This window comes from Trichosurus vulpecula, chromosome 4 (assembly GCF_011100635.1).
Source record: "Trichosurus vulpecula isolate mTriVul1 chromosome 4, mTriVul1.pri, whole genome shotgun sequence".
In the NCBI taxonomy this organism is placed as follows: Eukaryota; Metazoa; Chordata; class Mammalia; order Diprotodontia; family Phalangeridae; genus Trichosurus; species Trichosurus vulpecula.
In genome coordinates, this window is record NC_050576.1 from 240,979,418 (window position 1) to 241,123,596 (window position 144,179).

The 144,179-nt window shown below is 38.5% G+C and overlaps 1 protein-coding gene across 1 annotated transcript; it reads right to left on the reverse strand.

Annotated features, from left to right (window-relative positions):
• Positions 1-3,501: 3,501 nt before the first annotated feature.
• ZBBX (zinc finger B-box domain containing) lies at positions 3,502-118,356 on the reverse strand. The gene is made up of 19 exons (XM_036756074.1): positions 118,289-118,356; positions 112,928-113,041; positions 108,884-108,977; positions 104,651-104,699; positions 101,780-101,889; positions 91,773-91,868; positions 61,807-61,962; positions 58,910-59,090; positions 56,024-56,144; positions 52,538-52,674; positions 51,430-51,527; positions 50,416-50,495; positions 48,134-48,297; positions 45,139-45,425; positions 38,887-39,046; positions 37,258-37,374; positions 23,548-23,805; positions 4,909-5,047; positions 3,502-3,617 (listed from the first exon to the last, which is right to left on the reverse strand). The coding sequence occupies exons 1-19, from the start codon at positions 118,354-118,356 to the stop codon at positions 3,515-3,517; spliced, it is 2,532 nt and encodes an 843-aa protein (XP_036611969.1). The 3' UTR covers positions 3,502-3,514.
• Positions 118,357-144,179: the final 25,823 nt, after the last annotated feature.

The following is a 144,179-nucleotide window of genomic DNA, read 5'->3' on the forward strand; positions in this document are numbered from 1 at the left end:
TATCATTTTTGGCAGCTGAGTGGAAGCTGAACTGGAAAGAGGGACTTGAGGTAAGGAGGCAAATGAGAGGGCTGTTGCAATGATTCAGGTGAAAGATGAGCGCATATTTGGGTGAGGGAGCTTGATGGATACATGAATCAAGAGGACAGATGTAAGAAATGTTATAAAGGCAGGATCTAGAAATTTGGGAAATGGTAAGCTATGAGGAATAAGGAAAATGAAGAGTTGTAGGTAATTATGACGGGCGATTAGAAGCATGGTGGTGCTGACACAGGGAGATTTAGTGAAGGGATAGATTTTGGAGGAAAGAAAATGAGTTGGACATGTTGAATTTAAGGTGCTTATGGTACATCAAGTTGACAATGTCCAGTAGACTTTTGGTGATATGAGATCAGAGCTCAAAATGACTCAGGCTGTAATATAGATCTGGGAGTCATCTACACGGCAATGGTAATTGAATCCAAAAGGTGATAAGATATAGCACCAATGGACAGAGACTGTCAAGACAAAAGAGAACCCAGGACAGAGGCAAGAAGATACAACCAAAGAGTCCATTTTTTTTTCAAAATTTCTCAAGTTTAATATAGAAAATTCCTTTACATATTGTAATAATATATACATCCCAGCTCCAAGCAAGCATACACCCCAAACTTAGATGAAATTTTCACCTAGTAACTTGTTTCAGAAACAATGGAGTGGTAGTTGCAGGAGTCTGCTGGTACAGTAGTAAGCCTCTGGAATTTCACAGTCTAAGGTTCTCCAATGAGATCTTCATCATTGTTGATCTCTCCCCATCATTTGATCCTACCGAGCACCTTCTCCTGAATACTTTCTACTCTCTAGGTTTCTATGACCCTATCCTCAGTCCTATGCCTACCTGACATCTGATATCTTCTTTTCAATCTATTTTTCTGACACTTCATCTATTAACTATGGGTGTCCCCCAAGGCTCCACCTTCTCTTTCACTCTATCTCATTTGGTGAACAAGTTCCCATGGGTTCAATTATCACGTCTTTGCAGACGATTCTCGGATATATATATGCAGCCTTTGTCTCTCTAATGAGTAAGTCATGCATCAAGAATTGCATTTTGGATATCTTGAACTGGATACCCTGTAGGCCTCTGAAATTTGGCATGCCCAAAATAGAATTCATAAGCTTCCTGCCTCCACCCCAACCTTCTCTTTTTTCTCAACTTGTTACTAATGAGGGCACCAACAATTTCCCAGTTACCCAGCCTCAATGTTGTTGTTATACATAACTCCTCATTTTCTTTTTACCCCATAATCCATCCATTTTCAAATGATGAGGTTTCTACCTTCACAATATCTCTTGTATATGTTCCCTCCTCTCCACACACAGAACCACAAATGTAGTTCAGTTTCCCATTACATTTCACCTGTACTATTATCATAGTTTTCTAACTGGCCTCCCTGCCTCAATTCTTTCTGCATGCCAATCTATCTCCATTTATCTGCCAATGTGATTTTTGAAAGTATAGACATATTCTATTCAATAAATTCCAATGGCTCCCCATCATCTCCAGGATCAAATATATATTCCTCTGTTTGGAATTTAAAGAACTCCATAACCTGTCCCTTTCTTACATTTAAAGCCTTTTTCACATTTTGCTCCCCACCCACCCCCATACTCTCTATGATCCAGCTCTACTGGCCCAAGTCCTATTCTTTACACATAGTATTCCATCTCCCGTCTCCAGGTCTTTAGAATAACTCCCTCCTCAATTCTGCCTCTTATTTTCCCTGACTTCCTTCAAGACTTAGTTCAAATCCCATTTTCTATAGAAGACCCTTGCCAAAGTCCCTAGTGCCTCCCTCTCTGAGACTAAATAATTAATATGTGTGTGTGTATAGGTTTATAAGAATCTAGAAACATCATATTATATAATGATCAGTTGTAGACTATCAAATATGTGTTATTATATATCATATAGTTATCAGTGACTTATCAAATTTTCAAATCATTCAATTCATGAACATAGCTTCATTAAGTACTTTCAAAAATTACAAAATTTCATTAAGTTTTAAGTGTCAAATACTATGTTAGAGAGCAGGTATTCAAATCCCAAAATTGATGAACATTTTCTGTGACAATTAAATGAGAAAAATCTGAAAGTGCACAGCACTGCACACATATATTAAGTGTAAAGGAGTGTGTGCTCATCTCGAGATTGAAAAAAAAAGTTAAATAGCATTAGGCCAAGCATAGGTCTGTAGGACCTATGGACATCTCTTTACAAGCTGATATCAAACATTAATGACTACTCTGTGGGTCTGGCCATTCCAGAAACTCTAAATACACTGAATTGTACTATCATTTTAGTTCATGTTGTATCCTTCCCACCACAGTATAAAAAGAAACTTAGTTAAATGCTCTGCTAAAAATTAAGATGAATCTTCAACATTCCCCTAACCCATCAGTTTAGTAAGTCTACTGAAAAGGGGAAAAAAGGACAAAAGTTAAGTCTGGCATAACCTGATCTTGATGGAACCATATTGGAGCTATACGGTCATTGCTTCCTTTTTTAGTTGTTAACTAGCCATTCCTTTAACAATATATTCAAGTATTTTTTAGGAGTTGAAACCAAACCCATTATCATATACATTGTAGGTATGATTTTTTTTTACCTTTTAAAAAAATCAGGACAAAAAATTTAAAGTGCTATGTGTTATGTGAACTTCAAAACAATGTCTGAATCTTCTTTGCTCTCCTAACAGTGAGCATGTTACTACAGAATAAACATTCAATTTAGAGCCAGATAACCTGGGCTTTAATTTCGATTGTCACTTACTATCATTGTACGATCTGGAAAATGTTGCTTCACATTCGTGACCTTGGCCTCCTTACCTAGAAGATTAAGTAGAAGACTGGAAGTCTCATACTACCACAAATCATACAACCACAGGACCTCTCTGGAACTATAAGAACTCCTAAAAATAAAAGCCAAGGCCTTTATTTTAGTCAATAAAAAGACATAGCTTCTCTTCATTAACAAAAAATTCAGCCGAACTGAAGTTGATGAATTGCTATGTTTGAGTCAAATTAGTCTCTTCTGAAGTGACAATGTCACTCAATGCTTGAAAATGTCTTTCACCAATAAATTCTTTATTGAAATGCTCCATTCTGTTTTGATATATAATGGTTTCTTTGGGAACGCACCTCACAACCATGGTTTTTTCCCAACCTAGATCTTGTTAATGAGATCTGAGAAACAAGGTACATTTTGACACATTTCTTTATAAACCCTTAGAGTGCTATCTCAATGTGCTATTATTATGTCCACTACTACTATTACTACTTAAGAAATATAAACTTATAACAATTTCAGCAACTTTTATTAGTATGCAGGCTTTGAAATGAGACATCAATAATCCATTTTTTCATTACCTAAGATCAGTATGTAGGTTCAATTGGTTAAATCTTGTCTCATATTTGCTTTAATCTGTGAGCACACAAGTTAAAAATAAGGAAGTGATGAGTCTCTTCCTCTTGGTCAGTGGAGGGCAAGGACTTGGAGCTTTTCCAGAGAGTTCTCTTCTTCATCATCTATGCTGCTTTCTGATGATGATAAAAGACCATGAACTTCAGCATCCAAGCTGGGGGATTCAAAACACATCAACAATCAACACAGAGAAGAGAAAATCTGGGTTGAGAAGGCCTTTAAGACTGGCATGATACATAAATAATGGAGGACATGAAGCTGGTTTTGGATCACCTGGAGTTTCCATTGTTAGCTAACAGCTCTCAGAAGGACTACAGTTGGCAGCTTCTTGTTTCACCAAGGAAACTGCTTCCATCCATGTGGATCATGAACTCATCTGGGATGTATAGACTTAGGAGAACTGCCTAGGCATGGGAAGGTTGAGTAACTTGCCTCTGGTCACACAGGTAGAGGCAGGGCTTTACATCAGGTCTCCCTGGCTTCTAAGAAATACTCTCTATCTATTATGCCATCTGTTTTCCATGGTACACATATCATATGATTGTATAGTAAGCTACCTTGGGCGAAAAAGTTAATTCAGTAGCATTCTGAAAAATACAGAGTCCCTATCAACAGTCAAGGTGCCTATCCTTGATTGGTATGTTCATTTTACTGGATGAATTGTCATAGGAGTTAAAATATGGGCGGCTAAGTGGCACACTGGATAGACTATTGGGCCTGAACTGAAAAAGATTCATCATTCTGGGTTCAATTCTGGCCTCAGAACTTACTAGTTGCGTGACCCTGGGCAAGTCAATGAACCCCATTTACCTCAGTTTCCTCATCTATAAAATGAGCTGGAGAAGGCAACGGCAAACCTTTCTAGTATCTTTGCCAAGAAAACCCCAAATAAGGTCACAAAGAGTCAGACATGACTGAAATGACTGAACAAGTTAAAACATGAAGCTCTGAATAAGGTAACCTCAATTTTCAAATGAAGAAGCTCACTGCAGTTGGGAATAATCACAATTACTAATATCACATGTATATTATTCCATGGATCATGGAGAAATCAGTGCTGAAGAGCTTGGGATGCACTAGGGCAATTTATCCAAATAGTCAACCATCTCTGCATATATACTACTTCTATTTATATCGGAAGATTCCTAGAGGGTTCTCCCCACAACATTGTCCCCTTTTTCTAGCATATCATGCATGGCACAGAAACATGTACCTCTTCTAAGCTGAAACAGTGTAATGTAATTTTACAAATAAGACATGGCACAACTTCAAGAACTGCTAGCCTTTTTTAAATCTGCTCTAGTGTAATTAGCCAGTGGCCACAACTATTTTACAAAGAACAGCCATAGGAAGTGTGTACACTTGTGGACCATGTATTTCATTACATTGCTCAGGACAGGAATTCAGCATGTCAGCAATTTTACCATGCTCCATTTGTTACTTACCTCGAAATGTCAAGTCTACCGGAGTCCTTTAGTCCTGGTGTCTTTGGGACATCTGTCTTAGTCTTACTTATCTTCTCTGAATGTCTGCTGATGCCTGATAACTTTTCAGTGTTTAAGCTGTGAAGACTTTCTGGAGCATCTGAAATATTTTACATGAAACACTGTCATTGTTCTACCTCGTGACAGAAAAGGCCAGTACATTGTGCTGACAATTTACCCAGAATGGTAAAGAGTGTGGTGTTATCAGTTCGTGTATACAAGTAACTCTCCATTCTCTGCACCAAGGAGCAATGGGGAGAACAGTGATATGGACATCTAAAATGATAAGTGATCAAAAAACCAGCTTGTGGATACCATTATAATTGTATTTGTAAAGGACTGTCTGACAGTCAAAAAATTCACCAAGTTTAAGAGAAGATGATAAAGCCTGTCAGTGAAGCCAGGATGCTGCTATACTATATATTGACCCCATATTCAACTCTTCTTTGCTGACCTCTCCACAAATGGGAACTACAGCAACCTGCTGAGATCCTCTAATTAACACTGTACTAGGTGAACTCTGAAGTCCCTTCCAACCCTAATATCAGTGACTCTAAAGCAGAGTGCTTCCTTAGAAAAACTGCCCTTTCCAGTTAAGGTACCTTGTTCTATAGTTCAGATATTTTCCTTGGGATTTGAAAGGCAATTAAAATTCTGAAACTTCAATTCTCCTTTGCTTCTGAATCCTGTCGAGCTATATGCCATAAATCAATGATGGAGTAAGCAGCTGTGTAGTGATGTAAAGAAGTTACACAAGCCAGAAGAGGTTACGGTGAAAAACACATCAAAAATAAAATTTGTCAGGGGCAGCTAGGTGGCGCAGTGAGTACAGTCCTGGCCCTGGAGTCAGGAGGACCTGAGTTCAAATGCGACCTCAGACACTTAATACACTTACTAGCTGTGTGACCTTGGGCAAGTCACTTAACCTCAACTACCCTGCCTTCCCCCTTCCAAAAAAATAAAATAAAATAAAATTTGCCAAGGATATTCATAATCACAACTGTTGTTCATACCACACTTTAAGGTTTGCAAGGCACTTTACACATATGATCTCCTTTGATCCTAACAATATCATTGAGTGGTAAATAGAATCTCCACTTTGTGATAAGTAAATGGCCAACGGGTATAACCACATATAGGAAATAAGAGTCTGTTGTACTTTCACATGGAGGTTGGACAAATCTATGATTTCATCGATGTGCATCTTCCTTCCACCTTTGCAGAAAGGAGCTCATTGGTACCTTCTTATCCTATGCAATTCTCATCCCTATCCTTCCATATTCCATATCCATCAACACAGAAAATCTAGCTAACAACTTGGCAGCTTTCCTCTAGACATCTTTTAACATCTCATCAATGTGATGGGCAATTTTTCCATCTGGAATCTCTTATTCCCATTGTATGATTGGCTATTTCAGTTTCTGTGCACACACGTCCATAATGGCTGCAGTGGTGGTGTGGAAGCCCTATGCGATCTGTTTATCGATCTGAGTGATGCCATTTCAGAAAAAGCCTCCCTTTCAGTATAAATGGAAAACCACTTCTACCCACTGTGTCTTGGCTCTTCTCTACCCCAGCCATTGTCAAAAGCCAAAAGACAGACAGACAACCAGTCCTGAATTGAATCACTAAGGATGATGACAGACTAGCAAAGTAGGAAGCTCTGTCCCCTCCTCTAGAAAATAATAAACTGACTCCAAGGCCAGTGGCTGACTGGGTGTGAACCCATAGTGAGGATGTGTTTTTTATGTACAATAAGCATCCATGGGAAATGGCTCCTGTTCAGAGGCCCACTTGGCCCTGAGAGACTTTTCCCTCTCTCTAGGTTTCTTCACTTGCTAGCTTTTAACGTCAAACATCAAACTTTTCACTGACTGAATCCCTAGATTTCAAGCAATGTTGTCTTCTTTCAATGGAAGTTTATTAGTGAGTCCTAAGCATAGAGGGGTGAGGAGTCCACTGTCCTCTTTTTAATTACCATTAGGGGGCTCAGCAACAATGGTGCCTGTGGCTTGGAATTTTCCCTTTTTCTCTGGTCAGTAAAGGCCTTTATTCTCATTACCCTGCTTTATTCTGAGTCTATCTGACTCAAGTACTATTGTTGGTTCTATGGTAGCAGAAGCTTAGGATCCTATAAGAAAGATTCTGTGTTTATTACCCCCAGAGTACTATGGGAGACTTGGTCTGTTGAACATCTGCCTCCTATTCATATGTTATAAAATAAAGCTAGAGAAAATAATGAAAACATGCTGACTGGGTCCATAACAAATTAATGCTATATAATCTCAATTGGGCCCTCACTGTGGCTGACAATTCTTTTATAGATACCCGGTCAATTCACTATACAAACTCACCACAGAGGCTTTTCCCAACATTTCCATCTCGCCCATGGCCCACACTCCCACCACTCTGTTAGCTAAGGATCTTGTCTCATACTTCTCTGAAAAAGTGTAGACCATTTGCTTGCGAGAGCTCCCTCTTCTTTCCTCCCCCTCATCTTTTATCACTCAAATGCCTTATGCCATTGTCTCTTTCTAAACCCAGTTTCACATGAAGAGGTGGCCCTCCTCCTTGCCAAGTCAAACTCCTCTACACGAATAGGTAATCCTATTCTACATAGTCTTCTCCAGCAAACTGTCCCCTCTATCATTCCCATGCTCTCAGTAATTATTAATCTCTCCCTGTCATTTCCCCACTCCTTACAGACTCGTATCTCTCCATCTTTAAAAACACTTGCTTGATCCATCCATCCTCACTAGCTAATATTCCTCCTTTCATGGTTAATTTCCTTGAGGATTAACACATCGATGGTTATTTCCACTTGCTTTCCTCTCAGTGTTTTCTGAACTCTCTACTGTCTGGTTTCCAAGTTCATCATTCAATTGAAACTTCTCTCCAAAATTACCATGATCTTTTAAATGCCAAAACTAATGGTCTCATCTGAAACCCCATCACCCTTGACCTCTCCGAACCTTTACTAGTGTCAACCACCCTCTTTTCTCTTAAGTCTGCATTTCATTTCATTTCTCTCTTGGGCCCTTTTACCTTCAATTCTATCCTATAACACTTGATGATCTCATTAATCCCTATGGATTCAATGATCATTTCAATGCAGATAAGATTTTCAAATCTATTTGTCCAATCTTCATTTCTATTGTGAATTCCAGTATAGGATCGACCTCAAACTGGATGGTCCACAGACATCTTAAGTTCAGTTCATCTAAAACAGAATTCATAAATTTTTGCTTCTTTGTAACTTCCTTATTACTCCTGATGATAGTATTATCATCCTCCCAGTCTCTTAGGCTCACAACCTGTCATTCTTGAGCCTCCATATTCTCTTTCACCCCCTATATCCAATCTATCCCCATCAATCCCCTGTGGATAGTACTTTCATATCATCTGTGGTATGTATCTTCTTCTCTCTGCTGACATGATCACCACCCTAGCACAGGCCTTTATCACTTCATACCTGGACTACTACAATAAGCTGTTGTGAGGTCTGCCTGCCTCAAGTCTCTCCCCACACCAATTCATCCTCCACTCAGCTGACAAAGTAATCTTCCTCAAGTGCAGGTTTGACCACGTCACCCTCTACCCACCAATCAATAAGTTCCACTGGTTCCCCATTAGTTCCAAGATAAAATGTAAAATCTTCTGTTTAGCTTTTAAAGCCCACCAAGCTGGCCTCTCTTTCATTTCCAACCTAAAACACTCCCTCCACCATGATCTGCAAGGCAGACAAACTGGCATCCTTGAAGTTCTTTGCATGGAAAGCACATCATCAATTTTCACTGGCTCTCCTCCACGTCTCTCCCTCCTAGTCTACACTTCTTGCCTCCCCTGACTTCCTTTAAGTCTCAACTGAGACGCCAGCTTCTCCAAGAAGCCTTCCCCAGCCCCTCTCCATGCTAGTGCCTTCCCTCTGTACCTACCCACAATTTATCCTCTCTATATTTTGTTTGTACACAGTTGTTGGCATGATGTCTCCCCATCATATTGTGAGTCCCCTGAGATCAGGTATTGCTTTGCCTTTCTTTGTATCTCTGACACTAAGCTCAATGTCTGGCATATAGTAGGTGCTTAGTAAATGATTGTTGATGTGTCCAGATGCAGGGGTGTGTGTGTGTGTGTGTGTATTTTAGGTTTAAAGGTGGCAGAAGCTTTCCCCCCCAAGAAAATGGGCTTATTATTTGTCTGTTTCCAGCCCCCACCCCCACTTATGTATTTCTGGATTTTCTTTTCTTCTACCAGTTTCTTTCTTTATTCCCGGCTCAGCTGAGCTTTCTTGACTCCATGGCAGTTGAACTCCCTTGGAAATGTGGGTGTAAGCGAATAGCTTCTCACTGCTTTTCCCATGTGCCTTAATCTGTTTGAGGAAGTACCATAAGGAAAGGATCACCAGTATCTCTCCATGATTTACTCTCCAGAGATTTAATTGTTAGGATAGTACAATTGGGGGGAGGGCATGTATAGATATGAATCTTTATCTTTTTCTAAGATGTGTAAGTATGTGGGAACTTGGGAAAATACCTGGTTTGATTTGTGTTTATTTGTACGTGATAAAAAAAAAACCTCCTTGAATTGAATTGTTGCCATAGTTGGGTAGTGACCTTTCTCCTCTTGGCTTGGTTAGCGTGGAGGAGGAAGTGTGTATTTGTGCTTGGGACACTGGTGACACTTGTCACTTAATATACCTGCAGTCTCTAAGTGTCTCTTTTAGAAAGTCAAGGTTTTTCAGTAAAGATGTTCTAACCTATCTAAATATTTAGTTATTAAGCTTAAGTCATGATGATTGTCATATTTGCAGGGACTCTCTGGCCAGGTCTCCTCACCCAAGACAGGCTGAGGTACCTGCTTTCATTGATGTTATCAGTACTCTCTATCACTCTGGTGCTTCAGACTGTCCCACCTGGGGTGATGGCGATGCAATCAGAGGTATTCTGGGCTTATGCCATTCCCAGGTACACTTAAATTTGAGCAGCTGCTAATCTCTCCTTTCTATTCTGAATTTGGTGATTTGTTGTGAAAAGGGTAGAAAACCAGAAGAATGGAGCAAAGGACAGGTTTCACTCTTTCTCCGTTCTTCTGAAATATTTTTTGCTATGAAAAATATGCCAGGAGGGATGACTGTTCTAAGAGGAGGAGAGAATAGCCCCGAAGAAATTAATTTGAGGTTAAGTTTATAAATGTAATCAAACTTTGACTATTTCCCATAGAATGGATTTCCTGATTATCTTATCATGTAAGGTTTAAAATACTTAAGGAAAAAAGAAGGTTGAATATCTGTGATTCGTTTCTAGATGCTCTTTCCTGTCACTTGACTATCAGAGAAGGAAGAATTACAGAATACAGGCATTTCTCTACTCATGCCTATGTCACAGACCCATATTTATAGCATTCTTCAGGACTGAGAAAGCAGTTTGTTTTCCAAGTAGAACTGTGGGGTAGTTGTAGTTGTGCTAAAACAATTCCTAAAACAGAAGACAGTAGTAACCTTGCATTATTTTGCTGTGATCAAGTGATTGTTAGAAGCCCTGATGGAGCAATGATTTGGATGTTGAAGCTAACATCCCCTGAAGTGACAGAAATGGATTTTATTGTTAAAAAAAATCACTGCATTTTGTGTCGTAAAAATGTGTGTATCGTAGTGTGATATTTCAACTATGCTTGAAAAAAGTTCCACTTGGAAATTTTTGTTCTGTTTTTTTTAAAAATATAATACTGAATGTGTCTTAGGTTTGGAATGCTATAGAGAGAAATGTTACTCCATCATTCAGTCATGATATACTGCAGTGGTTTGCCACTTTGCCAGTGGATTAGGCAAACAAAGGTTAAAGTGATTTGCCAAGGGTCACACAACTAGCGCATGTCTGAAGTTGGATTTGAACCCAGGTCTTTTTGACTTAGACCTGGCACTCTATCCAGTGAGCTACCTAGCTGCCTCCAGAGAGAGAAATATTCAAGCTAAATTTTGAAACTGGGAAGTGTGTAGGGTGAAATTCATTTGAGCTTCAGACAATATTTTAAAATTCAATTCATATCAAACAATGGGATAGGAAAATCTGGAATCCTGCCATTGTGGAAAGCCCGTTTGGATTCAGAATAAAATCACAGAAGGAAAATACACACCTAGTTTGGAAAAGATGACAGTTTTCAGACTTAAGACTTTAGCCTCACTGAAAGTCTATGCCAGATGTCTTCCAACTTTTAAGATACTGTCACAATATGTTAACATTTTGTTCTGAATTACTAAAAAGTATTTTTCTTTAATTAGAAAGCTATATTTTTATGATAATCAGACAATCAAAGAAGAACCCTCAGAGCCCTCAGGTGTTAAAATAAGGCCCCTCCCCTTGAGAATTTTTTTGTTAAAATGGTGTCATACTTTGAGCTATATTGTGAGAAAGTTTACAAAATAAAAGAAGGAATATTTTGGAAACATCTCCCCATGCTGATAAAAAAGATAATAAATGTACAATACAGTCCCTACAACCTCAGAGACGTTAAGCCATTCCGGCCAATATAAATGAGTTCATTGCTGACCTAAAAAAAAAAAAAAAAGACCCAATCATTTTTATGTTTACTCTCATGTATTTGGGGGGGGGGGGTGGAAATCTCATATTATTACCTTATTTTTGTGAGTCTTAATTTCCACCAGTGATACTGACTTTGAACCCTATTGTGAATGGAATGTTACATGTAATATGAATATACCTCAACTTAGTAGTACAAAAGGAAAAAGAGTTAAATACCTCCTATGGACTCTGTGAGTATGAAATACACTTTCAATGTTATATAACTATGGATTGTGCTACAGCCATAAACAACTCCAATGTCTTCTATTATCAGCCTTAACACAGTTAATGACTAAGCACTGATCTAAATAGTAAGCAGTGAAATTTGCTGTGTGAGACAGAATCTCTTATTTGTCTTTTGTCTCTGCTTACTTTTGATTCAAGATAGTTCCTGATTCCACAGCATCAGTGTAAGAAAAGGTGCCCATAGCTCCTACAGGAAATGATGCCTGCCACCACCACCCAAAGGGTCAGGATAGCTCCAGGTGGAAGGAGATTGTAGCCATCCAGACAAGAGCAAGGTCATCCCAATTCACCACCTCCTCTTTGCCCCCTCATTATTTTGCATCTCTGAACAAGAAAGCCTCCCACATGTGAAATCACGGGTCTGGTTCTTATAACCCTCGAGGAATGTGGAGTTAGGAATTATAAACTAGTTGTTCTAAATTATTTTTGATCTTTATCTAGGATCAATCAGAGCTGAGAAAATGTTACATCAACTTGCTTAGTGAAAAGCCAGTCTGCAATTTTCAGACCCACATAGCAACACTGGAAGAATACTGGTATAAAAAGATGGGCTTTTGTAGCAGGGAGTAGAATAAGCTCACTGAAAGTGCTGCACATTTTCCCAAATTTATTTATCTGTTATAAAATCCTCCTATTCAAAGATGGGTCGGCAAACTTATTTTCTATATGCAGCAGTGGTTTGAGGTAGATGCATATTACTGACTCTGCAGGTTACCTATCTAGGTGCATGCATGCTTTGGGCAAGTCACTTGGCTCTTCCTCTCAGGATTCTGAAACTTAGAAAAGTGTGGGACCTAAAATGAGGAATGAGCCCACCTCTGAAAATACCCACTTGTGGCAAGTCTGTTGATCTCTAGGGAGTTCCTTTCTTTACAAAGTACATGAGAGTAAACAGAAAAATTTAACAGCTCAAAGTCTGACACCATTTTAACAAAAAATTCTCAAGGGGAGGGGCCTTATTTTGATACCTGAAGGCTCTCACTGTAGCACCTATTTCACAGGGTAACAATATCATAGACTTTTCAAAGCTGGAAGGGACATGAGATATGGCTTAGTCCTAACCACAACTGTGCAAAAATCCCCTCTACAGCAAATATGTCAAACACATGGCCTTGGCCCAGGACCAGGATCAGATTAAAATGCATTTATCAGAAAATATTTAACAAAATGAACAAAAATACAACAGAATATAGATAATGTTAACGTGTGGTTTTCTAAGTCAAGATGCGGCCTTTAGTGGGCCCCATTTCTAGTTGAGTAACATCACTGGTCCACAACATATCAAACCAAAAGACCTCTAGTGAGAGGAGAACCACCACTACTGCTACCCCCTTCTACCTTGATATAGCTCTAGTTTTTAGGAAGTTTTTTTCTTACTGTCTTGAAGCCTCAATCTGCGTCTTTGCACCTCCTATCCATTGTTCCAAGTTCTTCCCAATGGGGCCAAAGGGGAGAGAGGGAGAATATTCCTTCCCTTCCATGTGGAAACCAAATATATTTTAAAAATTGTCATATCCCCTTACATCTTTTAAGAACTAAATATTCTCAGATCTTTTAACTGACTGAGGCCTTTCATCATCCTATTTGCCCTTTTAGATGAACTCTAGTTCATTAATATTGTTCCTGAATTTGCACGAAGAGGTGGAGACTTTAGGAGAGGCATGCGATATGCCCTCTGCCACTCTTAGGAGAGATCAGGCAGCAGACTTGGGAGTTCCTGGAAACTGAAACCCCACAAAACAAAGATATAAGTACAATTTCAAGACAGAGACAGACAGGCAAGATGAAAGAGAGAGAGAGAGAGAGAGAGAGAGAGAGAGAGAGAGAGAGAGAGAGAGAAACACAGAGACACAAACACAGAGAGAAGAGAGATTTTATGTGGACTATCAAACACATGTACTACCAAGGAAAATTATTAACTCAATAACATAAGTATAAAAATACAAATCTAATATATGATTATAGAACTTAAATATATGCACCAACAGGGGAAATTCCTAGATCACTGCAAATATGTAACTATCAAAAATGCCACCAATATAATGAAGATACAGTCCTCAAAAGTGTGAGAAACTCATTGATTTCTGAAAAGAAGACAGTGATGAATTAACCATTTATACCCACCTTTATTCTTCAATGGAACCTGGTGGGCACAAGGCCACAAAGTCAGCTCTTAGCAGGGAAAAAAGAAAAGGGATAAAAGCAAAAGAAAGAAGCAGACCACCAGCCACCCCTCTGCCTCCAGCAGGAGGCACCTCTCTCTCCACCTCTGATTGCAGAAAAAAGTGAGTAGCCTCTGCACATTCCACTGCTCCATCTTCCAGACGAGACAGTCAACAGAATGAGCAAGGCCAGAGCAGGGCTAAGAGGTGGCCACTGCTCTGCCAAGAAGGGTGCAGAGTGAAGACCTAAAAGACCTATCTACAATTCCACCTAGACTTCCAATCACACTCAGCCACATGCTCCCAGTCAAGTTTCTTCTTTCAAGGACTCAATGCTGTTATCCATCTCTTGCCCTCCTCACCACCCCCAAACTCAGGGGGAAGTGCCACCTTCTAAAGAAAAGCTGTATTCTAGATTCTGCCAACAGTAGAGTCAGTTTTCAGTCCAGAGGATCCAATAATGTTCATAATAGAAAGTCTGCCTTGAATGACTTAGTTATATTTGAATAAGAGTGACCAAACACATTCATAATAAAAAGATACTCTCCCATCAACAAAACACTGAGGACTACCCCTGTGTCTTCTAGAGTCAAGTGAAGGAGGGGACCCTTCTGCCTACAGATAGCTAAGGATCAATGATCAGCTATGATGCTGCCAAGATGACAGGCCAGAGAAGCCCTTGTGACTATTTCCTTTATCTAAAATGTGGCATCCAGAACTCAACAAACTATCTCCAAGGCAGCCTGACTTAGGGAAGAGTACAAGAGAACAATGGCCTCCCCAATCCTGGACACTGTCACCCTTAATGTGGCCTAAGTCCATGCCCACTTTTGAGGGATAAGTATAAACATGGAAGATAGGGTGCTTTGTAAGTCCTGAAGCCATGGGTCAGTGTCACTTCTCAGCCATGAATCAAACTTCCCTGCAAATGATCCCTCCTGAGCAGCTCTCCCTTGTGAGGGAGCCTCTTCCACTTTGGGATTATGCTCATTAGAATCACATTGATTTTGTGAACTGTAATATGCTTCTCTATCATTTCTAGTCACTGGTCTTAGTTCTGTCTCAGCCAAAGAGAGCAAATTTAACCCTTATTTTCTTTTACCTTCAACACTTTCAGACAGGTATTTTGTCTACCCTCTATCTGTCTTATTTCAGAAGAAAAATCCCTAATTCTCTCAACTAAGCCCATAACATGGCCTCTAGCCCTTGGCCTTGACCATCCGGATGCCCTACTCTGGATTCCCAGCTTGTCAGCTTTTCCAAAATGTGGTGCCCAGAACAGAACCCAATCCTGAAAAATGATGCTGATGACAGTGCAACTCAGAGGGCATAGTGTTCTTAGATCATGCCAATGTAATCATACTAATAACTGACATCTAAAGAAAGCTTTAAGTTTTGCAAAGCATTCTACATATCTCATCTCAGCCTCACAACAACCCTATAAAGTAGGATTCTATCTATTTTTCTGATAAACTGAAGTTGTCAGAGTTTTAGTGACTCACCTAGGGTCACGCAGTTCATAAGGCAATGCGATGTGAACCTAAGACTTCCTAACTCTCAGCTAGCCCCCAAGACATGAGGCTGCCTCCCAATTTTATTTTGTCCTACAAGAGGAAACTGCTGATTCAGCTGGGAAAAGGTAATTAATTCACAGAAACCAACATTTTTTATGTCAGCATAATTTTCAAGTTTCCTCCAGTCAATGACAGTTTAGCTTATACAGAAAATAAGAACTAAGTTGGGGCATAGGTGAAAACCAAAGTGTATCACTTAGAAAGTAACCACACCTCTGGTTCATGAAGGGTATTAGGAGGAACACTAGGTTTCAGGCTATAAGATTGAAGTCTAATTCCAACCAGATATTTGCTGGATGTACCAGCCCATGAGAGTATCTTAATGTCTTTGGGCCAAAAAAAAACCCCTTTTTTTAATAAAAACTTTTTTTAAAAAGATGATGCCTGTACTCCCTGGACCTCTCAGGGTGATGGTAAGGCAGCTCAAAGTACCTTCAAATTGCAATAAGTCTCTAATAGTTCCCTGTTGCCTCTAGGATAAACTAGGAAGTCCTTTTTTTAAAGTTTAAAGTCCTTCATAACCTAGTTCCATGGTCTGCATTCCCAGACTCATTGTCTCTTACTCCCTTCCACACTCAGCAATCCCCCCATAATTGCCTTCTATCTATTCTTCGAACCCTATAAATCCTGTCTCTGTGTCTTCGTGTTAGCTATTGGTCCCTCATTTGGGCAGCCCACTCATCCCTCACTTCTGCCTCACAGGTTCCTTCTCTTCCTTCACCCTTCCATGGGAAGCCATTTTTGATCTCCGTACATGCACGTGCTCCCACTTTTCCTCCCTAACTAGTTTGTATCTTTCTTGCTGGTAGCATGTGTACACTGACAGATGTGTGTTGTCTTCCCTGATGGGGTGTAAATGTTCGAAAAGTAGGGATTACTTCATTCTCTTATTTTCCCTTCAGGGCCTAGTATACAGTACTTGAGGACTGATCTTCAAGACTGAGCCCTTTTTAAAATCAAGCAACCTCTCTTAGATGTCTTCTGTATACAGTCAGGTCCATTTGTTCTGTCTAATCCATCTTCTTATGCAGTATTTTCACTTACTTGTATAGCACAATATATACTGAGGTATTGAGTCCAAACAGAGTTGGGAAATGGCAGTGTAGGATGAGAGTAGATCATTATGGGGAAGCTGGCCAATCAGCTCCATTTAATACCCATCTATTACTTCTTGCCTGGAAACCATTGAAAAGTGTCTCACCTACTTGTCTCCCTTTTTCTTTTCCTGTTTCTCTTCTCTGTCTTCAAATGTAGGTACCTCTGCTCCTCTTTTCTTTCTTCTTATTCTTCTTTTTCCATTTTCTCTTTTTTTAAAACAAAAGTTGTCTACTTCCCTTAACTAGCTATAATAGGAAATTATATGCACTATTTATGCCTAATCTGTGGTAGAACGTTCCAAGCTCATATTGGTCTGATCAGCCACAGTTGGACATGCTGTACTTTGACTTTAACATAGTGCTGTCATTCTGATCCTCTTCCAGAGGACAACAACCAAACAAACAAACAAATAATAATACAGAATTATTATGGGGTAATGAAAAGATGGCTTGAAGTCAAAAGACCCGGGCTCAAGTCCTGTGCCATTTTCTATGTAACCTTGAGTCACTTACTTGGACTTTTCATCATTTTGAAATTGGGCATAATGATACCATCTACTGCCTTCATGGCAGGATTGCTTTAAAGGTCAAATTAGTTGTTTGTAAAGCAGTTTGTGAAGTTCAAAGTTCTCTAAAATTGTTAGATGGTATTAGCTGTTGTACCATTTCATGTTTCCTGTTTTTAATTTCTAAAAAATATAAGAATAGTTTGCATTTCTTCATTTTTAAAGATGCACTTAAACTAAATTTTCTTCTTTTAATGGCAAAGGACACAGAAGCAGGTGTCAAGCATGCTAGGTGGCTCATTTATAGCAGCTGAATGAGTAGGCATAGAGGAATTAGTAATGGCAGGGTTACACACACACACACACACACACACAGATGAAAACAGCAACCACAGCAACCTAAGACCCAGCCTGAAAGGTCTCCTCCCTCAAGTCCTGGGTACAATCCAATTGGTACATGTCAGAAAAGACAAGGCTGTATGAAAAGAGATGTAACAATCCACCTACTTTGTCCTTCTCCAAGAACTTCCCCTTGTAGAACTCCTTGGGGGTAGTGACCTTCTGACTTTTCTCTTTTAAAAACTTTCACTCAATGGCCTTCTAGAGTAAAAAGAGATACCTACCCTGGTCATTTTAGTTATTGTGAGTACCTTATTAGAATGGTCATTGAAATTTTTATCCACTGCTTTACAATTAATATTAACCTACGAAATAGGATTCAATCCCTGATGAAGATATGGCTTCGATGCTTTATTTCCTAAACAAAATTGCTACATTTGTCAATGTTCAGGAATTTTCTATTCAACTTTATTATAGAAAAATACTTCCCTCCATTTATTTAGCTCATTTAACTATATAGGAACCTTTTTAGAGGCTTTCATACACCATAGGGGTTTACAGACTCTATCAATATCTCCTTGGCTTCAAACAGGGTCTCTTAAATTGAAAAACACAATCAGTTTCAGGGGGAAAAATCTTTTCCATATAATTAACAAAAAGAGGAATCCTTTGAAGTATAGTGTTTGTAACATTCAATGTACTACACTTTCCTTCAATGATCTGAGACTCTCCAGGCTGTGATGATAGAAGGGAACAGACAAGTTGTCTTTCGGTAAACTGAGAAGTCATTCTTCTTCGATCGTCCTTCTTTCCCAAAAGAATGCTATACAGCTCAACTCAAAATATCCCAAGGTGGAGGTGGGGGGTGGAGGTGAGGAAATGGAGAAGGGAAGGGAGGCCAGTGTGTTTAAACAGCACTCTTCCGGGGAGTTCCTTGTCTTTCTGTGGGAATTATCTGCTGTTATTGTTGTTGTTGCTGATGGTGGTGGTGGTGGTGGTGGTGTTAGTGTGTGTGTGTGCGTGCGCATGTGTGCGTATGACTGTACAGTAATGGAGAATCTACCACAGGCTGCAACTTTTCCCCAGCTCGGGTCTTTCTGAAATGACACTATTAAAGGAGCCGTACCCCTTTGGACTAAAGTAAAGGCCAGGCATGGTGGCATTTATTATCTTGATGCTACAGCACTCCTTTTCCCACCTCCTGAGTCTGGGTGTTTCATAAGAGATCTACATAGCAAAGAAGAAGATTTAGCCTAGGACTAACAGAAAATAAGATGAGAAAAGCTGCTGACAGAAATGTTTTCCATAAAGAGAAATGGGTTTATGTTGGTACGTGAAAGGTATGTAGTAAGTGGTTTTTTTTTTTGTTTTGTTTTTTAACCAAGGAGGAATTATGATGGAAAAATGTCTGGTCCAATTTGCTATAGGACTTTGAAAATTGCTATCATCAAAAAGGAGGTGGGGGGGGGGAATGAAATCATTCAGCAATCATAAACTTGGAGGTGATCTTAGAGAGTCCAAGTCTTTCACTCTACATATAAGAAAACTGAGAGCCAGAGAGGTTAAACTGACTTGTTCACATTTGATTCTTCAAGCATTCAGTATACATACGTGTGTATATGTATGCACATACATATACACACATATACACACAAACATATTTATATATGCCTGTATATCTATATAGCCACAGATGTGCATATGCATACATGCATGTATATGTACAACCATACCTGCATGTACACATATACATAGTTCTCTACATGTATGCATATATGTATATGAGTAAAAAACATTTACTGTAATCTAAACAAAGTCTTGGCTTTCAAACCAAGATCAATGAATAGGTTTTTTTTCTTTGTTTGCTTTTTTTGACTGATCTAGCATAGCTTCAAACCTAGCACAGCCACCAGAGAGGGCTATCAGCCCTGGTGAACTTTTTTTCATGTTGCCCCCTGATAAATAACACACTGATTAGACACAAAAACAATGAGCAAGCATTTTTGTTGGGTTGGCTTTGTTTTTGTTTTGTTTATTCATGAGCTCTGACCAGTCCATAACTGGGACTTCCCTGAGTATATCTGTCATTATATGTGTATGCATGATAATGTGACTGTATTACTGAATTCATGTGTGAATTACAAGCACAATTAGTAAATGGAACTTAGACTCTAGAAAAATAGCAGTCCATAAAAAGGCTTTGAAATACAACTTTGAAAACTACTGAATTTCATGAATCCAGGTAATAAATGAATGTATTGAATATTAAGTCCCCTGAGGGCAGGGACATTATGTAGCTTCAGGGCCTAGTACAGTGTCTGGATATAGTAAGTGATTAATGTATGCTTCTTAAATTGAATTGAATTCACAATACCTACATTTCACAAGGTTGCTGTCAGGAAAGCATTAAGTACACCTTAAAATAGAGATATACATGTAGGCTGCTAATGATTTAATGGAGAACTGACCAATTTCCCAAGCAGAAAATTGATAGCTCTACATTACCATAAACAATGCTGTTGAAGGAGAACTTCAAACAGACAGCAGAGCTAGTACTCTATTTCTTCAAGGCCATTATCCCCATTACTGAGGACTGTATGCACATGGTAAAAGAATGTTCTGATAATTTCCTAATGAATGGATTACAAAAAGACCTTACCTAGCTTGGCATGTGTTATTTTCCCATACATATGCACAGAGATATATCCTATGCATACCAGATGGTTATTTCCTTGCATAAATGTTACCACCTGGCCTCTGAGATGCTGATTACTACAAAACTTGCTTTTAGAGTCTTTTAATATAGGAACTTATTTAACATTAGAGGACTGTGAACTTGAACCAGAGCAGGTAGTAGGAAGTGCAAGGTTGCAAGCGGCAAGAAACTTGGGGGACTTCTTGTGTATATGCAGGTTGCTTCTATGTTCTACAGGGTATAGAAAGGACATTCTAACTTCAAAGGAAAAGATGATGCTTTCCCTAGGCTCTGGTTTGTTTAATTGCTTTGTTACAGAAAAGAAATCCTGTATATTAAAGAGTATGAGTATGGTTTACTCGACCGTATTCATGGACTTTAGGAAAGCAGAATGACCTAAGTAAATACTCAAAAGAAACAGTGCAACACTCCAGAAAATGCATGCTGGAGCAGGCTTTTGGAAAAGGTAAATAAGCTAATGACATGAGCATCACAGTCTTAAAGCTTGAGGGAACATCAGAGATCCTCTAGGCCAATCCATCTTTATCCAGGATGCTCATCCCAGCACTACCAAGAAGCTGGCACCCATCAATAGCTTAATGACATCTCAGTTTAGGGGAACTCATTACCTCCATCCCTCTTAATTGTTAAGAATGTTTTGTTTACATGGAAGCTATATATGCTTTCCTGAAATTCTGCCCTCTGATGCCAAAAGGAACATGTCTGATCCCTTTCCATGAGAAATGGAAGAAAGTATGGTTCTGTCCCTGCCCTGAAGGAGCTTACAATCCAGTCAGGAGAAACAACATAAACAAATATAGGTATGTGTAAAAATAGAAGATACTTGTAGGGGAAAGGTACTATAAGTTGAAAGGATTGGGAAAAGCTTGAGCTGAGTTTTTAAGGAAAGTTGGGATTCTAAGAGGCAGGGGTGCAGAGGGAATGAACTTCAGGCTAGAAGAAAAGCAATTTAAAGAAACTGCTGACAGGAAATGGTGGACCACATATGAGGAATAGGAAAGAGGCCAGTTTGGACAGAACATCGTGGGCACATGGAAGAATGTGTAATAAGGCTGAAAAGGTAGTTTGTGGCCAAGTGGTGAAGGACTCACTGTTGCACAAAGGAAGAAGAGAAAACCAAAGGAGTTCATTGAAAAGGAGAGTGACTTGTGCTTTTAGGAAGGTTACTTTGGCAGTCTAGTAGCAGATGGATCAGAGTAAAGGAGAGACCTGAGGCTGCCCAAATGCAATGGGAAACCACTGCAGTAGTCCAGGTGAAAGTTATTTAGAGGCTGAACTAGGAAGGTTGGCTGTGTCAGTATCAAGGAGATGGACTCAAGAGTTGTTATGGCAGTAGAAATGGCAAGATGTGGCAACTGATTCAGATATGTCTTGAGAGGGAGAAGGAAAAGTCAAGGATTACACTGAGGTTGAGAAGCTGGGAGTCTGAAAGGATTGTGATAGCTTTAGTAAAGAAGAAGTTTAAGAAAAGAGGCAGACAGTGCAAAAAAAAACCCAATGAATTCTGTTTAGACATGTTTAGCTTGAGATGCCTTTGGGGCATCTGGTTCAAAATGAATAATATAGGAAGTATATAATGCCCAGCTGGAACTCAGGAGAAAGGCTAGGGATGGATATACAAACCTCAAAGTGATATGTATAGAAAGAATAAAGGAACTGATGACACCACCAACAGGGAACAGAGAGAGAAAGAAGAGAAGAGGGCCTAGATTAGAGCTTCATGTGGCATGGTCTTTATGTCCTTCAGTAAATTTTCTTGGAATGTTCTCCAACTCCCCAATGTTCCACCTAAAATGTGAAAACTAGGACTGAACACCAATGTCCTCTCACAAGGGAAGAGTCGAGAGACCATTCAGACTACTCAGTTCGCCTGTGTTTGATACTATATATCTCTTAATATAGTCTACAACTACACTAGGTTCTTATTGCTATTAACTCATATTGGTCTTGCCAGAAATCAAAATCCAATTGTTTTTCAGGATGAACTGTCATCTAGCTACATCCCTCCCTCATTGTACTTCTAAAGTTAATTTCTTGAGCCAAGAGTAGTATGTTATATTTATATTTATTAAATTTTATCTCATTAGAAATGGCTTATTCTGATCTGTTGATCTCTTTGGATCTTATTATTTAGGATGTTAGTTATCCCTCCTAAGTCGGTCATCTGGGAATCTGATAAAGATGTGGTTTATTTAATTCACAAAAATGTTGACTAGCACTGGGGCAGGGAGAGATCCTTGGTGCACTCTATTAGACACCTTATTCCAAGTTAACATTGGCCCATTGATAATTGGTCTTTCAGTTCAAACATTCAAGCAGTTCAAAATGCAACTAAGTGTCCTTGAGTCCACACTCTTCCATCCTTGTCACAAAGACAGCCTAAGACTGGGTCCAATGCTACCCTGAAGTCTAGAGAAACTACACACGAGTATTCCTCGTCAAAGAAGAAAACGTGTGGATAGTGTGTCAAGAAAAGAAAGTCTGGCTGGCTTGAGAGAGTCACAGAGCTCTTGGGAAGCTTCACTTCCCTTTCTAAATATTGACAAACCATTCCTTCATTAAGTCCTATAATTCTGCCAGGAGATTAGGTCAAAATTACTGATCTATCGAGTCAACCTACTCCCTTTCTTTCCCCCTTTTTAAGGCCCATAAACCTTAAGGTTTATAAAAAGTGAAATAATATTTAATCCTACATCAATCTGAAAAGAGTAGTTTCATGCAATACTTTCACCTCCTAGTCCATTCTGGCTATGTAGATAAGGACACCCTCCTTGTGGGGTGTAACGATAGCTCTACAACTCCCTAACATAGTCCTATACTACCTCTCTAGTCATACAGGAAAGTAACAGAGAGAATAGCCATATAGGCAGGTGATTAAGCATTTTGGGAATTAATGAAAGGCTTCTCTACCCTGTTCAGTGTCAGAAGAGTAAGTATATAAGCAGACAGAATGTAATGCAATCTTGGTTAAAAAATAATAACAATAATAATAATTACCCACAAGATTTTTGCAGATTCTACCCTTTTCTCTTTTTAGAAAAATAAACCTCTATGGGCTCATGGGAAGGGAAAGAATATTTTCTGATTCACCCATCAAAAGAGTAGATGTCAGTGTAATTCTTTTACCACCTACCATGTAGCGTGTGCAGATTTAGTGACAGTACAGCTGTAGTATCAACTGTTGTGCCAACAGTACATCAAGGACAGATTTTACATCTCTTACTGCTTCAAAGGGCTTAGAAGAGCATATCAGACAGGACAACATAGGCTGGTGGCTCAAAATGGAGAAAGGCCAAAAGGAAGAATTTTCCCCCATCTTGGAGCAAGGAAGGTTGAAATCAGAATGAATGCACAATATAATCTTAAAAATAATTCAAATTACCTGAAAGATTCTTCAACACATTTAATTCTCTTTCCAAACTGTCTAAGGTTTGATGATCAGCAGCATCTTCAAGGAACGGTTCATTGTGGTCAGTTACATCAAGATATTCAATTTCTGAAATTTCTGAAGTAGCTCTGGATATTGGCCGAGAAACAGCACTTCGTGGTCTTTGGTGCAGAGATGTATGACTCCGGGAGCCATTGAGAATCATTTTACAAATTGGTATATTTGCTGATGATGGTCTCTTGCAAATACGCCCTAAAATGCAATGCAAAGAATATGAATGTCATTATTATTGTTATCATTATGAATAAACATCAGAGGATGCAAATAAACATACTATATGTATAAGCAATCAACAACAACTCAATTTAGACAAAAAAGTTCACTAGACAATCATTTCTTAATTGTCAATTTTGTGGTTCACTACAATACATATTTCATGTGGATTCTGCTACCATGAAGCAGATTTCTAGCCTATATTTTTTCCCTCAGTGTTGGCTGGTATGAGTTCACAGAAATCAAAGTTATTTTAACATTAGTTATTTTTTTTAAATTCTCACAATTCTCCTCCAGTGCCATATACTGGTCTGGACTATTACTTGGGTTCTTAAAGGCTCAAGCAGTGGAATGAAAGCTGTGGCAGCTGCCAAACTGGAACTGTCCCCCATATTTCTTATGTAACAACTACTTATTTGCATTTGGAAAGGCTCGTGATGCTGTTGGACTGACCAGAACTCATCTGTGATAGTAAGGCAGTGGGGAGACCTACCAGCACTGGTGGGAGCTACCCTCATTCATCTCTGCTGCTTGCCAGCTCACAACTCTGTTTCTTCTGATAAAGAAGAGCCACCACCAAGCCTTGTCATTTGTTCTGCTTCTCCACTCACAATCTTCCATCATTGTTACCTAGTCTACGTACGTAGCATGGAGTTGTCTGGGCTTCATCATCTACCCCACTGCTGACCTCTTACAAGTTCTGGGCTTTTTCATCGGCCCTCCACCAAAACTTTTTCTTAATGTGTTGTTTCTCCCAATTAGAGAGTGAGTTCCTTGAGGGAAGAGACTGTCTCTCATTTTCTGTTTGTGTCGCTGTTGTTTAGCAGTCTTTGGTAGACATTGTTATTGTTGTTCAGTCATTTTCTTGGCAAAGACAGTGGAGCGCTTTGCCATTTCCTTCTCCGGTGCATTTTACAGATGAGGAAACTGAAGCAAACGGAGTTCATTAACCTGCCCAGGGTTACATAGCTAGTAAGTGTCTTAGGCTGGATTTGAACTCAGGTCCTCCTAACTCCAGGCCCAGTACTTTATCCACTGGGCCACCAAGTTGCTCCATGTAGCCAGTACCCAAAAAAGAATTTACAAGGAATAATTTTGTATATACAATTAATAAGTTACATGACTTCCAATAGGAACTAGTTTTGATGAATGCTTCAGAACTTGATTTTTAAAACAATCTTTATGAGGATGTAATTGTATATATAAAGTATTTTTCAAAGCTTTAAGTATAATATAAATGTCAACTATCATTTTCCTGTGAGTAAATATGAGACTAGTCTTTTTTGAAGGAGAAAAACAGGGGGAAGACCTATATGTATAAAAATATTTATAGCAGCTCTTTCTGTGGTGGCTAAGAATTGTAAATTGAAGGGATGCCCATCATTTGGGGAATGACTAAAGAAGCTGTGGCATATGATTGTAATGAAATATTATTGTACTATAAGAAATGACAAGTGAGATGATTTCAGAAAAACCTAGAACATGAACTGAGGCATAGTGAAGTGAACAGAACTAAGAGAACATTGTGCACAGTAACAGCAATATTGTTTGATGAAGAACTGTGAATGACTTAGTTATTCTCAGTAATATAATGGTCCAAGAAGACCTCAAAGGACTAATGATGAAGCATATTATCCACCTCCAAAGAAATAACTAAACTTTTTATCTATTTTTAGTTTTCAACATTCACTTTTATAAGATGCTGAGTTCTAAATCCCTCCCTTCCTCCTGTCTTCCCTCCCCAAGACAGTGTGCAATCTGATATGGGCTACACATGTATAATCATATTAAACATATTTCTACATTAGTCATGTTGTGAAAGAAGAATCAGAATAAAAGGAGAAAACCACAAGAAAGAAAGAAAAAAGAGAGAGAGCAAATGGTCTGCTTCTATCTGCATTCAGACTCTATAGCTCTTTCTCTGGACGTGGATAGCATTTTCCATTCTGACTCTTTTGGAGTTGTCTTAGATCACTGCGTTGCTCAGAAGAGCTAAGTCTAACAAAGCCAGTCATTGCACAATGTCGCTGTTATTGTGTAAAATGTTCTCCTGGTTCTGCTCACTTCATTCAGCATAAGTTCATGCAAGTATTTCCAGTTTCTTTTTTTTCTGAAGTCTGCTGTTCACTATTTCTCATGAAACAACGGTGTTTCATTACATTCACACACCACAACTTGTTCAACCATTCCCCAACTGATAGGCACCCCCTCAATCTCCAGTTCTTTGCCACCACAAAAAGAACCAATATAAATAGTTTTGTGCATGGATGTCTTTTCCTTTTTTATGATCTCTTTGGGATACAGACCTAGTAGTGATATTGCTGAATCAAAGGTTATGCACAGTTTTATAGTCCTTTGGGCATGAACTGCCACTGTTTGAATACGGACTGAAGCATGCTCTTTTTCACTTTCTTTCATTCTTTTTTATTTTATTTGAATCCTGTACAAAAGGAATAATATGGAAATGTTTTACATGATTGCACATGTATAACCTACATCTTATTGCTTGCTGTGTCAGATAGAGACAGAATTTGGAACTCAAAACTTTCTTAAAAAGTCAAAAAATTGTTTTCACATGTTCCAGGGGGAAAAACAAAATATATATTTTTTAAAAATATGAGATTAGTCTTTTTCTGGAGCTGGCATCAATATTTATACTAACAGAGAACACTTACAGAACCCAAAGAAAAGCTAATCCTTGTAATACTGAAGTAATTCTTGGATTCTCATAACTTGGTAAAGGTTATTACTCCCTTGGTAATTTGTAGAAAACTCAGAATGTTCTTGAAATATGCCCAAATTCTAGTTAATAAACAATTAGAAGGGAAAAACAGCAAAGAGAAATTCTCAATTGGAAGTAAGTTATATATCTTTCCTCTTTGAATGAACTCAAAATTATATTTATTTCCAGAGAAAATTTACTTAATATTGTTACTTATGTTTTGACAAAGAGTTAATTTGTGAAGAAAAAAACAAGGAATAAAAATAAAATTAGGCATGGAATTATCTTAACATTTCTGGAGTTATTAATTGGTGCATATGAAGAATGAATGGTTCATGCTATCAAAAAAGGAAATATTACCATCTAGTGGTTAAGATTTGAAAAGCAGTCAACCAGAAGTGCACAAATGTCTCTCAGCTAGATCGGCGCAGGCTTTAACATAGTTGGCTGCTCATGTCAAAAAATCAAGGTTATAAGTCAAATGGCAACTCCTCTGTGCCTCAGTACGAATCACTGTGTCTGAAATAAGTGCCCCCAAAGGTAATACTCCTGAGCCAGCCTATGCTGGCAAAGCATTTCAGAAACTAAGGTCACCTCCACACCAGAAGGAAGCATTGGAGGAAGACTTCATGAAGGCTAATAGAGTCACAGTGACAAAGTGCAAATAATAATAATAGGAAAAGTTCCGTATTAATTTTTAAAATATATGTATCACTCCAGACATACTGAAATTGAAGAAATTAGTCAGCATACCAAAATGGCAGGAGATGAAAATATTAATGCCAAAGGCCTGCTTTGGCTGTGGATTATAAAAATGGATGACTACTTTCACAGCAAGTTAGACTATATTTACCAGTGATCATTATGGCTCAACTTTGAAGACTATTAACCCCATAGAAAGACTAAAAACTAAGCCATAAAAACAGACTTAAAAAAGAACAAAAGGGAGCTGCAGGACACTTGTCAATACTAATTTGGCTAAAATTGTAATTAATATACATCTGAAGTTATGTACGTCAGTCAACTGGAAAGGTTTGTTATAGAGATTGAGGAAAGCATTCCTGTATATTAATGTAAAATACAATGAAGGAAAACTCAGGTTCTTGATACCAACCAGATGTATGACAACTAACAAGATCACGGGAAATAAAACTACAAGATATGCCACACCCTGGTTCTTGTGGGTTATACCACTAAGCACAACAATTTTGCTAAATAATAGTATAATCTCAATCTTTACTGTGAATGGATTAAATAAACAGTACTCTCTATGTGAAAGCTCATCATTATGATAAAAAAGTGTTAATACTATTGATATGGATTTTAACGATTCTGGTCTCTAGGCCAACAATCTGTTTGGTAACTTTCATGGTTTCAGAGACGCCGATTAAAGAACGTGAGGTGGCATAAAGTACGCTGGGCATGGAATCTAGAAATTTGGGGTCAAGTGGGATAAAGCGTGTTGTAGTAGATAAAGTGCTAGACTCAGAGTTAGGAAGACCTAGCTTCAAATCCTGCCTCAGACACTAGAGATAAGGACAGATTGCAGATTTCTAGTACCGTAATGCAGTATCCGTCCATTCACAGCTGTGTGACTCTGGGCATATCAAAGCCTCTCATGGCTTCAGTTGCTTATCTTTGAAATGAGGGGATTTGGGAGTAGATGTCTTCTAGGAATCAAGCAAGATGGTATTTGTAAAGTGCTTCATGCAGCCTGGTATACAGAAGGTGTTTCATGAATGTCTACTCTTTTCTTTCCCTAAGGTCCCTCCCAACTCTAAATCTATGATCCCATGATGTCTTGGGTAGGTAAGATTTTTGTGATATGATAGGGGGATTTTCATGAAAAAGTATGATTAGCTTATGTAGTATGCAAAATAGATTAAGAAAATAAAATATATAATGAAAAAACATTATTGGTTTGGGTGGTATGTAGAGTACATTAAGAATATAAAATGTATAATGATCGAAATTCATTTTCTTATGTCAAATGACTTAAAAGGTACTTTCCTAAATGACTCAAGAGGAAAAAAAAAGACTATTCAATCTTGGAAGCTGATCTAAGTCTGAAAGCTTTTTTTCTCAATTTGAACCTGTGATTTCATCTGGGATGGGTATTCCTCGGTGGAGAGAGTCCCTCTGCAGTGGCACATCTACAAAGCATTTCTGATTTAGTGTTAGAGATTTCCTTGGAGAATGGGCAAGTATTTATTACAAACATTCTTTTTCAGATGCTCACAAATGTGATGCAACAGCATATACTCAAAAGAACCAAACACCCTGAGAAGAGAAGAAAACTGAAATAAAGCAGTCAGGGAAGAAGGCAAAAGGCCCCAGTAGATCGGCCACACAATTGTCACTCAGAGATGATAAATTCTGCCATGGAATTTTTTATTTAGTTTATATTAAATTTATGTTTATATTTGCCAAATACTCCATCATATCAAGTCATTGTTTTGATTCAGTTTATTAGAAAGTGAATGTATTTTGGAGTCTCATAACACAAAATCCAATATATGGGAGGTTGCAGTGGATTTATTATTAGGTATACAAAATGTTGTTTTATAAAGGATAATTATGTAAAAGAGGTTTATTTATAATACAGTTATGGGCATGGACAGGTCCCAATGTACTAATGACTGAGAAGTACGATGTTGTAGGTTTATGGAACGTTAATTTGGTTAGAACATCAGCCCGAACATTCTAAGGTCACCAACTAGACAAGTAGAGAGCAGGGAGCTGGCTTTGCATGGGAACAAACTTGTGGATGGGCAGAGGCCCCGACTCAATCAATTTCCCCAATGTGTATGTAATGATTCATAAGAGGCTGGGGTGGGGGAGGTTTCAGCACAAGTCCAGCCACATAAACAGAAAGAAGAACTTAAAACTGCCAAGAGTGAGTCAGTGGCATCACCTTCAGATAAAAGCTAGCACAATGGTGGACCAACAGTGCAGCTACTGAAGTGGGAAGGGTTCTTGGTGCTGCCATACGAAGACAGATGTGCTTTTGAAGTTGCTGTATCTATCTTGTTTTTAATTTCTTCTTCCTCACCATCAGGGTGCCAATTACTCTTTATAACTAGAAACAGTGTCCCTGTTGAGAAGAGTCCTTATCTCTCATCCTAAGTGCTATTTCTGATCTGCTTCAAGCTCAGACACATAAAAATCAAGGCCTGTGAGGAGAAGGGCCAAAGTAAGAATAAGCAGATATCAAAGGATGCCTCAAGGGTTGCTCTCTAGCCATGGTCACAGTCATAGTCAACCAGCATTTATTAAGTGCCTGCTATGAACTAGGCACTGTGCCAAGAGCTAGGGATACAGAGAAAGGCAAACACCAGCAAGAACAGTGACAGAAACCCTGGTTTAGAGGAGCTCAGAGTCTAATGGGGGAGACAATGTGCAAACAGTTATGCACAAGCACACAAGGTAAACTGAGGTTAGTCTCAGAGAGAAGGCACTAGGATCAAGGAGGACTGGGTAAGATTTCTTGCAGAAGGTATGAATGTGTCTGAGATGTAAAGGGAAGCCAGGAGAGACAAGGGAGAGCATTCCAGCCATGCAGGACAGCCAGTAAAAGCATTCAGTTGGGAGTTGGAGTGACCTGTGAAAGGAACAGAAAGGAGGTTAATGTCCCTGGATCACTGAATACGTGGGATAGAGCATACATAAAAGTTGTTGTTTGTCCTTGATTCTAGAAGAAAACCAATGACCTCAGGAAGGTGATGGCTTGACTTGCAAGTGAATTGGATTTAAGTGAGGCAGAGCTGTGAAAAGTCATCAGCCTCACTTCTCCAGGGTCATAGGTGTCCAGTGGCAAGATACAGGTCAGGATGATTGGGCATAGCCCTGAATGCAGTGGCTGACCCTGGTCTTTTTAAGCTAAGGTCTTTCCCATGTCTCAGTTTATCTGAGGCAACATCCATTCAATGATTAAAGGCTAGGTAAGAATTGAGGTAAAAAATGGCCTAGTGTTGCCTTCTCAAAAAAATCAGCCTGGGAAGGGAAAACCCTCAGAGTTTCTAGCCAGTGCAGAAACAACTGCTATTTACAGTCATTCTGAGCCATCAAAATCCAAACAATAAGCAAGTGAGGCTTGGGCTGGGACCTACTGTTGGTCAATCAGTGAGAGCCAGTGATATGTGTTTAAAGGCATAAACGTGAAGGGCTTTGAAAGCCAAACAGAGGATTTTAGATTTCATCCTGGATGTAACAAGGAGCCACTGGAATTGATTGAGAAGGGGCATGAGGTAGTCCAACCTGCCAGTGTTGGTGGAAGTTCAGTTTCTTCACTGTGTGGTAAAAGGACTACAGTGAGCAGAGACTCAAGGCTGGGAGACCCATCAGTAGCTTGTTCAGTGGTGTAGGGTGATGGCAGTGTCAGAGGGGAGAAAGGGGCATATCGGAGAGATGTGCAAAGGTAGAAATGACAGGACTTAACAACTGTTTGGGAATGGAGAGTAAGAGAGAGGGAGGGGTCGAGGATAACCCTCAGCTGAGAGCCCTTGTGTTTTCAGGACCTGGACTTCCTCTTTGTAGTGCTGAAGGTCCCTTTTGGAGGCTATTTGCTGCATCTGAGAGTGCTGAAGTTTTCAGGGAGGCAAGGTGTTGTTATTCTCTACTATAGTCATTTGTGTACATGTCTTACTTCTACTACAGTGCAAGCAATATAAGGACAGGAACCATGATTCTTCTGTATCCCCAGACCTTCTAAAACATTACTTTACTCACAGTAGATTTTGAAAGATGTTATAAAAGGTGTTCATGCTTCAGATGGGTTCAATGTTTGGGTTCAGCGACCTCTAAGACACCTTCAAAATCTAGAATTCTGTAATAATTTGATAGAACCAAACAGCTACGGGTTTATATACCTTATGCAAACTTTGAACTAGAATGTTTGACTAGAATGTAAGTTTCTTGAGGGCAGGAATGATTTCCTCTTTCTTTGTATACCAAATATGTGACATATGGCAGACGCTTAACAAATGCAGGATAATTTGAATTAAAAGGACAGTCCAATGTTCTCATTTTATTGATGAAGAAAATTAAGGCCCAAGAAATCTGAGGCATTTTATGAGGGAGTTAGTAGCAGAATTGGAATTACAATTCAGATTTCCTATCTCCTATCAAAGAAGTGCTCGACCTAATCCAATAATATAATTAGATTCAAGAAACCTATATCAATCAGATAGTATGTGCAAAGCATTATGGCATATGAAATGAAAAAAAAAGACAAAACCCCTCAAGGAGTTTGCAATCTAACCCCAGAGAAATACAGTATGCAAATAAGTGAGTATAACACAGAATGGAATTCTATATAAAACAAAGAACAAAGTAAGGGAAATTTTAAAGGAAGACTATCATGTTCAACTATAGGTATGAAGAAACGCTCCATGGAAAAAATGGTAATGGAGTTGGATTTTGAAGAAAAAGAACCACCTGAAGAGGCAGAAACAAGGAGAGTTGCATGTTCCAGGCCTGGAGAATGGTGTGGTAAAGGCACCGGTTTAGAGTGTAACATGAATCTAAGGAAAAACTAGTTATCAGGTTTGACTACAACACAGACCACATAAAGGAAAGAATACAATTGTAAGAGTTGGATGCTATTTGTGGAAGGCAATATGGTTGAGGCTAAAGAGTCTGTATTTTGCCCACATTATTATCATCCTGTTATGTATTTGTTTTTTTAGCAGAAGACTGGCATAGTTGAACCTGTTTATTATCAATATTATCTCGAGAGCTGTTTGAAGGAGAAATTAGAAAAGGGCAAGAGTGAAGGCACGGAGAGAAGTTACTACTGTTATTAAAGTAGTCCAGAAGAAAGGTAACAAGGGCCTAAAACTCATATTGTGAGCAGAGGGGGTGTGTCTGATTGACACTCTGAAGGTAAAATTAATTAAACATGAAAACTAATTGGATGTGAGGGGTAAAAGAGAGGAGAAAGTCAAAATGCTCTCAAATTTGGAACCTGGAAAATTGGGTGGATGGTGATGCCATTAATAGAGGAAAAAGGCGGGTAAGGATTGGAAGTAGGGCTAGACTTAGGAGGAGAAATGATGAGTTGTATACTACATATGATAAATATGATGTGACAGGGTACACCTAGGACAGCAACACAGGAGAGACATTGAGACAGACAGAGATTTGGGAGTCATTCCCAAAGAATGACTATTGAAGCCAAGGGAGTAGATGAAATTCCAAAGAAGAGAATGCAGAGAGAAAAAAAGCAGGCTGAGGACAGAAGCTTGGGTGGCAGCTAAATTGAGGGGTTCGAAGAATACAAGTCAGTGAAGGAGACTGAGTATGTCTCAGGCCAGCATGGGGAGAATCAAGAATCATCAATGTCCCCAAATCCAAAGAATGGTTGAGGATCCAGAAAGAGGGTGTTGCCAAGAGAATTAAATGTTCCATAAAGATCAAAGTGGAAGAACATTTAAAAGAGGCCACTGGATTTGACAAGTAAGAGGCCAAGGACTATGTATTGAATGATTTCAGCAAATTATGAATTCAAAAGTCAGATTGCAAAAAGCTAAGGATTGTGTAAGAAATAAGGAAATAGAAGACTGTAAACTATTCTTTCTAGAAATAGCAGTGAAAGGAAGGAGAGATGTAGAATAATAGCCTGGAGGAATAGCTTTCAGGATAGGAAGACTTGAAAATGATTATAAATTGCAATGGGAGGTGAGGACAAAGGAGAGAGAGGAGCAGAGAGATTGAAGGACAGAGAATGAATTCTTTACGGATCACAAGCTTGGCCTTAACAAGGAAGAGGTCCCCTTCATCCTCTGAAGCTAAAGCAAATACAGATACCAAAGGTGAAGTCACAGAAGCCCTGAGGTGGAAAGGATGGGAGATGAAGGAGTTCATGAGAACACTCTTAATTTTTTTTTCAGTAAAGCAATCTGTTGACACATAAGGTAATCAGCTGACAAAGATGGAATCAGAGGCCTGGGAAAAGAGATGAGAAATTCTGCCTGATCAGCCACAAGGGGAAGTGATAGGATGTCAATGGGAAATTAATAAGAGGAATGCTCTGTGGCAGTGAGGCCCTAAATGAGATTCAGAGCATGGATTTATAGTGAGTCCAGTCAGCACAGTTTTTTGACATTCTCCAGAAGAGCTTTTTTACTGAGGCACAGGAACCACAAAATGTAGATAATATGAGAGGCTGGGAAGGGGAGAAGTGGAGAAGAATAACCCATGGCCAGAGATTTACAAGAAAGAAACATGAGACAAATGAATATGGGAGTCAATAATTAAGTATATGTGTCTTGCTTAAATGGTCATCATAAAGACAAGATTAGGAAGAAATTGAATGCAAAACTACATAGAGTTTGGGATGAGTGACAGTAGCAGATTCAGGAGCAATGAGACAGTTGGAGAGGAAAAAGGTCAGAAGTTAATGACAAGAGACAAAAATGGCAGAGTTCAGGATTTTGGAGGTTGAAAGATGATGGCAAGGCCTAAGGGATGACTAACCTATGAGTGACTGAGGTACAATGGAGAGGGAGATCATGAGACTTAAAGAAATGAGTGAACTTGAAAAAGCCAGTGTGTTGTAAGGATCATCAATGGAGTCACCAAATATAATGCTAGGGTCTAAGATAAAAAAGAAACATGAGAATCAGGTACTGAAGTCATTGAGGAAGGGAGAAAATGACCTGAAGGACAATAAGAAGGAACTGGAGAGGATATGAGATGGTGCCAACTCCAAGAGGAGAGGGGGCTTAATTCTGGTCACACACTGTGGAGATTCACAAATACACAGGTTTCCTCTTGGCATGGGATTGAAGCTGCAGCCAGCATTGAAGAGGTAGCCTAGAAAATGCTGGCCCACAGGTACACAGAGTATCACCATATGGAATATATTTCAATTTGAGTATTATTTTCTGAGTGCTTTCATGAAATGAATGCAAAACTTTTGAATGGAAATTGTGTTTTTAACCTGAAAAAGACACCTCATAAAGAAAAGGAAAAATTATCATAAAATCAAAGTATGTAAAGGCATTACTCTGAATTGACTAAATCATTGACCACATCAGAAATAACAATTTTCAATCAAGTTGACCCTAAAGTTAGACAAAGTTTGCCATATACCTATGAAATCCTAAAATATTTAAAATAACGATTTTTAAATGTGGCTTAGCTGAGAACCAGTCTGTAGGTTACATTGTAATCAGCATTCAGGCCTAAAGAAAAATCGTTGGAAGAGTTAGAGCACAAAGAACAAAGACAAGTATGTCTCTTAAAACTAAGCTATTAAGATCAAAACAAAACAGTCAAAGTTTTCAACTGTAAAAATAAATAATATTAAAGAACTGCAAACCAAATTGTTGCAATTGCAGTATAATAAAAATCTAAATTCTGATTTGGTTTAAGCAGTCATTGTACCCAGCAGATACTTACTAAATGTCTATCCATTGAATTGTAATAAACACTTATAAAATTTAAGGAACAATAAGCATTCCTAAGAGAAAAAAAGATTCATCACTATTCTTGTCATTCTATTTTTGCTGTTTTTTGTTTTATTGTGTTTCCAATACTACAAATATAAGAACTTCCCACTAACGGTTCATACTGTCAAGAACAAAAAAGATCAGGTGTACTGAAAAGATGCATATTTAGTAATATTTTCACACTTTTCCTAGAGATAGCCACTTCTTGCTTTATATTTTAAAAACAAAAGTAAAACATTTTAAAACAAAGCAATGAACAGTAAGAACAAAATTCTTACTTGATCCGCCTATCCCTGCTTAGATCTAGCATACTCTAACTCTCTTTCTTTTCACGGCTAGATTCCTTAAAAAAGCTGTTTATAACCTGTGCCTCTACTTTTTCTTCTCATTCTCGTTTTATCTCTTTTCCAGTTACCACTGATCCGTTACGAGCCAAAGCTAACAGCCTTTGCTCAATCCTCATCCCTCTGGATCACTCTGTAGACTCTGTCATTGCTGATCACTCTCTTCCCCTTGATAAACCCAGTAACTTAATCAATGCATAACTAAACCCTTCATAGCATTTTAAGGGAGTTTTAATTTACCAAGGTGCTTACTTCAACAAAATGCCATCAACCAGAGAGGGGCACATGCCTAGACTAAAGATGTAACCCATTTACCCTCCCTCTACCCCACCTTCAGAACAGACAAAAAAATGGAACTATTTAAACTTTGGAGACACTGTGCCCTCCTGTTTTTCCTCCTACCTCTCTGATCACTCCTTCTCAGTCTACTTTGCAGTATTTTCCTTCATCCAGGTCATACCCACTAACTGTGGGAATCCCCCCAGGCTCTAGTTATCCTTAGCCCTCTTCTCTTTTCCCTCTAACCTATTCTGCTTAGTGATCTCATAGGCTTCCATATATTCAGTTATCTCTATTCAGATTAAGTGGGCAGCTTTAGGCCTGAGCCTAAAAGGGCCAGGGCCTTCCACTGCATCCTGGGTCATCTCCAATCATCCTGATGAATATCAGGTCACTGGATCCAGATGGCTCTGGAGGGGAAAATGAGGCTGGTGGCCTTGCACAGCCCTGGCTCACTCAAATCAAAGTCAACTGCAAGGCACGTAAGCATTTCGCTGATGTCATGATCCTCTTCAAAAATGAAAGACAAAACACAACAACAATTCAGATAATTCTGCAATCTATTTCTCCAGCCATAACCCCTCTCTCCCTTGGCCTTTAGTGTAGCATCTCCAATGTCCAACTGGACATTTCAAATTGGATGACCTGTAGACATCTTAAATTCAACACGATTTAAAACTGAAGTCATTTTATTTCCTCCTCAAAGATGTCCTTATTTTCACTTTCATGTTACTATGAAGGGTACAACCATCCTCTCTCTCAGTTACCTGGTCTCATAACATAAGTACTATTTTTGACTCCTCATTATCATTTCACATAGCCAATCTGTTACCAAGTTCTGTCGAAGCTAGGTTAGAAATATCTTTTTGATAAGTCCTTACTCTACACACACACATAGACATTACCCTGATACAGACCTTCATCACCTCACACCTGGACTATTGTAATAAGAACCTTTAGTTGGTTTCCCTGCCTCTACTCTAGTCTCTTCCCACTCTAGCCCATTTTCTACTCAGCCATCAAATAAATCTTCCTAAAACATAAGTTTTACTGTGTCTCTCCTCTACTCAATAAACTTTAGTGGTTCCTTATTATGCCCAGGATCAAATATAAAGTCCTCTGTTTGACTTTCAAAATTCTTTGTAACCTGACCTTTCCTAGCTTTCTAATCCTCTTATACATGCTCTCCACTCCAGTGACACTGACCTCCTTGATGTTCCCCACACATGACACTCCACCTCTCTCCTGTGGGTTTTCACTCATGCCTTGAATTCTCTCCCTCTTCCCCACACATCCCAGCTTCCCTAAATTCCCTCAAGTCTCAGCTAAAGTCCCACCTACAAGAAGCCTTACTGATCCTCCTTAATGCTAGTGCCTTTCTTCTGAGAGTCCAACTATTTGCATACCATCTGACCCTTTAGACGCTGTTATTTTAAGGAAGGAAATCTTTTCGCATTTCTTGCATCCATATAACAACACAGTGCCTGGCACATAGCAAGTATATAATAAATGTTGTTGACTTCACTTGAATAATTCCAAAATAACCAGAAGAGAAAGCTTCAATATACAAACCATTCAACCAACCCTATTTCAACACCAACCAATATTGTTTATATCATAGAAATATCCTTACCCCTTTGAGGATGTAGCACACTTGATACTTTTTTCTGGTTATTCCAAATAACATCTTGAACTATGGAATCATCAGCATGTTCACTTAAACTACTCTCAGATATCCAGTGTCGATTTCCTGAAATAACAAAAAGCAAAATATAAATCTAACATTAGACACAAAGTCCATTTCCTTGATGTTTGTTATAAAAGTTTGTAGCACAGTTGATTTAGCGGTAAAAAGAGTATTTATTTATTGTATTATTAAATATATTTATTTATTTTGTCATTAATCTCTTTATTCTGTTATTAAATATAAAATGACATAAGTATACACTAATAAGAAAATGAGAATAATATTTTTACACAGTAAGTATTCCCTAAATATTTAATGAATTAAAATGGAAAACAAAAAAGATAATTTGATATTTAAAAAAATATTCGTGATAAGTATTCCAAAGATAGGTATTTATACATCAAGGTAGTTGTTTATAATAGATAATAATAGATGAATAAGTACATACATATTCCCATGGAAAATTCAAAACACAAAGAACATGTGGATGTAACTGAAACAAAACTTTTAAATTGGAGATTCTAACATACATCTTAAATCATGGCAGAGAGGTAGGGGAGAGCCAGAACAGAATATTTTACACATTATTATATAGGATCAGAGTATGTTGACTTAATTGTTTTTCTTTGTCACAAGGGAGGTTTATAACAACTATGTTGCTAGCAGCTGCTATGGGAGTGTAAGACCAATAACATCAGCACACAGGAGGGTTGCTAGCACAGGTTCTTTGATCTCCTTTTCTAAAGGAAAGCAACTTTAAGGGGTTAACAATCTTACTTTAATTAAACATACATATATCATTCACTTAGTTCAGAGGAAAAAGTCAGAACCCTGAACTTCAGAGAGAATACAAACAGAAACTACAAGCAGAAATTATAAACAGAGAAAATAATACAAATCAACAGACAGGCTTCTAATTGTCTGACCATAGAAACATATACATAGTTACCAGAGAGAGATGCACCAACATCTGAGTTTTCAAAGCCAGGGCAGGGCTCCTTTAACATCTATCCAGAGTCTCATCTGGCAACATCACACAAACATTCTTCCAATGAATGAGCCCTCAAAGCAAAACCTCCCCTCAGAGTACATATACCGTTTTCAATCAATGACTGTTGATGCAATCAAAGACCCGATTCAAACAAAGACGAGAGTCAATCAAAGGAACATGATTGAGGTAACCTGAGAATAAGTGGAGTCATTGATCCAGTAATCAAATTAATTAAAACAACATTTTTCTCCTTTTAAGATATGTGAATAATGGTACATGAAAATACTTTGATTCCAAAATTTCCTACTAATTTACAAATAAAATAGGCCCTCAGTTAAAATGATTTTTTTTAACTTTTGTCACAGAAAAATTTCTCACATTCTGATAACAACATTAGAATCATCTCATAGCTCTTTGCATAAAATTAGTTATGATTTTTGACTGGCAAATAGAAAAGGATGATTTTATTTATTACCCAATGCTGCCATAGTATCATTAATAGGGAGACTGTTTTAATGGAAAAAATGGTAACATACAACTTACAGCACTAAAATTTAAACTGATTTGACATAATTCTATCTTACCTGTGAGTGTAATCCTGCCATTAGAAGGGCTGATCTCTGATTTCATTGCCAGGTTTAATCTGAACCTTTCCTTAAAAGGGTATTTCCCAGAGACAAAGAATCTCTCAAGTCCTTGATATTGTTCAGCTATGGGCTTACTTCTCAGGGCAATTTTTTGTAACTAGGAAACAAAACATTTAACTAAACTAACTTGATCACTTATCAATATGAAGAAATAGATTTAAATCACAAACACTAAAAAAGGCATAATTCAAAATAATAGTCATTTGGAAATAACCATGACATAATCCAGCCTTATCTATGTGGGGATATGAAGAGTTCAGAAAACAAAATATCCATTTCTCGTCTAATTATTTTTCCTTTTTTTCCCTCTCATGTCTTTTTCCCTTACCAATTACCTAGGAATTATGGGAAATTACCTTCTAGAGAGCAATATACAGTTAATGAATGCCTATTGTCAAACCTTTCAGATTATTTGAACCCCAATAATCCAAACTGCTTTTGCTCTATGCTAAAAATCCCCTTTTCCTGCCTCAGCAACTTCAAAGACCAGGAGTATCTTTATTGTCTGTGGTGACAGAAAGTCTGCAGCCAGAGCTGTGGGCTAGAAACATTTGCATCTCTAAGTGACCCTACATTGTGAATTACCTTGTACCTAAGAACTAGCTTTCTTTGATAGAGAGATCATAAACTGCAGCTCTGAATTGTTACTTAAACCTTCTCTCTCTCTTGTTCAAGTTAATCAGAAGCTTGCTTCTGGTCCCATGATCATGTATCTGCTAGCTCCAAGGGAATAAATCTATACTAATTTTTATTTCACCTAGTCTGTTTGTCTCCTTTAACCAAGCTCTAGATTGACACTATACAGAAAAGAATTTTGTAGATTTTCTAAAACTACTAGTGGGGACAGAGCTTGTCCTACATGTGTTGCTCTTCCTGGTTTCAACTCCCTGGAAAAAGATGCCCTTCCCAATTTAAGCTTTTCACTTCTAACTTCATCACCATGCTGTTCTTCAAGGCTGGCAGGGCTATGGAGAGCAGGAGGGTGTGCCAAACTCCTCCCAATGCCTTCCTCTATGGAAGGCGGAAGCTAGACTCAACTCTCTGCAGTCTGCATCTGCTCTATCTGGTTTCAATTCCATGGAACAAGATGGTGCCTCACCTCTCCAGGAACCCCCTGGTCTCTTCTCCCCCCCTCCATTCCCTGCCTTCTAATGTGTGTTGTCCCCCCCCCCATTAGATTGTAACCTCCTTGAGGGCAGAAACTTTCTTTTTGTAATTGTATCCCCAGTGCTTAGCATAGTACCTGGCACATAGTAGGCACTTAACAGGTTCACTGGACTGAATTGGATTGGGTTATTACCACATATACAAGTGATATAAGTGAAAGAAATGTGAAGCCTGAAGCAAATGTTCTTGGACATTAGGGTTAATTCCTTTATGCTATGATTGAGGACCTATTATGTGTAAGGCACTGTTCACAGAGTGTATGAGAACACAGTGGAAGCTAACCTACTTCCAAGAAGAAGTAAAAGAAGTAACAGAGAGGACCAGCAGACAATTAACTATGATGTGAAAATCCAGGTTTTGTGCTATGAGACGTTTGAGGGAGAGGAGTGGGGAGGGTCTGAGAAAGCTTCCTGGAGAAGATGGTACCTGAGCTGGGCCTTAATGGGCAGGCAGGAAGGACTTCAGCAAGCCATTCTAAACATGGGGCTAATCGTCACCAAAGCCTCACAGACACAAAAGAGGCTACAAATGGGAGACAAAATAATGGGGGCTTTGATCTTTAACAAATGCTTGAAAATAATCTTTAGAGAACAACGAACAAAAAGTTAAAGTCATCTCCAATTTGAAAATTCTATGATCACATTAATAAAAGAATACTTTCTCCATGACGCTAATGTTTGGCTGTCGTTTTATAGAACTGTTTTCAAAGAAGTCCATCAGCCATAAATTGTATCTTTATGGGAGACAAAAAAAATGCCTTTAAATGGATGATCATCCAGAGACTCAAAAAATTCAGCTTTAGCCACATTCACCAACTATATAGTTTTAGCCACATTTTCTCTATGCTCTTAGACAAACACTTCTCACTATATTTTTCTCCCCTTTGGCCTCAGGCTTATTTACTTTTTGACTGGTGACTGAATTCCACTGGCAGATGGCAATGCAAAAGCTAAACAAAAACCACCATGGCAGCATTTTGTAAATCAAATTAGATCCTATGTAAATTTACTGCTTGTGCCAGCCATTGAAGGCTTCAGTTTAAGCATGCCCAATGTCCATAGCTTACTCAAGAGTCCACATGGGAAAAATCACTGGATTATTGTGTACAAAGGTTCATTTTCAGAAATGGTGGTCTCTTAAAATGGCATTCTTGCTTCTGGGAAAATGGAGGCCAGAGACACACATCTGATATTTGAGGCTTTTAGTAAATGCAGCTTTGCTTTTAGTTAAAAATTATTTCAAACAAGTTGAGAACTTCAGAAATCAAAGTTTCAAATAACTTTAAGAGTATATTAGGTTTAATTAATTTAATTTGCAGTTAATTAATAATTACAGCTTCAATGGTCCATCTTCTATGATATATTGAATCAAAATTTCAGAGGGACTTTAGAGGTCATTAACCACCATACCAATAATTCTCCTCCTGCTCCATCTAATTCTTCTTCTCAGAGGGACTTTAGATGTCTTTTACCTCTACATAGTGATTCTCCTCCTCCCTCTCATTCTTCTCCTTTTTCTCTTTAAAGTCCAATCCACTATCTTTGCACTGTGAGTGCAAAAATGGTGCAAAAGCAAAAGCAATAGAAAGTAACAGAATCCCAGTCACAATGATGCTCAGTAGGGCCTTTGTCCATCCTAGACTTTTATTATAGATGAAGATCATGAGACCTATAAATATCTTAGTCTCTAAATATCTTGGTCTCTATCAGATATGAACCCATGAAGAAAGCTACGGTTAGGAGACTTGCTGGCATCCCAAAGTCAAAGATGAATAGGAAGAACTTGTTTAATTAACAACTGCAGCAGAGTTTACCTGAGGCATACAAAATTCTACTCTAGCCTTTTATTTTAATTCTCTGTGAATCCTTATGTCTCAAGTGTGTTTCTTATAAATAATATACTGCTGGGTTTCACCATGGATATAAGCATTTATCTTTAACTTTTTTTAATATTGTATTCCAATATCACACTCCTTCAATATAGTAGCTTCCAAGTCTTCTGTGATATTTATAGTACCTTTGTATTTGAATTTTTTTAAGCTGCCTACAAGTATTTCTATTTGAACTTGAAGTTATGGATTCTGGTTATGCCATTTGCTGGGACTTTTTACTTTGGGGTTTCTTTTAATGGATAGTTAGTGAATTCTTCCCATTTTCACTTTGATTTCAAGCTTTAATAGATTTCAGGAAATTTTCATTTATAATATTTTGAAATATGAAGGTTTTTTGATGTTTTGAAGTAGTCTGATGATACTCCAATGATCATTTATGGGCCTATATTTCAGGTCATATCTTTGTTGTGTTTTCTTCAAAAATAAATACTTAAAATTTTAATATTTTGTTTTGTTCTAATATTCCCTGTCATATAATAGACTCATTGATTTCTGTTTGACCCATTTTAATTTTCAGGAAACCCATTTCTCAGGAAAGGTTTGCAAAGAGAATTCTGGAAAATGGCAGAGTGGGTGAGAAAACTTTCAGTTCTCCAAATTTCCTACACAAAAAAGACAGAACATCACCTCAGAGCAGCAGAAATATACAAATGGTGAAGCAGTTGCCCTCTTAAGACATTTGAGAAAACCCTAGGAAAGACCCGACCACCAAGGATGGAGATTTGGCTTGAGTGAAGTTCGTGCACCTCCAGACAAGCTCTGTAGAATCAACAAACAAGTCCTGGGGTCATCCAGGTTAAGAGGCAGTCTCAGCCTTAGAAACTTTCATCTTGAAGACAGTGTGGGGGTCTGATGGCTAAGTAGAAGATTGAAGGACCTTCCACTGTCAAGGTATGCTAAGCACAGCTGTGCTGATCAGATGTGTCCTGGGCTGTGGCTGTGAGGAGAAGGAGGTAGCACACACCTGGTAAGTGCAATAGCAAGGGGCAGGGATTTTGTTGGCTGTGAGAGCAGGAGAGGACACTCCCTGGTTTCAGTTCTGGGACAGAGAGAATAGCTGTAGTTTGCAATCACTGGAGGGACCACAAGGAGCAAGACCATTTGAAGGCCAGTGTGGCTACGGGCCCTAGCAGTGGCTTAGGAGTTGAGAGGAGAGCCCAAAATTGTCCCCATGACAGATCTCAGAAAATAACAGTAAGAAGGCCCTGAGGCTTGGGGCAGCATCCCCAATACCTTAAGACTAAAACTTGATTACACTGATAGCTGCTAAAAACAAAAATAAATAAATAAATGAAAAATTATTAAGCAAAGGAGAAAGTACCCAACCATAGTTAGTTACTACTGGGATAGAAAAGATATGATTTCATATTCAGAGGAAGATAATGGGCCCAAAAAAACACTCCTTTTTCAATGAAAATTTTTCAATAAGAATTTTCTCATTTTTCTTTATTTCTTCATTTTCTTCAGAGGCAATTTCCCTTGATAATTTCTAGTAATATTATATCAGGATTCTTTTTTAATCATAATTTTCAGGTAGTCCAATTATTCTTATATTATTTCTCCTCAATCTCTTCTCCAGATTGGTTGTTTTTCAGAGAAGATGCTTCACTTTCTCTCTTTTCTTTTCATTCTTTTGATTTGTTTTATGATCTCTTGGTGCCTTAGAATGTCATTAGCTTCCTCTTGCCCAGTTCTAGTTTTCAAAGAATTATTCTCCTCCTTAAGTTTTGATTCTCTATTTCCAGTTGGTTGAATATAGAGAAGCACAGAAAGATTTATATAAACTGATACAAAATGAAAAAAGTAGAACCAAGAAAATAATACACAGTAACTAAGAAAAGTAAAACAAAAGAATAACTACAAAGAAACTGAACAGTGCATAATCATAATGACCAACCTTAGTCCCAAAGAAGCAACAGTCCCTTCTTTGCACTCATGGGAGAAGATGGGGAAGGGAAGAGGATAAGCATTTATATAGCACCCAATATGTGCTAGACATATGCTAAGTACTTAATGAACTAATTTTTGTTTCATTTGATCCTCACAACAACTCTGTGAGGTAAATGTTGTTATTATCTGCATTTTGCAGTTCAAGAAACTGAGGCAGAGAGAGGTTAGGGTCACACAGTAAGTATCTGAAGCCAGATGTGAGTTCAGGTCCTCATGACTCCAAGCCCATGGCTCTATCCACTGTGCCACTTAACTGCCTCCTGAGTACTGGATCCCATATAATGTTGGATATCCAATATAATGTTAGTTATGATTGAAGTGGTTAATTTTGCTCAACTTATTCTCATCCTTTTTATATTTGGCATAAAAGATACCTCTCTAGAAGGAAAAGGAGGGAGGATATATTGATAAGTAAAGGCAATATAAAAATTAAGGATACATAATTTTAAAATGAATTGATGCTACTCAAAGTAAAGTCAAATACAACACGTAACAAATACTTTTTAAATGTTTTACTTTTTGATATTAACTAATTCACTATGCCCATTTATAGACCAGATGTAGCATGCATGTGATAATGGATAGTAATCAACAGTTTTTGTCTCATTTTTCCCCACTATAATGACTTATTCACTCACTGCTTTCATCTCCCCTCCAAAAAAACTGTATTTTTTCATTTATTCCTTTGGTCCACTGAAAAAAACATTTTTTGCCATGATTAGACAATGCATTTTTGTTCCTACTTAAACCAGCACATGCCACAGATTCAGATACCATATATATTATGTGAATTCATGTATATGAAACATATTCATATATCTTTATAACAAGTAACTTATTAAGTAACATCTAGATAAAGGGATTTTTGTACTGAATTATTATTCAGGGCAGTGAATTTCATCATTCAGAATGCATAATATACTATCACAATGTATCAGTTATCATTTTCTGATAGAGACCTTTTTGCTCTGATGGTTATTCACTGTAACAGGATCTGACTTTTAATTCTTTATCACTCACTCTCAGATGAGTTAGTTACTAAGCTGCTATTAGATCAAAATGCTGTCTCTCTATAATAAATATTAATCCTCTTTCTATCAATGTGAAATTCACTGGTCAAATTATAGAGTATAATTAGATGAGGAAACAATTTTAAATCATTAAACAACCTATTGCTTTACCTTGGAAGACTTCATAGATCTACCTTCTTGTGAATTACTGTTTTCATGAAGACTGTTCCCTTCCAGGGAACCTTTGCAATTGTATGTCAGTCTGTCACCATGGGAATCCCCTAAACCCACACTATGGTGGTAAGGGGTCCTTTGATGTGAAGCATGGATTTTCTCATCAGGTTTTCTATTTTCCAATAAAAAGCTTTTCTCTTTTGTTACATTTTTTTCATTAGAAACAGTCAACACTCTTTCTGTTGTTCGAGGAGAATCTGAAATGGAGCTTCTTGATAATGAAACTACAATAAAAACAAACAATAGATGATATAACCATACTGTGTGAAAGTTAAATAGGGCATAGATCTATAAATAAACATGCTATAATGGACTTTTATCAAACTATTTAAAAGTGGTTTGGTGTGAAAGTATTATGTGTATTCCACATGTGAGATGTGTATGTGTAGACACACATCAGTTTATAGGTATTGTTAATATAATATATAAAATGCACCAAGGGGGAAATTGGGAAATCAGGAGACCTGGCCTGTAGCCCAAGTTCTGACACCAACTACTTGAAAAGCATTGGGGAGGCCATGTTTCTTTTGTAGGCAATTCTTTATCTACTACAGAATGAAGAGTTTGACCTATGTCATTTCTAATGATTCATTAGATCCATTTTAACATTCTAGATATGGAAAAGTCTGAATTTTTCTTATAGCTGATTCAGCTGGGGAATTTTCCCCCCTCAAACTTTACAAGGGCACTATTAATGAGCAGTGGAGTCATCTCCAGTTGTCCTGATCTATTATCTTGCCACTGGACCCAGATGGCTCTGGAGGAGAAAGTGAGAATGGTGACTTTGCACAGCCCTCCCCCATTTAAATTCAATTCACTTTCAAGTCGTGGCATCACCTTCTTGATATCATGGTTCTCCTTGAGGACAAAGGGAAAATAACAATAGTGTGCAGCACAACTGAAGCAATTAGAGTTTTACTCTTCTTTAAATGTCCATTGATGAAGAGTAGTCAACGGGCACACAACACAAGGGCCAAGGACACAGGATTTAGTGGGCAAACCTGCTTCTGGGTAACCAAAATTATGCATAGGAGTACAAAGTTGACATCCCAAAGAATTACCACTGCATTTGGTTTCAGCCCTCTCAGTCTAATTTTTGAGGAAAAAAAATCTTTCTGATTTTTTGTGTGGTTTTTTTTTTCTTGTTTGATTTGGTTTTTGCAATACAATGGTGCAATTTCTCTGGTCTAAATGGAGCAGCCAGCTGACTGTCCATTCCACTAAAAGTGTCATAACTACGAAGTCACTAAGAGGCCTACAAACAATGGAGGCCATGGCTTCACAGACAAAATTTGGGCTGCTTGTTGTGCTAACAGGTTCCACATAGCCTGGCAAAGATGCAAAACATTTAGACCTAAATATTAAAGAACTGCTCGGTCTGTTCAAATTAAGCTGCAATTTGAATTCAAAGAGGGAAAGTGATGCCTAAGTATCTATATTATCAATAACAGACAGAGATCTCTCCATGAGAGATACTTTACTGAGGAAAATCAAATTCCTAAAGCTCTTGGAGTTTATACTGATTTCAAAGCACCATTAACACTCAGGGGTAGATGGGCCCTCAAAGCCTGAAGAAATGGCCCCTTGTTCCTAAAGAAGAATTCCCCTGATACACAGTCAGTATGGGGCAGAGACACTCCTACCAGGGGCAGCCCAGTTTTGGACAGCTCTTTTTCCTGACCTGAAGCCTTAATTTCCCACTTTGCACCTTCCACTCAATACATCTAATGCTCTCCTCTGGGGACAAGTAGTACCAATCAACTCTCATCCTCGGGACAGACCTGCCTCAACTTTGTTTTTATTCAATGTCTTAATCCTGAGGTTACTATAAGCAACGAACTCCAGTTTGCCTGGCCAAAAGTAGGTGTATAGGACACGTACGCTATAAATTTATATACATATGTAAATGTAATACAAAAATTCTCTGATTTCATGCTGTACAAGGGCTGTTCACTTACGAATTACTAGGTCATAGAAATTAAGCATCTAACATGACCATGGGCTAAGTACCTGTATAGACATCCAAATATGACCATACTTAAAAAGATAGTGACACATCAATTCCTTGACCTAATCCGAGGATGAAAGCCATTTCCTTCACCAGGCTCTGAGGTCTGCAGCATGCATGAGGCAGACTGGAGTCTGCAATGGCACAGCATGTGATAATGGAAGGCTCGTTGAGTCTTTTATTAAGCTTAATTTTATTAAGGGGATTTGTTCTGTGAAGTTTGGATTCACTCAAAGGGCTACACTTGAGGACCTAAAGGACCACATGTGGCCCCGAGGGCCCAGGTACCCCACCCCAGATCCAAAAGCTCCACTAATGAATGGCTCAGACCATAATGTGGGAAGAGAAAATAATGGCTTTTAGAGAAACTCTCTTTGGTGGCTTTGTCTCACAGAGGTAAATATTGTTGAAGTTAATGGAAATTTGTTAAAATAAGTACTTACTAAAAGATTTCATATTTGTCATTTTCTTTTTACTATTATATTTTTATTATTTATTTTTTAATATTATGCAAATATAGATATAGATGTAGATGAGACCTCAGAGGCAACCTATTCCAACCTCTTCATTTTACAAATGAGGAAACTGAGGCTTAGAGAGGCTATGTTACTTTTCCCATGCCACACAAGTAGTCTTAGAGGCAGATTTGAACCCAGGTCCTCTGACTCCACAGCCAGGAACCTTTCCACTGCACCTAGTCTCCACCTGTCTTTTTTTTCCCCCTTTCTTTGTCTTTAGTTCTTATTTTAACAAATCCAGAGCTAGAAACTATATTTCTTTATTTTACAACTTATTGATTAGAATTATAATAGAAATGTAATTGTGATTTCAGAATAAACTATAATATTACAGTTTTTACAAATGTAAATTAGTATTAGTTTAAATTATATTAACATTTATAATGAGGATTTTTTTTAATCACACCTTTCAAAGTATCTTTGGAGGCTGAAGAGATTATTCTGCTGCATTGAGAAAACAGGTCTTTATCCTTAGTTAAATATCCATGCTGTCTCATGGCCTTCATCAGTGAAAGGGATAAGTCTTTTCCAAAGTGAAAATCATTCTTCTGATATTGATGAACTGCCCAACTTCAGTTCAGAAACAAGAAAAAAAGTGGGAAAAAATAAATCAAAGAAATTAAAAAACAACAACAAAGAACTCAGTTTAACAAAGCAAACACAGAAGAACCTCAATTTGCTTTAATAATTAGAAAGCAAGGCATTCTGCTTAATATTCTGGTTGAGTTCGGTTTTGTTTCACCCTTATAATTGGAACATTTTTAATTTTAAAAAATTCTCTCCTTCCCATTCCAATTCTCCCAATTAAGAAAAGAAAGAAAAAAAAGAAAACTTTTCAGAAAACTTAATCACTTATAAATTAGAGTCTACCAATAAAACACATACAACATATACCATCAGTATGCATGAATGTGTGTATCTTTACCAATAAGCACAGCTACATTATTTTTTTCATTTTAAGATCTCAAAACCATATAATTTTCAGAAATTGAAATATTTATGTTAATTAGTATTTTGAATATAAGTGAATTGGCATAGAAACTCACTTGTAATTTTTTTAAAGTTTTCTTTAGAAACAAGTACACTCCTACTGTCTACTCTAACACCACCTAATTTTGTTTTTTATCAACAAGCAGACAGTTAGAAAACTATGATGCTGGTGTTGCCATTCAATTCCCTATCTATCCATTTACGCAACAAATGACCATTAAGCACTGACCATGTGCCAGGCACGATATAAGGCAAGGATGTCAAAGATGCAGCCCACAGGCTGCACTGAGGCCTGTAACACTCCCAAGTTTGCCCTGACCCAGATTAAAATGGAATTGGGAATTTTTTTTTAATAAGTAAAAATACACCAGAACTTAGATAACATTAATATGTAATTTTCTAGGTCAATGTATGTCCCACAGAGATTCTTAGGCACAGTTTGGTGATCCCCATTTCTACCTAAGTCTGACACCCCTGGTGTTGGTACTGCATATAGAAAAACAAAAACAAACCAGTCTGTGCCTTCAAAGTCACTATCAGCAGAACCTTAAGGGGGAAAAAAAGAACAAACCCAACTGAGATGATCACTTTGTAGAGCCAGACAAAAAGGTAGCAATTCAATCAAGTTTTGGGGATCAGCTCAGTTTAGCTGTATTGATGGGGGCACAGTTCACCGACCACTCTATGTTGGTGGTGTGGCCAGGTGGCCGCAGGATAGAACTGGCGTAGAGACAGGAAGACGTGAGTGAAAATCCTACCTCTTCTGGCATGACGGTATGTCACTGGAACCATCCCTTCAACATGATTAAAACGGTATTAGAAGAGTATCGGTCCAGAAAAACTATTCAGAGTTCATAATAACCAGAGCAAACCTCGACAGCACAGTTTCCAGGAGGTCACTGCAGGTGTTCTCTCCTTCTGATGTGTGCTCCAGGGAAGGTGGCACTGGATTTGTTTGGGGAACGCCTGAGTTGGAATCCTACCTCACACCCTCACTCCCCATGTCATTGTGTGCAGATGATTGAACCTCTCAGTCTATCAAATGAGCACAATACTAGCCCCTGCATCACAGGGTTTGCGAGGGTTAAGTGAGATAACATATGAAAATCACTGGTGATGATGATGACAAATCAGCAATAAGTCACATGCAAATTTAAACACAGCTTAAATAAAATATTTGGCAAAATTCAGTTGAACTATTTAGTCAGCATGCATTTACCACCAGAGAGACTGATAATTACAATTTTAAAGTACTTTCTTCTTTAAGCAACTAAATCATACCAACTTAAAAGAAACTTAGACACAAAGTGGGTGCCCATTGATTGGAAATGGATGACCAAATTATGGCATGTGAAAGCAATGGAATAGTAACATGCCAAAGCAGTAATGAATATGAGGGATTCTAAGAAATCTTGGAAGCAACATGGGAAATGAAAATGACACTTAGAGACACAAATGAGAAGCCAGATGTGATTTTAGTCCCAGAGAACAAATGATGATTCCCATACCCCTCCACCATAGAGAGGTGAGCAGTACCAGGTAGGGGATGCTGAGTGATGAGCTGACAAAGTCACTAAAGGCAGCTCATCTTGACTGTTCTGTGGGGTGGATGGTATATCTGGGAAGTGCATGTGGAGTGAAAACAAAGGGAATAGATACTAATGCTGAAATCAATCTGTCTTATCGATGACCTCTTACCTTTCTTGACTATCAGTGTCAGCCAATTCAACTTTGTAAGGCACAAAATCCCCTGATTCTCCAGGTTCCTCTTCATATTTCTTATCAAAAATAAGTTGTGAAATATCAATATAATGCAATATGCTCATCATAAAGCAGTTAACTTGGTGGTTATACAGATTTCGTTTTCATCCCAATACTGACCCCAGGAATTCTGAATCTTGGGAGTTGTAAAATGTATCATCATTCTACATGAACCAAATATGAATTTAAGTTCCTTACTAACTGAATATTCTGGCTTCCTTCCCATAAAAAAATATCAATACATATATCCTATTCAATAAAAATCAAATGACAAAATGAGGCAAAGAAAACCAGAAGAAAATCTATACAGATCACAAGTCATCAAATGGCTTTCAAAACTGGGTGTATACTATGGCAGAACAGCGAGACACCTACAGAGGGAGGTGGATAAAGTCATTAAATATATAGTTTAAAATGTATTTTCTCCACTCTAGTGAAAATTTTCCAGGACTTACTAGTAATAGATATTCAAGGCAGAAAGAATGCTGTCACTGAACACAGCAAAGCTTACCAAAATTTTAAAAATTATTTCTTTTAAAAAATCAATTTATACGTAATTTTTCAAGAGCACATCCCTTGTGTAACACTGGGTGAGGGGTCCATATTATACCATCATAAATAACTGCCAATTCTAAGGTAGAATAAAATGAATTTATAATAAGAATTTGCTTTTCTACATACGTGCTATAGCACTAATACTAAATCAACTGTATCTGCAAATGAGCCTTCATACTCCTGAAAAGCTGAGCCTCAGTTCAGCTGGCAAATTTGTCCTTCTATTCTCTGGAAATGCATCAACTGGATTTTTGTTCTATAAGTACATTAAATTCCATCAGTTCTACCTTTCCTCCTTAATGACTTCTAATTTTTAATTCTCAAAAATGAGTTTCTATACTGTGTTATGTATTACTATTTACGGAGAAGTAATGTCATTCTTCATGAGACACTCACATCATCGAGTTCCACTATACGCACAGATGACTCAGGGCTCTCTAATTCAGGTTGTTGTTGTAGGAAAGGATCTGGATAACTTTCTTTCAGCTCTTCCACTAGTAAAGTGGAAGTAAAACAAGAAAAAAGCATCACTCATCAAAGAACATTTCTTACCTGTTGATTTATTTTCTTAAAAATAGTATAATCATTGGCACAAAGATGGTATTCTCCTTTACATTCCCATGAGGGTATAAAGGGCTGTCAGTTTCCACAAGTGAAATATAAATTTTAATGATACAATTAAAACCATTTTTTCATGAAAGTAAGAGACTCTGGTTCTCACAAAAGCTCACAAGTGAAATACAAATTTTAGCACATAATCAAAATATTGAATTAATGCAAGATCATTTGTTCCTTCTCGCAAAAGCCCATGACAGAAGTGAAATAATTTTAAGTTTGAAAATCTGATGTAGCAGAGAGAGAGCTGGTCTTGAAATCAAGAAATCACAGCTAGACGTTCAGCCTCTGCTGCAGATGGGCTGTGTGACCCTGAGAAAATCATTTAACCTCTGAGTGCAATAGACCAGAGGGACCAAACATGCTGCCATGAGCACATGTGGCCCAAATGGATTCAAATAGAATTGGAAAATACTTAATAAAATAAATTCAATAAAACATATATAATACTTTTAAAATAGTCAATATGCTGCCCATGGGGATTCTTATGTATGGGTTGGTGGTCCCCATTTCTATCTGAGATCAACATCAGTGCTCTAGACAACTCAGATAAGACAACGAGAAGATTCCAACCCATATTGGTGGAAGCCTCTTCACTCAAGAGCTCCCTAGGACAGTAAAATCATAGGTACAGTTCCTGTCTCTCATCCTTACTTTTTAAAACTGCACTTTAATTAATACAAGAGGGTTTTTTTTATCCCATAAAAAAATTAAGGACCTTTTTTTAAAAAAAAGAAAGACATCATGTTTGACAGACCTGGTAATCTCTGACTGGCCATTCTAACTGAGGGTAATCTATATCCAAGAAAAATCAAATGTCTCCGACAGAGGCTTAATGCATTAAAATTAAAATCATATGTTATCAATATGCTATCAAATTTCAGTTCACCTTCAATACTATCATCTTTTTCACTTAGTGTCATGTCTTCAATAGAAGCTGCTAAAGGAGTAGATAGTTCACTAACGGGTACAGATGGACTTAGCTCTTTCTCCAGTGACATGTTCCTTGCACAATGAAGAGGGGTCCTATGAAACAAAAGAGCAATGAAAGTCTTAAAAAGTGATAAAAAAAAACCACTTTCCTATAAGCAATCTTGACTTATTTATTTCACAATATATTACAAAGAAGAGCAATTATGCCTAGTTAGATAGAAGAATATGGTCATCTAAGACCACATCAAACTATTGACAAATTGTTAAAGTTCACAAGATGCTTCTGCACTGAATAACAATTTTAATATTAAAAAACTATAATTTCTTTACAGATATGCCCTGCAAGAAATTGGCTGAATTTATAAGTAAGTAGGAGGTCCACTGGGCCTGTTCTTCAGACACGGCACTCATTGTGCCGTGCCACTAAAATTTTCATCTTGACAAGTTTAGACAAACGAGAATTTCGCAGGCAGCATTTAGATTCACTGAAAAATCAGAAACATCTGCATCTGGCTTGGGGTTTCCATGATAAGAATGTGACAGGTTTTCTCACAGTCATATAATTTTAGGCCACCAGGCCAGAAGGCCTACAAATCATGTAGTCTAAGTCCTTCACTTTAGCAAATTTATAAACTGAGGCAGACAAATGCTAAATAGCTTGTGCCAAATCAAGCTGATGATCAGGAGCCAAGAACAGACAATACCCTATGATTTGTGACTGACAATCAATCTCCTATAATCTCTCCTCCATTCCTACGATTCCCATAATAGGAAGAAGCCTAAGTCTGCAGGAAAGAGTGACTACAAAATACAGCTGCTTTTAAAATTATTGGCAACAACTAATCCCAAGAACTACAAGCTCAACGGAAGTCCGTAGTGCAATCTTCAGCACCTTTTGGAGCCCTCATGTGCTCCACAAGGAGGGTGAGAGACTCCTTGTGCTCTGCCCTGACCACAACACTTCCAGATCCAGAATACTGCGTTCGGTTCTGGCTAATTTTTAAAGGAGGACATTAAGAATATGGAATGCATTCAGAGGAGGGAAAACAAGGTAAAGAGTCACTGAATGAGCATGGGATGTTTAGCTTGAAAAAGAAGATTTGAAAAGGCCATGCATGATAGCTGTCTTTGAGAATATGAAAGATCTTTGATGGGCCAGGGACTAAACTTGTACTCTCCCCCACCCCACTCCCAACGCACCAAGGAACGAGAGGTGGAACTTGCAGAGAATTATAAACTATCTCAGAATTGAAGGAGGCAGCTAGGTGGCACAGTGGATAGAGACCTGGGCCTGGAGTCAGGAAGACCTTTATTCAAATCCGACCTCAGACATTTACTAGCTTTGTGACCCTGGGCAAGTCCCTTATCCCTGTTTGCCTTAACCCAGTGGAGAAGGAAATGGCAAAACACTCCAATATCTTTGCCAAGAAAACCACACAGACAGAACTGGCGTGAAGAGTCAGACGTGAATAAACAAGTGAACAATAATAACAAGAACAGAAGGCCTCAGGAGAGAGCAGACTGCCCTCCACCAGTGCACTTGAAGGAGAAAATAAAAGCAACCGCGTGAGCACTTTTGTATAGAGGATTTGTAAAGGGGGTTCTCAGGGAGACACCGGCTACATTGTATGGCCTCTGAGGTTCTGTCTAACTCTGAGACGCTGATCTGCACCATGACTGAAACCCACTCAACACTGATATAGGACAAGAAGTCTTCGTCTCTGAGAAGTAATGTTATGTAACGTCTGACTGGGAACTTATTACTAAATCACTGGTCTTTAATGCTAGATAGTGAAATGATATGAAAACAAAAGCACATGTATGTAAAAGTATGCACATGTACATGTGATAAACATATTAAAGAGAGAGGGAGACATTTGTCACTAGATTCTGAGCTTACTTTGAACTATTTCTCTAATGGTAAAAACAAGGTCTACTGAGCTCTCACCATTCTTACCAATAGCACACATTTTTGACGCACCTAACCACAGCGCAGGTAGAGTCTAGGACCATAAGATAGCTTTTTTTTCTATTAAAAAATCTAATAATCATTATAGAATGACTGAAACACTGGCCTTTACCTAGGTATTATTACATTTGCTTTGAGCCAGCTGAATCCTAATAGGGAAATTCTATTTAAATGTTAGTATTTGGAAACAAGGAAAAAAAAAGATCTGAGACCACAGAATGTTCTAACTAAAGTCTGAGATGACTTTGGGTGACTCCTCATATGGCATAATCTTGAGGTTGCAAGGCTGTCAAGTGACATAACCAGAATGAAGACAAAGGTCCTTCACATTCCTAGCCCTAAGTTTTATTTTGTTTTGCTTTCCATTATGAATGATAATTCATACCACGAATCACTTCTGCACTTTTATGATGTATTTGAGAAAAATCATTTGACCAATAATATAATACATGGAACTGTAGCTTTTGAAATTATTATTATAATTATTCTATATAGCACCAGAAGATGGCATAATAATCAATGGGTGAAAGTTTCAGGGATTCAGATAGCAGGAGGAAGATCTTTGAAATTTATGAAGAATTCACAATACAATGAAATGCTCTGCAAGGCTGTGAACTCCCCATCCCTGGAAGTATTCAAACAGAAGCTGCTTGACAATCTGTGAGTAGATAGATGGCCCATCTAAACTCAAAGATGTCTTACAACTGTAATTAAAATGTCCAAAAGCATTGCCCTTTATATGTTGGGAAAAGATGAGTTGTTGTTAAGGCTGTGCCTAAGGAGTTTGTCTAGTTCTACCTCCATGCTCAAAACCAGAAACATTTCAAGCATGATTCTAGGTCTAACTTTTGGTCAAATTGATAGGCCTGGCTGATCTACCCAAGGCTATAGCTACAGAGACCTGTAACAATACAGAAAGGAACGGGGACCAGGATGACTAAAAGTTTGAGCTGACGTTATTCTCAGAAATATTTTGTTTTTGAGTTCATGTCTCTCAGCACCATATACCAATGCAGAGTTAAATGGAAAATGTAATGTAATACAATATGATTTAAATGGTCCTAACATTTCTTGGGTTTAAAATTTTAAACACTAAGTATGAAATTGAGGTTTAAAAAAAACCCTTGGTTGAAATAGCCAAGTTTCATTCAAATTTTCATTCAAGTGAATGAAACTTTAGCCTATTTCTAACTTACTGGTTTTCTGACCTTTTACGTCAGATTTGTCTTTTTTTCTACATAAAAATTTTATCTCTAACATTGGGTCCAAAAATAATGACCTGTCATATTAACAAATGGAATTAGAGTTCTCAGCAGAAAAACAGAAGTTTCATGGTGATTCAATCTTGCCTTCAAATTATTATTCAATTATGAAGAGAATAGATAAATTAGCTGTAGAGAGGTACTTTATACAAGTATAGAATGTTAATAGCTTTTGTGTTGCTTATTAATATTGTATAAATTGAGTAAATACCTTCTATGCTTCTTAAGCCATAATCTTTCCATGTAAGTCAGGCTGTCATCCTTAAATTCGATTCGAAGTGGTTCTCTCCAAATTTTAAGATTTGTCTGTACCTCAGATGCTTCTGTTTGCTCTAAAAAAAATTGTTCATCTATCATTCAAAATCAATTTATTAATTACCACAACTCATCAAATGCTGCTCAATTCAAAGAGAATGTATTCACTTTGTCTGTCTCTGTGATCAATAGGCTTAGACTTTAAAAGAATCACAAAAGAGTCTACTGAATATATGAAATTTTTAGAATCCAAATCCAAATTTGATTTGCAAAGTGAAATAAACAAAATCTTTAAGTTTGAAATGCATATATTATTTTCTTCAATTATTTCTTGACTTGCAACCATATAACAATTCCTATGCTTGCCTTTTTGAGCAAACTGATTACTCTGAAGTAGAAAAATAAATTAAATAGATGTACTGCCCATCCATCAGCTATAAAACATTAATATTCTTGGGCATGGTGTGAAGAAATATTCAACAAAGACACCTGCAGAAGACAACTGCCTGCTGGAATTTATGTCTTTAGGATATTCTCCAAGCTTATGCTCAGATATTATTAACAGAAAAACTTTCACTTTAATCTAATGCATTGATGATTTCACAAATCTAGGCACTTTTTCACTATAATTTTTGGTATCAGAATTAACAGTTAATGGGCAGCCAGGTGGCACAGTGAGTAGAGCACCGGCCCTGGAGTCAGGAGGACCTGAGTTCAAATCCAGCCTCAGACATTTAACACACTTACAAGGTGTGTTACCTTGGGCAAGTCACTTAATGCCAATTGCCCTGCCTAATCACCTAAAAAAATTAACAGTTAATAATAATAATAACAATAATAGTAATAGCTAACATTTATATAGCATTCACATGTGCCAGGCTCTCAGCTAAATGCCTTACATGTCTATAAAAAAAACTAGGTTTTACCATCAAAACTCATTTATTGTCAATAGGGGCAAAATCACATTTTTGGATGTTAAGAAGTATTCATCAATCTATTTAAAAATTATTGGCTACTTAATCATAAGCAAACATCTCAAAGAGACAAGATTGATAATCGTGAAAGAAGAGCATTAAGAACTGATATTTGCATAGCTATGATCTTAGCTGATCCTCATAAAAAACTCTGAAGTAAACATAGAAAGTATTATTAACCCCATCTGACAGATGATGAAACTGAAGTTTAGAGAGATTAAAGGACTAACGCTCATGGTCACACTCTTAATTATTCTATTTCTTCTAAGACACAGGTTCCCAAAGTGGGCAATACCATCCCTATGAGGCACTGAAACATCTGGTGGGGCAGTAGTAGCCTTGGGTGCAATTGGGGGGTGGGCATCGAATTAAAATAAAAAGGCAGTGGAAGCATAAGAAGAGAGGATACGAAAATTTTGAAAAATCTGTTCATATATGTTTCATCTGTTGTATAACAGAGTTAAAGGCATAGTGATTCCATTATTTTTAAATAAACACAAAATACATGTTATAACCCATCAGTAGTCAAGTCCACCTACAAGTCTTAATAAGCAAGTGTTGGCAGGTGAACATATCATGCCTTATCAGGAAGACCAGCATGCATGGGAAGGAATATATGTGTGCAATGACTTTTTTTACAATACTATACTATACTATATGGTTACACGATGTGATATTTCATCATCAAAATTTCAATGCAGAAAAAATACAAATTTACAATAAATCATTAAATTTAAGATGTGTCTTTTTTTTTACAAAATATTTTATTTTTTTTAAATGATGCAAATTTTGAAAAAAAATGTTAAAGAGTTAAAGAAAGTAGATTTCCAGAGAGGCACTGGGTAATTTTTTAAGAGGGCAGCAAGCTAAATAAATTTGGGAATCTCTGTTCTAGACTCTACCCTTTAAATGATTGTGCCCCAATAGGAAAGAAAAAAATACAAATGTAAAACATAAACCATAAATGAAAGAAACCCAAAAGCACCATGGACAATGAGAAGTATATAGAAATCCAGCCAGTAACAACTTTCTAGCGTAATTGTAATGCCCACACCCATAGCATTACTCTTCAGCTATAAGAGTGATTAAGGCATAATCCCCAAGTTGACAGTATTCAGCTGATGTCTTGGGCTTCTTCAGGAAATGGTTATGTCTTTAGGAGGTCTGGTGTAGAGAAAAAGATTTGGAGGCAGTGTCAACAAACCGTAAGTGACATCTAGAATGCATTAAGGACAGAAAAATAAAAAAAAATCAGATATGGAGATGGTAAACAGGATGCTTTGGCCAGAACAGAATAGAGTAGGAAAGCAATGATTTTAAAAGGTACAAATCAATAAAATTCACGATCAGAAATTTGACTGATACTTAATTGGTAGCCACTAAAGGCTTCTAAAAAGAGGGAAACAAAAATGGTGCACATGATGCTGGAAAAACAAAAGCACTCTATAATAACACAGCACTTGAAGTTTTACAATTCACTTTACAAATATTTTACCCTCCTAACAACCCCGGAAGGTAGGTCCTATTATTGTCCCCATTTTATAGATGAAGAAGTGGCAGCAGGAAGAGGTTAAATGTCTTGCCCATAGTCACACAACAAATAAATGTCTGAGACTGTGTTTGAATCCATGTTCTTCTGACTCCAGGTCTAGCACTCTAACTCACTGTACCATCTAGATATTTCATGTTTATTTGTTTCTCTTTCCAACATATTTGAGATAGGGTGGAATTTGTGAAAATGAATAAGTAACAATCCACAAAATAGTGTTCTAATTAGAAATTAAAATAACCACACTTTCTTAAAAAAAAAAAAAGCACATACATATAAGCATACTTTTTTAAATGAATTTGTGAAAATCCATCTCTACCTGGGGAAGCTTCAGCATTCTTTTGGATATGTTTCTCTTTGTTTACATGATTGTCATCTCTCCACTGAGTTAAAATTTCTTGAAATGATCTAGCAGACTCCTCCTCATCAAATGAACCTTGAAGCAGAAGCCCCCCAGTCTGATTTGTCGATTCAGCATTTTTTGATGGTGTAGAATTGACCTAATTCAATTTCAAGTATTAATCAAAGATGTTATGCAAAGTTTTATGATTTGAACATCTTAGGTATCATATCATAACCTCTCAAAATTAAATTCCATATTCATTAGCTGCAAACTATGACCCTCATGCTGAAATTTTTATTAAAAACTTGCCTTTTTCTATACTTTCCAGTAATTCAGTATTGTGAACATTCAAATCAGAGTTTGTGAACGTAGGAAAGACTATACTAGATAAAATGAAGCAACCTGATCTGTTGCTCTGCACACAACTTAAAGTTCAGTGACAAAGGTGTTAACAGATTCACTAAATATATATAAAGACTTTGCCTCTGCATACATTAAGAGCAAAACAAAGGAGACATTTTACAATCGCAGTGAAAGAAATCACTGTAGCTGATCAAACTGGATAATTCAAGTAAAAAAATAATAATAATAATTCTTTACTGGGGGCTGAATTATTCAGCATGGCTTTCTACAGCAGTCAAATACATTATATAGCCGTCAAATCTCAGCACTGTACATTGTAGACAGAGGAACACATTCTTACTGGGCCTGTGCATCCATCATTTAATTCATTCTCCTCAGTTTTCTAGTTCCATAATTATAGGGATACTATGTGACTTTAAACAGTTAATTATTGCATATAACTATTATAATTATACTTTCTCATTATTTCAATTAATTGGGGAAACCCATTTTTTGATCAGGCTAAACTGAGAGATAGATACTAAAATGTCATCCAGTACTATGTGGGCTTATACTATGGGAAGAACACAAGTATAAGAAATATAATCCAAACTTTTGTATGTTTATTATAGGTCTTTGAGCCTTCTATAGCAAAATTCTGTAGAAGAGAGAGCCATTCAATTGGTTCATCGATGCAAACATGTTGAATAAAAACTGTGAATATATAATGAGACAGGGCCAAAAACAAAGAGTAGGAAGAGAATGGTCCATTTTGCATTTGAGAAACTACATTACACTTTTAACAATCCTAAATTGTTATCCTGAAAGAAAAAAAATCACATTTTCATTGCAAAATTTTCCAATTATTATATACCTGTGAATAAATCATTCAACCACTAAGCATGAACTTATTAAGCACCTACTATCCGCCTGCCACTGTGCTAGGTGATGAGGAGACAATAAAAATTTTAAATATCAGCCTCTTCAGAACATACATTCTTTTAGTGTGACAATGTGTGTGTGTATGTATGTGTGTATGTGTGTGTGTGTGTATGCGTGCATGCATGCATTTGTATAAATACACACACATAGAGGCACTGGCAACAGAAGAGATGGGATCCAAACCCCACTTCTCATTCCTCCAAACTAACATGGAGCATAGAAAGTCTCCAACAAAAAGTCTACTGTTCAGTGGCATTTCTTGGGGCCAGGGAGAGAAGGGCAAAGAGTTACATAATAAGTACTTATTAAGTGCTGATTGTGTGCTGCGTTCTGTGCTAAGGGTTGGGGATATAAATACAGGCAAAATGAAAGGCAGTTCTTACCCTCAAGGAGTTACATTCTATTAGGGGAAAACAATACATAAAACATAAACCTCCCAGCTGGGAAGTGAGTTATCAGTTCAGGGCATGATGGCAAAGTCTAGAAAATAAAGTATGGTTGGTCTGAACCTCTTCTCAAAAGGAAGGTTCTGGGAAGAACTCACCAAGGGGAATGTGTCGGTAGGCAAAATGGCCTTTGTTTTCTTTGAGTAACTCAGTTTATCTCATTGAGCCTTGCTGGGTGCTGGGCTAACTCCAGGGAGGGCCTAGTTTACATGTCTGGGACAGCAGAGGCTTTTAGACCGTGCCGGTTTAAGTCCGCCTCTTTGTGACGATTCATGGGGCTGGCTAAGGGGAGGTGTTAACTCCAGAGCCACGCCCTATTGGGTGTTAACCTAATAGTGGATGTGAGCCTCCCAGGGTCCTAAGGGGAGGGGCCAACTCAAGAACCAATCACCAGAGCCTGGGCTCTGGTCATTCAGATGATGCTTGATGATGTCAAAAACTCTATAAGAGGAGAGGAGACAGCTTGAAGATCCCCTTTTCTGTTGGAGCCACAGACAGCTACAGCCGAAGCTGAAGCAGGAGCTGCCGGTAGCAGAGCTGACCCACGTGTGGACCAAGGAGTGCTGAGGAAGGACTTGAGGCCAGTGGGTAATCTTCTTACCATAGCGGGGAAACATGTATATGATTTTGCTTTATACCATCATGCTTCTCTGTGGCCTCCTGGTTACTCTTGTGAGGCGGACTTATTGGGCCTGGAAGCTTTTGATCAAAATATCAAAATGGGGATGCTGGTTCATGGGCCTGTTACTCTGGAGCTTAAATACATGCTTTAATTCTTCTGCCTTCTACCTAGAGAATTCCTTATATCCTGCGGTTCCAAACCTTTCAGACATATATATGATTCTCTTTGAAATCATAAATTCTGCCTTCATAATACAGGGAGAAGGGGATTACAGGAGAAGGGGAGGAAGACAAACGAGGCATAGGGTCAAAGGTCAGGAGGTGAAGCATAGCTGGTCTGGGACTCTCTTTTTTTTTGTTGTACTTAGTCTTATGTCACAAATGAGGGCAAATTTGCTCCTTAAAAAACAAATGCTAAATTTTAATGCAATAAAATAGCTCCAAAATAATCATAGATATTTAGGTGAATGTGAATTATAGTTTACATAACACAAAGTTTGAGCTTGTTTTCTTTCCCCTTACCTCAGAGTCACTGATTTGCAGGGACTGAGTTTTTGAGGCATTTCCATTATTATTAATCTCTTTTTTCAAATTCTGCACCTCTTGAGATTCATCAGGATAAATTTCCTTTAAAAATCGATGGGCAATATCCAATCTGGATAAAACTTGGGCTCTCGTCTATGAAAGAAGAGCAATATATGACTATAAAGTCAAAAGTATAAGTTCTAAATATATATATTACTTTGTGACTACAATACGTTGGCTGCTTGATTTTGAGCTTTGTTTGAACATACATGCACAGAAATGTGAATTTCAGTTCACTATATGCATACCCCTACCATGAAAGTCCTACCCTGACACCTCCTCTTGTTATAGATATAAAGCAGGCTTTCAACAGGCCTAAAACTAGTGGCTCACAATATCTGACAAGTATTTCCACACTAGAAGGGCTTTGAGTACAAAGTAAACAATGGAGAATATATCTGTCACCCAAGCAACAGCCAATCTCCAGTTATAGCTGTTCACCAGCAAATAGCCAATTGGCCAAATGTAGGTGATGATTTAATTTGGAGTCACAAAAATTCATTAAAGTGTCTGAGTCTATATTCCGGGGTGTGTGTGGTGACAGGAGGTGAGGGAGAAGGCTGAAATCTGATTCAAGAAAGGGAGCACATACATAAATCCTTTTATTATATTAAGACATTACCTTGTACTAATATATTTGAGGCTAAAACTCTGATATGTGTATAATCTGTGTATCCTACAGAATCCAATTAGTAGCTAATACTTATCTGCATCAGAGGAAAAAGTTAGCAAATTTATTCAACTCAAGAATTCAATTCAACCAGACTCAGTGAAAAATATATCAGTGCTAATTCTTTCTTCAATTAAGAGTGTATGGCTGATTATAGGGCTCTAGCATCCATTGAAATTAAATACTGTTTAAATTTCCTGCAAATATTGACAAATACATGCAAATATTACAAATCTTGCATGTATTTCACACAATGAAAACAAATTCAACCAATATTTTCATATAGTAATATCATTAATCAAGGCATAGGTATTGATTTAAATTAACTTCCTTTTCAAAAAGTTGAACTTCCAATTGACATGTGAACAGAAGGATAATTCAGGAATTGCTGATTTTTCTTTGATGCTGGCATTAGCCAATTTTTAGCCACAATATATGTGAGTAGTAAAAGTTCATTTATTCATTCATTCAGTCAATCAACATATTTATTAAGCATCTATTAGACCCACAGCACTTAGCACAGCTCGAAGGAATTCAATATTTACATAGGAAAAAACATCCAACTTCAGTGGAATATTTTAATGTAGGAAACTGCCAAGAAATCTTACCTCAGAGTTATTGGCAGCCTGCTTTGATAGGATGCTTATGAAAGACATACTGATGCCCTGGTAACAGTGCAAAGCCCTGCTTGACCACAGACACTACTATTATAGATAGACCACACATGGAATGAAAATATGCCACAGGAATTGAAAATACTGCAATTATATTTTAACTAAGACTAAAACACCATAAGAAGAATATAGGCCCAGAAAACAACTCTGCAGGGGCAATAATTACCAGAACACAATCTACAAAAGGTCACCATAGACATTCCCCCTCTCTTTCTGAAGAAAACAAGGCTGATCCTTTAAAAAAAAAAAAAAGGTAAGTGCCCCCAAGGGTGGCATGGGGTGAAAGCACTGGATTTCCCATCAGAAAGACCAGAGTTTGAATCCTACCTCAGGCATTAAATCCCTCAGTCTCAGTTTCCTCATTAGTAAAATGGGGATAATAATAGTATTTACCTCATAGAATGCTTGTGAGTATCAAATGTAAAAACACTTTGAGAATTTTGATATATTACATAAATTCTGGCTTGTAGCAGTAGTAATATTTAGGAAAGAAAGAAATGGCTGCATGGCTAAAACGAAGTATAAAGAGATAAGCTAAGGCCTCTCTAGAGCAAAAAACATTTATATGTGTGTTTGTGTGATGTCTATAGTTAGTGGAAAAGTGTTTAAATTATATCTGTTTCTCCAGTATGGGAGAGCAGGAGATGACAAAGAGGTACCTGACATTTGAAATTCACAAACACACACACACACACACACACACACACACACACACACACACACACACACACATATACATACACACATACACATACACACATACACACACACACCCAAACACACGCACTCGCAAACACACAATCACACACAAACATGCAGAAGCAGACTTTTTTTGGAGTAGGACAGGCTTTTCTCCCTCATTCTCTCTCTTTTGCTGGTAATTTGTGTTTTGGAAATTTAAGTTATGGGTTTTTATTTCTTTTTTTTCCTCACTCTCTAGTTCAGAAAAGAGTTAACAAGGTGCTCTTCTCCAAACCATCCTCCCCTTAAACTTCACAACCCTTTTTCCCCACCTCCACCAGGCCATTATAAGCTTAGCAGTTCCAAAATACACTGACTTTTTCTAGCAGCACAGCCAGTCATGTCAGAGCAGCCTAGTAAGAGCCAATGAATGTGTCTTTATTGCTGTTCTTCCCTCAACAGCACCTTGACTATAGGCTGCAGCCTCAACTTCTGCACCCAATGTGTGTGTGTGGGGGGGGGGGGTGGTGTGTGTCTTCTCCCTCTCATAAACCTCACACCAGCTCATTTCTGTATGGGTCTTTTCTGCTTCATTGTGAGATACATGATTTACTGAAAGAAGTTGCTAATGCTATGTTCTAATTGCAAAGTAATTTGATAAAGTTTGTTCTTATTTGGATGAGCAACAATTATTTATTTGTCTGTGGGCTAAAATTTTCCCAACAGGATTAATGAGTATTTTAATTCTGAATGCTTAATAAATTACACTTCTAAGACAAGCAATGGAACATACCTCCTTTCTCACAGTAGAGTGGAGAAAAAACATGGGCGCAAAATAGTATATACAATGAAATATATATTTTATTTAATATTTTTCCTTAACTGCTTTGCTTATTCATGAAAGGGGGTTGAATCTAGAGGAAATGGTGGGAAATGCTCTGATATAAAAACAAAATGTATCACTATACTATATTAAGACAATAAATTGACACTCTTATTTTCAATGAAAGATATGAGAGATGGTAACTTTCAATGCAAAAACTGCCAAGAGCCATTATTGCTAAAGCTCAAATATTCCTAGTTCATGTGAGTCATACGACATGTCAAAGACCCATCTATTTTACTCCTCAGACGGCAGGACAACATAGTACAGGAAGAAGCACATGTCTCTGCAGGAAACTGACCTAACAATGCCAGAAAGGTCAGTGCTTGATAAGCACACAGAAGAGACCAAAACTCCATTGCTGGAACCAAGAATAATGTAGTAGAAACCCATCCACCTAAAATAAGGTTCTTAGAGCAGAATGAGCAAAACTAGTCCTATAAAACTTGGCTGACACCATATGTTTTAAGGGCTCCTCGTGAGCATCCTATACAAAGCAGGATTTATAACTACAAAAATATCAGATTTTGAATAAATCTGGATATCTAATATTCAGAGGCAGGAAATTCACATATTCCTCCAGGATTCTCTCAAAGAAACAGGAGCCGATGTGCCCTGTGATGACTCCAGTAACTGATAAGGTCTGGCAGGAAGTCTAAAATGCCAACCAATTGGGTGCTAGTGCTCCTATAGGATCAGGTTAGCACCCCATCCAATGTTATTTAGCCGCTTTTAAGAATCAAAGAGCTGGATGGGGTGGCACACAGTTGCATGCTGGCCCTACCCAGAACTATCATAATGATAAGGTTGGCCCCGGAGAATAGAGGAAGAAATAGCATTACATCATGTCTTGGTATAGTAGAACAAATCAAAAATACTAATATCTCATGAGGCAGTAATCCTTCAATACATAGGGCACTGACCACTCAAGCAGACAAACCCTGGGTGAACATGAAATAGACTGTCTGAAATTGCATATGCTTTTATTATGCATCAGTGCTACATTATAACAAAACTGGGAAGGGTCTGTTCCAGTTATAAGCCAGGATGCCATTTTTATTTTTCTCAATGATATCCTTAGCTCTAAGTTATACAACAATGTAATGCAGGAGAATAATAAGAATGACTACCTTCCATAGCACAAATTAGAACAAATAAGAGCAGAAATCAAAGTTATTTATAGCTGAAGGTACTGGAATAATACATGTAATACCAACTCCAGAAGTGCTATTGAATAATGAAACAGATATCAAAAATAATGCAGATGTCTTGAATGATTTTGAAAGGGAGACGGACCTACTTAGAATGGAATCCTTTTTGAGTGGCACAGCATGAATCCAACTAATAGACCATTTATACAAAACAAGGACATTTTTAAAAGGCTAGAATTTGCTATAAACATTATAAACAAGTGTATTCATCCAGCAGTACTTCAGAGAAAATATAAAAACATTCCAGAAACTGCATTCAACAGCATACGTTGTAGCTGCTGCTACAGTTAGGAGGAAAGGTGATGCTATGTGGGAATATTCCTAAGGAAAGCTACCAAATCCTACTATGGCAAAAGCAGCTTGTCACAGTTGTTGAAGATCAGTGGAAAAGCAATGAAGATTACATCATCATCTAACTGCGATGCTCATTAAAAGCTTGAACTCCATCTGTCACTTATTCACGACAGCAAAAACGCAAAATGCAGAAGGAAATTCAAAACACTGAACTACGTGAGAAATGTCTAAAATGCTTAATCAAAAATGGAAAATGAAAGTCCAAAGTTTAAAGCAACATAAAGAGTCAAGGCAGCAGAAAGGACAAAATAAACATCTCAATAACAATCAAAAGCTCCATGATAGAAGCTTGAGAAGCAAAGAAATTAGAAGAAGGACCACCCAGACAAGAAGAATGGGAAAAATGCTTGATCATCTATTTGGTCACAAAATGTAATTACAAAAATGTAGGATGCATCAAACATGACAGAAAGCTTACACACCTTTAACATAACGAATGACCAGTTAGGTTAAAAGAGGTAACTGAACCTTGGACTTCTCTTCAAAACTGGAAAGTAACAAGTCAAAATAATAATTAACAGTAATAATAATGATGACTAACATTTATATAGTGCTTACTATGTGTCAGTGGGCTAAGAAATTTGCAACTATTATCTCATTTGATCTTCACAACAACCCCAGGAGATAAATGCTATTTCAGGCCCATTTTAAGATAAGGAAACTGAGGCAGACAGAAGTTAAAATGACTTGCCCCGGATCACACAGATAAATCAGGTTTTCTTGACTCTACTTCGCAGTGGTATATGATGCAATATACAAAAAAGGCCCAAGTAGGTAAAAGAGTGATTCATAATTGATTTGATGATTAGTGAACAAAAAATCTGGAATCTCCATAATGTTTGTACTATCTTTATTAATTATCTCAGTATTTGCCTTAAGCATTCATAACCAAGTTACGCACAGAAAATATTTTACAATAAATCCAAACATCATGAGAACACTACAGTACTGGATGGCCACATGTTAACTGATGTCTACTTAATGCTTGCCAGTCAGAAAACACTTAAGTGCCACTCTGCTCCAGGTATTGTGCTGAGCACTGTGGACAAAAAGAAAATGAAAAACATGGTCTCTGCCTCGAGGAGCTCTCATTCAAACAGGGAAGACAAGCTGCAGGACAACTATGTACAGAGAGAGAGTGTGTGTGTAGATGGAAGTTAATCTCGGAGGAGAGGCATGAGAAGAGGGGAGGTCTGCAAAAGGTGAGATTTGAGCTGACTTCTGAAGGAAACCAGGAGGTTGAGATAAAGGGGGAGAGTGTTTCAGGTAAGAGAGTGAGTCAGTAAAAACGTTCAGAGGCAAGAGAAGGGTGATCCAAGGAACAACAAACAAGCCAGTGTCACTGGATCCCAGAGTATAGGCAAGAGAGTGAAATTTAAGAAGATGGGAAAGGTAGGAAAAGGTTGGGTGGTAAAGGCCTTTAAGAGCCAGAGAGGATTTTGTAATAAATATGGAACAGGGAGCAACTGAAGCATACTGAGTTGGGGATGAGGAAGTGACAGGATCTGACTTCACTTTGATAGCTGAATGGAGAATGGATCAGAGCAAGGAGACACCTGAGGTGGGGATTCCAACCAGAAGGCCAGTGTAATAGTCAAGGCATGAGGTAATAAGTGCTTGCCCAGGTTGGTGACTGTAAGATTGAAGACAAGGGGAAATAGATGAGATGTTTTATGAATGTAGAAGCTACAAGACTTGGTTGCAGACTAGAAATGTGTAAAGAGGAGTCAAGAGTGACACCAAAGTTGCAAGCATGGGTGACTTAAAAGATGGAGGTGCCATGCATAGTAACAGAGAAGTTCTGAAAGGGGGAAGGTTTGGGTAGAAAGATGACAAGTTCTGTTTTGGAGATACTGAGTGTGAGAAGCCTAAGAGACGTCCAGTTCAACGTGCCTAAAGCACAGCTAGTGTTGCTAGAAGAGAGCTTAGGAGAGAGGTAAGCGTTGGCTTAGATAGAGATCTAGAAATCATCTGCATAAAGACAATAATTAGATATATGATGGGATAACTAATTCAGATTTCATATTGGGAGAAAAGGGTCACCAAAATCATAACACGAATAACAATTTATATTAAATGTGTCATCTGCCGGAGTGACAACTTAAGCTCCTTATGGTTCTACCTAACTTCAAATTCTCCTGAATAGAACCGAATATGGCTTTCAAGTTATAGAACTTGGTCATACCAAAATACCATATTAAGTATTTGATGTATTTTAATGACATAAGTTGTATGGCTCTACTGAGAAGAACATTATACAGTTCGTCTAATGGAAACTTTCTTCAGTAATATCAAAATATTATTTGTACTCGAAAAGAAAAAAAATTTTTAAAGTGCATCAAGAATAGAGACTGAAATCTTTGAGCCTGAATCTGGAAGTTAATTTGAACCAATGGATGAAAACAATACTCACAAATACCTTGGTCTTCTCCAGGAAAAAACACATCAAACATAAAGCTATCAAGGACTGCCTGGCATCCTGAAGTCAAAGCTTAACGGGAAGAACACATTTAAAGCAATTAACACCTATGCAATACTAGTCTTAACTCAAACTGTTGCCACAGTAAAATAGATGTTGGTGGATCCAAGAGGTGGTCAAACAAGAGTCTAGATTAGAATGATACATTGGAGGTTAGATATGTTTCCTAGACAGACAAACAACAAATGAAGATCTCCAAATGGCCTTGGGAACTGAAATTATAAACTGATCTGGTGGCAGTATGTTGTCACCTACCAAACTGTGGCCTATAATTATCATCTATAACATTTATAACATAACATAAACTTAAAGCAATATTTAAACAGATGAAGACACACCAAATATTCATAATCACCAAGCTGCCCAAACCAAAAGGTTTTGAAATACAAAATGCTAGTATAAAAAAATAAAAATATATGGGAACAAGACGAAGTACTTCATCAAGAAGAGGAGCCTTTGTGGAGCAGGGGTCCAGCATCCTTTCCACCAATGATACCAACTGGCGCTGTCAGGACAGGCAAACCAGCCTGGCTAAAGCAGGAAGAAATCCCAATGGAGCCACAAGAGGTAGCATGTTCTTAGGCAGGTCAAAGTGCTGCCATTGCAAGCTCCCTTCAGACCTAGGTAGAGACAGCTGAGGATCCTGCATCAAAGTGTCCCAGAAACAGTAGTTCCGCCCAGACCACTTGTTATGGGGCGAGTTAGAGCCGAGCCCTGCCCTCCTTGGACTTCCACGCCCAGGGCCTGCTGAGGTAAACTCAGGGCTCTGAGATATGGGTGGAGCCAGGAGGAGGGGTCTTGCCTTTGTTGCCTCCATAGCAATTCCAGGTCTTCGCCCGGACCTGCTTGACCACATGGCACTTCTGGCTCTCTGTCTGGGCTTGCCAGAGCACATGGAACTTTCGGTTCTTTGCCTGGACTGCCTGTCTGCAGGGAACTTGCAGTTAGCGCTGGAAGAGAAGGGGAGGAGAGTAGGCGGAACCAGGGCAGCCCTAATGCCTACGTAACCAAAGATATAAAAATACTGCTTGCTGAAACAATAAACGGAGTCACTCACCACCTTCGGCTCTTGCCCCATTCATTGTCCATGAGATCAGGCCCTTTGCTAGGCAAAGGCCTGGGTCTTGGGGTTGGGGGGGGGGGGGGTAACAGACCCCACCAAGTTGGGTGTTGGGGCAGAGGACCTCAACAACCACTGACCCTACTTCCAGCCCAGTCTCTGCAGCCATCATCCAGAAGAGCCACTCCCATGGAGAAGCCACCTGGCAACTGTCTACAGGTACCGAAGCTTCCACCTGCCTTCTGGGCAGCCCCGGCTCCTGAAGACCCAGAAATGAAAGTCATCTCCCCGAAGTCTTCTGTACTCTAGTTTAATGTCAGAAACAAACATGGTGTCTATCAACAGAAGTGACATAAATGAACATACCTTGCCATCTACTCTGTAGAATACCCTGAGGACCAACATAGCCTTTCCATATGGCTTGCGGGGGAAACTTCTTCTATCTATTTGATAGGAGTGTCTTCTATCAAAATATGAGCTCCTAAAGGCCAAAGACTGTCTTGCTTTTTTTTTTTCTATTGAGATGTCTATGACCTAGCATTATATTTTGCATATAGTAAGTACTTAAATGTTTTTAATTATCATCAGTATGAAAAGCTACTAATTGTAGAACATAAAGGTGAACCACTCATGACGTTCACTTGAATTCTACCAACAAAACATCAACAAAGAACTGATTAAGGGGCTGAATTATGGATTTTGGTTTATAGAAAAGGAAAAGTTTATGATTTACCTACGTTACTTATAGGAAAGTTAACTTCAAGAAGACCTTATTTCTTTGTCAATGTGGATTTTGTGATGAAGCAATGGAAACTGTGCAACATTAACACTAAAGACTGTAAAAATTTGACATCTACAAGACACCTAAAAAGAGAAGAAAGAATGGCTAATAATGCATGAAAAGGTCACTGTCATTAACTAACCTATGACTAATCTCCATGTTGCAAATGCAAACCCTAATCTTAAGAAGGACAAGGACTAAGCTGCACTGGAATCTGGTCATCAGTACAAATGAGACTGTTCTATATGACCCCCCAGGCCAGAGTTTGAGACATAACAAATTTTAAAAGATTTTATTAGACACAACCACATCAACTACTTAAGTAGCACAGTGGATAGACAGCCAGGCCTGGAGTCAGGAAGATCATCTTTCTGTGTTCAAATCTGGCCTAACACAGTAGCTATGTGATTTTGAGGAGGTCACTTAACACTCTTTCCCTCAGTTTCATCATCTGTGAAATGAGCTAAAGAAGAAAATGGCAAATCACTTCAGTATCTTTACCAAGAAAACCACAAATGGGGTCACAAAGAGTCTGATACAACTGAACAACAAAAACATCAACCATTCAATCTCCAAACTACATGGAAGGAAAAGCTTTTGAAAGACAGAGACCAAGTGGAAAAAAAAATGAAAACCATGTGGGAATAGCACGAGAGGCAAAGGAAACTGGTCAGTTGCCACTGGACACGTCATAAAGATGACTGCTGTGAGTCCACAGAAAATTAGCTGACATACCAAATGCTCTGATTCATTTACAAAAAGCAGTCCTTTTAGCCACTTCCATAATAGTCTCCAGAACATTAAACATAGAGATAAAGAGCAGGACAGTGACTTATCCTTGAACCTTTTCTATCTGAATTCCATGAAAAAAATCGGAACAAGATAAAAGTACTAATATTAATAGTAGTAGCAGCAGTGGTAATAGTGGTGGTGTTGGTGGTGGTGGTAGTAGTAGTAGTAGTAGTAGTAGTAGTAGTAGTAGTTGTTGTTGTTGTTGTTTCATGACCCCTGAGTAATCTACCTTTCCTTCAATCTCACATCTCCAAGTGCTTTTTAGACATTCTGAACTGGATGTCCAGTAGACACCTCAAACTCAACATATTGAAAACAGAATTCATTATCTTTCCCTCTAAACTCTTCCCTCTCCTATGACTCCTACCTTCCCTGTACTGCAGAGAGCAACATCACTGTCCCAGGCAATCAGGCTTACAGACCGGGGTCATCCAGGACTCATCATCTCTCAGCCCCATATTCAAGTTATTGCGAAGGCCTGTCAATTTCACCTTTGCAACATCTCCTCAATAGGTCCCCTTCTCTCCTCTGACCCTGCCCCCACTCTAGTGCAGACCCTCATCACTTCCAGCCTGGACCAGTGCACGAGCTGCTGGCAAGTCTGCTTGCCTCGAGTCTCTCCACACTCCAGTTCATCCTACATTTGGCCAGGAGGTGATTTTCCTGAAATGCAGGTCTGATCATGTCACCCTCCTCCACTCAATACACCCCAGTGGCTCCCTGTTGCCTCCAGGAGCAAATACAAAATGATCGGTTTGGCACTCAAGGTATATGAAACCTCACCCCCTCATACCTTTCCAATCTTTTTATATCTTACTCCTCAAGATTTACTCTTTGATCCAAGGACACTGGTTGTTCCACAAACAACAACACCCTCCATCTTGCAGCTCTGGGTATTCTCTCTGGCTGTCCCCCATGCCTGGAATGCTCTCCCTCCTCTACTCCAACTATTGACCTCCCTGGCTTCTTTGAAGTCTCAATTAGGATTCTACCTTCTACAGTAAGTCTTTCCCAACTCCTTCATTCTAGTGCCTTCTCTCTGTTAATTATTTCCTATTTATTCTGTATATAGTTTGCTTTCCATATATTTGTTTGTATGTTGTCTCCCCATTAGATTGTAACCTCCTTGTGGGCAGGGACTGTCTTTTGACTCTTTTTGTATCCCTAGTGCTTAGCACAGAGTAGGTGCTTAATAAATGTTTATTGATTACTGATTGATAGTACTAGTAATGTTGGTGGTGGTAAAATGGCTGAAATAGTAGCAATGCTAGTAGTAGTAGTTGTAGTGTAGGTTAATAATCTTGGCACCTAATGAGATAAAATCAATGGCCAGAATTATATTAGCTTTGTTGTTGTTGTTCAGTCATTTCAGTCATGTCCAACTCTCTGTGACCCCCATTTCGGATATTCTTGGCAAAGATACTGGAGTCATTTGTCATTGCTTTCTCAAGCTCATTTGACAGATGAGGAAACAGGGTTAAGTGACTTGCTTAGGATCACACAGTTAGTGTCTGAGGCTGGACTGGAACTCAGGTATTTCTGTCTCCAGGCCCAAAAATCTACTCACTGCACCCTCTAGCTGTAGAACCTTGATAGCCTTCATAAGCTAGCAAACAATAAATCTCTGCACAGTAAATATAACTACCAAATATACTTGAGAATTAAAGAAACACACAGTATGAAAACTGGAGCATTATCATAGATGCAACCACTATCTTTAGATACGTGGCCATTAACATTATCCAAAAAAGTTATCATTTCAAAGGATTGTTGCCATACCAAATACTCATAAAATCTAAGCTCCACTGAAAGAAACCTAGCAGAAGAAATCAAAATCATACAGAAAGATGGAGTGAGATGCCATTCTTTCTATGACCGGAGTTGGTTAAAAATTCTTTCAGAGGGACAACAAATGAGCCTATTTGCCAATTCCTTTATTATTAAAAGCAACTGTTTTCTATACCCACACAATCATTCACCAAAGAATAAAGAAAGAAGAGCAACTGCAGGAAAGCAACTTTTCCTAAAAGCACTTCTATGTGAGAGCCACTGAAAAAGAGAATAATAAGATAATTAACAGTAACAGAAAGCAAAAGTTTAAAAAGTGATACAAGTAGTCCAAGCAGTACAAAAGATGAAATAAACAATCCAACCTCAATCAAAAACATTATTATAGAGGTCTGAGAAGTAATAAATTAGAAGAAAGAGAGAATCCCCAAAGGATAGGGAGATTCTCAGGTCATCTGTATCTGTGGCTTCCAAACTTTTTTGATTGAAAAACCCATCAGTAAAAAACTTTTAAGCACACACCCCAAATATGAATATATTTACTTATTTTGAAATTAATATGCATGTTACTATACTAATAATTATTATCATTACAAAACAAGCAAAAATAGAAGTGAAAAAGGATGAAAAAAATTAAAATTATATTCCATTCTTAGATTCAACGGAAAGCCAGCTGAATATATTTAATGACTAAGAGGGTAAGAGAAGAGAGACAATCGTCAGACCAATGAATTAGGGGAATCCCTTTGGCAGCAGTGTGGAGGATGGCAGGGAGGTGGAAAAGACTTGAGGCAAGCAATCCAATAAGGAGGCTATTACAGCAGTCCTGGCAGGGTGGTGACTGTGTGAGTACAGAGAAGGGGATACATATAAAAGATGAAGAGGTAAGACAAACAAGATTTGGTGAATGATTGAATGTGTGAGTATGAAGTGACTGAAAATGAGGAGTCAGTGATGGCACCAAGGTGGTAAGCACCTGAGCAACTGGAAGGATGTAATGCCCTCAGAGGGCATCAGGAAGGCTAAAAGGGTAGGCTTGGGGGAAAAGGATAAAATGCTATCTGTTGATCCAGAACTCAATCTACCCATACCAATGCATCTCGTTTGATGCTGTCCCACACCTCTTAAAATAAAATGGTTTAGAAAGCAGGGTGCTTACTCACTGCCCCTACCACAAAACCCATGGTTCAAGGGGTATACACTGTTTGCACCAGCTGATCTAGGGGATAGGCAGTGGGAATGGAATCTTACTGATGGCACCCGCACATGTGTGGTAAGTGATTACAGTCAATCTTCAACTTTTGTGGGGGTAACATTCCTGGAAAATAGTGTGAAAGTCAAAAATATGAATGGTGATACACTGATGATATGGAAAATAGGGGGTTAGGTTCCTGAGACCACCAAATACTGTTATCTTTCACAAGAAATGGTTGAAAATAACTTTTTCTGCATGCAATTCTTTATAACAAAATATTAATTCTAACAATATACACATTTCCTAACACAATAACCATGAAATAACCCATAAAATGTTGGAGAGAGGAGAGGCAATATCAAACAGGATGGGGAGGGCGATGTCAGAAGAAGCCCAAGGGAAAAAAGAGAAAGGGGCAATGCCTCCTACTTCTAACCTCCCTTTCTACTTGGTGGCTGAACTGTCCCCCTCTAAAAAGCACATGCCCTGGGGTGAGTCCCAGGCAGTCCAAGCTCAGAGCTCCTGTGCTGGCTGGCTTGGCCTGTGGATCTGCTCCTCCATTCAGGGCCAGTACCAGAGGGAGGACAGGGGCAGCCACCATCTCATCTACTCACAAGCTTGGCCACTTTTTTTTTTTTAATTCCCTCATCCTGAACTTGAGAATTCACTTTAGCGCTTTCTGGAGCAGATTCACAAACACTTTTATGAACAGAACACGCAAATGAAAATGAAGTTGCTAATAAAATAAATACTTGAGGTCGCAAGTTAGTTCAGCTTAAAAATCTGCTGATGAAATGACAAGTTCAGAAGGAATGAAGGAGTTATCTTGAAGAAAAAGGAGGGAGATGAGTGGCGGATGTTGGGAATACTGGTGAGCGTGTTTTTTTTTTTGGGAAAAAGCCCTATGATTGGCTCTTGAAATAAGAGTGGGATATGACCTGTTTTCCCACCCTCTGACTGGTAGATCACATATACCTAGGGGGTCAAGTCTTGCTCCCCCCACCATACCACTTGCCCTCACTTTGGAGACATTGTGATTTCTATTACGTAACAAGAAGTCTAACATAGTGAAAATTCAAGTTGGATCAAAAGAGAAAGAGAACATGAGCACACCATTAATATAAAGAGAACAGTTACAAAGAGAACAGTTATAAAGAGAAAGGCAACTAAAATTCTAGCCTCTCTGTAAAGCAGCAGGTCAAGATAAGATCCATAATTATTGACTCAAAGGATTCACAGTTGTACATGAATTACTAGGCAAGGCACTTCCAGCTTCCACTCAGACATAAGCCTGAATCCACCTCTCTTAACAGAAGGTTTCATGTATTCATAACTAAAATATGAGAATACCAGTTACCTCACCAAATATATGCCAATTTATATGAAGAATTCACATATCAATTTAAAAATCTATAAATATTTACAAGAAAACAATATATTGGCCAAGAAAGAAAAAGGATGGGCCAAAAATGCACAAGGGAGCAAAGAATAACTTATTGATTCAGTAAGAATGCAGGAAGGAGATAAGCATTTATTAAATGCTTATTCTGTGCCAGACACTGTGCTAAAAGCTTTAGAAATATTATCTCATTTGATCCCAACAATACTATAATGTAGGTACTCTTATGATCCCCTTTTACAAATGAGGAAACTGAGGCAAACAGAGATTAAGTGACTTGCCTAGGGTCACACACATGGCAAGTATCTGAGGCTAGATTTGAATTCAGGTCTTTCTGACTATGAACCTGCTATTCTCTCTATTAAACAAGTTGCTGAAAGCCCTATAAAAGTTGTAATGTCTTCATTGATAATTAAAAAGCTTTTGATTGAGTTCTCAACTAGTGCCTTAGTCATATGCTACAAATATGTAACTGATCCAGACAAACTGAGAATATTAGAACTGGATATGACATGGAATACTCCTCTACCTTTGAAACTTGACACCAACATAATATTTTTAAGAATAAGTGCTATAAAATTTGATCTTATTAAGGGAGAAAGTTGAAGTCCATTATGGTTCTTGCTTAGTCTTAAATCCATTATCATCTTTCCTAAACAAAATTATACATGGCTTCCAAATTAAAGAGGGACAGGGAGCCAAACATGATATTAACCAGAGGATGTACATAAATGATGTCAATCCACGTGGCTCCACCAAAACCATATCAATCATTTTCTTCATTTCACAGAATCTTTTGCTAATGATATAAAAATGTCATTTGGATTCAATAAGTCAAAAATATCTTAACATATACCAAGGAAAGGTAGAGACTGAAAGCTTTGAGCTTGAATGGAAGGTTATCTTAAACCAATGGATGAATCCAATAGTGATAAATTATTGATCTGCTTGAGAAAAGATACATCAAGCATAAGACTAGCTACAGACATTAAGAAGCTTATCTGAATAACGAAATCAAAGTGGAATGAGACGATGCTCAAAACAACCAATACCTATGTAATATCTGTTGTAATATATACTTAAAGAATTATAAAAATGATCAAAACAGGTTTGGAAAATAGCCTAACAAAAACCAAACACAGAGTCCATCATCCTAAGGATGCTAAAAGGAAAATTAATACTTCCTTGCCAAAAAGAAGGAATTGAATTGATAGACATTCTTACAGTACATAATGAACAGATTCAAAATCTACCATAATACTTTTGGAATAAGTGAACATCATTTCCCCGAGTAATAGTAAAGACTAATAATTGGTACAACCATTGGATTTATCAAATATAAGAGTACTCTGACAACTGATGGAATCTATAGAATGGCTAACATCCAAAAGTGGAATCAATAGGCTCTCTCCATGAGTGACATCTACATGAATTCTGGCAACAACACATAGACAAAGAAGAATAGAACAAATGTCTGACATGCAGTTTTGTCAGTGGGAAATGGAGGTGTTTGTGATCAGAATTTAAGACCAGGTCATTGCCCATACAAATTACAGAAGGGTTATCCTTTAAAATCCCAGACTTATTGATCGCTGTTAAAAAACTCAAAGAAAAGGATATAACTGCAGGCTACAAAAATTTAGCACCTACCTAATCTCTAACAAGACACAGATTGGTAGTTAGAATTCAGTATCAGAACCCCACTGTGGACTGACGCATACAAATCCCCATACTACAAAGAGAAACCTACAACTATCATAAGGATCCTAATCAATAAGGTCACCCAGATCATTTATCCCAGATTGAAATGTGTAGGTTCATAATCACCCTGATATAACAGATTCATAAAAATTGAAGAACATTCAAGATGCATTATCATGTCAAATACTTATAATGCCCCAGCTACGTGGAAAAAAATGCTTCCAAAATACAGGTGTCTGACAGAGGATACTATAATGGCAGCTAGGTAGCAAAGCAGATACAATGCTGGGCCAGGAAGACTCTTCCTCTCAAGTTCAAATCTGGCCATTTACTAGCTGTGTGACTCTGGGCATGTCACTGTTTGCCTCAGTTTCCTCATCTGCAAAATGAGCTGGAGAAGCAAATGCAAACACTGTAGTATCTTTGCCAAGAAAACCCCAAACGGGGTCACAGAGAGTTGAGCATCAACAATAACAGAAGCTGTATGGTAACAGAATGAGGAACATATCTCTGTTGTTCTATCTGCTGCTAGAGAGGTACCAAGGATTCTCTCAGCAAGCATACACAGGATGAACTTACATCGTAATATTTTTCATCTCCAAAAAGCAGTTATTTACCCACTTGTTCAATAGTACATAGAACACAATATAAAAGAACAGTAATATTTTCCAAGGACCATTTTTATCTAAACCCAATGAAAAAAGATGAGATGAAATGATAGTACTAACAGGAAGATTTTATCCTTAAGGAGGCCAGACATATTGATCAATGTAAATTATGTAATGAAGTGTTGGAACCTATGCAACATATCAGTGAAGAACATAAAAATGTATCATTTCTTGGATTTCCAGAAAGGCACAATCAGGTGGCAAGAATTATAAACCAGAACCTCATTAACTTTTATAAACTCATAAAAAACAAAACTCCATACTAAAAACATATATCCTAAAATATCCTTACAAATTAACAAAATAAACTGTACTGGTGCCAGAGCATCATTCCTGAGAGGACTGCTGTGCCCACAACTACCCAGATACAAACTTAAGGACAATATTTTAATAGATGTAACCATACCCAACATTCAGAACCACGAATCTACACAACATAAAAAGCTTTCACAACAAAGAGACCTAGATTAAAAAAAATTAAAATCATATAGAAAGAGGATGAGAAATGACACCTTTTTTTTCTTTTTTTACTGGAACTGTATCAAGTAGGCTTTCATTGGCTCTACAAAAAATAAACTTATACCTTAACCAATTTTAATTCAATTTCTACATTCCAATATAAAATTCAATATATTTTAATCCGATATAGGCTTTAGTCAACTACTAAAAGCAGTTATTTTACCTACCTGCATAATACCCTATACTACATTAAATATATGTATATGTATATGTATGTGTGTGTGTATATATGCACATATGAATAAAAGTAACATGTTCCAATCATGCAAATATACGAAGACCATCAAAAAGATGAATACAATTTTCTAGTTTTTTGGGTTTTTTTGGAGGAGTGAAGGCAGGGCAATTGAGTTAAGTGACTTGCCCAAGGTCACACAGCTAGTAAGTATGTCAAATGTCTGAGGTTCGAGTTGAACTCAGGTCCTCCTGACTCCAGGGCCAGTGTTCTACTCATTGCACCACCTAGCTGCCCTGATGAAAACAATTTTCAAAAGAACTACAACTATCTGATGTGTTTGATATATAATATATCTAGGGTGACCCAATAACAATCCTATCAGGTTGATGGTACTATTTCTGCAATATTACAAATAAGGAAATTGAGAAGCTGTAACTTGGTCATGTTCAGAAAACCCAAAGTGTTAAGAGATGAAATTTGAACCCAGGTCTCTTCAGACTCCAAAACTAACAGTCTTTCCATGACAATGTGCTGCCTTTCCAAAACTGAAGCAGGAGGTCTTTAAATAACAAAGTGGCACCCTCCCTTAGAAATATTCTTTTTTTTTTAATTTTTCATCTGTATATCTCTTAAGTAGATAGAACTACTGCAAAACTTTTATAGCATGACTTTAGTTTTAAATCTGCTACAAGTCAGTACAGGTTAATTCTAAGACAAGGCAATGGACACCAAATTAAGCAGAGTTATAATATACTATGTTCATAAATTATCTGTGAAATAATGAAAACCACAATATGCCTGTAGAGCTGAGTTTGTGGCATATGCTGCAAAGTTTCCAAATAAGCATTTCAAAAGTAATCTAAATACTAACACACATATTCCTTCATAAGAAAAACTGAGTTGCCAATACACTTTGTACTTTTTAAGTGCCTCATAGATATTTACGTACATTTTGGGAAAAAATGGATGTAACAGATTAATCCATTAAGTTTTCTATAAGTTGAGGCTTATAGATGTCTAAGATGATAAAAATAACTGTTTTCATTTGACATTAACAAATTACCAAGGATAAAATCTTTGCCAAGCAAATCCCAAATGGAGTCACAGTCAGACATGACTGAAAAAGAACAACAACAAAAAAATAAAAAAAAAACTGAATGAATTTGTATTTACTAATTGTCAGTCCAACATATAAAGCGTTAAGCTGCCTGAAACAAAAATTATACCAAACAAAAATTATATCTAAAGTGAATGCTTGTGTATCCTTAGGGGCTTCAGAAAGAGCACAGTAATACACTAGTGGTGATTCATTAATTGGTTTCAACAAATCTGGAAAGCAAGTGGGAATTATGTTAATAAATTGATAAAAAATGTCCATTTTCTTTGCCCCAGAGATCACAATTACCAGGCATGATCCCACCAAAGGTCAAAAACAGGAAAAAATGGTCCTTAGATAAACTCAAATATTTATAGCAGCACTTTTATGGTAGCAAAGAATATTAAACAATGTAGATGCTTCACTGTAACTGTGGTATCTTGTGCAGGAAGAGATGGTGAACATGAAAAATTCAGAGAAGCTGTATCAGTAAGGCAAGATTCATAACCTCAAGGATGACCATGAATATGCCTGTATGGTTCAGAATCCCAAAGTATGAGAAACTGTCTATGTAGAAGGCCTCTGTATAACATTTATTTAGACTGCAGAGGATCAAATCCAAGGACCAATACCTCCAATTTAATATAGCAGTAATTATATTCCAAAACCAGTAAGCCCACCTCAATGTATCAACAAGGAAATTATAACACAGTATTACAGCAAAGAACTAAGTCATCCTATAACCTTCATCCCTGCTAGGGCCTTCCCATAAACAATCACTCACAAATCCTAACTGTCTGCTTGCCTGCCTTTTCTCCCCTCTCAGTTCTCTGGTCTCTGCAGCTTCCTGGTTTCCACTCTCCACTCCAAACTCTTTCTGCAGCTCTGTGTTTCGACAATCTGGCTAGCAGCTGTTGGGGGCGGTGAAAGACCCACATATGCCCAACAACAAGCATGCTACCAGCATGCTGCCAAAGCCCAGGTTCTTTTGACCTGCTTTACTAAGGAAAACAACGTTAAGGCGTTAACAAGCTTACTTTAGTTCACCATACAAATACCATTCACTTAGTTCAGGGGAAAAAGCCAGCACCCTGATCTTTGGAGCAAATACAAATTACAAATATCGAAAGACAGACCAAATACAATTCATAGTTACCAACATCTAAGTTCAGCCAGGAGCTCATAACAAGGGCTGGCCCAGAGTCACACATGCCACCATGACTGTGGGTAAGAGCTCCAAAAAGAGAGAAAGCCAACCCCTAGTTTTATATCTTTTTCAGGGTCAAGGGTGAGTCACACATGCGACTCACCCATGTGACCTAAAATCATCACAAACAGGGGACCTAAACCCATGTGGTCTAAAAGCTTCTGATTCCCAAACATGTCACTCAAACTCATGTGTAAACTAGGCCCTCCCCTGAGGCAAGGAGGTCACCAAGGACTCTCATTCTAATCAAGGAAACGAAGGCCAAACTCTTCAAGGGCACTTGGTTGAACTGAGTGCTAAGAGCCCATTTTGTTTACCAGTACACTCTGTCATCTCCTTCTCTTTGGGCTGAATTCTGATTTCTCCTCTGACTTCTGAATTCTCCATTCTCAGTTCTCATTGGCTGCCTTCTGGGTGTATATACTCTTTTTTGGGGCCTGAGGGCTTCAAGCCTAATCTGCAAAAGGTGTGGGCCTGAGCCTTAGTGCTTAGTCAATGAAGGGATTAGGCCTGCCTACAAACAAACCTCTAATTAAGCTTCCCTTAATTGACCCCACCTGAGGTCTATTGAGTGGGTGGGAAGGGTCTTTAAACCCTGATTGGCATCACAAAGGTCTCCCTCTGTTGGCCCCACCTGAGGCCTATTCAATGGGTGGGGAAAGATCTTTCACTTACAGATTGGCCTTTCAGAAGCTGAAAGATTCATACAAAGAGATGCAAAACAAAATATGCAGAACCTAGGGGAAAAATAAGCAATGATAGCAAGAAAGAAACCAGAAAGAACCAAAGAACAAAAACACCTTTATGTCTATGGAAATAGAATGATCTGGCTTGTCTCAGAATAAGAGATGGAAAGATGGCCGTGTACTTTTCTCCCCTTCCTTGGAGAGGTGAGGGCCAATGGGTGAGGAACATGTTTCATAAACTGTCAGACTCAATTGAAGAGTTGGTAAGTTTGAATGAAATGTTTTCTGTGATTTTTTTCCCTTTTCTTTATAATTCTTCTGTTATGAGGTATGGTTCACTATGGGGAGGGAGAGGGAGATATTTGGAGATGAATATAATGTAAAAGGAAAAGCTATTAATATTTTTAAAACATTCTCAGAAATGGCAAGATGTGCACAAGGTAAATGATTATCAAGATTAAATACAATAACTAAAGTAAGATAAGTATCACTAATCGTTGCAAGAAGAGAAAGGTTTCTATAACTCATACACATCTAGATTTTCCTCTCAAAGGAAAGCTTCCTTATATTTACTTTTTTCCAAAACATATGTTCCTACATTAAAATCCTATTCTAATATCTCACTATGACATTAAGGGAGCCTTGGATGCTTGAAGGCTCAAGGTCCTACTAATGTGCAAAAGTTTCAGATCTTGACCCAGTATCAAGAAAATGTGTTTGTGTCCAGCCTGGATTGTTAAAAAGAGGCAACAAAAGGTGAAATAAATTAGAAACCCAAATGCAAAAAGGCAAACTTAACTGCAAAGCTAGGTCTTTGAATTGGCAGGATGCCTAAATGAATAGAATGTAGTTCTGGAAAAGTCTACCACATTAAAGAAAAATAAAAAGGTAACTAGGGGGAAAGAGAGAGAGGGTAGTATTCTGTATCCAGGAGATATACTTGCATGTGAAAGTTCAGTAACCAGTAGGAAGAAACATGATAGAAAGCATTAAGAGTTAGATCGAAATCAACAGAGGCAAAAACAGGAGGAATGCTGTCATTATAATAACACCACAAAACAACTGGATGGAAAGAAGAAATGGATGAGTTTGCAAAAGAGAGAACAAGGCTGGTGTACAAGCATAGGAGATTTCAATTTTTAGATATCCCCTAGACCTCGCTCTCCAGCCAAAGCATAACAGCTAATAATTCCTTGACTTGTTTCCTTCAAAGAGAGAAGGAAACAATGAGAGGAAATTCTACTCTTGGAACAAGAAATTCCAAAAATTACAAAATAGTGGTCCCCAATAAGGATGAATAGGATTGGTTCAGGGCTGAAAATGATGGAAGCAGAGAAAAAAGAAGGAAAGTAAGGCTCAATCTGATAATTATTTTAGATTTTAGGAGAGAATTCAAAGTGTTCAGAGAAAGAATAGAGAACAAGAAGGTGTCACGGACTAAGGTTCTATCTCTATACTAATTTTAATATCCATTTTAGCCTGATTACATTATCCACTTTTTATAACATTCAGGATATTGTAAAGAAATTTAAATGAGAAAGTAAATAGTAAAGTCAAGCAACAAGAAATATTCACGGGTGGTCTGGCTTTGTCTCTCTCATCTCTCCCCACGCTTGTGTGTGGCACTGACTGCTGTATCTCCAGGAAGCAGTGAGGAATTCAAATGGACAACTCAGGAGATTCACTGAGGGGCTGCCATTTTCTCCATAATCCTGTAGGACACAGAGTAATCTAGGAAAGGACCCTCAGTTTTAGCCTGAGCACCACCTGATTTCAAGCATTTGCCACTGGGAAAGACCACCTAATGATGTAATGGGTAGTATCTAAATTTAGCGTTGCCCTTTTTAATAATCAATGAATTATTTTAATTGTATTCTAAAACATTTAATGTTTTACATTGTATCTTTATTGAATTTGTGCATTGGTCCTTCTTTTATCTTTTCCCACATGAAACAGACAATCGATTGGATTCTTCTTTGTCAGGCTCAGCACAAGTAGTATACTGCCTCCTTGACAACAAAAGAAAGTATCCAGACTCAATATATGGGCTGAGTATGAGAGAGGAGTCACAAAAACACCTGTCAGCAGAGTACTTATTAGTGCATTGCCTGTTGTATGAAAGATGCTGAATGATGTTTGTTGACTTGACTTAACACCAAATTTGGGAAGCTGGTTGACCAGAAAGAGGGTGGTGGTCAAGAATGGTGGGAAATTTGGAAGGGATGGTTTCTGGGAAAAGACAATGAGTTGTACTTTAGAAATTCTGAATTTGAGATGCCTATGGAGTATCCAGTCGAAGACAATCCAAACAGGGGTTGGTGATGTAAGATTGGAACTCAGGGGAAGGCTAAGGGTTGAATGTATAGATCTGTGATTCGTGTGAAGGTGGATTATAATTGAGCACCCAGGAGCCGACAGGTTAACCATGAGGGAGAACTCTGAGAGAGAAAAGACGAAGGCCCAAGACAAAGCCATAAAGGGGCATGACATGGAGGAAGAGACTTGAGAAGAGCAGTTAGACACTTTCTATGAAACAACCTGGTAAAACAAGCAAAATACTATTTTATTACTATTATTCATTATATGAATCAGATCTAGAATAAGATAACTTGTCCAAAGTCATAGAGACATAGTGTCAAATATTACTATAATTTCAGGAAAACGTCATAAATTTCTTGCTTTTTAAATACATATTTATATACAATCAAGACAAATGATATGATAGTAAGAAAATAATAGAAGAAATGATTAAACACTTTTTCCATTTTATTCTTTCTTTAAACAAAATCAAATTACCTACTGTTTTATCTATTTTATTTTTAAACAGTATTTCTGTTTAGCAACTCGATAGTATACAACCCAGGCAGATAGGTGATATTATGATCCCCATTTTACAAGTGAGGAAACTAAGACAGATAGAGGAGGTTAAGTGACTTGCCCAGAGTCCCAGGGCTAGTAAGTGCGTGAGGTGTGATTTGAACTCAGTTCTTCCTGACTTCAAGTGCAGCACTCTCTCTAATGTACCACTATTCTTTTTACAACTGCAAAACACTTGAAAGAGATTCAGATCACTTATCTGACTACTCTCTAGAGTCTGTAAAAGCTTTCAAATCTAGCCACCTTCAGGACACACAGTATATCATCTACTTCATTGCAGCACACTAGCTCGAACAAGGAAGGCCCAAACATGGTGATTTATTGCTGATGTTCCTGAATTCTCTAGCATTCTTCACTCTGCTGTGAGATGGCAGGATTTCATCCAGTAACAGTTTTAAATTCTCACCTCAACTTTTTTTCCCTAGAACGATATTATCTTTCAAATTACCCACTAGAACGATTCATCACTCTGACAATGTGCCATTAATCAGGACAAACAGGTTTGATATTTTACAGCATTTCAAGACAGATGACACCTTTCAGAAAATGAGGCCCTGGAACAGAAGTTTCAGGTTAGTTAGAAAAACATTATCTTTGGTGGTTGTGTCAGTGGGACGGAACATACAAACTGCTACTATTATCTCAAATGCCAACTTACTCGTTAAGAAATTGTTAATGATTATCAATAATTCGAGAAACATTTTTGGAAAGCTCGCTTTCCCTCCACCTCTCAGAATTTCAACAACTAGAACATTATGGAAAATCAGGTCCATTCAAAATTCTCAAGCTTCAGAACCCAAACTGGCTGTGTCCACTGACTCTCAATGCTGCCTATCTTCCTCTTTTCTAAATGCAAAAGAAAGGACCTAATTCATCCTTCTTGTTTCTTCTCCCAAAATTTCCCAAGAAGAGTAGACAGCATTTTAAACCGTGAATGTCCTAAATAAAATACATCACCCCTTCTAAAAAAAAAGTATACAAGTCAAGTCTCATTATAACCAAAAAAAAAAATCTCAAATTGGTTGTTCGATAATTTTATTAAATAGGGCAGGGAGGTGGCACAGTAGATAGAGTGATGGGCCTACAGTCAGGAAGACCTGGGTTCAAATCCAGACTGAGATACCTACTAGTTGTGTGACCCTGGGCAAGTCACTTAACCCTGTTTGCCTCAGTTTCCTCATCTGTATAGTGAGTCACAAAAGGAAATGGCAAACCAATCTAGTATCTTTGCCAAGAAAAATGTTGAGCACACTGAAATGACTGACAACAACTTTTATTAAATTGAATATTTCATGAGCTAAGGTAAAAACTGGCTGAGACTCCCAGACCCTAAGGCTTTGTGATCATTATATTCTTATTATTATTTGAACTATATTCTAAGTGTAGTCTTTTTCCTTCCTGGTTGTTGCCAACAGAGTTTCTCAAATATTTTTTTTTCCCTCTCATATACCCAGGATACTTTGAAAAGTGCCCTAAGGCAGTTTTCTTTTATTCGAACTAAAATCACTTTCCTAGAATTGGTCAAAATGCCTTATTGGTCCTGGCTTCATCTATTCAAAAGACATCCATGGGCCATTTCATAAGTATCAGTATTAGAACATTTTTTAGACTGTGTTCTGGTGAAGTCTATGAATGGGGCTCTGGAGGTGGCCTCTGTCAGCAGAAATCAACATTGGTACATTTTACTGATGATTTTAGGTTGGCTATAACTCTACGGACCGGCCTCCCTTCCCCTCCCAAAAAATGGTGATTTAGAATGGAAAGAAACAGAGTGAGAAAATTAACTCATGTTATTGACTTTCTGTATCTTGATAGTTTTTTCAATGCATTAAATAGTTGTGATCATACATTTAACCGTTTCGTGTTGTTTCAAACGCAGAAGAATATCTGTTTTTCAAAGAGAAATGCAGAGGATTATGGCACATACTAATGCAGTTGGTAAGGTTTTGATCTAAATGTTTTCTTAAAGCAATAAAGAGAAATGACTGAAATAAAATAATATTACAAAAACAATAAAACTCAATAAAGTTAAATGAAGATTAAATTATGTGTGTTTAATAAAAAATTAAAGGCTTTTAATCACAGCATCCATGTTCCTCAAATTATCCCACTTTTCTAGGAGGGTAAAGTGCACCATTCGTGTCTAAATTCAAGAGATATTTAATGGAAGAGGCAATTTCACAAAGTGAAAGTCACTGAACTGCCTCTGAGTAGCCACATTCCACACATGCTTTCATTAGAGGTAGCTGGTTGGGGGTGGAGTGGATAGTGTTAGGCCTCAAATCAAGAAGACCTACATTCAAATCTGGCCTCCAACGCTTAATTGCTGTGTGGCTGTGGACACAAGTCTGACATCTCCTGCCTCAGTTTCTTCAACTATAAAATGGAGATAATAATAGCCTTATTATATTATATATTATTTTATATATTATATATTGTACAATATAACAGTATATATTACAGTGCCTACATGTATATGTGTGGATTATATATACATATATATAGTATATTATAAAAATATTTTATGGGATTGTTGTGGGGAACACAGGAAAATTACATTTTTAAGAAGCATTTAACACAGTCCCTGACATAGGGTAGCCACTATAGAAATGCTTACTTCCCTCCCCCCATATTCATTAATAAAGAACAGGAAAGTTAACATTCTTCCCTCAGAATTATTAAATGTATTCATATGGAACTTTTCATATAAAACACACAAGGGTCTAATTTCCGAAAAGAGTATTTTTAAAGAATTATGCTAGTCCAGAGTCATTCCCCTCCAAGTAAAATTTTACTTTAGGTAGATTGCAGGGTTTCTTCACTTGGGATCTATGTTTTTTTTACAAATATTTTCCTTACTTTATTTCAATGTAATTGATTTCTTTTATAACCCCCCATGTATTTTATTTTATGCATTTATCCATATTATTCTGCGATAGAATCAGGAGATTAATCTGCCAAATATAAATTATAGAGGCACCTCAATAACTCAGAATGGTTGGATCTGAACAAGAGAATTTTCTGTTTAACCAAAGGTGATCACTTAGAGCATCAAAATATTTATTTTTTTTCTGCTTCTATCTTTTTATGAAGGTCTTTTAAAAATAGATGAGATACATCACTGCCTTAATTCAATCAATGAGATATAGCCTTATGTTGGTCATCATTATGGCCCTGCAACTTTAAAATATGTATTAAAATAGCTTTGATGGTCATCACAAACAAATGGGAATGTCCATTTGGGTTTAGCAGTGAATTATCAAAAGTGCAGCCTATTTAAGCTTTTTGCATTTTTAGCTTTTAGCAGCTTTCCCTGACCAATAATTCTTTATTGACCTTCAGGTTTCCTACTTTTCTGCTTGCCTGAACCCAGCATAGTAAAAGCTAAAAATGAGAAGACAAAGCTAATGATTACAAGAGCAGCAGCCTGCACTGTTCAAGAATGAGCTACAGATTCAAAAATTGGGAAATTGAAAAAAGGCAATATTTACCTTCATTATCACCATTCCTGGAAGGCAGCTAGGTGGCACAGTGGAGAGAAAGCCAGTCCTGGAGTCAGGAAGACTCATCATCCTGACTTCAAATCTGGCCTCAAACACTTTACTTGCTATGTGACCCTGGGCAAGTCACTTAACACTGCTTGCTTTAATTAGTCATCTGTAAAATGAGCTGGAAAAGGAAATGGCAAACCACTCCAGTATCTTTGCCTAGAAAACCCCAAATGGGGTCATGATGAGTCAGACATAACTGCAATGGCTCTACAACAAAATAACCATTTCCTACAGAAATTTTGCCTGGTTTCAGAATCACCAAAGAGCCCTACCGGACCCAGAAAAAAAATTAACCAGCATACATTTGATCTCCTTGTCAGTTGGAGAAAGAAATGATAGCCAAGAACTCCATCAGCTTAGGGAGAACAAAATCTCACTTGAGAAATAGTATAGAGAAAACTGACAAAGATTATGAGAAGTATTACCTTTCAAAACAGTGAAAATCAGTAAAAACAAAGACAAATCTACAGAAATCTTGCCCTGGGACCCAAAATGAGCCATAAAACCCCTAGAATATTCATGGATGAAACTAGAAGGACAAAAAATAGACATAAAATGGAGGAAATACATCAAAGTAGCCGCATTTGTTCATTTTTGTTCTTATAACCCAGAACCCACCAAAGTATCTAGAACATATTAAGCACTTAATAAATGTTTGTCAATTGACCTGTTTTCATTACTGGTAAAAAATGTTCCTCTGAATGAAAAGGGTAACACAATTCCCAGTGTCCTATACAAAAAAAATAGAATTGGAACTTGGAAAGACAACTTAGGAACAGTGGACTGACCAGTACAAGTATATACTGAGGAAATTCATCTCGGAGATGAAAGAATATTTAAAGTACTGAGTGATTACATTTTAAAGATCTGTTAGGGAAAGGAAGATCTAAAAAAATGGGGGAAAAGTCACAGATAAATATTAACACCCCAGAAAGAAAATCAGAAGAATATTCTGATCTATGTCCATATGCCTGTTTTCCATTTTTTTAATTTAAAAAGCTTTTCAATTAAAATAGAAAGAGGTAAGTTTTTATAAATGATTCTCTACAGTAAAATTTATATTTACTGTAATAACTGACTAAAAGGCAGAGAATACAAGATCTCACTGGATTTACTGTGTGTTGACCACAAACAAATCAGGCATTTTCCTCGTCAGAGCAAAGTTCAGTCTTATAGATTCTCTCCCCCAAAAGACATTTCTCATACATATGCCAAGGTCAAACAAGATTATTTGATAAAAGGAACAAGAGATAGCTTCCTTCAGTGATCTCTGATTATTAATATCATGGAAGGTGAAACACAAGGCGATACATGTCCATCTAAGGTATCTCACCACTTTCATGGGGGAATATCTTGGATAAGTTTCAAAGGTGATGCTAAAGATGCTAAGGTCCACTAGCCGCACCGCTCCCCCCGCCTCCCCCCCGCTTATGGATGAAAGTGTTCTAATTACATCAATCCAAAGAACACTACAGGGTCTCCTCTATAAAAATCTGTGACTTTTCAAAAATTATCAGCCTGGTAATTGTATAAGAAAAACTAAATGGTTAGAAAATGCCCATGGTCAGGTTAGGACATGCAGCTGCAGGACCAGTCCATTGACAGTCTATTGAGTTAGTACATCAGTATGTGTATTTGGGGAAAGCACTGCAGATGGGCTATAGCTGGAGTCAAAATGGAATAGGAGCAAGACAGCAAATTGGATAGGATCTGAACATTTGTGTGGTGCTTTCTAACTATGTCAAGCTGTTTCATGTGCAAAGACCCATCTTTTCAATGAAAATGTTTCTGCAGTGATACTCTATAATTATAAATAATGAAACATCTTATCCCTGAGAATCCAACTTGGGGGTTACCCGGAGGGCAATGGAGAAATGGATGGAGCCTAGAGCATACTTCCAATAATGATTTAACTTCAAGAAGTAACAGAAGAGATATTATCCAAAAAGCCTATGACAAAACTGGCTGGTGGTATGCTAAGGATGAGGGTCAACAGGGAGCTCCATTGATACTCAAAGAATGTCAAGGCCTCCAGCATGGGCAGATGCTCTAGAGAGGGTCTATGAAAGAAGGAGAAATGGATTAAAATCACATAGGAAGAGAGACAGGGTTGGGGTGTGACCTGCACTCATAAAGGGGGCACATCAAGAAGTTGGCAGATCCACTGGGGCACTAAATTAATATAATCCTTCATATGTGCATAATACTTTAGTGTGCACAAAATGTTTTGTCTGGTGGTGCAAGTATCCTTGTGCCCATTTCACAGATAAGGCAACTGAATCCAAGATAAGTTAAATTACTTACCTAAGGTCATATATTGGAAAATATAAAAGCCGTGATACAAACTAGATTATTTTTTTTTTACACTAGACCACCCTAGAGCTCTAACAGGTTAACTCTTTTCAACTCGATGAAATATTTTTTAATTAATAGACCTTATTGTTTCTTACCCTAGCAAGTGCAGCATAGTGAACAGAATTTGGCATTTCTTTGATTTGTAATCTAAGAGTGTCTTAGACTCATTGCACTGGTGAAATATTACAGTCAATTACAGCACTCTCTGTGGTAGCAAAAAACCAGAAACCAGAATGATGCCTAAAAGATGTAACAGTTGAATAATTATACTATAGGAATGCAATGGAATATTATTGGGCCAAAAGACATTACAATTAAGAGAAACTACAGTTAATTAATTAATAATTAATTACAGTTAAGAGAAACATGGGGAAATGTGTATGATATGACAAAAAATAAAGCAAAATAGAAAGAATACATTATACAATCACTGTAATAATAATAATGATGAAAGCACCTGAAATATGATTAACTGTAATTAACAATTTTGGTCCTAGAAAACGAGAACTACAGGCCCATTTTCCCCCTGTAAATATGACATGATGAGATATGGGTGCTTCACTGGTTTATTTTGTTAAACTGTTTTGTTTTTGTTTTTTGTCCCAAAGGAAGGTTTGATGGCAGGTGGTGGGAAGCATATTGGAAAATAACTGTGATGTTTGGAGAAATGAATCCACTTTAAAAAGAATTAAGTAGAAAAAGAGGAAGTTAAGTGACAGGTTGGCTTATAAAAAAATGTCTTGAATGATGATTTTCAACAAATATTGAAATAGGAAAATGCATCAAAAATTAAATACAAACAATATCAATATTAAGACTATCTGTATTCATTTATAACTTCCATGGAATCAAACTATTGTCCATTCTTATCTAAAATTTCTGATCATTCCACCAAGAATGTAAAACTTCATTCTAAAACAAAAATTAATTTAAAAGAAGTATTTAGCGTCCAATGAAATAATTTTAGAAGATAGATGCAGATTATCTGTGGGAGTCTTGGAAATTAATGAAAAATATCCTGTCTTCTAGATAATGAAACATATGCTTTCAAATTCTCACAAAGAAACAAAAACACATAAAGCATTTAAAAATCCCAACCTGTAAAAGAGTCGTTCTATGGCGCTTTAGTGCCCCCTTCTGATGGATTCTAGCAAAGCAAGATGAACAATAATTTTCTCCACATTCAAGGCAAACCTTGGGGGAAAAAAACAATACAAGATACTTTTAAGACATGATCCCTAGTGAAATTTCACATAATCATTTCATTTCATCTTCTTATTTCCCTGACATACCAAGGTGGCATTCATGATGGAATGCTTAGCAGATACTGAAAACAATTCATTTAAGGGTTTTCTTTCCTTTGTGAAAACCTGCCTCAAGCTCTAGCTGCTAACGTTGCACAAATAATGTCAAGGTTGCAATGCAGAAGAGTTACACATATGCAACTACTAGGAAACTCACCAAGTGACCAGCAGGTCTTTGCTCAGGAGCAGGACAAGACACATTGCGCATGGAGTCTGTGAAAATGCATGTTTTGGAAAATGGTTTCTCAGACATTAGTAGAATCTCTCAGAGCTTGGGCTGTTGTTTTTCTGCAGTGTTTTACCTCTTTGGCTTGGTTTCCATAATACAGCTTTTTCCTAATTGGACTATATTATTTGGTCAGCCAACAAGTATTTAGTAAATGCCTACTATATGCTAAGCAGTCTGCTTTTTACTTTTGCCAGTGGTCCTCAAAGTAACACCAAAGGATCTTCCAGATGATTCAAAAACATAAGATGCTCACCCACTGTGTCTCAGAGCAGACCTGAAGGTGCCGGGCACTGACGATAGACAAAAGGAAGGCTCAAATGGGAAGGGTGGGAGAACCAAGACAGGAAGCCTAACTGCGATATCTTATTTAATATTTTGTTTTTGCTCTGTCTACTACCACCAAGACTCTACTGTGTGGCTTCTTCCATTACCCTTCTCCCCTACATGGTGATAGCAAGAGGCAGGTGGCAGAGAACTGAAGACATCAAAAAGCACTGGTTCAGAGTAGTATTTTTTGCAGTATCTGAGGCTTTTTGCTTTGAAAAAAGTGGCTCACACACAAAACTGTGTGAGAACAGTCCATAAGATCACAGATTTAGAGCTAAAAGAGAGCTTCTAAAGGCCATCTGGTCCAACCCCCTCATTTTATTGTTGAAGAAACGGAGCCCCAGAGAGGCAGGTTATATAAGTAACAAGTAGCAAAGCTCAGATTTGACCCAAAGTTCTCCAAATTAAATATAATGGGGTTTCCATTGTTATCTACACAATGTCAAGGGAACCAGAGGAGGGAGGTCCAACATGTTGGGTAGACATCCTGTGGAAGATTTATAGAATGCCATAGATATTACATATGATATATGTATACACAATTACATAATAGAGAGAGAGAGAAAGAGAGAGAGAGAGAGAGAGACAGAGAGACAGAGAGACAGAGAGACAGAGAGACAGAGAGAGAGAAGAGAGAGAGGGAGGGAGGGAGAGGGAGAGAGTAGCATAGGATGAGAAGGCATTCATGTAACTGATCTACATCATCAAAAGACACGGAGAAATACATCCAATAAGTTGACTGGCTCCTTCCATGGTGCATTTATGTAAAGACATGAATAAGAAGACATAGAAAAAAAACCATGGGTCCTTCCATCTTCCCAACTTTAGGGCCCCTTACGTAGGTTGTCTCAACCTATTACAACGTGAGCTCCTTGAGAGTAAAACCTGTCCAGCTTTTCTCTTTATGTTGAATGCTTCCTTAATAAAATATTTTTAATTCATTCATTTAAAAGGAAGAATTCTGAGCTCCCCAAGTGGAGGAGATACCCATACCAAGGAAGAGATCATAAATTTACCAAAGAATCTTTGAGGGCTTTTTAAAATTTTTATTCTACTTTTCTATCTCCTACTCCTAATCCTTAACAAATCTACATATGGTTGTTAGATATTTTACCTGAAGTTGCTCCTAGTTTATACCAACAGTCTTATCCTCATTTCATATTTCAGGCTCTCACCTCTCATTTGGACTACTGTAAGAATCTCCTAACTAGACTACCCACCTCAAGTCTCTCCCCACTCCAATCAATCCTCCACACCTGCTCAGACTAGCTCTTCCTTTACTTGCATCCTCAATCTCATACACTCCTACCTTTTCCAGTAGTCTGCCCTCACTTTTGCCTCACTTTTCTATCCACTGGTCCCTTTCTGTTGCCTACAAACAATACCCATGCCCTTCAGCCCTCATCCTTAAAAAACCCTCCACTGATGCTATCATCCCTGCTGGTTCTCTCTCCTCTCCTCAGCTAAGTTCCCTGAGAATGTCATCCACACTGGGTCCCACCATTGCTCTTCTCTGACTCTCTTCTAAATGTTGTGTAATCTGGCTGCTAGCCTCATCATCTAACTAAAACTGCTCTTTCCAAAGATAGCAATGATCTAATTACTAAATCTCATGGTCTTTTCTCTTGACTTATTGACCTCTCTTCTCTACTTTCTTCTCTAGGTTTTAAAATGTTTTTTAGTTTTTTCTCATTTCTCTCTCCTGGCTCTACTCCTATCTGCCCAATTACCTCTAAGTTGCCTTTCCTATTTCTCTTCACCCACATCCCACCCAGAAAACATGAATGGACCTCAACTCTCTTCACTGAGTCCTCTTTTTTTTTTCACTGTATACCATCTCACTTGGTGAACTCCTCAACTCCCATGGCTTCAATAATCATATCTATGTAGATGAATCCCAGAGCTACAAATACATCTTAATCTCTCTCCAGAGTTACAGTAGCAAATCAGCAGCTGTCTTTTGGATATCTTGATTGGATGCAGGAATCTCAAATTCATCATGTCCAAGACAGAATTTGTTATCTTTCCCAAGAAATCCACCCCTCTTCCCAAATTCCCTGTAACATCAAGGATCCCACCATTCTTCCAATTACCTAGGCTCATATCCCCTTCTTGATTCCTTATTCTCACTCACTCCACATGTCTTATCATTCCTACCTTCACCACACCTCTCAAAAACACCCACTTCTCTCTCCTAATATCACCATCACACTTATTTAGGCCCCTCACCACCTCTTTTCTGCACTCCAATAACTTTCTAATCAGTCCCCTGCCTCAAATCTCTTGCCACTCCAATCCATCCACCCACTCAAATACCAAAGGGATTTTCCTAAAATGTTAATCTGGCTATGTCAACCTCTACGCATTCCAGTGGCTATTACTTCTAGGATCAAACATACATTGTCCATTCTGGCATTTAAAACTCTTAATAACCTCACACTTTTCTCCATTCCATAGACTCTGTGCTCCAGCAACACAAGTCTACTTTTCCTTCCTCACGCATAGCCCCATCTTCTGTCAAGGCACCTTTGCTGGGTCTGTCCCCCATGCCCGGAATGCTCCTGCTCTTCATCCTCAACTCTCAGTTTCCCTGGTCTCCTTCAAGACTCAGCTCACATCCCATCTTCTGCAGAAAGTGGTCCTCCCTGCTACTGATGCCTTCAGCTCTCCTCTCATGTTACTTTCCTTCCATATATCTTGTCCATGTCTGCTCATTTACATTTTGTCTCCCCCATTAGAAAGCTAAATCCTTAAAGACTAATGTTATGACTTCTCTTTCTATGCTGTGTTTAGTGCAGTACCTGACACAAATAAATGCTTGCTGACTGACTTACAACCACCATGTTAGGTCAGACCCACATTGTTTCTTGCCTATGTTAACAACACAGCATTAAAGTCTCTTGCTCTTTAGTCCACACTGCTGACAAAGTGACTTTCTCCTGAGCAAAAAGCTGAGCATGTGATTCTCCTACTCATTCATCTCTAGTGCCAACCTATTACCTGTAGGCTCAAATATCAGCACTCTCCCTCTCCCTCCTTGTTTCCCTCTCTCTCTCTCTCTCTCTCTCTCTCTCTCTCTCTCTCTCTCTCAAAGATCCTCACTACTTGGCCCCAACCAATCTTCCTAGTATATGACTCCCCTTCCTCATCTGTGATCCATCCAAGCAGGCCTTCTCTCTATTCCTCCCATACCACACTCCATATCTCCCATCTCCCCATCTTTGCAATGTCAGTCTCCTACATGTATGAAATGCACTTCCCATTCACTTCATTCTCATAAACCCCCCTCTTCCTTCAAAATGGAGCCCAAGCACTACTTTCCACAGGAACCCTTCCTTTATCTCCTCAATTACTTAGTACTGACCCTCACAGGCTACCCTGTATTTAGTTCACCATGTGTTTGTATTCTTTGATCTTATATTTATTTAGTATATACTTATGCATGTCCTTGTTGTCTTCCCTCTTAGAAAGTAAGTAGGGATGGTTTCACTTATGTATGTCCTGGTTTCTTCCATGTTAAGGATGACTCCCAGACCACCCAGGTGTTCATTCTACTCTGAGATGCCCAGCAGACATGCCCGGAAGATGTCTGGCCTGCCTCAGAGATCCTCCTTTTTAGCTTCCTTTTCTGTAGCTTCCTTTTATTCCTCAGCTACTTGAGGGCAGGGACTAGCTTTTATTCTTTGAGACAGTATTTGTATCCTCAAGAGCTTAGCATGGTTGGCACACAGGAAGCATTTATTAAATGCTTATTATTGACTTGATATTTTTTATTTTAATAACGAATAAGTTTATTTTGTCTATGAATGTGGGTAATGGGACTTAATGCATCAAGTCAAAAGAAGTTTCTTAAAAACAAGAGCTTTATCACAAAACAATCACTATGATGAAATTCTTCTAATTATCCATTCACCGGAGCTCCAAGAACACTCATACATATTTCACAACTGAGTCATTTACCTACTTCATCAAGACTTTCTATCTCATTTTGATTTAAGAATGGTTGTTTAATTATTTGTTGAGAAGACTTCTGATCTATCCTTTCTTTGTGCAGTATCACAAATCATCTTTCTCAGGCACCAGTTCAGATCAAAGAACTCCTTAAAAAAAAACCTCAAACCACAGCTACAAAAGTATGTCTGATGGCTAATTAATGTTTCCTGCAATCACTTTTAAATCCTTTAACAAGACCTTCAAGAGCTCCCTTTCCTGTCTGATCTGATCTCTCACCCTAGCCTGCTTCCCGCACCCCTGTCAGTTGGCACACCCACCAGAGGTTCCCTGAATATACCTTAAACATATTCATTTCTTGCAAACCAACAGAAAAGGCATTTCTGCTAGGGACAATGTCCTTCAATTCAATTCTCTCTAGAAAAATTTGCCCTTTCAATCCTGACCAAATGTTATGGAATGTCTCACAAATAGACGCTGATGTCCTGACTTATCTCTAATAATAGTAATAATAAACATCAACGCAATGCTCTAAGATTTGCAAAGTATTTTACATACAATTGTTTTATCATCATTTTATAGATCAAGGAATAGAAACTGAGAGAGCTTAAGTGACTTTCTTGTGTAGGTAAGTTTCTGATGGGATTTGTTTCCAAGTCTTTGTGATTTCAGGTCCTGAGACCTAACCATTACAACAATATTCCTCATGAAACTGGGCAGCTAGGTGGGGCAGTAGAACCAGGAAGACTCGTCTTCCTAAGTTCAAATCCAGGCTCAGATACTTACTAGCTGTGTGACCCTGGGCAAGTCACTAAACTCAATTTGCCTCAGTTTTCTCATCCATAAAATGATCTGGAGAAGGAAATGGCAAAGCATTCCAGTAGCTCTTCGAAGAAAACCCCAAATGGGCTCACAAAGAGTCAGACTTGATTTCAGTTTCTATATTACTGCCAGTAAGATCTAGTCATATGTATCAACAATCCAGCTAGCAGCTTCTGTGGGGGTGTAAGATCCACCAACAAACAACACCCAGAAAGCTGCCAACACAGGTCCTCTTGATCTGCTTCACTTAAGGAAAGCAACATTAAGGGGTTAACAATCTTACTTTAATCCAGCATACAAATAACATCCACCTAGTTCAGGGGAAAAAGCCAGCACCCTGAATTACAGACCAAATACAATTCCTAGTTTTCAACACCTGGGTGTACAGCCGGGGAGCTCATTAGAACCATTGGCCCAGAGTCACATGTCACTCCTGCTGTGGCTCAGAGCTCCAAGGGAGAAATCTAACCTCTGCACTTATATATCCTGTTCAGGGCGGCGACCTCACTCAGGCTGGGCATGGAGAAGTTGCCCACCCCCAATATCACATCAGATACAAATCGATGGCTCCCAATTGTCTCAGTGGTGAGAAACACAAAAACATCCCACTTTATCTGCCCCATTCAAACAAAGGCCAGGATCATTAAAGGTCAACAGCAAAAAGTCCCACCTGAATTACTATTACATCGTACCACTAAATCTGGCAACACACTGATGCCCTAGATGAGACCTGGTAAATTTGCTTTGCTCAGCATCACACTGCTAGTCAATGACAGAAGTGGGACTAGAAGCTGGGGTTCCTAAATCCTAACACAACCCTCCCGTCCATCCTTCATTCTTCCTACCTCTCACTCACTTATTATTTATTTATATTTTTTCTTCACAACTATGTTTGGCTGTCATTTCTTATTCACATCACCATAAGTCACTGCTCCAGACCTTAGCATCCTTCTAGTCTACCCACTCCTTTATAGACAAGAAATTAAGGCTCAGAGAAGTATTTGCCCAAGGTCACAGTCAAGATTTGAACTCAGAACCTTTGACTTCAAATTCTGTGGTCTTTCCACTGCACTCCCTACTACATTTTTGGTGTTTATGTGAGCCTTTTCTACCATCACATCAATATCTTCAGATTACCTGCCTTGAACATTTTCTCAACCTTCTTATAATGAATATAATAAAACAATTCTAAAATAAATTCTAGATATTTGATGAAGAGCAGACTGAATAAGTAAAATTTTAGATTAATAGAAGTTATAACAAATCAAATTTCTTTCTTTTCAAAATTAGCTCAATGTATTCTATCAACTTATTCTATGCAAAATAATGCAATAAAATGTAATTAACAAACTAATTATTTATATATGAATGGGTTTTTCTAAACTACTTGATGGTAATTCGAAAGTGTATTTTGAAAGTACTCCTGAAATCTTATTTAAAACATTAACTTTCTGAGCAAACTTTTTAAAAAAATTGAAAGTTAAAGTCCAGCTTCTCTATCAATAGCAGCAGTTCTAAATTATCAGGGTCTAAATCTATGGATTTTCCTCTTTTTAAAAACTCTTGCTCCCTTAATGATTTTAATGCATCACGATGTCATTGTTGGGTTGCCAAGACCAAATAATTCATGATCTGGTGTCCAAATTGTTGTTGAAGAGTCTTTCTGTTGATTAAAAGTCTACTGTTGATGATCATTAAAGTTTTAATAAATATTTTTCAAATCATCTTTGAATTTTCTGTCCTTCCTGTTTAAACCCAATGAGTCAATCACTGCTACAGTATCTTGCTTCATTGTGTCTTTCACAATTAGACTCTCTTGCCTATCCCCACTATCACTACCCCAGCTAGCCCATAAGTACTTCATTTTCTGAGCCTTGCAACAGCCTCTAAAATGGTCTCTCTTTTCTAATCTCTTCTGACTCTAAATGACCCAGGTCAAGTGGTGTTAACCATCTTAACACACCATTTCTGTCTTAGCATTACCTCCTCAAAAAATCTTCAATGACCAATACTTGTTACCAACACAGTGAAGTTACACTTCTCACTAGGCCTGCACTTCAAGGCTTCCATGATCTGATCCCACTGTATTTTTCCAGTCATATGACTTACTACCTCTAAAACACAGATTTCAATGAAACTAGCATGGTCTATTTACTAACTACCAAACATCTTTTTTCTCTTTAATGCATGCTTGGTCTCTCTTTCCCTTATGAAATAATCATCAAGCATTTATCATTCCCTAGGAGCTAATCACTGCTAAGCCCTTCATTCTCTCTACCAATCCAAATTCAATTAATCTTTCTAATCTTAATCTAATGGCTCCATGGGCTTCAGTTTCCCTTAATCACTGCAGTCCACAATAACCCCCTCCTATCATTAAATTACTACTTAGTATCATTCGTGTGGCATCGAATTATAGCTTTGTATCATTACTTACAACTTCTCAGATGCAACTGTCTTTTCCCCAACTAGACTGCAAACACACTGAGGGCAAAGAGGGCATATAAGGGTCTAAGAATACTTCTATGTACATGGTAGGCAATCAATAGACATTATACCAGAAGACAACTATAAAATTTACTGTAACCAGATCAATAAAGCACTATTTCTATTAACAATCGATTTCCTGGCATAAGGAAATAGTTTTTGAATTTGTAGGGAGAGGAGGAAGGACTGATTCCCACACAATGTACTTGACAACAGCAGTGATGGGTTAACAAATTAAAATCAAGTACCACAATATGTCTGCCCTCTTGTTAACGCTTTATAGGGAATAAAGGAGTAACCTCTGGTCGAATTAAGAGAGCAGCTGGCCATCAGATGGCCAAAGATTGGCCTCATGGCCAGAGGCCCCTACAAAGATAAGTGCAACTGAGGCAGGAAACAACTTTGAGGAACTTGCCTTGGCAGTGGGGAAGTCTAGTAATTCAAGAGAAATGATGAGTTGTGTTGTGAGGAACAAGTCCAGGAAGCCCAGCTCAATGAACTGCTCAGCAGAGACCCTGGTCCCAAAAAGGAACATGAACCTGGGAAGGCAGCCTACAGAAGTGGAGGCATGAGGGACTTTGGCCACAGGTCTTTTTCAGATGTGTGCCTCCATACCAGTGTCCTCTACGTTTCTTCCCATTCTGCCCACAGCCTCTTCATTCTCTGGACTTCGCCGCCATGCCTCAGCTGCCTTCTCCCACTAGTACTGTGGCCTGCTTTTCCCATTGGTTCATTTCTCTTTTCATTCTGAGGAAGGCCGCAGACGGGCCCTCCTTCATTATCTGACTTCATCACCCTGCCCCAGTCATGTGGCTTCCTTGCAGCTCTCCTTCCACCTTGGCCCCTCCCCACTTTTACCCCCCTTTTGGGTGCGGTCTTCCTTCATCAGAACGTAGACTCTTTGAAGGCAGGGGATATCTTTCTGTTTGCTTTTCTGTTTGAATCCATATTGCTGAGCACAGAGTCTGGCCCACGGTGAGCACTCGGTATTTGTGAGCATGACTAGATTTGATTTCTGCTGCGGACATTCTGGGCTGTTGGGAGAGGCCGCAGCCAGGCTAGAGTCAGAAATATTGGACATTCTCCATTCCTGCCAGATTGTCACAGTGACCGCCTTCTATCTGATCTGCTTGTTTGTCCTGGCTGCTTCTTAAGATGCTGGGTGATGCAGCAGATGAAGCACCAGGCCCGGAGTCAGGAAGATTCGGGTTCAAAGTACACTTCGTAGTTGTGTGACCCAGGTCAAGTCGCTTCACCCTGTCTGCCTCAGTTTCCTCATCTGTCAAATGAGCGGGAGGAGGAAATGGCAAACTGCTCCAGTGGGGTCAGGAAAAGTCAGACACACCTGAAAACAGCTCAACAGCAGTGGGCTAACTATTAAAGCTCATCAGCAGACACTTGTGAACAGGAGTTTCAGAAATACAGAACCATCAAAGACCCTGTGAACATGCGTGAGACGTTGCCCCCGCAGACCCACTCCACAAAGCCATGAATGCCAACCAAGTTAGGTCGGTTAACCTAGAAGCGTTATTACATAGTTGTAATATTCCACCAGTGCAGTGATAAATGCATATGCAACAGCATATTTAGCTTTTATGCAGGGGAATCAATGATGGTTATGCAGTCAGAGGACCTGGGTTCAAATCTCAGCTCTGTCATTTACTATCCTCAGGCAAGCCATTTAATCTCTCAGAGTTACATCTTCCTCATATGGAAAACTGGAAGGAGAAGATAGACTCAATGACCATCCATCTCTAAATCTAAGATACCATAAACTGAATCGAAATAGAAATACTTTTCCAGCCATAAGACTTAAAATTTTACTGAGTACCATTCATTCCTTAAATAAGATATATATCATACTACTTGAATAAGAAAGACATTTTAACTAATTTTAAGTATTATCACCTTTTAAAGGAATACTTCCACAGCATGTTCCTCACCATCCTAAATTCAAATAGAGAATCCTAAAGAATGGTACTTACTAGCAATGCAAACTTGTTCTCACACTGTCCACAAACCTTCCCTTTTCCTTTAATTTTCTCCTGGGTAGATGTGGTTGTCACTTTATAGTTAAGTGGTTGTTTTACTGTTTCTAAAAGAAAGAAATTTTTAAATTAGTTAAATTAATGTAAATGAGATTTTTTATGATTTACTGATGAAGTAAATTAGATGCTCTTTCTTCTAATTCTGTAACAGCTATTCTTTTTAACTCCAGTTCACATAGTGTTATATTATGGTTAATCTTGTCTCCACCCACCAACCACACATATCTTTAGAAACTTATGTACCCAAATGAGACTTTGTCTCAACAGATTCAATGAACCAAAGGAGGCTATATTGGAGCAAAAATATATTGAATCATAGATTCTTTTTCACTTTTGACATTTCATCAAAATAAATCATCACTATACTAAACTATCCTGTAATTTTACAGTTTTAGTTTCCAAAATATCTCAGCTTTTCCAAATCAAAATAAAATGTGCAGCTGTAAATATCTGTATATGTATATGTAGTGTATATATATGTATATATATACAAACATAATTATGTATGTATATGATAACTTATAGATATGAGACATGCTATAACTTTGTATCAAATGTCTTCAAAGAATGGTTTTTATCTACTTTGTGATGGTAACATAGAAAGCTGCTGGAGTAAGCCACAGGGGATCAGGCAGGATGCCAACTGAATATGAGACATGCCAACCTACCAGAAGAGAGCCCAAGGAGAAATCTTAAATATCAAAGAGGGGCAGAACATTCAAGGAGAACAGCAGCTGAGGAGAGAGCTGAAGCAAAGGCAGTGGGAAGAAGCCCCATCTCCATGGTGGAGCAATGAAGCCTCAGTGTGCCCAAAGGACTCCATGGGGCTCTAGCCAAAGGAAGTTCTCTTCTGCCAGCTCAGGAGCACAGGGGTTTGGTCCATGACTCTCAACTCAATGCCTGTGATTAAAAGCACCTAAACTTGGCATTTCTATAAGCTGTTTATGAGTTTTGCATTCAACTTTTTTTTCACTGCAATAAAACCAAGTTTTCTTTAGCATCAGTATGAAGAATATGAAATATTATTTGATTTATACATTAGCCAGAACGCTTGCATGTGGGATATTGGTACCAATCTTTCTACTTGTTTAATAGAGAAATTTCCCCAGATTTGTGGGTGAGAAATTGAACCAAGGAAATTGAAAATATCCCCCCAAAAGGAAAGTTAGGAGTTTTATAGCATTTAGAATCCTGGCCTAAGGGCTAGAAGTATAATGAAAAAAAAATGCTGAACTTAGAAAAAAATGAGATCAGAACTGACTTGATTTTCTGAGGAGTTTCTATAAACTCAAAAAGATCTTTTTTGGTTTTCATTATTATTAAAAAGCAGTTTGTTCATGTCCCTTTAGTTTCCATTAATTAAAGAATATACTATATTTTAGGCTTCAAAGCTCACTTTCAATTGTCTAAGATTTTTAAATGAATCTCAAGAATTTTGACATGAAAAAATACTGCTTTTATAAAGGGAGGAGTCATAATATCACTAATGTACTCACCAAACAGGCAGATTCTAATCTTATTTCTTACAAAATACTCCAAGTAAACTGAATGAAACCTAATTTCAAATGTGATAATCTTTTTACGTTGTCATGTGATTGTTTGGGGTTTTGTTTTTTAGTTTGAACCAGCAACATGGAGCAATTCTGGCCATTTTCTGATCGATTTTGGAATACAGTCTCACTAAAAGCCCACGGTAGCAACATGTAATAGAAAGACTGTAAGGTCACAGTCAACACAAGTTCTGAATTACACGTCTAGCCAAGGGATTTTGTGCCTACTACTTTATTAATTTGATCCCTTACTTTTTTTATAATATGTGTTCTCTTCCACTGAATCCCTACATGATCCCTCACTGTGGCCCAGAGAGCTCTCAAAAGCTTTGCCATAGATTTGAAATTTCTGGATGGTCCCACCGAGCAGCAGAAAGGACTTTCCATAAAGATAGACTGTATGTCTATGATCCAAAGGCCAGTTTAACTGAGTTTCAAGAGCCTCATCACCAGAAGGTGATGAATTATCTTGGCTTCAGTAACCAAGACCATCCCCTAAACCAGGCACAGGAGGGTTGTAGAGGGAACGTCTGTACCAATGAAATCCTGAGTCCTAAACGTAGAAAATATGTACTAGCGACCGCACTGGATTAGAGGATTACAAAATAGGGACAACAGCACACATTCAGGTCACACAGGGATGCCTGCAACATACTTTACCCATAGCAAACCTATGAAGGAGGTTATTGTGCCCATAGTAAAGATGAGGAAGTTGAATTTCAGAAAATACTGACAATATTTCCTTTTTAATTTCCACATATGACTCTCAGTGAAGCACACAAACTCTCTGTGGGTACATAGAACACAGCATTGATTCTTCTCTGTAACTGAAAAGCAAAGTGCATGTGTGTTGGGGTGGGCTGGGGATAGAATGGTGTGGGGTCATGATTGTAACAGCATAAGGAATATCTAGAGTTATAACTCTCTTCATGCTGGAAATCAGCAACTTGCCTAAAATTTATAATCTCAGAATGGTGCCTTGAGTTGCTGAGAAGTTAAGTGACTTGACCATGGTCACTCAGCCAGAAGGTCGCTAGAAGAATCACTAGAATCCAGGACTTCCTGACCACAAAGTAAACACTCATGGTCAGCCACTAAAACACATTCCCTCTCTAGAAATATAAATATTTTCAGATATTATTATTGGTGTCCTTAATTAAGAAGATAATTAAAGACCACCAGGGAATCATATGTGGAAATTTAAAAAGAAATATTTTATATGTTTTTTAAGTTCAAAAAGTAATATTAAAATATTTACCTTGAACCTGATCCTTCAGGATTTTTAATTTCACTTTTCCTGGAGACACCTGTATTAATGAAACATGTGCTCTTACCATATTATTGTAGAATACATAGGGCTTATTTAGAGAAAACTAACAATATTATCATTGAAGATATCTAACATTTTGGAATAGTTTGAATGGAAAGTTTTCCTGTTGAAACATAGTAATATAAAAACTAGTGTTTTACAATTAAACATTTCTAATTAAAAGGAAAATATACATAATTTTTTTTTGGAAAGAATGTTTAAGAATCATTATTTAGAATTCTAACAACAACAACATAAAACTGTCTCCTATAAAAAAGTTTTAGGCAAATATTAAAATGCTATACAGTAACTTCTCACTGTATTTTTTTGGAATAATATACTCCCTCCATTATTTTGGAATCTGAGGCTAGGTGATGTTCCATGGTACAGAGACTGGGGAGTCAAGGTCACTGGACCTGAGCTCTGGTCCCATCTGTACTATTAAGTGACTGTGTGAGCCTGAACAAGTGTTTCTCTTCAGGTTTTTCATCTGTAAAATAAGGAGGCTCGAGGAACTCAAAGGTCCATCCCAGCACTAAAAGTCCATAATTCTATGATCTGTTTTTTGAATTGAGTTACTCTAAATATACTCTAGGTACATAGCTACATAGGCTCCTAACTCTGCTACCCCAATGACAAGTGTCCTGCTAGACCAAGACCTGTAGTTACTCTACATATAAATGAGCAAGATGTATACATATATATAAAAGCACATGTATAGATTTGTGTACATATGTGCATCCATACATAAAACTATAGAAATTAGTCTTTGTTAATCTGGTATCTATGATACTTAAGAATAGTAAATTTTTACATTTCTTAACACACTTTTTAAGATCTCAAATCTCTTTCCCAAGGTTCAGCCATTGCAACTTTCCAATTACTTCATTTTGCTTGACAAAAAGATTTAAGTTTAGGCAATAAATGAAAAAAAAGGAATTTCAAAATGAGCCTTGAAAGTATGTAAGATTTAAAGAGCCCAAGACATCAATAAATAAGAGAACTGTATAAGTGATAACCAAGCCAAACTGTCTGCACATGGAGTCATCTTATTTAAATTCATTTCTGAAGAAAACACCCAAGCACACTGGATAATCTGCCCACAAATTTATTTCATGTCTAATGATGAATTTTCAGTTTGCATGCTTAGTTGCTCAACTTATACATGTAAATATAAGAATAATGGATGCCTGTGTTTCTACATATTTATTAACTTGGGTCTCCTCCTTCACAAATATGACCCTAATTTTTTCTCAATAACATCAGAAATTGTGCCTCAGAAATGGAATTCAACATCCATCATTCCTGAAGTCACAGCTGCTGAGATTCTATGAAACCATGTCAAGACCCCAGGAGTAGCCTCCCCTTCCAGGTAAACAAAGAAGCCCAAGGGAAACTGAAAAACTCCTGAGTCAGCCTGTCGGAGAAAGACCAGCAGTAATGGCCCAAAGCCCCTTTGCTGTTGGCAGAGGGTATGAATATAAACTAGCTGCCAGTTCCCCAAGAGACTTCTCTTCCCCCCACTAGCAGGACTCAGAAGCAGTTCCCAGATCCAGGCTCTTAAATCCCTTCCCCCCCAATGCTGAATGTCCTGCTGGACTCAGGCAATAACCCTATAAAAACCTACCAGAATGGTTAAGGGTTAGAGGTGGAGAGGGAGGTGACTCCGTTCCCCCTGAGGCACTAGCAGAATTCTAATCATCAGGATCAATTCCACCTGGGATCTCAGAGGACGTGACCTGTTTCCATCATCATCCCTGCCTGTCCTCGTAAGTATGGCCCCTCAATAAAACCAGCTGCTTTCTTGTCTTGTGGCTTCAGCATTTCCTTGTACTAGACCTCGTATCCTGAACCTTTCTAAGTGTGCATTAAAGCAACCTATCACATAAGCTAAAAAGAATTAAAAATACCAGTCCTGCAAATCACATTTTGATTTAAAAACCACTACTGGTGATATAAATTATTAATTGATAGATAATAGACAGATGGGGTTAACACACCTAACTGGAGTGTAGCCAAATCATTTGGTTTGGACATTTTAATTCTGGGTCAGAACATACGTAAAAACTGAATGAACAGATACAAATATAAATAAATTACTGTTTTTACAATTCTGCTCTTCATTTTTTGCATTGTATAGTGATAGTCAAAACTTTCTTCAAAGTATACAACAAGCAGGGAAAACAACTTAAAATGAAGATTTTGGCTGCTCTTCTTCAAGAAATACACGTACTTCAGTTGGTTTTCATCCTGATCTCTATTTCTACCTCAGTGTTTTCCTTTAATATACAGCCAGCCCAGGCCTCAGGGGATGGTCCCCTGACCAGGCCATCATTCTTGCCAGGCCAGCAGAACAATCACCACTAGAAATGTTGAGAAGATTCCCTCCCCCTCCAGCCCCACCATTGCACAGCCAGAGGGCATTTGCAAGGGCCCCTTGAACAGGGACATCCCAACAAGAATCACAACAAGTCAGTCTCATCTGGCTCTTCTTGACCCCGTTTAGGGCTTTCTTGGCAGAGATACTGCATGGTTCGCCATTTCCTTCTCCACCTCACTTTACAGATGAGGAAACTGAGGCAAGCAGGGATAAGTGACTTGCCCAGAGTTATACAGCTAGCAAGTATCTGAGGCCAGATTTGAACTTAAGTCTTCCTGACTCCAGGGCCAGCACTCTATCCACTGTGTCACCCAGCAACCCTCCAACAAGAATCCTAGATTTAGTTATCCTTCAAGCTTCTCTTAACAAAACTGTTGCCTATCTGTCATTCTCCCTTCCTCTGCCATTTACATGTTTCCGTCAGTCAGTCAACTATTTATTTATTAGGCACCTACTATGTGTTAGGCTAAGAATACAAAAAGAGGCAAACTATAGTCCCTACTCTGGAGAGTCACAATCTGATGTGGGTCTTAAGGCTGCACAGTCCCCACCCCTGATCTCATGGTCTCTATAACTCACCTCCCAACCTCTAGCTTTCTACAACCCAGTGACACTGTGTGACACACATTCTCATTGATAAGTGACAATCTCTCTCACTCTCACCCTTCCCACCTCCTCCCTGCTTTTTCCCAAATCTCACTCTGATCCAGATCAGCCTTTCATATTCCAGCTCTTCCAGATTAATAACTTCCTTCTGCTCTATGCTATGGAACCCTGCTCCTAATGTGAGCAAAGTTCCCAAAATGGGTTATCCAAAAGTTGGATAGGGCTGCTGCCTGAAGGAGCAATGAGTTGCTGAGGGAGAGATGGAGAGGGATACAAAGAGAGAGAAAAAGAGATAGAGACAGAGATAGAGAGGTCTTCAAGCAAAGGTTAGAGGACCTCTTGAATGGTATGTTGTAGAGAAGATTCCCAGTTAGGGAGAAGCTGGCCTAGGTCTCTTACAATTCTGATATCCTGTCTTTCTGAAAGGAGTAATTTTCCCACTAACCCTCCTTATGACTTCTTTCTTCTAAGGGACCGCCACTATCACCTCATCATCACCTCGTTGACAGGCTTGAGACCTGGAAGCAACCTTCATTTCCTCTTCTCCTTTAGCACAATGGTACCCAATTCTAGTCCATAACCAAGTCCTGTCAATTCCCAATTCCCAATAATACAATGTGATCAGGAATTGATAAAAAACAAACCTTGAATTTAAAGTTATTTGTGACATGATCATTAAATGTAAAAAAAAATAGAAATCATAAACTTTTTTTGTTTTTTGATACACAAAAGCAACATACTATTCTAATAGAATTTATATTCATGTAGAAGTTTATAGAGTTGTTCTAAAGATTCTACAGAAAAATTCTATAGAAACAGAAATTTATACTCATGTAGAAATAATCATGAAGAGAAAATTGAACATTTGTCATACCAATGGCAAAAGCTTTACCCTTTATATACAGCATCTAATAAAACATGACTTTGCTTGCTTTAATCCAGGGCTGAGCCTTCCCCGGACTAAATAAAATGAAAAATCATCACCTCTTAGCTGACAGATTTAAATCCTATTTAAAAAAAGAAAGGTGTATGGTGAGATAAAAGGCGGGGCAATTTAAGAACTAACAATGAACACCACCATACTATTATTTCAAAAACATTCAGTTCTCAACTCTGTGAATGAATACAAGCTGCCAGAGGAAGTGAAAATCAGATTGCTTAGCAAACTGCCTGAAAATCAAATGAAATATTCTTACCTTCACAACATTTTCTTTATTTTGTGACATCACTTGTGATTGATTACCCAATTTGCCCAGCTGTCCAGATTTCCAGTGATAGCCACTTGACCTTCTGTATACACAAGGAGCAACAAAAATGCAATTACTACGTGTGTGTGTGTGTGTGTGTGTGTGTGTGTGTGTGTGTGTATATATATGTATGTATATTTCTCTTGCTAATGAAAACATATGTATTTCCCTTTTCCAGGAAATGGAAATCTTGTTTAGGGCCTGGAAGAGATGCATAAGATGAAAATGATTAATGATATATCTCTAAAGTCATTATGTTCTCCATTATTTTGAAACTATAATCCCTTCCATAATGGTCATCTTAAAGTACAAATGACAAGCAAAATACTGATCAGGATTTCATTTGTGGAACATTTACTGCCCCATGGACACTCTGTCTTATAGAAAACCCTGAGGATCATCACCCAGTTTCCCAAACTTACTGACCAGGACCCAAAATTATAAACATTCTGGGAAGCATTTTTTTTTAATAGGCAACATTTCAGCACTAAAAAAGGAACACAAGTTTCCAGGAAGGCATCACGATGTCAATTTTTAGGAACATCGAAAAAATTTTCCAAGCAGAGAATTCCACAATCTACTCTCCTGAGGATGAATTAGAGATCTTTTGATCCAAACCAATGAAGAAGAGCAAAAGCTTTCAACTGAATATTCAGAGGTGCCTAAAGTAACTGATGAACAGCACAGAAGCAGGCTCTTCCTTTGATCAAATAAATCTTTATTAAATAGCTCCTATGTGAAGATTTCCTCCCTAGGAGCTGGGAAATCAATCAAGTTTAGGTAGGCTCTGGCCTTAATCCACATAGAACCAACACTCTAATATTGGATATGACACCTACTCTGATAATTATATTGCAAAATGATAACTAATGGTACTATTAAATAGATCACAGAAAGTTTCTTGGGGGAGGTGGCATTTGAGTTCAGTTTCAAAGGTCAGATAGGAATTTAACAAGCGAAGATGAAAGGGATGGGCCTTATAAAGTCTGAGGTCCAGGAACTTTTAAAAATAATAATAATAATAATAATAGTATCTTAATTATTGTATTTGAAGATAATTGGTTTTTTTTTTGTAATACTATGTATTTTATTTTATGCATACAAAAACATTATTCTGAAAAGTGGCCAATTGGCTTCATCAGACTGCCAAAGGGGTCTATGATACAAAAAACAAGGATCCCTGTTCTAAAGAGACAAAATAAGGGGAACAAAGAAAGTCATGGACACAAGAAATTGCTGGGCATGTTTAGTGAACAGAGAGGAGCCCAAAGTGGATGAATCATACACAGGATGGAGAGGAGCTAAGGACATAAAGAAAAAGCCCATCGTCCAAGATCGTGGATGCCAAACAAGGAAGTCTGAAGTTAGCTCTTCAATAATCAGGAACCACTGAAGTTTTGGGAAGAGAGACATGATATGAACAGATGTAAGTAAGGTAAATTAGTATGCACTGGTATGAAGGACAGATTGGAGGGGGAAGAGAATGGAGCTGAAAACATTTGTTAGGAGGCTACAGCCAATAATCCAGAGACAGTGATGAGGTCCTACACTAAAGAAGAGCCAGCAAGAACAGAGGAGATGTTACAAGACTACTACTACAGGAGGAGAGCCAACAGGGAGACAGAATTGACAGAACTTTGTGATGGATAAACACAAGACATGAGAAGAAGGGAGAAGGAATTGTCCAAGATACTGAGGTTTAAACATGGAACTTTATTCAAATGGTAGTGCCACTGAGAGAAGTACTGAATCCTAGTGAGGAGGTTTAGGGGCCAAAAGGAAACACATTTACTAAGTACCTACTATGTGCCAAGAGCTGTCCTGAATACTTTATAAATATCTCATTTGATCTTCACTGCAACCCTGCAAAGTTTCAAGGAGATAGTTTATGCCCACTTTATAGTTAAGAAAGTGAGGTCAACCCTGGTTAAGTGACTTGTCCAGGGTCACATAGCTAGTAAGTGTCTGAAGATGGCTTTGAATTCAGGTCACCTTGAGGGCCTAGCAGCAGAAAAGAGATGGGGGGTGGGGGGGACATCCAGAATTGAACCAGAAAAACCAGCAGCCCCGGAGCAACCACTGACAGGATAAAAAGAAGGGCCAACTAAAGCTATGGTAGGGAAGGGAAAGACTGAAGAGGACCCCTGGCCCTTTGGGGCAGCTAAGGAGTACAGTGGGTAGAGTGCTAGGCTTGGAGTCCAGAAGACTCATCTTCCTGAGTTTAAATCTGGCCTCAAACACTTACTAGCTGTGTGACTCTAGGCAAGTCAGTTAACCCTGTTTGCCTCAGTTTCTTCATTTGATGAGCCAGAGAAGGAAACGGCAATCTTCTCCAGTATCTCTGCCGAGAAAACCCCCAATGGGGTCATGAAGAGTTGGACACGACTGAAACAACTAAACACCAACAATATCCTTTCTTTAGGCCTAGGACACCACTCGCTACACCACCCAGCTTGCCTGCATGACGAGTTTGGTTTAGGGCATCATGAAATCACATGTCAGTGTGACATTCAGGTGTCCCGTAGGCATGTGGCAACCAAAGCTCAAAGCTCAAAAGAGAAGTCAAGCTAATGGGAGTCATCTGTGTAAAGGTGAGAACTGAATGAGATTATTAAGAGGAGGGTGAAGAGAAAAGGGCCAAGGGTGGGCCAGTCTTGGGTCCAAGGTTCATCCTAGAACGTGAAGTCAGCAAAAAGGCAGAAGCCATCAGAATGGTATGAGGAGAACGTGGAGTATGGTGTCTCCATACCAAGAAAGGAGGGAGGATACAGGTGAGCACATTGTATCTAAGGGATGATTATGCCAGTTTGTTGAAGGATAACCCCTGACAAAAATCTACTGGTTCTGGCCAAGAACAGTTTCAGTAAAGTAGTGAGGAAAGAAGACAGCTGCACACATTGCAAGGAGTACAGACAGAGGGGGAGACATGTCTCCCTTCTTAGAATGTTAGCTCATTACAAAGAGGATTATCTTATTCTTGTATTTTTATCCCCAGTGCCTTGTACATAGTAGGCACTTAATAGCTGATGATGAAGTGGAGGCATAAGTCTATAGATAACTTTTTGCAGAGGTTCTGCAGTAAAGGTGCTAATAGGGATGGGCTAATGGTTGAACAGCACAGAAGGGTAAAGGTGAGGCCTTTTGAGGATGAACAGAATTGTAGTCATATGGAGGGACTGAAAATGCATGAGAGATGGACTGATGGCTTGAGCAAGGCCATGGCCCAGCCAGGTGGAGTCTTCTTCAGAGACTGGAAGGAGGGCTGCCTGTTCTGAGGAGTTAAGGAAAACAACTGAGGAAACTCTTTTCAGATAGCATCCAAAGTCTACGTGAAGCCATCCATTCAACTACTCTAAGTGTGAGCAGATGTGGTCAGGGACATCCCCCTCCCCGACCCAATCCCCACTGCTCAGGGGCAAATAGGTGCCATACTCAAGTAGCTACTGACTTCCCCTGCCCCATCCTGACCTCCACTGAAGGTATGCAGGGCTCTGACTCCTCCCTCACCCTTCACCCCACTATACTCCTCCCAAGTCACTAGAGGGGGGAGCAGCCATCTGAGCAGCCTTGCCATCTGACCTGGGAGTTTGCCTGCCAAACTCTAATTTCCACATGGCCTTTCCAGGGCCATGAAACTAAACTGCCCTTTCTGTTCCATCTCCCCCGTTAGAATGTGAGCTCTCTGAAAACAAGGATTGTCTTTCTTTTCTCACCAGGGGTTAGCACAGTGGTTGGCACCTAGAAAGGCCTTATGAATGCTTTTCCATTCCATTCTATTGAAGAAAGAGATGGAAAAGTCACTGTGAAAAATGTGAACCAGAACTGATAAGATAACACAAAAAAATAAATTCAACTCTTTATTCTTCAGCATGTTCAGTGAGAACAATTCACTGGATTACTGAGAAATTACTCATTTTCCTAAGGAAAACACTTTGCTAGAGAGACATTAAAATATAAAATACTTATTGAGAAAATTCCAGAAATTTCACCTACTCTCTTTCTTCTTTTTCCCGGCTCATGCTTGATTGTAATTGTTGAAGTTTCTTCTCCATCTCTTGGGTTTCCAGCTCTAACTGTACTTTCTCTACCCGCAATTCTCGTACATTCCTGAGGAAACAGGATTGAAATGTAGAGTGGTGACTTGTCTTGTAAAAAAGTCACACACACACACACACTCATACACATATACACACACATTTACACATACATGTATAGATAGATAATATAAATGTAAAATGTTAAAAAGTACTATATGAAATAAACTATATGATATGATACATAATATATTAACAAAAGGGGGAAAATAGTAAAATAGGACACTAACAGCTTATATTTGGGTTTCCAGCTCTAACTGCATTTTCTCCACCCACAATTCTCGTACATTCCCGAGGAAACAGAATTGAAAGGTATGGTGGTGACTTGTCTCATAAAAAAGTGCACTATGTTAAATTATATTATATTTATTATTATATTATATCATATCATATCAAAATTTTAAAAGTACTATGTGTAATATACTACATTATATGATATGTAATATATTAACAACAGGAGAAAAATAATGAAATAGGACACTAATAGCTTATATTTTACCTTTTTTTCCTGTAAACTAATTTTGCAAATAAATAGAAAATTTCAAGGTAATACAATGGCTGTACTTTCACTTTCCATGAAAAATGTTCCCAAAGGCACCATTCAGTCTCTGGGGTGCTGCCTCTATTAAGATTTCCTTTACACAAGCTGTGCTTGTTTAAATCTTAAACTTTTGTTGTTGCTATTACTCAGCTAAAAGTGGAAATTATAAATCATATCCTTTTATACATGAATTGTGCCCAGAAAACTCAAATACACTAGCAAAATAATGCGAAAGAATTAAATCTAAAATTGTTTGACAGATTCAAATACTGCCTTTCTTCCAACAAGTTCTTATAGTTATAATGTCTTTTAATCACAATTCTTGTCATCCTTTCAAGTAATTCTTCAACACAGACAATATTCACAATGCAGACAATGTTTGAACTATGCCAGAAGCTGAAACTATAATTTAGTTGTTGAAAACACTAGTAGTTTCTACCTGAACTTCATAAATTAACACATACACACATATCCAAAAAAATAACAAAATATGTCATAGCATAGACCAAAATCAGCTTAATTATTTCACTATCATAATTGATGATTAAAAATACAATAGCAAAAATTCTCAAATTTGGCTTTATTTTATCCTGCTATGTAAAATGAATTTGTTAATTTAATTTCAACACATAGCTTGGATCAAGATGTCAGTACTAGATAGGGTAAAAGAACGAAGAGAAATCTCTTTCAGGACTTAGCAGAAATGTGAGTGTTAAACCTGGCTCCCTTCTGTGAAATGACATACAAGGGAAAACTAAATACTCTTTGATTCATGTCTATTAGTATTAACTGTTGCAAACCGAGTGGAACATTTTACTTAAAATGAATACATACTTAGTCTAGAAAATGTAAACATAAATGAAACCTCGATCAATTTGCTCATTTTCCTTCCTTGCTACCATCTAAGCCATCATGTCATCTCCAAACATGATTCAGAAGCGGAAGCACATGCAGAGGCACACTTAATCCTCAAACAGATCTAAGATCTTATTGATGAGGCAACCCATCAAATCTACTTCATAACAAATTGTAAATAAAAATAGCCCACAAGCCTTCCCACCATCCACAACTATCTGGATTTCTCTCTTCTCTATATATCTGCCTCTTCCTTATATTCTATGTTTACCTTCTATTCCTCATCCCCAAAATGGAAGTGAGTAGTTCAGCCATGTGGTGTACTGGAAATGAAATCAGATCACAGCTGGATCATAGGTTAAAATTCTGCCTCCAATTCACTAACTATGTAAATATAAGAAAATAATTTAATTACAATGATTCTAACTCATCTATTCCACGGGAATAATACGACCTATGACATGTTCCTCAAAGGGTTTTAGAGATAATCTAATTAAAGCATGTGACATTTTTGTAAATTATAAAGCAACACAAATATCTGCTATTATTTTAAGTGGTGGGTGGTGAATTTGTGATGATGACAAATTTCTCAAAAGACTAAAGGGTATCCAGGAGGGCACAGATTACCAGCGGGAGCTCTTAAGAGTTCTGGGGCTCATAAAGCCTAATGTTAGCTTCCCCACAAAACACTCAGCAATCGATAAGTCTAGTTGTTCATCAAAGAGGGGCAACTGGACAAGCGGACTGATACCATGAGTTGTGTCATACACATACAAACACACATTTGTGCACATAAACATATGTGTTTATTACATGTGGCTATATGCATATACATATTTGTGACTACATGTATTTATTGTATACTGATACATATATATTTGTGACTGGGTGTATCCCATTCATGTATGTGTTGCTTACATCACAGGAAAACAGTTAAAGCTGCAATACAACCTAGAAGTCAGCTGTTGAATATGGTCCCTTGCCTAAGGTAATAGAGGGACCATGTGTGTACAATGTATGTAATATCTGCTTATGGATAAGTGTGTCTAGATATGTATGCACCTGCATATGGTATACTGCATCTATATACAGAGGTACAGGGAGTTTCTATATTACTAAGATTATGATTCCTTGGAATTAAGTAATAGAGATATACGTGTGTGTGTGTGTGTGTGCGCGCGCCAGTGTGACCTTTGGCAAGCCCCTTAAAGTCTTTAAGCACTAGTTTTTCTCATGTGCACTGCAAGATAGAATTGAGGATCTCCAATGTATCTTCCAGGGGCAGCTAGGAGGCTCAGTGGATGAAGCACCAGGTCTGGAGTCAGTGAGGAAGACCTGAGTTCAAATCCAGCATCACAGATACTTAATAGCTGTGTGACCCTAGGTAAGTCACTTAACCTCTATCTTAATCCACAAGAGAAGGAAATAGCAAACCACTCTAGTACCTTTGCCAAGAAAACCCCTTGGACTGAATGGTCCACAGGGTCACAAAGAGTTGAACAAGACTGAACAAACGAATAAGGTCTCTTCCAGAGAGCCTCCAGAGTTGATGTGATGTATATACATCAGTCTGTCAGTGGAACGATAATCTCAACAACACAGGCTCCCTCCACCACTGCAGAAAGGAAACCATCCATCTGTCCTCATCCTAAGACATGTATCCATGTCTACCCATAAACCCTTTATTGAGGACCTCCCCTTTGTGCTCGCTGTGGTTCCTCTTCTGTGTGCCAGGATCACTTGCTCTCATTCCAGAGCCAATCTCCACTCATGCCAATCTTGGAGGTAGCTAGAACTCCACTCTGGGGCTACTCCCCCAACTCCCACTCCCCTTGGCAGGTCAGGTCCCCAGAGCATGACTGACTACTACTACCACAGGACTCTATAACATAATCCAGAGGGGCCAGACCTCAGGTTCTATTGCTTACGTACTCACTGTCAGACTTAATTACTGACTATGATGGTAAAACCAGAATGGCAATTAGAAAAACACTGCCTCCAAAAGTCAGGCACACACTCACACAAACACACACCAGTTTCATGGGGACATGGAAACAAACAACACAGAGGTGGTGAGACACTGCCTGTGGAGAGGAGACACAGGCCAACAAGCGTCTTCTCCAGGTGCCACAAACTCTCAAAAACCCTCCAATAAAGGACTGAGGCATCAGAGACAGCACAGCGACAGCTGTCAACACAGGACAGGGAAGAAGCCCCACAAGGCAACAGCCTCAAGAATGCACAGTAGAGAATGCAACTCCCCAGAGATTCCTCCACAGCCGTTTCCCATCAGCCTCCATCCTCCAGCAGGACCCACAAACTAAATGGTGTTATGGAACCCACTCAGAAAGATCCGTGTTGCTATAGTTTCTGCTAGTACAAACCACCCAGTATTCTGTTGGAACAGTAGCAAACCTCAACTGTGCCCAGCCTCGGGCAGAAGAGAAGGAGGTACAGTGGCATCAGAAGGGGGTACACTCTGCCTGGAACAGCCCCTAAATTAGGGAATCCAATGTACATGCGCCTGCGCATGCACGTGTGCATGTGGGGTGTGTGTGTGTGTGTGTGTGTGTGTGTGTGTGTGGTGGTACTGCTGATACAAAGAGCAGGCATAGTTTAGACACTTTTTGAGTATAAAAACTATTTTTCTCCAGAATGGCTTTACCCATTTATAGCTCCACCAATAAGACATTAATGGAAATGTTTTTCTCACAGTCCTTCCCCTTCTAATAACAAACTATAAAGGTATGAATTGACTAATCTATCAGTCTAGGGAGACCACTAAATGCCTCAAAGTCTCACTGAGTCTACTGATCTAGGATGGTCTATTCCTAATTCTTCTGGCCTCAGACACTCACTATGTGATCTTGGGCAAGTCACTTAACCTCTATTAGCCTTAGTCCACTGGAGAAGTAAATAGCAAACCACTCCAGTATCTTTGCCACAAAGGTCTCATACAAGGTCACAAAGAGTAGGACACAACTGAACAACATCACCACTACTCCTCATTCAGTCTGTATAATAATGTAAGGAATCTTAAAGAGATGGAATTTTGGGGGGAAGATCTTTGATGGCTTAAAACAATTTTAGGGGAGTCTCAGAGGGTAACAGTATTTCGTCTGGATCACCAGATTTAAATGGAAATTGGAAACACCAGAAGGCTTTGGGAGTGCAGGGCCTTAGCACAGTTAACTTCCCAGATACCTTATTCCTGAGAGCCTCCCTCCAACCTAGGCTCGTTCAGGATACAAATTCCTGCTGCTGGGATGTTTGAAGGTATCAGCTACCTCCTACAACATCTTTGAAACTCATCTGAAATGATAGTAAGAGCCCATATCTGTATTTTAGAGGAACAATTCCCTTAGACATAGGTATATCCCCATTTCACAGACAAGGAAAACAAAGCTTGGAGAGGTGAAATGATCGGCCCACTGTCAAACCACTAGTCAGTGTCAGGACTGGGACTTGAACTTGGATCTTCTAACTATATGCTAAATGGTCCTTCCACTATAGCACACAGCTTAGAGGTCATGGTGGCTTTTTCTCATCTCTAGCTGAGATTACTGCCTAAGAATTCTTGTCTATATCCAACTTTCTCCTTCACTTATTTTAGTGCCCAAACACTACTCTTTCTCTCTGCTATTTTTCTCAACTATAGACAAATTAGGTATGAAACATTCATATTTATATCTTGAAATACTTGGGTAGAAAGTCAAGGATTAGAAAAATGGAATTATGGATGCATAACATTTGAGTCACATTATACATTTAAATTTGAAAGCTATATTTAAACACTTTTACATTCTGACATCTACAAACTTTCATAATTATTTCAATTACAGTTAATGGAACACATGCACTTACTTGGTTTTTAGTTTTACAGAGTTTCCAGTTTTTCCCCATGGAAGAACTATAAAATCATTGGTGTTCATGATTTACGATGTAATAATATCCTCTCCAAAGTATTCTGATTCATGAACTCTTTTATGCCATATAACCTGGTCATCAAATGGAATAAATATGTTTTAGCCAAAAAAATAAAATAAAATACAAAACTACACATACACAATGAGAAATTTAAAAACAAAACAAAAAATCCATGATAACATGCTCCAACTCAAATTCTCCTATGTAACACCCAAGATTCTGTATTAGTCTGAATAAAGGCATCGCCAAGTAGAGGGCACACTTTTAATATTCGATTGCTTTAAAAGGAAAATTCTATTAGGAATACACTGAAAATAGCAAGTGAAGCATCCCATGTTAATACAAACCACATGGTCGTGGGAGTGGCCAGAAAAAAAGTTTGACCTATGTATTTACATAAATATGGTATATAATCCATGACACTGCTGACAGAGCTGGACTAAAATTATGAGTTAAGATTTTCAAAGCAGTCTCCCTTACAACAATACTAAAATTAAGTCTTTCAAGTACCATTCACTTTAGGTATTTTAATCCACTTTACAGATAAGGAAACTGGGGCAAAAAGGCAGTGACTCACCTAAATTCCTAAATATATTGAAGCCAAGATTAAAGCCTGAGTCCCCTGACCCTAAGGCCAGCATTCTTTCCACTAGAGCCTATAGCTTCCCGTATAGAAAACTTCAAAGATCCCTTGTTTGATCAGGTTAGATTCTCCTTCCGTTGACAGAGATTGCATTCACTCTTCACTTTACTTTGATCCACTAGTACTTCATTATCTCAGTCCTAAATCAATCAGCAAACATTTACTAGACACCTACTGTGTGCCAGGCATGATACTAAGTGGAGGGATACAAACATGAAAAAAAATCCATGCTTCAAAAGCCCTTATGTTTTATCATGAAAGAAATGTTCAAATATCAGTATATATGGGACAAGATCATATGGAAATATTAAAATATAAAGACAAAGCTGTAGGGGCCGTTGAACACCAGCAGTTGGGGGAAACAGGAAGGGTGCTGGGTAGAAGGAGGTGCTTGAATACTGTCCTGAAGAAAGAGATGGATCCAATAAGGTGGAGGTAATGAGAGAGTGCACTCCAGGCATGGGGGACAGCCAGTATAATACACAGACTGCGGGAGATTATATGACATCAGTCATTCATCAGGCAATTATTAAGCACTTACCCTGTCTTTTCTCTCCTCCCATATAAATCCCCCTCTCTTGGGATAGCAACTACCCTAGCGTAGGCCCTCATCACCTCACACCTGGACTACTGCAACTAGCCTAGTGATGGATCTCCCCCGCTCAAGACGCTCCCCTCTACAATCTATTCTCCATTAAGCCATCAAATTTATCTTCCTAAAACATATGTCAGACCACATCACCTCCTGCTCAGTAACTTCCAATGGCTCTCTGTTCTGTCCAAGATCAAATATAAAATCACCTATTTGGCTTTTCACCTGGCCTCTTCCTAAAGCCCTCCTTACCTGATGATACAGTAGCATTGGCCTCTTCCAGGATACTCTTGACTCAACTATTCTTATCCCATGCTGGAACACTATGCCTCCTCAACTCCACCTCTTAACATCCCTGGCTTCCTTTAAGTCTCAGCTACAACCTTTCCCAGGCCCCTTTACTCTTCATGTACCCCCAGATTATCCTATGTTTATATATTGTTTGCCTGTTTCCTCCACCACCCGACCATGAATTCCTCAAGAGCAGAGACAGGTCTGTTTGGGTTTTTTTGGTGATGGTGGTGGTGGTGGTGGCTGGTTGGTTGATCATTTGGCTTTACTATTTCCCTTTCTTTGTATTATGAATGCTTAGCAGTGCCTAGTATATACTAAACATTTCATGTTGTCTGTTTGCCGGATGGACTAGGGAAGCCAGGAGGTAGAGCTCAGAAGGGACGGCTTCCAGGCATAGGGAAGAGCCAGTAAAATGCATAGTCAGAAGATTGAGTGTCTTATGACAACAATAGCAAGGAGGTCAGTGTCACTGCATAGCAGGGTATGTGGAGGGGAGTAAGATGAACAAAACCAGAAAGGTCAGAAGCAACCAGGTTATAAAGGGCTTCAAAAAGCAAACACAGGACTTTATGTTTGACACTGGCAGAAACCAAAAGCCACTGGAGTTCATTGACATGGAGTAGGAATTGTGAAGAAGTCTGTACTCTATTACGGGCACCACCAATAAGATTAAGGAAGGAAGGAAGGAAGGGAGAGAAGGAGGGAGCGAGGGAAGAAGGAAAGAAGGGAGGGCGGGAGGAAGAGAAGAGAAGAGAAGAGAAGAGAAGAGAAGAGAAGAGAAGAGAAGAGAAGAGAAGAGAAGAGAAGAGAAGAGAAGAGAAGAGAAGAGAAGAGAAGAGAAGAGAAGAGAAGAGAGAAGAGGAGACAAAGAAAGAAAGAAAAGGAAACATGGTCAAAAGTCTGGCTGTAATTGCTTTTCCAAAGGTTTTCAAGGGAAGCAGGGCTGTCATTCTCTCTTCTTGGAGAATTCAAGCCCAACATAATTCCTCTGAGAAAACAAACCTCAATGATTTGGGGGTACTGTAGACGAGGGAAACAAAACTGGCTTCCAGGAGAAGTCTTTCACTCAATTGAACTCAGTTCAATTCAATTCAGTAAACATTTATAAAGCACCTACTAGATATGTGACTTGATTATGTTTGAGAAACACAAGTTCTTTACATTGACTGACCTGGAAAACGTGACAGTTCTTTGAGGCTAGTAAGGTCATATTTAGAAAATTACCTTTTTTCCAATGTATTCAATGAAAAGCCTGAAAACGTTACTCTATCCATTTAACACATACTGAGGGTAATTCAGTGAGGCTCCAGTCTGCTATTTCTAACATGCTCTTTGGTTATGACCATAGTAGTGTTATCACTGAATTAGCAAAAATGGAACGAAAAGTTTCTTACTGATGACCAGCAAGATTGCCAAAATACCTCTGCTGCTCTTCACATGAATACATGTGCAAACAGTATGGATAATACATATTGCAAATAACTGGTTCAATTTACCTTTCTTTTAGGGAAAAACCTATATCAATTCCTAAATACTCATCTGTTCTACATTTATAATTATTGTTTCATGTGCAAATTAGTCAAACTATTCTGTGCATTTCACTTCCTTCGCTAACGTGAAATTTTCCTTCAAGCCTTTCCTCAAACAGCACAAATGCATCTTTTCTTTTCTTTTTTGGGGGGTGGTATTAAGAAGATGGGAAGGCTGCATATAGGAGTGTTTTTCTTAAAGCCAAAAGAGAAATAGTCACCTCTGCTGGGGTAACAAGACAATTACAATGTAAGTATGGTAAAGTACCAAATCTGTGGTCAGAGTTTAACTAACAGAATAAGAATAAACCACAAATTTATGATTCAAGTAAAAAAAATCAGTATTGTATGCTAAGATGTTTGATATTGATGATGGTGATGATGATGATGGGACCCCAAAAGTCTTTTGAGCATGTTATGACTTTTCCAGGCACTGTATTTATTAGATTATAAGACATTGAAATATAACCTAATATAGACTGGCTTGATGATCCCACAATACATGTTCCCATTTTGAGGAAACAGACTATAAGCAGTCAATGAAATGAAGCCAGGAAAAAGGAGAAGGCCTGAAAAGCGGGGTGACTCCATCAAGACACACACTGTCACAATGAGTCACCCTGCCTTAGAGGCAAATTTCATCTGTCTCTAATATCCATAATCTTATTGGAACCCCTTAGGAGAAAAGGAGGTTAAGTAAGTACTTTATTCAAGTACATTAAAATTTATAAATGGAAAGTTTGGGGGGGGAGGAAATGGTTCATTTCAAAGCCTTAGTACTTTTAAAACTGTAGACCATTTTAGAATCCATTAAACATAAGAGTTTTTCTACCATGTACTTAAGTGAGTTAACATTGTCCAGCTATTTGGTACCCTTGCTAATTTCTAGTGCAAATGAGCACAGCAAATGGAAGGTTTTAGGGTTTTTTAAGTAAACTCAGTTTAAAAGTCTTTTATTTTTAATCTTATTAAATTTCCTTTTCACATTTCTTCAATATTGGCTTTATGTTGTATAATTTTAGAGCTGGAAGGAGCCTGAGAAGTCATCTAATCCAGTGTGTCTAACTCAAACAGAAATGGGAGTCACTAATCTGTAGGTAAGGATCCGTGAGAGGCTGCATATTGACTTCATTTTAAAAGGTAATATTATCTACGTTTTATTGTATTTTTTTATTTATTTTGTTAAATGTTTCCCAATTACATTTTAATCTGGTCCAGGCTACCCTTAACAGTCAGCTACATGCAGCCCAGCTGTGTATCTGACTCCTCTGATTTAATCAACCTCTTCTTTTTACAGATGAGAAAAGTGAGACCTATGGAGATTAAGTGGCTGGACCCACTTTGCCCAGATGGTAACAGGGGTAAACTTTGAACCCAGGTGCTATGGGCCCCAATGCAGTGCTTCTTCTAGGCATCCCATTCTCCTCTCAGCTTCTCGGGCCTTCTCACCCTGGGCCATATTTCCATTCTGGCCCCTTCTTCAACTGGGGAGTTCCTTCTAGGACATCCATTTTGGGGAGGGGTATAGACTGGCCATCCTTCAACCCCATTCCTGGTTATACTTCTGTCTCTCTGCCCTCCAACCACCATACCTTCAAGCTCTATTTTGTACTCCTCTCTTTCATTAAAATAGAATCACAGAGGGCTGGCTTAGGAGCCTGAAAGATCTGGGATCAAGTACTGCCTCTGAAACATATTGGATGTGAGAATCAGGGCAAGGCAACTAGAACCAGAAAAGGTGCTGGGAGTTTCTTCTTCCAGGGATTCCCTACATCACTGAAATCATTGTTCCAGTTCTTATCCTACCTTGTGTAAACCATAGAAAAGGGGCACTATTACATCCAGCCAACAACGCACACATGAAACTACCTAACAATAATGATCATTTTCCCAATACAAAAATTAGATTTGAAACTAGACTCGACATACAGTCCCTTTTATCTAGAAAAGAATTTTGTTTCCTTATGTGCTGAGGAAGTGGCAAGATTTCTAAAAGTTCCTTCCATCTCCAAATTCTATGCCCACATAATCCCATAAATTGCATCCTAGGTCTTTACAAAGATTATCCATATCCTTTAAGCAAGCTGTTGATGAAGTATTCATTCCTCTATCACATTCCTTTTTAATCTGTAACAAATAAGAAAATTTGGAAGAGAATCTATTATGTTTTTGAAAGCCCTATTTGCTAAGTTTTACAACAGTGTTTTTAATAGCTTAAACAGCTTTTGCATTTCAAATATCAGGCTACTTATTGTAGTCTTTAAATAGCTTCCCACTCCCTACAGAAACAAGTTCAAAATCCATATGCCCAAGACTGGCACTCAGGCTTCCCCCCCTACCATCTTCCCCTTCCTCCTAACCTTATCTCCCCAGAGGGCTCCATATTCTTCAACTAAAACACCCTGCTCTGGATCCCTGAATAGGCCCTACTCATAACTTTTAGGTATTTCAGAAATACTCTTTTGTTCTTCCTTTTCTGTTTAGTTCAATAATCTTATGTTTTCTTTATTTATGGTCCAAAGGCTCAAGACTCAACTCTACTATGAAACTGTTCTTCTCCCTAAGACATGATCTCTCCCTCCTCAAACTCCCTCCTCCCCCTAAACATGTCTGGCCCTGTGCTATTCATTTGAATGTTATATTCTAACTTGCTTTGGGTTATGCCCAATCTTCCTAATTAGGCCATAAACCCCTGTGGGTAAGGAATCCTGACCTCTTTGCACTCCCAGCCTTACACATAAGTGCTTAATGCACTGGTCTCTTGATAGATTGCCTTAATGATCTAAACAACATATTTTTAAAAAGCTCATAACATGCGGTACTATTCCTAGACTCCTAATTCAGACCTACTGGGTTCCTTTATTTGGGGGCAAAGTGAAATATACAGTTGATTGGAAAATCAAAACCCTGTATGGAGTGAGGGAAATGGAAATACACAATTGTTTCTACTACAATACTTCCCAGATCTGCAGTTTCAGGAGGATGAGTCTTTCCTCTATTAACTCAGAGTTCAACCCCTCTATGCTTTTGTAAATGGTCTTAACTAGTGGCCAAAATGCTCATCAGCCTGAAGTCAATCTGGTCATGACTAGCCCAGATCTGAAACCTTCCCATCTTGGTAGGATCTACTGTACCCCATAGGTATAGCAGTCGAGAACCTAGAGACCTCTCCCTCCCATGATATGACTTCTAAGTGAGACTTTAGTGAAAAAAGGGCCTTTATATATATATATATTAGAAGTGATACTTGGAGAGAACTCCACAACTCCATCTGAATTTTATTAAGTGCCTCTTAATTTAAGTACCTTAATTAAGTAATTAATTAAAGTACCTTAATTAAGTACCTCTTCTTGACTTAGAAAAGGCAAGTCTTGAAATAAAGAAGACTTAGGTTTAAGTCAAGCCTATGATAGAGATGGGACAGCTAGATGGCACACTAGATAAAATGCCCAGCCCTGGAGTCTTCCCCCATTAGATTATAAGCTCTTTGAGAGCAAGACTGTCTTTGTTTTGGCTTGTATTTGTATCTGCAGTTCTTAGCATTGTGCCTGGCACATGTTTAATGCTTATTCCAGGAAAATTAACTATTGTTAATATCAAATGTAATACTCCTTTCTCACTGTCAGGGTGGTCTTTTAACAGTGAGAGGCCCCTCCCTAAACAGTCTTAGGAATGTCCTTTCATTCCATCTCTAGAGGTAAGATGCTTTGTATCAGGTTGGGCTAAGACCCACCCTAGGGAATCTTTGTTCTGTTTATCCTGTAAACAGAGGCTCTTTAGAGTTAGCTGCGGTTACCTAAGTGATTCTAAAGTGTCCTATCCTCCTCATTAAGGTTTGGATCCTGAAGGGCAAAAACAACTATAATGAAATGGATTTTCTTGCTTGGATTGCCAAGGGCAGCTGGAGCCTCATGACCAGGCCTCCATCTTCATATGACCCCCACCCCCTTTTTACTCCAAAAAGTTAAAAAAAAAAACACTTCTGTAAGTTTTCTTGGCTCTTGACTCTCTTTATCTTGATTAAAGACACCTTTTCCTCCACTTACAACTTTGATTTATTTCAGGACTAACAATACCTATCTAGGCTAGGAAGGGACCATAGATTTTAGTGGTATAGGGACCACAAAGGTAAAGCAAACACCTTCTACCCATGAAAGTCAGCCCCTTTTCAGGAAACTTACATTCTTGAAAATTTGCCTACAGAACTTCTAGATGGGGGATTGGGATGGGTGGGCTAAATGACTTCCCCCAAGAGACCATGGCCAGGAAATGTCAGGGGTGACACTAGAACTTAGGGTCTTCCCTGACCCAAAGCCCTCTCTCTATCTTACTAAGCCATTCTGCCTCTGGTTGAGAGTATAAATGCCCAAAGGAAAAGGTCCACAAGCAGTTTACGTTGCACCCTGGGCATCCGCAGTGGGGCAGTGGAGTGGGCAGAGCCACTTGGACAGACCTTGGGAGGCTGGTCCTTCCTACAACAAGGACTTAATCAAATCTGCCCCCTGACACTTTCTCAGACAGGTCCTTGGCCTATGTGGACTTCGATTTCCTCAAGTGTAAAATGAGAAGGTTATGATGGATGATCCCAATAACTACGTGGAGCACTTCACACACACCCATTTCCACACCAGTAAGATGTGAGTTGGGCTAAATGGCCTCCCATACCCAGGTCCCTAACTTTGCCTCAGGCGCCTCATCTGTAAAAGGGAGAAGTTGGACTAAGAAGGTGCCTGGTGTCATACTTGGTGGCACCATCTTCTCTGTCTCACACATAAAATGGCAGAGTCTAGGGGCCAACGTGTGGGGGCGAGTCCCTTCCCACATACCCCAGCCCTCAGTTTCTTCATCTGTAAAAGGAAGGGGGTAGCCTGGAAGTCATTTACTCTGTGACCCGAATAACTGTGGGACCTAGAAGTACCCCTTCCCCTAGCTGGGCCTCAGTTTCCCCAGGAGTAAAAAGGGGGAGGCTGGACCCAGACGGCCCCTTAATCAATGATCTTTCTGTTACCTCGAGGTAGTGGCCTGAACAAGGACCGGCACCCGCGGTCTCTGATCTAGGAGGCAGCTGGAGCTCTGGCTCCAGATACTTAATAGCCGTATGACCCTGAGTGAGTCACTGTTCGCCTCGGTTATAAAAGGGGGATACTTATGGCACCTACCTCTCATGGTTGTCGTGAAAATACCATGAGTTACTGGGAAAAGTGCTTAGCACCATGGCTGGCACACAGTAGGCGCTGTGTAAATGTTTTATTCTTCCCCATCTTCCTGCTATCGGTGTGACCAACTTGGGGGAAAGTCACCTCCCCACCTGGGGACTCCATTTGTAAAAGGAGAAGCGGGTGGACGGCGGCCACCTGGGCAGGGGGTCGGACCCCCAAGCTTTAACTCTAGGGGTGGGGCAGGACCAGGTGGAGGTAGAAGCTGCAGGAACTTCGCTCAAGGCCCGGTCGGGCAAGTAACAGCTCCCCCCCCACCCCGTCCCGTCCCGCCCCGCCCCACCTCCTCCTCTGCCCCTCGGCGCTCCCTCCGCCCCGCCCCACACACCGTTAAGGTCCCAGCCGGCCAGCGGTCCCCGCGCTTCCTGGGCCACCTCCGAGCTCAAATCGCCCACCCAGAGCCCCGCGGGCCGCCGCCGAGCCCGACCCACCTGTGGCCCCCGGCGCCTCCATCTTCGGCGCTGCCTGCCCCGGGCGGGCAGCCCCGCCCCACGCAGTCCAGCGCCTCCGCCTTTGTCTCCCTGGTTACCTGGCGACCCGCCGTGACCATGGCAACCGCTCACCGCCGGACTATACCACTCCTGAGCTGGGCCGCAGGGAGAGCGCGGCGGCCCGTTCCAACCAGCCCAGGTGTGCGGGGGGAAGATGCCTCCACCTCGGTGACGTCCTGGCATCCAGGGCAGATGGAAGGGCAGAGTGGAAGCTCTTCGAGGGAAGGAGCTGTCCAGGCATCATTTCTGAGTCTCTGTTCCCAGCGCCGAACACATCCTCTGTGGCTCAATAAATACCAACTAGCATCATTACTAGGATGTAAGGTTTACAAAACACACAATCTCAACCGAGTTTCTCACCAACCCTGTGAGGCTGTTGCTATCACCCGGTTTTACAGATGAGGAAACTGAGGCAGAAAGCGTTTAGTGACTGATCAAGGTCACCCAGCTAAGCTAAGTTCTGAGGCCCGTTTTGAAGGAAAGTCTTCCTGACTCCAAGTCTGGCGCTGAATTCACCACACCCCACACCAGACAAATGACTAGGGGCAGATGACCTAGCTTTATGAGCCAATAAATTAGAAAGATGATTTAGCCCCTGCCAGGGAACAAACACTAAAAGCCTTTTGCAACACAATCTCATTTACATTTAGAAACCTCTCCCAGCCTCTGTGGAAAAGAGCAGGAGCCAGAAATTGTTATTAAGGTGATGCCTTATGAGAAAGTATTCTGAAACCATACCCAGAGCCCTTACTTCTCAAACCTGTGATCAGTGACAAAGTGAAAAGCAAATAGAAGGTAAAACAACAGCCTCAGAAAATAACGTGCTGTCTACAGAGGCGTAATCAATTCCTTCAGGTTTGTGTGGTGTTTTTTCAAATATTTTGCTTTCTTTTTTGATGCTTGGTCTTCCTGTAACAGGAGTATACTGGTAAATTATTAACAACAATCTCTTCCTTCTCCAAAAAAAAATGTCCACGACATACTTTTAAGTTAATTTTAATTATTAACATTTTCTCCATCATTTTCCTCAGTCTGGACAATCAACAAAACAATAAATCAAACCTTAATTTGTAGCTTTTATCAGTTTCCAAGGTGTAAATGCTCACACTAAAATTTAACAATCAGCTCTTAGGAGCTGGCCTCAGCACAACCCTGGCCACCCCCATTCACAGAAGAATCTCATTACTTATCATTGAGAGAACTTCGCCAATGTTTGTGACCTGTCCTAGCTCACCCATCCTTAGGCAGCCTGATGCCCCCACCCATATCTCACCTCAGTCCAGAAGCTCAGCACACTGCTACTATACTTAGTATATGCACCTAGTTCACAACCCGCTACAACTCAGAACTCCCACCAGCCTCAGACTCCCTAGCAGCAGGAATTACATGGGTTAGCTATCACACCTGGTTCAAATAACGGTTTTGTTTTGTTTTTTTTTTTTGTGAGCTTGGGGGGGCAAATTTTATTGGACTGAGTTTTTTCTGATTTTTGAGTTGCTAGGATAATCTCTGTCATATCACCCATTTGTATTTCCATTTTTACCTCTTATAAGAAAATGGAGAAGTGAATTAGCCAGGTGTAGTGGAGTTGGCAGGAAGAGATGACTGATTCTTTCTAGAGTGCCTCCGGGACTCAGTTTCTCCATCTTTAAAATAAAGCAAACAATCCTTCCACTTCCTATTTCATGAGACTGTTGTGAGGTAAGTGCTTTATAAGGCCTAGCCCTAGAGAGAGGTGATCTATTGGTGTCATAATAACATAGTCCATGCTTATGCAGCTTTCCCTTAATCCTCACATGCCTGGTCAGACCAGGTCATTCTAAAGATAAGAAATAAAGAGTTAGAAAGGAGAATTTGGAACTGGGGATCCTACCTGTGACCTTGAGCAAGTGACTTGACCTTTCTGGCCTTAGTTTCCTCACCTATCAGAATGAGGACACAGGAGGAGGACTAGATTGAGGATCTTTCCAGTTCTAGAGCTCTGGCCTTACATAATGGGATTGTTGTGAGATTGTGTTGAGTCAATGAGTTAAAAACCCAAGGGACTAACTTCTTGGTGGAACTATACCAGGAACAGTTGTTACCAGGCCATATGCCAGGATGTCCAGACGGGGATTGTGAAGAGAGACCACATGGATGGTATAATGAGCCAGGTAGATCATTTGCCCATTAGATGTAAGGGAATCCCCTTGTTTTCTGCTTATATCATTTTCTTGGGGATCCATGGGTTAGAGCTAGAAACCAAGGAACTACTGGCCCATATGGCACCATTTCCACTTGGATGGGAAATTCTATTTCATTTTAGATGTAGCAAAGACATCTTCAGCTGCGAGCTTTAGTTCATGAGTTGTATGACCATGACAATAACATATTTGGATAAGATTTATTAGTTTGCCTTTTTCTTTAAAACTTTGAATGCAGAGAGCATTTCTTCAATAAAAGAATCTATGCCAACTTGATTCAAGGTGCTGAAGACTGACAGTGGGAAAGGGCGTGAGTTCAGATCACACTAAAACTGTAGGTCTCCAGATGACTGGCATTCTCCTTGGAAAATTCAGTTATGAACTGAGGTAATCATTGAGATAGCATTAGAAGCAGTAGGGAACCTATTGTTTAAGAATTTCAATACTGTCTTTTTATCATCTTTATATTCTAGTAATTTAGTTTCCAGCAAATATGTTCTAAACTGTGATATAAGCGTGTTTTCATTTTATGTCGCATAAAGGTGGGAAGGAGATATTCTTAATGGAAAATGTGTCATTAATAACAACAATAATAAATAGCATTTATATGGTACTTTAAGGTTTGCAAAGCCCATTACAAATTTTATTTCGTTTTTATCTTCATAACAACTCTAGGTGCTATTATTGTCACCACTTTACAATTTTTATGTATGCTTGAGACCAAAAGACCCTCGAACACTGGGGAGAAATTTAATTGACTGCATGTTCCACAAGTCTGTGCATCAACCTACAGAATGGGGATGTCACAAGATAAAGAATCCATTTAGATGAGAAGGCTTTGCAGCAAAGAAGTTGGATGAATCATTACAGAAATTTTTGGTAGAGTTAAGAGAGCTGGGAAGCTTGTACAAGCAGCAGAAATGTTCTCAGTGGGGGAAGACTCCCATGCTAAGAGAAGTCAACATTCACTAGATTGCTGTGCAGAGTTCCAAACAAAAGTGGTTAGGCAGAAAATCTTTGGATCCCACTCTCTTCTGACATATGAGGGCTAGGAGCGATCTGCATTAGGAATGAAGAGAGGAGCTGGCTAAAACTCTACTGGAGGGATGTGAGTTGGAAGTCATTTGCTATTGGTCTAGAATGCCATTTACTGCTTGATTAAATTTCTCATTTGCCCTGCTATTTATATTTTCTTAAATGTCTTTGGCTCTGAATGCTTGGTTTATCTGGTTTGGCCTGACATAGAGATGTATTGGTGGGGGCTCAGAGTTATGGATTTTAATAAATGATGACTGAAAACAAGATATAGAACTTTAAAAGTAGTGAGTTTTCAGTCATGTAGGGATCTGTGCAGTGAGAAGAAAAGGGGAGAAAAAAAAAGAACCTATGTTCCGTGTGTGGAGCACCAAAAGCTTGACATCCACTCCCCTTCAGATACTCTGCCAAATTGGCCAGATTGTTATTCTCCAAACTCTACCTTCCATCACTCTGTTCTATTGGCCTGCCCTGACCCCAGCCTGGAAGTGCACTTCCTCCTTCTTTCAAGATCTTTTACTTCCTTCACGAATTAGCTCATGTTACCACACCCTGTAGAAGGGCTTTCCTGATGCTCCATCCAGTTGTTGGTGACCTCTCGATTCTCAGTTTATCTTATATTTACTTACCTATGTTCGTTTTATATCCACTCACCCTCCCACGCCACCCCCACCCCCACTCCTTAGGGGAATATAATCCCCATGAGGGCAGAAGCTATTTTACACTTTTGCCTTGGTATCCCACAAAGACTTGCACAGGATTAGTATTTCCCATATGTTTGTTGAATTGAATTGTTGTGTCAGAGGATTTATAAGGGAGAGTAAGCCCTAAGCTATATAATATCTGAATAAACCCCACCTAGAATGCCCAAAGGAGGGAAACCCACATTTAACAAGGGTGAGGAAAAAGTTAATTTGATTCTACAGAGGAATCATTCTTAAATGGGACCATAAGAAAGTAGATGCCTTTGGCCTAAAGGGAATGAACCATTTGAAAGACCTAAGAATTAGGTCAAAAAGCAGCCACCTAGTGGAAGAATGGAAATGATCCTTTTATATGTGCTCCTGATTACCTGACTCTGATTGCTACTTCTCAGTTTGGTCACATTTTTTCCCTTCATGAGATAACCCCAAAAACTCATTTTTACAATCTGTAGTGTATAAAGGGACAGATTTGCTCAGTTGTGTCTAACTCTTCATGACTTCATTTGGGGGTTTTGTGGCAAAGATACTGAAATGGTTTCTCATTTCCTTCTCCAGCTCATTTCACAGATGAGGAACCTGAGGCAAAAAGAGTTAAGTGACTTGGCCAGGCTCATATAACTAGTAAGTGTCTGAGGCCAGATTTGAATTCTGGAAGGTGAATTTTCCTGACTCCAGGCCTGGTGCTCTATCCACTACGCCACCTAGCCACCTTAGGGGAACAGACATAGATAGCAAAAGATCAGATGCCAAACCAGGACATCCAGAGATGACGATAACAGTTGAAGAAGAGGAAAAAGAGAGTTAGCAACTGAGTGGAGGCAGATTTTTTAAATCAAGGTGTGAAGAAATAAGGTAAAAACCAAGGAGGTCCCCTGCCCCTGTACCCTAAGGACCACCAAGTATTTATACCTGCCGTATAGCTGGACCTTCCAATAGATAAATAAATGGATAGACAGATGGATAGATAATTGGTGTTTCTTCCCTATCTCCTAATTCCCCATTAGAATATAATCTCCTTGAGAACAAGGGTCATCTTTTTGTTTATGTCCCTAGCATTTAGCACAGTGTTTGGGGCATAGTAAGCACTTATAATTGTTTTTATTCATTTCAATTCTTTTTTTTTCTCATTAATTCAGTAATTATTGAAATTTAGAAAGCTCTGGAAAGTCAAAGCCAAAAGGCTCCTATCCCACTTCCAAAAAGAGGAGCCATTCAGGGGGGCCTAAGGCCCGAGGTTGTGGCTTTCACAATTCGTATCAGGGACACAGTATTTTCTGAAGTTTTTGCAAAATTATGCTTAGCTTTTACAATATAGAAACATAATTTGTGAACAAGTTTTACATTTTAGAAAATTAGATTTAAAACAAGAGCCATAGTTCAGCTGGTAGAAATTGGGAGTAGAACCTCAGACCTTCTGCAACAAGAACAGACCTGTTTAGCAGTATTTTTGTTTGTTTGTTTCTACTGTTTCAAGAACATTAACTAGAAATTTCACCTTTGTGACACCTGGTGAGTAGAGGAAAGGCAGAAGATCACAGAGAAGCTGTTGCTGCAACAGGCTGGGGTATCACAAAATATTCAGCACCCCATATATGGCCTTCACTTTCATGGTTCTGGCCAGCATGCTGATTTGAGAATAGAAGCATGCTCTCTGCATGAGAGTTTTAAGAGACCTAGAAAGGTCTTGGTGAAATATGACCAGGCAGCTAAGCTGAAAAAGAATGGGCACTGTGCAAGAAAAGAGTTCAGAAGAGGAGACAATAGCAGGAGATCTTGGTAAGGAAAAGAGAGTGAGGAGGGTGTAGCATAGCTGGGGAAAAGGAAGATGCTAAACTGATGAGGATGGTGGGAACAACAAACACAAGTTTACCTGCCTGATAACTGTCAGGCAAGACTATGGCACTAATCTAGCCATTTTTGTCATCATAACGTGTCATACAGCATCTCTCCACTTTTCACATCCAGTGTGGAAGGGACTTATAAATGTGGAAATTCAATTTAAGTTTACATGTTTTTAAAAAGTTGTTTATCATGAGACCCACCAAAAGTAGAGTCATAGACGCATAAAATGTTGGAGCTGAGAAGGGCTTATAGGTTCAGCTATTTCCCCAAACCTCCCTTTCAGATAATAGAACTGAAGTCTAGAGAGGTTGTGACTTGCTTCGGGGCCACATAGTTATTGCCAGAGCTGATACTTGAATCTTGTCCAGTGTTCTTTACACTTTATACTATTTAAACTCACATTGTAATTAACATGAGCTGTAGCAATGGAAGGAGGTCCCAAACCATTGACACTCACTACCTGTGTTAGACAAGTTATTTAACCACCTTAGGCCTCAGTTGCCTTATCTGTGAAATAAAGAAATTAGATGAGATGGTCTCTGAAATCCTTTTAAGCTCTAGAGCTGTGATACTCTGATTCTAATTCATAATTTAGCCTAGAAAATGCTAGTTTATAAAAGACCCATGGCAAAGCAGAAAAAGAAGTGGAATCAGAGGACTTAGTTTCAAATCTTTCCTCTGCTAATTACTATTTGTATGACCTTGGGCAAATTGTCCTTATCAGGAAAATAAGGTTTCTGGGCTGGATGATCTCTAAGGTCCCTTGAGCTCTAAATCTGTTCCCCAGGTTCTGATTAGTTTCTGTCTTTGTTCTTCAGTCAGTCAGTCATGTCCGACTCTCCGTGACCCCAAGGACCATAGCAAGCAGACCCTTCAATCCTCTATTATTTCCCAAAGTCTGTCCAAGCTCATGTTTGTTGCTTCCATGACACTGTCTGTCCATCTCATCTTCCACTGTCCCCTTTTCCTTTTGTCTTCAATCTTTCCCAATATCAGGGTCTTTTCTAATGAATCCCATCTTCTCATTATGTGGTCAAAGTATTTAAGCTTCATCTTCAGTATTTGATCTTCCAGTGAATAGCCTGAATTAATTTCTTTAAACATTGACTGATTTGATCTCCTTACTGTCCAAGGGGCTCTCAAAAGTCTTCTCCAGCACCATGTTTTGAAAGCGTTGATTTTGTGGTGCTCAGCTTTCATTATAGTTCAACTCTTACAGCCATACATTGCTACTGGGAAAATGATAGCTCAGATGATTTTGTTGGCAAGGCAATGTCTCACCTTTTTAGTATATGCTGTCTAGATTTGCCATAGCTTTCCTTTCAAGGAGCAAGTGTCTTTTAACTTTGTGGCTGAAGTGATCTTTGAGCCTAAGAATAGAAAATCTGATACTGCTTCCATTTCTTCTCCCTTTATTTGTGATGGGACCTGTTGCCAAGATCTTTGTTTGATGTTAAGCTTCAAGCAAGATTTTACACTTTCCTCTTTCACTCTCATTAAGAGGCTTCTTAATCCCTCCTCACTTTCTGCCAGGAAAGTGGTATCATCTGCATATCTGAGATTGTTGCTATTTCTCCAGGCAACCTTAATTCCAGGTTTGATTCCTCCAGCCTTGCTGATGTATTGCATGATGTAATTGGCATATAAGTTAAATTACCACTTTCTATTAACTGAGATACTATTAACAGGTCATATAACCTCTCCAGCCTTCAGTGTCTTCATCTGCCAAATGAAGGAAATGGATTTAATGACTTCTAAGATACTTTCTAACCTAAATAGATGATTTTAAAGTCCTCTTTTAGCTAAGTTCTCACCTCCATGCTTTTGTACTGGCTCCCTTCTAGGCTCGGCATGTTCTCTGTCCTTATTTATTTGAACTGGGTCTTAAAGGAAACCAAAGTTCTAAGAGGAAACCCTTGATTTTCTTTAAGACTCAGATCAGTAGGATCTTCTGCAGGAGGCTGTTCCTGGTTCCCACCAGTACTTGGTGCCTTCCCTGCTAAGATTACCTTCTGTCTATCCACTCTGCGTGTATCCTGTGTGTACCAGTTATTTGCATTAGAATGCAAGTTCCTTGAAGACGGAGACTGTTTCATTTTTTGTCTTTGTAACATTGGCACTTGACACAATTCCTGGAACAAAATAGCCATTTGATAAATGCCTATTGATTCATTGGGGTAAGCATAAACAGAGGGAGTGAATAAAGGGAAAGGATGGGAAGAGAGAGAAGAGAGAAGGGAAGAGGTCAAAAAGAGAGAAGAAGAAAAGAGAAAGAAGGGGAAAGGGAAAGCTGCCCAGCAGAATGAGCCCACCACATTTGCTACATATTCTGCCCTGAAGCTCATGATATTTACACATTAATAAGTTGAGAATGGTTCCTAGCAAACTGACCCTTCAATGTATATGCAATCAATGTTTCCTGCCAGGGCTCCAAGGCAAGGTGGATTATCTTTCTCTGGTCCTCAGTTTGTTCATCTGTAAAATAAGAGGATTGAAGTAGATGACTTTGAAGGTCCCTTCCATCTATAATTTAAGATACTGTGTTAGTAAATGAAATGAGAACATGACCTCAGAGATTACAGTTCCTTGGCTTGTCTAATTAATCCATCAATTATCAATAAACATGTATTGAGCATCTACTATATTCCAGACATTGTGCTGAGCACTGCGGATACAAAAAGAGACCAAAAACTGTCTCAGCCCTCAGGGTGCTTAAAATCTAATGGGGGAAACAACATGGAAACACATATATGCAAAGCAAGCCATATGAAGGATAAATAGGAGATAATTAATGAAAGGCTCTAGAATTAAGAGGGGTTGGGGAAGACTTCCTGTGGAAAGTATGATTTTAGTTGGGATATAAAGGAAGTCAGGGAAGAATCTAGGCATGAGGTTAGCCAGAGAGACTGCCCACACCAGGGCAATCTAAACTTCAACCACGTACAATGCCAGAAGACAGCTGTATGGAAACATTGATCCCCCCTATGCACCACTTCTAAATACACATTGACAGAAGACCTCTCCTGCTGCATTGTCCCTTTCATGAAATACCATTCTGTAGAGCCAAGGACTGTCCAAAGGCTCAATTCCCTATGGTTTTGTAATCATTACTGTGCTCTTCTAATCATTACTGTGTTCTTCTTCCTTTTCTCATCATTGCTTGCCATCAATATTCCAACACAGATACGAAAATAACTTGGAGCATGCTTTTCGAATCATCAAAAAATCGCTAATATGTTTGTCACAATGTTGATTTTCAATCCATTTAATTTCTCAGCTTATTTGCTTTTAGGTTAGTGGTGCCAATTTTGTGAAGAAACCATTATTTATAATTGATGGAGCCCAGAGTAAAGCTCATCTTGAAAAGAAGGAGGAAGAAAAAAAGGAAGCTGGCATTTCCAAAAGAAAAAGTCATTCATTTCTGATCCTTGCCAAGTTTTAATAAGTGTATCCTACTGTCTTCTTGAGATTTATGCACTGTTAGCTGCACTTCATTGGGAAGATTTGCATTTCTCACTTATGCACTCAAGCTGGGAAGCAAAACAAGAGTTTCTAGGCTTGCTTGACTGGAATATATCTGACAGTAATTTTCTGTCATCAAATTGATTCTTCTTCAGCTTGGGTCCCCAAGGGCAAATTTTTCATCAGATTGTGCAGAAACATATATTTGCCATTATAATAAACTTACCTTTTTCAGACGCTGCTCTAAAACATCCCCATAAGGCCACTACCACATGAAGCTAGTATGCTAAACAAAATTAATGATTCTTTCATGTGCCCCAAGCTAGCAATATTACCCACAGACCTACTTTTGCCCTTAATCTTAATTCCTGAAGCCATAAAATGTCTCTTATAAGTGGCTTCCCTCCAAGAAAACAGTGGTTTTCCTAACAGTTTTTAGCACCCCAGATGTGGGAATGGAACAAATTCAGTTATTTCCCATCATCTGCTAAATAACTGCCACCTGTCTTTGTAATGTTTCCCACTATGGTATCGTGTTTATTGTTTTTTTTTTTCCTAATGATTCTCATTTGTGTTTATTTTTTAAAAATATTGTCAATGTGCCGATGTTTTGAAATTGCTCCAAGAAATGAAGCAATTATTCAATACTCTCAACAAGACTTTATGAAGCCCCCATGGTTTGCAGATCACCATGCCCCTGACTATTGGATGACACTGAGGAAATGATTTCTGTTCTCTGACACTGTCTCACAGATTCATAGACCCATAGATTTAGATCTGGAAGGGATGTCTTATCTAGCCCCCTCAGTTTACAGATAAGAAAATTGAGTCCCCATGGGCAAACTGAGGACTTTGGGATAGACGATCTCCAAAGCCCCTTCCCTTTCTAAATCTGTGATCCGATGATCCTGGAGAAGATAAGCAATGATATTGTACTGGACAATTGTTACTATTCAGTTGTTTCAGTCATTTCTGCCTCTTCCTAACCCCATTTGGGGCTTTCTTGGCAAAGATTCTAGAATGGTTTTCCATTTCCCTCTTCAGTTCATTTGACAGAAGAGGAAACTGAGGCAAACAGGGTTAAATGACTTGCTTAGGATCACACAATTAGTAAGTATCCAAGGCTGGATCTGAATTCAAGTCTTCCTGACTCTAGACTTAGCACTCTATTCACTATGCCACCTAGCTGCCTTCAAAAAAGAAAGTCACCTTTCTTTTTCCACTGGGGCCATACTAATCCATAATTAAGGAAGCTGTGATGAGGTCAAACCACTTGAGAATTAACACGGAATTAAGCTAGATAGGTGACCAAAAAATTCAGGGTCTTTGGCTCAGATTTCCCATGGCTAAACATATACCTTAAGGAAGTTAAAGAATGAAAGCAAAGTCCTATTTATGGGAAAATATTCATAGTAGCCCTTTTTGTGGTAGCAAAGAACTGGGGAAAATAGAGGCACCCAATATTTGGGAAATGGCTAAACAATTTTGAGCACAGTAAAGTAACAGAATGTTACTGCACCATTTAAAATAAAAAAGGGGAAGAATTCAATGCAGAATAGGAAGATTTGTTTGAACTGATGCAGGATGAGGTAAGTAGATCATAGAAAACAAAATATATGTGTGTATATATACATATTTGTTTATATATGAATGTACAAAATGACTATAAAAATATAAACAGAGAACCACAGGCAAATAAACACTGTGAAATTATAATGACCTAGCTTAGATACAAAAGAGAAAGTGTTTCTCTCCTCACTCTGAAAATATGGACAACTATGGGTATGGAAGGTTACATATGCTTTTCAGACACAATTGGATTATTGGTTGGTTTTGCTGAGGTATTTTTTTCTCTTTCTTTTTGAATCTTTGTTATAAGGGATGGGCTACTGGAGCATGTTGTGGACAGATAAAATTAGAAATCAAATACAATATAACAAAGAAGACCAATAAAATAGTAATCAAAAAATAAAATTTAAAAAGCAATAACATTATCTCATACTACACAAATCCTGCTCTTTTCATCATAATTTTAAAATCTACTTCCTTGTATCTACTTAATTCTCATAGCCCAGAGTAAAGTAGACATATAAGGGCACTCGTTTCACAGAAGAGCAAATGAATGCATAGAATCATTTCAATTCACCAAACACAGGGTTTAGAGGCCACCCTGATCATGCAGCAAGTGAAAGGCCCTGGTTGGAAGTATGAGTTAAAGCATGAAAAATAAAATTGAGAGAGAGAGAGAGAGAGAGAGAGAGAGAGAGAGAGAGAGAGAGGATCGGCCAGCACTATGAAGATCACTTATAAAAGTTTTGCTTTCACTGAAAACCTGAAAAAATAAATGAACTCTGAGTCATTTTACATGTGAATTTTGATGGAATGTGCAATGTCTTAATACAAGTGAAATTCAGCAGAAATCCATCGGGTGGCATTCTCCTATAAGTTTATGTGAATAAGGGATCATATACAGCCATTTCTTTCTCTCTCTCTCTCTCTCTCTCTCTCTCTCTCTCTCTCTCCCTCCTCCTCCCTCCCTCTCTCCCTCCTCCTCCTCTTCTCTCTCTCTCTTTCTCTCTCTCTCTGTCTCTCTCTCTCTCTCTCCTGCCAAATAAAACAATAGAGCTCATGTCTCTTGTCTCGAGTTCATGTTCTCCTAGCTGTCAAGGACAGGCAGCGATAAAAGCTTTACCTCCAGGCACTTATGAGTGGAAATGCTACAGGTCAGTCAGAACTAAGAACTAAGACTACATTAATAATGATCCATCTGAGAGGTGCTCTGAGATATTACCATGAAGCCAAGATTCATCAGGGTTGAACCTTATAAGCAGATGCGTGTATCAACTTACACATCCTGTTTAGTCCCTCCCTCAGAAAGGTATAGGAGAGGAATCATTCCAATTGCCACAATAATTCCCAACCTTAGAAACATAGAGAAAAGTCCCTAGATGTTTTTTTTATACACCAATGTTCTGTCACATCCTGGACATAAGTCATTGGAAGACAACAGATTTCTGTGTTGTTAACATCAGGTCTCAACATACAGATTCCTTGGTACTGTGAAGTGAAAGTCAGAGAATCTGATAAAATGATAGAGCTGGAAGTCAGCTTGGAAAAAAAAAAAGATCCTCTCTAAAATAGAGCTGGCAAATGCTACCCACTTCTTTTTTTGAAAATGTTTATCCAGGAAGAATTTACCCACTCCCAACCCAAGCCATCCCACTTATGGCTAGGCCTACCAGATAGGAACTCTAGCCTTCTAGCAAGTATAAATCCATCTCTGAAATTTCTACCCACAATTCCTAGTTTTTCCCTCTGGGGACAAGCAGAATATGTCCGATTCTTCTTCCATATGACAGCCTTTCAAATCCTTCAAGATAGCTAGATAGCCCCCTAAAAATTTTCTTCTTGGGGCAGCTGGGTGGTGCAAGGAACAGAGCACAGGCCCTGGATTCAGGAGGACCTAAGTTCAAATGCGGCCTCAGACAATTGACACTTACCAGCTGTGTGACCTTGGGCAAGTCACTTAACCCCAATTGCCTACCCCGTCTCCAAAAGAAAAAATTAGAGCCATAAAAATTTTCTTCTCTGGGCTAAACATCACCAGTTTCTTCAACCAGTCTTGAAATGGCATGGTCTCATTTCCCTTCCCAGTACTGGTTGGTATCTCCTGGTCTGTCAATGATCCTGTTGCTGCCCAGAAGTAGGCATAATATTCTAGATATGGTTTGAACAATGCCTCCTGGTATGATAGGGCTGAACCTCCCCATTGCTGGACACTGTCACACCCTTTACAATCTAAGACTACATTACTTTTCCTCATTGCCTCATCACTATCTTGACTCATATTAATGGCATTCATTAGACCTCCCAGTGCTTCTCAGATGAAATGCTACTGAGCCATACTTCCTCAATTTGCACTTTTACAGTTTTTTTAATCCCAAAATAATATTTTGCCTTTGTCCTTGTCAACACTTCATTGTATTTGATTTGGATCAGTGTTCCAGACTGAGAAGATCTTTGATACCTCCTGTCATCTAATATGTTAGCTATCCCTCTTTGCTTATATCATCTATATGTTTTATGAGCATGCAATTTGTGACTTCAAGTTACTGATACAAATGTTAAATAGTATGAGGGGCGGAGCCAAGATGCTGCTGTGAAAGGAAGGAACTACTGGAGCTCTCTCACAAATTGTGTCAGATACATCTATAAAAGTGAATCTCAGCAGATTTGAGAGAGTTAGAAGCCACTAGTAAACTGAGAAGGGTATGGGCATGTGGAACAACACCAGACCAAACCAACCTGGAACAGCAGAAGAATCCAGCCAGCGCACAGGTCTGGGAGAGCTCTGGGTGAGTGAAACACTGTAACAGGAACAGGCCCAGGGAAGAAGTACCGACTATGGCTGCAATTGAGCCCCTGGCCTCTCTGCCCAGGACAGGAGTCTGTCAAAGTGCCAAGCCTGTGGCCACAGAAGCAGCTAGCCCAGAGGCTTCCAACACACAGTCTGAAGGTTCAAAACTTGCCTTCTTGAAATTCTGGGAGCCATGGTGGCCAGGTAAAATGACTCTCATCCCTCCCTTGAATAAACCCAGAGAATACTACCTCAGGAGAAACAAAGCAGACAGAAGTGGGCCTTCAGTAGTGAGAGAAATTGGGGAAAGGGCCCTTCCTGTGGTGGCAGAAGGAGACTAATGCAGGAAGAGAGGTGTCCCAGCAGTCCCACCTCAGCAGAACAAGGAAAGTAACTGAGCCCCAGGGGGTGGAGCTAACAATGCCAGGATCCCAGACATGGCTTTGCACAGCCAGGGGAAATGGCAGACTCTAACACAGACAACAGCTGAGACCACCCAGGCTGTAGAGCAGTCCTGGGGAAGAGAAGACTCCCAGCAGCCAGACCACCCCTCTGTCACATGAGAGGCCATACAACATAAAGCCAGTGAGCAGGCCCACAGATTCCAACACAAGAAAATTGGGACAGAGCCCCCTGAGCCTCAGAAACAGAGATCCACTTTAGAAGCCAGGAGGAAAAAAAATGCCATGAAAAAAAACACACTAAAAAACCAAAGACCATTGATTCGTATTATGGAGACAGGGAAGATCAAAATACTAGTTCAGAAAAGGAAAGCATGGATACTACACCCACATCTGAAACCTCAAAAGGGAAAGTGAACTGGTCTCCAGACCAAAAAGCATTCCTGGAAGAATTCAAGCAGGACTTTAAAAACCAAATTAGGGAGGTAAAAGGAAAAACGGAAAAAAAAAAATGGAAAAATGGGGAAAAAAATCACTGAGGAAAATAAATCTTTAAAAAGTAAAATCAGTGAAATGGTTAAGGAGAATCAGAATATAAATGGAGAAAATGTCTCCTTGTAAAGTAAAATCAACCAAATCAACATGGGGAAATATTGTATGTTGTTTACAAGAAACACATTTGAAACAAGGGGATACACACAGGGTAAAGGCAAAAGGATGGAGGACAATATATTGTGCTTCAGCTAAAGTAAAAAATAAAAAGCGGGGTAGCAATCCTAATCTCAGACGAAGCAAAAGCAAAGATAGATCTAATTAAAAGTGATAAGGAAGGAAACTATATCCTGCTAAAAGGCACCATAAACAATGAAGCAATATCATTATTTAACATATAACACTAAGTGGTATAGCATGCAGATTCTTAGAGGAGAAGTTAAGGGAGTTACAGAAGGAAATAGCAAAACCATAATAATGGGGACCTCAACCTCCCCCTCTCTGAACTTCATAAATCTAACTTCAAAATAAACAAGAAAGAAGTTAAAGAAGTGGACAAAATTTTAGAAAAGGCAGATATGATAGACCTCTGGAGAAAACTGAATGGGAATAGAAAGGAATATACTTGTTTCTCAGTGGTATATAGCACATGCTAAAAAACTGACCATGTACTAGGGCATAAAAAACTCACAATCCAGTGCAGAAAGGCAGAAGTAATCAAAGAATCCTTTTCAGATCATGATGCAATAAAAATTATTTGTAATAAAGAACCATAGAAAAATACGCTAAAAATTCATTGGAAACTAAATAATCTGATTCAAAAGAATGAGTGGGCCAAAGAACAAATTGTAGAAACAATAACTTCATTCTGGAGAATGACAATAATAAGACAACATACCAAAACTTATGGGGTGCAGCAAAAGCAGTGAGGGGGAGTTTTGTATCTCTAAATGCTTACATAAATAAAATAGAGAAAAAGGAGATCAATGAATTGGTCATGCAACTGAAAAAGCTAGTAAAAGAACAAATTGAAAATCCCCAATTAAATAAAAAATTAGAAATACTGAAAATCAAAGGAGAGATTAATAAAATTTAACTCAAGAAAACTATTAAATTAATAAATAAAACCAAGAGCTGGTTTTATGAAAAAAAAACAATAAAATTGATAAACCTTTGGTCAATTTGTTCAAAAAAAAGAAAGAGGAAAATCAAATTACCAGTATCAAAAATGAAAAGGGTGAATTCACCTCCAATGAAGAGGAAATTAAAGATATAATTAAGAATTATTTTGCCCAAGTGTATGCCCATAATTTTGATAACCTTAGGGATATGGATGAATATTTAAAAAAAATATAAATCGCCCAGGTTAACAGAAGAGGAAATAAAATACCTAAATAACCCCATCTCAGAAAAAGAAATTGAGCAAGCCATCAATGAACTCCCTAGGAAGAAATCTCCAGGGCCAGACGGTTTTACATGTGAATTCTATCAAACATTTAAAGAACAATTAATTCCTATACTTTATAGACTATTTGAGAAAATAGGTGACACAAATTTTTTATGACACAAATATAGTACTAATACCCAAACCAGGAAGAGTCAAAACAGCGAAAAAGAATTATAGACCAATATCCCTAATGAATATTGATGCAAAAATTTTAAATAAAATATTAGCAAAAAGATTGCAGCAATACACTACAACCAGGTAGGATTTATTCTAGGAATTCAAAGCTGGTTCAATATTAGGAAAACTATCAGCATAATCAATCATATCTACAACAAAACTAGCAGAAACCATATGATCATCTCAATAGACGCAGAAAAAGCTTTCAACAAAACAAAACACCCATTCCTATTAAAAACACTAGAAATCATAGGAATAAATAGAGCCTTCCTTAAAATTATAAATAGCATCTACCTAAAACTGTCAACAAGCATTATTTGTAATGGGGATAAGCTAGATGCATTCCCAATAAGATCAGGGGCAAAACAAGGATGTCCATTATCACCCTTATTATTCAATTTGGTACTAGAAATGTTAGCTGTAGCAATAAGAGAAGAAAAAGAAATTGAAGGAATTAGAATAGGCAAAGAAGAAACTAAATTATCACTTTTTGCAGATGATATGATGATTTACTTAGAGAATCAAATAAAAAACTACTTGAAATAATAAAAAAAATTTAGCAAAGTTGCAGGACATAAAATAAACCACATAAATCCTCGGCATTCCTAAACATTACTAACAAAGCCCAACAGAACGAGATAGAAAGAGAAATTCCATTTAAAGTTACTGTAGACACAATAAAATATTTGGGAGTCTACCTGCCAAGACAAACCCAGCGCCTATATGAACATAATTACAAAACATTTTTCACACAAATAAAATCAGATCTAAATAAATGGAAAAATATCAGTTGCTCATGGTTAAGTGAAGCTAATATAATAAAAATGACGATTTTACCTAAATTAATTTATTTATTCAGCACCATACCAATTGAACTACTAAAAAAGTATTTTACAGAGCTGGATAAAATAATAACAAAATTCATCTGGAAGAACAAAAGTTCTTAGGTACCACATCTCTCCT

Coding starts and splice junctions, on each gene's coding strand:
- ZBBX (XM_036756074.1), bottom strand. CDS start 118,356: ATGAACACCAATGATTTTATAGTTCTTCCATGGGGAAAAACTGGAAAC. Junction 51,528..52,537: donor AAAAGATGATAGTATTGAAG/GTGAACTGAAAT, acceptor CCACTTTACTAG/TGGAAGAGCTGAAAGAAAGT. Junction 48,298..50,415: donor GACACTGATAGTCAAGAAAG/GTAAGAGGTCAT, acceptor TCTGAACTGAAG/TTGGGCAGTTCATCAATATC.